Below are 137,825 nucleotides of genomic sequence, written 5' to 3' on the forward strand. Positions count from 1 at the left end.
TTGTTGACAAGACAAGCCGATAGACGGTCTCATACTGGCAGCCGCAGGGAAGGAACTGCACAGTTGGCGGGCCACATAAAATGAGGTGGTGGGCCGGATTCGGCCCGCGGGCCTGGTGTTTGACGTGTGGTTTAGGGGGTCTGATCCTGTGTCTATATTTGTTTAGTGGGTCTGGTCTGAAGCCTGTAGCTTTTTCATTATAATTATTTTTAATCATGTAGGATGTGTAACACAACAAATAAAGCATTTTATTGACACTGGTGGTAATATCGTGATGCAGATTAAGGATATGATGCAGCAGAAGGAGTTACAAATATATGCAATATTTATTTGCAAACAGACAGATAGTATATTAACAAGCAAACAAATACCTTTTAGGCTGGCTTCACACTGGGCGGATTTGCCATGGAATTTCCATGCGGAAATTCGCTGCAGCAAATCCCCCTGTGGCTGTTAATCCCTGGATTATCTAGCCATGTCGATGAGCAAAAATTTAGTCCACACGGGGCAGCCAATCCGTCGCAGAAAAGCCGGGCGTTACAGCACCGATATCAAATATGCAGCATGTCAATTTTTTTCCCACTGCGGGAGACATGGGGAGACAAAGCCACAGCGGAATGCCAGCCGCCGAACCGCTACAAAACCCGGGGCGAAATGCAGCGGGTTCCTGTGGTTTTCCGGCATGGCCAAACCGCGGAAATTCTGCTAGAAATCCACCTGTGGATTTACGTGTCACAAGCTACAGCTAACTAAATCCTAGGATTATTAATACATTATGCACAATGCGAAATAGTACTGTCAGAATATTGTCAGCAATGCTGTACAAAGATTAGTCCTGTAGAACAGATATGTAAATCACACAACATAATACACAGTCTGTCTTAAAAAGGGGTAAACCCTTCACTTCCTGCATTGCGGTAAATCAGGAATGCAGGTTGAATAAACTATAATAACTATGTTTATAAAGTCTCAAAGGCTCAACATTACTTAACCCCTTCATGACCACAATACGCCTGGGTTCCCATGGCCGCCTGACGAAAGGCTTCCACATCTGCCATCTAGGCTGCCTGTCCACAGCGATGATTTGCTGGCGATAAATCGCCCACGGATTATGCTCTGTGAATCAAACCAAAAGTCACATGTACCCCATAACGGAACTAATAAAAACTACTACTTATCCTCCCCGCAAAAAACAAGAGGATAATTGCTGATCGGTGGCAGTCTCACCACTGAGACCTCTGACGATCTCAAGAATGGGACTCCCAGGTCAGTAGTCCTCCCCACTGTGGGGTTAATGCACCCCTCTCAGTGAGGAGAAGACTGGATGTAGCACTGGTCACAAAAGCGTACTTGTGCCCAATTCACTTTTAATGGGACTGTGGAGATACTACCCAGCAACGAGAACCCTCCAATCAGAGAGTTATCACTTATACTGTGGATAGGGAATAACTTGAATTTTGGTACAAGCCCTTTAATGCAATTATCACAGTGCAATATCGAATGTTTCAGCACAGAATCTGTATTGACTGTACAATTACCAATGAATTTGTTTGCAGCAGGCCTGCTGGCTCAGTATATGGTCTCTAATAGTTTGTACACCTACCGTAGTAGCTGAGTCAAGGCCAGCCTCATTTACAATTCTGTTGTACGGGAGTCACTGCTACTATAGACCCAGGCTATTCCAAGGTCAGGAATGTGTTTCTACCATGGTCCCCTTGGATCTTTATCACAGTACTAGCATGTCCACTGGGATGGGGCTGTAACAGAGGCTGCACAAATATCTGTTACGATCGTGTGGGTAAACTAAGCACAGGGCCCACATGATCGCAACTCAAAGAAGGACAGGGTACGCACATGGGTTGCACACGGGTTTCAAGCAAACTGACCCTGTTCTACCGGAGGATGACATGGCCCTACCTGAGCGGGGACATTGCCCCAATAAGGGCAGCCCAGCGCTCTTCGGATCTCGGCCCTAGTTGATCCTAGGAGCCACGCACCAGAACAGGACGCATTCACATGCCACATCACAGGGAGAGAACAACAGGATACACAGAGCCAGAATACACAGCATACAGCGGCCACAATGCAAACACTAATAGCAGATGATAATCTGAACATAAATGCGAGGTGTTAGTTTGTACATTGGCCAATGAACTTAAGCTGCAAGCCCCGGCAAGGCCCCTCGTATCTTGCAGTCCCTACACTAGCAAGACACATCTACTAGAGGGCCCTAGTGGCCAACCTAGTGCAGAAATAGCAAACAAACTCAGCAGACCAAACTGACACAAAATAAACATATAAATGGACATGAACCGCAAGGCACAGATCACACAGCAAGCTGCAACAGCACACAGATAGCAGGTCACACAGGAAACTTCAGCAGACAAGGATTCATGACTGCTCACCCTAACACCATACAGAGACTGACCAGGAGCTGGGTTTATATGTGAGCACAGACCCAGGAGATTGGCTAGCAGGAAGTACCACACCCAGCCAGCTCAATCAATTAACCCTGTAAGGGCTGTGCTGCTAGGAAGCTTAGAACTACAGATCCCAGCAGCACACGTAACAATATCTGTATGGGATGATTTAGTGAATCCAGCACTGAGCATGGAGATGGGCCAGATGACCCTGGACGTCCCTTCCAACTCTACCATTCTATGATTTTATGTAGCACAGGATTGCTCTTCTCTTGCAGCTCCAGAAAGTTTCTAGTATTCAACTCGGCAGACCCAGTGTCCTTCTCTCTCCTCTCTGGAGTCTATTACACCTCAACTCCACAGCGCTTCAGTAGCACCTCAAGTTACTTGTACAGTATCTGTGATCACTTCTGATGGCACAGCAGAAATTGTCCATTTTATTTGGGGAGCCTCAGCCAATCAATAATCATCCCTTGGGCATGCTTTGTTCGGCACAAACTTTGGCATACTTAATATTTTGGCCCATTTTTTGGTGCAACTCATAGTCCAGTTTCATGGGAACAATTTAACCCTTTAGGGTAGCTCATTACATTATTAAAATTTTATTCTTCAACTACTCACCCCACCAAAAAAGAAAGAAAAAAGAAGGAATCAGCAGTTAATTACAGGGTCTTGTTTATGATCTGTGGTTATTTAAGGGTTCTGCTCTGCTGTCTGTATTCACTTTGAGGTGTGATAAAGGGTTCATAATTAGAGTTCAATTACTGAACTCTAATTATGGATGCACATCCTGGTATAGATCACAACAAATGTTTTTTTATTTTTATCATGAAGCATTGCATAGACATACCACCATTAAATAGAAAAGTTGTGTAATGGCACAAGACATTGAGACTTAGTAATGAGGGAGGTAACAATTTGGCTGTATGGGTGTACGAATTGCAAATAATGACCTTGTTTTCTTTCCATTAAATTTCCAATATCAAAATGAACATGTGATATAAGGTGCAGCTATATAAACATTACTATGCATTAATCCTTTTATTACTATTACAAAAGAAATACTTGTACCATACTGTCATTGCTATTGCTAATAGAAGTGATGAAGGAAAAACAACGCTAAATAAACAGTCCAGTCTTGCTTATAGTCTCGCATTATAAAGTCCTGTGATAAGTTTGCTGTAGCTATCCATTTTGTCCAGCTCAGTCTTCACCTGCCGCTTACACTAAAACCTTCAGCGCTACTTGTTTTACACTGTTTTATCAGTTATGACCAACTTCCTTTTACAAAGGAAGGACTTAAAAAGTCAGCGCAATGTTCCAAGTCAAGAACGGAAAGACTCTGTTGAGTAAGTAAACGACACGATACAATGTAACATCACAGCTAACAAGAAACTCTAGCACATAACTAAAAAGCTGTGGACTAAAACCATCAAGTATCACGCCCATCATCTACTGCAAGGTACGTTACCCGTAAAATTCAGCATTAACTGCTTTATTAAGCCTAATTGAAGTAAATGCAGGAGCACTTTATGGTAGACCAGGTCACACAGTGTTAGAGAGTATTAATGTGACTTCTATAAGTATTCATCTATCTGTGTGTCTCATATTCTTGTCTCTATCTATATGTACAATAAACAAGAACAGCAAACCATTTCATAAGCCTAGGTGTAAGACTTAAGGGAACCGACTCCAAAGAACCTCTCAATACAACAAGGCAGAACAGTAAAGGCAGTGCCTGGATGTATAAAATGAAATGGGAAGTTTATCCAGCCATGTTTACAGCAGCCTTATAAACATGAGTGAAGAAACTTCCTATTTCACGTTATACATCAAAGTACCTCATCTATCTATTCTTTTATCTCATATCTATCTATCTATCTCATATCTATCTATCTATCCATTCATCTCATATCTATCCTATCTATCTATCTATCTATCTATCTATCTATCTCATATCTATCATATATCTATCTATTCATTCATCTCATATCTATCTCCTATCTATCTTCTATCTATCTATCTCATATCTATCTATCTCATATCTATCATCTATCTCTCTATCTCTCTATCTATCTATCTATCTATCTATCTATCTATCTAACTCTATCCTATCTCATATCTCTCTCTCTCTCTATCTATCTATCTATCTATCTATCTATCTATCTAACTCTATCCTATCTCATATCTCTCTCTCTATATCTATCTATCTATCTATCTATCTATCTATCTATCTATCTATCTATCTATCTATCTATCTATCTATCTATCTCATTTCAGTCTGTCTGTCTCTCTCTCTTGCTATCTATCATCTTACGTTTGTCTGTCTGTCTATCTATGAGTCACATGGGAATATTTTGGGTGACAGAGAGTACTAATCATGCATTCCCCTCCATTACGATTTAAGGGCGGCTTCACATGGGCATATGCGCAAATGCGCATGCTTCAGTGCAACATGTTTGCACTATGAACAAGGTTGATTTGCTTGCTTGTCTGCATAGTTTACTGTACTTTTTTTCTTGCAGGGCAAGTTCATATGTACGCAGAAATCACCCATGTCATGATTTAAATGGCTTTTTTGCCTAATAAGGTCCATAAATGTTTTTTTTCACAGAATTGCGCAGCGTATTCCGCATCTGTGTGTACATTTCGCCTGCTCTCGCACATCTCCCATAGGCTTCTATGGTGCGCAAATGTGCACAAAAATAAAGCAGGTACTATTTTTTTTTGCACACAAAGAAATGCAATGGTGTTGTCCGTGTTGATTAGACAGAAAAATTCATCCCGATTTTCACTAAATTGAATCAGGTAAGTTTTTGGTTAAAATCGAATGTTCCAAAATGCCTGCTACAGAAGTCACAGTGCAGCCAAACAGCAGCCAGGGCGCCTTGATGATGTCACGAAAAGTGTCCTCCATCTTGCATACGGGCAGCAGTTTCAATGGACGCCTGCATCACATGACCTAGCCATATTCATGTCATCCCTTCCCTGGGATGGCGGGATATACAGGAGAATCATCGATCTTTTCTGTGGCCTGACCTTCCCCCTCCTCCCTCTCTCCTCTGAAAAGTTTCAACAGTAAATTCAGGATTCCTGAGCCCATTTTGAACGGCAGTAGCTCCGGTTCTGTAGGCGCTGCCGACATGCTTTTACTGTTTTAAAGCCAAGAATATTAGCTTTAAAGGTACCCCAAAAGTCATTAAAAGTAGAACGAGCTGTGTTCATCCAAAATTATAATAAAGCTATTTTAAAATACCCTATTAGGACATTTATAGAAGAGAGACCCTCATTCAGGACTACCTTATAGTAATCCGAGAGCAACCAGAAAGAACAAGACTTTCTCGAGAAGACTCGGCCTGTGTCTGCCTTACATCAACTCCAGTGGGTACTATGCAGTCTCTCTTTTCCCCTATGGTAGCACAGCAGAGGAATTAAAAAGTTGCTGCCAGGTTCTCCTGTAAGTTACAGCTTATCACTGATGATCCCAGCAGAGAGTCACCCTGTGATTAACCTATTTTTAAGGGGCCCTCACAACATAAAGGGATTGTCCAAAGCCAAAATCCCATATAAGCACAGTGGTCCCTCAACATATAATATTAATTAATTCTGGGGTGACCATTGTATATTGCATATTGAAACCAAAGCTCTATAAATAACTGGTAATAATTTTTGAACCCCCCAAAATTTCAACCAAAAGTAATACAACATAAGGATTTAAAAAAATTAAGCAGATAACTAATACAGATAAAACAAGTCCTTATACTGATGTAGCCTAGCAGCACTAAAGGTGGGCTGGGATTTATGGGATCATCCAAACGGGCTACACTATGGTGTTTATGGAGCTCCCAGGTTCCAGAAACAGCGTGCAGTAGTTTGCTGTGCTATGCTGCTTCCCCATCCCCGTTGACTTCTAGGGGAGTTTAAGTAAACAGCGTAATGAAGTCTACTCAGATGTTTCTGTAAATTCTCACTGCATTCAGCTGCCCCAGGGCTGGTTGATGCCCATACTTGAGTTAGATCCAGGTTCCAGACATGGGAACTAAATGTATAAGACTTTTTTTAGGCATATCCCAGGGACATACCTTAAAAGTCCACCCCTTAAAGTGGAAACGTGATGATTGGTACAGTTAAAGTGTTTCAAAACTGGCTACTCGGAAGGGGTTAAAGTCACACACACAGTCATTCTGTACTGTAAAAGTTTTCCTCCCTCTTGCCAAGGCATATAGAGTAGGATAAAATAGAGATCTTTGAGAAAGCTGAAGTGTTTGGTTAATAAAAATGACTAATTTTGAATCTTCTCACACAACAATATATGTTTACACTCTATTAAAACGCAAGCTACAATAACTCATTTTCATTTCGCATTATCCCTCAGCCAAGAGTCTTGTAAATGGCGCCATTGTCTGAATGTTATTTTATTACAGAACAACACTTTTTAATTAGGACCTTGGGCAAGTCTTTATGTTTTATACTATGTTCTGGCTTCATGTCATATTTTACAATAATTTATTGCAATGTTTTAGTGTGTACTATGAAACTCTGAGCCAAAGATATTGGTTTCATGCAAACTATCATTAATCTGGGATTTTAAACAGGAACAAGTGCTAACTTGGCAAAAAATACAACATTTTTAATTCCAGAAATGCATTACTTTCCCCCAAAGATGGAGAATAAGATGCTCTGCATTAATATAGTAACACAGTAGAGTTTTAGGCTGGGTTCACACAGGGCAGATTTGCCGCGGTTTTGCTGTGGTTTTTCCGTTGCGGTTTTGCCGCAGAAGAACTGCTTCTGTGGCAAAACTGCTTCAAAGGTTAATTTGGGCTTGCGGATTTTGCTGTGGATTTTTGTGCGGAAAAATCCGCAAGCGTTTTTTTCCGCAGCGCTTTTTTACTTTTTGCCGCGCATTTGGTGCGGTTTTGGCTGCGTCCATAGAGGTCTATGGACAAAAAAGCGCTGCGGAAAAGACTGTAGAATGAACATGCTGCATCTTTTAAAACCGCGCCGCAGTTGCATTTCCGCACTGCGGCTGTGCGGAAAAAATCCGTCCTGTGAGAACAGCTTTTTGGCAAATCTCATTTGTGCTGCATTGCACTGCAAACGCAGCGGTTTTGCCGCAGTGCGGATATGCAACGGCAATCCGCGGCAAAACCGCAGCAAATCTGCCCTGTGTGAACCCAGCCTTAGGGCGAGCACCCACTGGCGTTTTTTTACCTGCGTTTTGCGTTTTTCCTGCACAGGCATAGAGATAACGTGTTCCTGTCCACTGGCGTTTTTTTTGCGTTGCGTTTGCGTTTTTAACATAGGAACTGTCAGTTGCATATGTGTCCTTATTTTTCTCCTAATGCACCCATGAATGTCAATAGAAATTAAAGGAAAAGCCGCGAAAACGCCGCAAAAAACGCCGCGAAAACGCAATCGCCAGTGGGTGCTCGCCCTTAGAGTTGTAATTTCACTCCCCACAAAAATCATTTATCACCTATCTACAGGTAAGCTGATAATTGATTGATTTTCGGGGTCTGAGCACTGGGACTCCGAAGAATCAGGATAGTGGCATACCTCAAATCTACCCCTGAACCCAAAACTATTTTAAAACTACAAATCTACACTAATGTTGATTTTTAAAGCAAAATTTTCAAACTTCTTTGTGCTCACATTAGAAATATAGCCACCCCTTCATAATACTCATATTAACAACTTTCTACACATACTATGTCAGAAATGTTAGCACTGGTTCGTTTTGGTATTAGGGGCCATTCACATGTTGTTTTTCTATACATCCCTGGGTTCCACCCCAGGGTTTAGTCCTGAGACAGAACCATAGACTTCCATTGCTCTAATGGAAACCAATAGGATCCCCATTTAGGTAGCTTTCATTTATTTTCGACATTTGTGCTAGAGAGAATAACATGTCAAGAAGCAGTTGGAAATGCAAAAAAATCTTAGATGAAAAATCTGATTAGTGTTGTGGGAGGGGGTTTCGGTATTAGTGTATCTTGACACCACCAGGAAGCTAGGGGTTTGACAGCAGGAACGCCCCTCTCACACCCCCAGCTCCCCATAGGCTGACGTCGCAAAAGTCCTAGCAGCACAGTGTGCATTTATTGTCACCTGCTGTGGAGGGTTAGGGTTAGGGAAGATGTTCCTTTTAGCCTTGAATTAGTACTTGTAAATAATTGTATGTTAGAACATGGAAATATTAGCAACTACGAATGTAAGCCTAAAAGGAACATCATCCCTAACCCTAACCGTCCCCGGCAGGCGACAATGAATACACTAGAATGGAGCTACACATCTACCAATACTGTGGATAGGCAGCCAGCGCCGTGCAGAACACCAGCCAGTTTCGGGGATCCGCGGAGAGGAGCCGGGAAGGCAGCTGTGACATCTGCTGTCAGTGGAGAGGAGAAGGAAGCGGTGCCTCGAACAGCTGCTAACAGCAAGTGCTGCATAGGGAAGCAGAGGCTAAGGCACTACAGAGCTGCATCATGGAGCATAGCGACGGAGACGCAAGTGCTGTAGTGGGAATTACGGGGGCGTCTAGCAAAGTTAATCTGCGGGTAGTTATTTTCAGAGCCGGGAGGGTAGATGCATCGGTGGGAAGGACGATGAACAGGCGGCCAACTGGGAGCACGCAGCACTATGAAGCGCAGGGGAGCCGCGTGCGGAGGAGCTGCGGACCCGGAAACGGGAAACCAGCTGAGTTGGAACGTCATGCCAACATTCTTAAAAGCCGGGCAGGCGGGAGGGGAGATGTGAAGCACTGATTTCACTGCCGCCGATTAGAAAGGACGAGCAAACAGCAGTCTTGACAAGGGACAGGATCAAGTCACTTACCTTCCAGGACCTGATGCCGAGCCTTCTCTGCAGCCAATCAGCTTCTGGGGGCATTACTAGACACTCTGTCTTGTCTCCACCAGGGCTTCCTGGTGGCGTCAAGATACACTAATACCGGGGGTTCCTCCCCCATAAGACAAAATTGCAGTAATTACCCTGGTGGTGTTTCTGCCTTTATCTTAGCTATAGATTCTTTTACACAGCCCCATGATTGGGCAAATGAACATTGTACAAACATTTCCTACTCATCAGCAAAGTTCAAATTACAAAAAGGGTCAAATCAACCTACAAAATCAGGAGTAGCGGAGTCTAGTCAATCTGGGAAGTGAAGAAGTGAGTATAGTCTAGAACAGTTCCATGAAAAATCCCCAAAAGAAAAATGCCCATGAGAAAAATGCCAACAGAAAAAATTCCACAGCCATGAATGCCCACAGGAAAATTGCTCAAATAGAAATTTGCCCAATGGGAAAGTTGCCTGCATGGAAAGTTTCCCAAATTGAAAGTTGCCCATACAGAAAATTGCCCATTTATAAAAATTTGGCCACAAAGAAATTTGTCAACAAAGAAAATTGCCCATATAGAAATTTTCCCATGGTTTAGCATCATTGCAGAACCATGAAGTTATAGATCTGTGATATTTGAAGTGCAAGGTGAGGATGTTCACCTGATTTTTATTTTGGGTTGACCTAGCACAAAATCTATGAGGACCTGTGCTTTGCATCAATAACTATGATATATAGTCCGGTCTCATCACTCACTGTTCCTGTTTTGGCCTGACTAATCCCACCAGCCCAGCACACGCTAAGCTCAGGGTAAAGCATTAAGCAGTATGATCCAGAGGATATCAATGCTATCTTTACTCACAGATTTATCACTGTGTTATTTGTGGAGTTACATAGGGTACAAATGTAATACAGGAGTCAGAATACATATTCTGGTTTCAGAATACAGGCCAAGTCCAGGGGCTCAGGATGCTGAACATGGGGTAGAGAGTCCACAGGGTACTATTGTACCTTGTCACCACCCAGGAGCTATGACAAGGTACAGTAGTACCAATCCACAGTAAGTAACAGGTTCCCAGTAGGCTCATTCTTAAGATACACAGACACAGTCTGAGGTCCAGCGGTTTTCGATTCTGGGTATAGGAACAGGATGCAGATTCAGGGTTGAGGATACATACTTTTCAGAGTTCACAACATACAGGCAGGGTTTTTAGAGTTCTTAGGAAACTGGCATAGGATTCCGTGTTCACAGAATACAAAGTGAGGCTTTGGAGTCCAGACAGAGAACAAGCCACCAGTTGCTGCAGACATCAAAAATTCACTATCCTCAATGACTGGTCTTGAGGCCAGTATGCAGGTGATTGAAACACCTCTCTTCTACCACTCTAATAGGAGACTGAGGTAAACTCCTTGCCATAATGCTATACTCATACAGACATGTCACTTCTACACATAAGCAACTCAGATAAAGAAGAGATTGGACAGATATCTGTGTCCATTGGTGTACAGATTTAACCTTCATACGCTAAGATGTTTCCAAGATGAATGTTACTTGGGATGGGACAAACTTATACAGTATATCCCACAACATGAACTTTTGACATGGTAAAACACTGACATTGTACAGAACGTTGTGCATTTGCCTTCCTTCATGTATTTTTATTGTATTATAGTATACTGTAGTGTTTGCTACCAGTGACTGTTTAGAATCTTCAAGCACGGAAAATGTTCTGATTGATGGAGATTTTGAGAGTTCATAACAATTATCATTAATGATTGTTAAAGGTGTTTTAATTTGATCTTGGCAACGGAGCCAATCAGTCCAGCATCATCCTCAATGTTTATCAGGCAAAGCACCGTATGTTTCATTGTGGCTAACTCTGGCACTGCAGCTCAGTCCTGCTCAAATAAGGCTGCTTTCATATCTGCATTGGGGGTTCCATTTTCCTGCTCCATCGGGGAAGCAGGAAAGGGGATTCCCCTAGCCGAATAGTGCCGAACGGACCCCATTGACTATAATGGGGTCCATTCGGTTTCCACTCAGCTGCCCAGTATTCTACCATAAGAAAAAGGGATGCATTCAATGCTATTTTTTCCGGTATTTTGTGCCAGAACTGCGGCACAATGGAGGTTCCAGCACAGATGTGAACCCTGCCTATATGGGACTGAGCTGTAGTACCGGGCACAGCCGCAACAAAATGCACTGTTCTACACCTGGTTAACAATAAAAGTGAATCAGCGCTCAATGGAAGATCATGTCATCTTTATTCAGCTGATGGGCAGAGGATTTGGTGCCCACCAATCAGATATTGATGGGCTACACTATGGATAGGCTATCTGTATTATAGCCACTGTGAACTCTACAGTCTGAGATGTAATGACATCACATAGCCATTTTTCGGACTGCTCCCTATAAGTGCCTCTAAGCTCTGATTACAGCTTTCTTATTTCCTTTTATTAGTTGTATAAACATCATTATACAATGGATCGAAGAAGACCAAAGGGAAGAAAGATGGGTTCATCAAGGAGGCTCATGTTGAAACAAGAAGAAGCAGCCGGGTTAGAGGCTGAGGCCAGTCCAGAGAATGAGGAAGATTCTGTTTTTAATGAAATGACAGAAAAAATCCAACAACTTTTGTCAAATGATGGCACAAACATCAATTTATTTATCAGAAGAGAAGACATGGAGGTAACTTAACCCTTTAGTGACCAGCCTATTTTGTGTCCATGCGATTTTCATTGCATTGCAAGTGCCATAACTCATTTACATAGCCTTATGAGAGCTTGGTTTTTGTGGGATGAATTGTATTTTTTAATGGCACCACTGTGGGGTCATATAATTTGTGATGGAGAACTATTATTAATGTTTTTTTGGGGGGGAGGGTGATGGAAAAAACCTTCAGAAAGTCCATTGTTTATGGGTTTTGTTTTTACAGTATCCAGCATTCATCAAAAATAACATAATAACTTTTCTTTCAGGATCAGCATGATTACTGTGATACCAAATTAAATTTTTTTTTAAATTAGACTTTATTGAACTTTTTTGACACTATTTTTTTAATCCCTGAAGGAAACTTGAAGATATGATCATCCAAACTCTAGGATAATATACTGCATTACTTATGTAGTTCATTCTACCAAGCCTGTGATAGCAGCCTACTAGAGATGAGGTCTAATAGGCTGAGTTACATGGTAGACATACAAGTCTTTGTCAGGCTTCCGGCTGCCATGGGAACCCAATGGTACCTTGTGATTGCATTGCAGGAAGCCCACATTCCCTGTCATTTGCTTACATGCTGCAGTTGCTATTGATTGTAGCATGTAAGGGGTTAAACTGCGAGGATCCAAGGTTTTTCCTCTCCTGGCGATTAGAGCAGGGTCCTAGCTGTCAGTAGTCAGCCAAGTCACTGCCTTAAAAAGACATTTGTGCAGGTTTAAAGCCTATTAGTGAAGATTAGAGATGAGCGAACGCGTTCGTCCGAGCTTGATATTCGTGCGAATATTAGGGTGTTCGGGATGTTCGTTATTCGTGACGAACACCATGCGGTGTTCTGGTTACTTTCACTTCCTTCCCTGAGACGTTAGCGCGCTTTTCTGGCCAATTGAAAGACAGGGAAGGCATTACAACTTCCCCCTGCAACGTTTAAGCCCTATACCACCCCCCTGCTGTGAGTGGCTGGCGAGATCAGGTGTTCGCCTAATATAAAAGTCGGCCCCTCCCGCGGCTCGCCTCAGATGCGGTGTGAGTTAGATGAGGGACAGTGCTGTTTATACCGGAGCTGCTGTAGGGAAAGAATTGGTAGTTAGTGTAGGCTTCAAGACCCCCCAAAGGTCCTTATTAGGGCCACTGATAGCTGTGTGTTGGCTGCTGTTAGCAGTGGGATTTTTTTTTTTCTCAAAGTCGCCTCTGCAGACCGTTGCACCTGGCATTAGGGACAGAAGTGCTGCATAGGCAGGGAGAGTGTTAGGAGTGAGTGTAGCCTTCAAGAACCTCAACGGTCCTTTCTAGGGCCATATTTATCCGTGTGCAGTACTGTCCAGGCTGCTGTTGGCTGTGCTGCATTTTTTTTGGGCTTCTCAAAATCGCCTCTGCAGAGCATTCCACCCTCCATTGATACTGCAGGGAAAGAATTGTATAGGCAGGGCCACAACACAGTTATTATTCATAGAATATACGCAGTGCTGCCTGTTGGTGGGAAAAACCTGAAAACAAATCTATTTGTCCAGCCTCTGTCCGTCCTAACGCCTGTGGACACGTGTGAGCTGCGTGAAAAACATTGCTAAATCATACGCACCCAGCTACGCTTTACTGCTGGCTTCGCCATTTGCTTTCCTTAATTGGGAAAAAAAATACCTGCTCTGCCACAGTTAATAACTCTGCTACCCTCACGTTCTGTGACACATAAGCAGGGACACAGCGCAGTTATTAAACTTCTCAGGTTCATTGAATATACGCAGTGCTGCCTGTTGGTGGGAAAAAACTGAAAAGAAATCTATTTGTCCAGCCTGTGTCCGTCCTTACGCCTGTGGAGACGTGTGAGCTGCGTGAACAACATTGCTAAATCATACGCAGCCAGCTACGGTTTACTGCTGGGTTCGCCATTTGCTTTCCTTAATTGGGAAAAAAAATACCTGCTCTCCAAGAGTTATAATAACTCTGCTACCCTCACGTTCTGTGACACATAAGCAGGGACACAGCGCAGTTATTAAACTTCGCAGGTTCATTGAATATACGCAGTGCTGCCTGTTGGTGGGAAAAAACTGAAAAGAAATCTATTTGTCCAGCCTGTGTCCGTCCTTACGCCTGTGGAGACGTGTGAGCTGCGTGAAAAACATTGCTAAATCATACGCAGCCAGCTACGCTTTACTGCTGGCTTCGCCATTTGCTTTCCTTAATTGGGAAAAAAAATACCTGCTCTGCCACAGTTAATAACTCTGCTACCCTCACGTTCTGTGACACATAAGCAGGGACACAGCGCAGTTATTAAACTTCGCAGGTTCATTGAATATACGCAGTGCTGCCTGTTGGTGGGAAAAAACTGAAAACAAATCTATTTGTCCAGCCTGTGTCCGTCCTTACGCCTGTGGAGACGTGTGAGCTGCGTGAAAAACATTGCTAAATCATACGCAGCCAGCTACGCTTTACTGCTGGCTTCGCCATTTGCTTTCCTTAATTGGGAAAAAAAATACCTGCTCTGCCACAGTTAATAACTCTGCTACCCTCACGTTCTGTGACACATAAGCAGGGACACAGCGCAGTTATTAAACTTCGCAGGTTCATTGAATATACGCAGTGCTGCCTGTTGGTGGGAAAAAACTGAAAAGAAATCTATTTGTCCAGCCTGTGTCCGTCCTTACGCCTGTGGAGACGTGTGAGCTGCGTGAAAAACATTGCTAAATCATACGCAGCCAGCTACGCTTTACTGCTGGCTTCGCCATTTGCTTTCCTTAATTGGGAAAAAAAATACCTGCTCTGCCACAGTTAATAACTCTGCTACCCTCACGTTCTGTGACACATAAGCAGGGACACAGCGCAGTTATTAAACTTAGATAATTCATTCACTAGAGGCAGTGGGGCCTTTCGTTTTCCAAAAAGGGCAAAAATTATATTTGGCCTGCAGTCTTGCGCCAATTTATTTCCTGCCTGGGAAATCTAATCACTGGTAATACAGCATGCTGAGGGGTAGGGGTAAGCCTAGAGGACGTGGACGTGGACGTGGCCGAGGACGCGGAGGGCCAAGTGAGGGTGTGGGCACAGGCCAAGCTCCTGATCCAGGTGTGTCGCAGCTGTCTGCTGCGCGATTAGGAGAGAGGCACGTTTCTGGCGTCCCCACATTCATCGCCCAATTAATGGGTCCACGCGGGAGACGGTTATTAGAAAATGAGCAGTGTGAGCAGGTCCTGTCCTGGATGGCAGAAAGTGCTTCGAGCAACCTATCGTCTACCCGCAGTTCTGCGCCGTCCACTGCTGCCAATCCGAATCCTCTGTCTGCTGCTCCTCCTTCCTCCCAGCCTCCTCACTCCACTACAATGACACCTGCTCAGGAGCGGGAACACTCCCAGGAACTGTTCTCGGGCCCCTGCTTAGATTGGGCAGCAGCGGTTCCTCTCCCACCAGAGGAGTTTATCGTCACTGATGCCCAACCATTCGAAAGTTCCCGGGGTCCGGGGGAAGAGGCTGGGGACTTCCGCCAACTGTCTCAACAACTTTCTGTGGGTGAGGAGGACGATGACGATCAGACACAGTTGTCTTGCAGTGAGGTAGTAGTAAGGGCAGTAAGTCCCAGGGAGCAGCGCACAGAGGATTCGGAGGAAGAGCAGCAGGACGATGAGGTGACTGACCCCACCTGGTGTGCAACGCTTACTCAGGAGGACAGGTCTTCAGAGGGGGAGTCAAGGGCATCAGCAGGGCAGGTTGCAAGAGGCAGTGCGGTGGCCAGGGCCAGGGGTAGAGGCAGGGCCAGACCGAATAATCCACCAAGTGTTTCCCAAAGCGCCCCCCCGCGCCATGCCACCCTGCAGAGGCCGAGGTGCTCTAAGGTCTGGCAGTTTTTCACAGAGACGCCTGACGACCGACGAACAGTGGTGTGCAACCTTTGTTGCGCAAAGCTCAGCCGGGGAGCCAACACCAACAGCCTCACCACCACCACCATGCGCAGACATATGATGGCCAAGCACCCCACAAGGTGGGACGAAGGCCGTTCACCGCCTCCGGTTTGCACCCCTGCCTCTCCCCCTGTGCCCCAACCTGCCACTGAGATGCAACCCCCCTCTCAGGACACAGGCACTACCGCCTCATGGCCTGCACCCACACCCTCATCTCCGCTGTCCTCGGCCCCATCCAGCAGTGTAGTTCAGCGCACCGTTCAGCCGTCGCTTGCGCAAGTGTTCGAGCGCAAGCGCAAGTACGCCGCCACGCACCCGCACGCTCAAACGTTAACCGTCCGCATCGCAAAATTCATCAGCCTTGAGATGCTGCCGTATAGGGTTGTGGAAACGGAGTCCTTCAAAAGTATCATGGAGGCGGCGGCCCCGCGCTACTCAGTTCCCAGTCGCCACTACTTTTCCCGATGTGCCGTCCCAGCCCTGCACGACCACGTCTCCCGCAACATTGTGCGCGCCCTCACCAACGCGGTTACTGCCACGGTCCACTTAACTACGGACACGTGGACAAGCACAGGCGGGCAGGGCCACTACATCTCCCTGACGGCACATTGGGTGAATTTAGTGGAGGCTGGGACAGAGTCAGAGCCTGGGACCGCTCACGTCCTACCCACCCCCAGAATTGCGGGCCCCAGCTCGGTGGTGGTATCTGCGGAGGTGTATGCTTCCTCCACTAAAGCACCCTCCTCCTCCTCCTCCTCCTCCTCTGTCTCACAATCAAGATGTGTTAGCAGCAGCATGTCGCCAGCAGTCGGTGTCGCGCGGTGTGGCAGCACAGCGGTGGGCAAGCGTCAGCAGGCCGTGCTGAAACTACTCAGCTTAGGCGATAAGAGGCACACGGCCCACGAACTGCTGCAGGGTCTGACACAGCAGACCGACCGCTGGCTTGCGCCGCTGAGCCTCCAACCGGGCATGGTCGTGTGTGACAACGGCCGTAACCTGGTGGCGGCTCTGCAGCTCGGCAGCCTCACGCACGTGCCATGCCTGGCCCACGTCTTTAATTTGGTGGTTCAGCGGTTTCTGAAAAGCTACCCACGCTTGTCAGACCTGCTCGTAAAGGCGCGCCGGCTCTGCGCACATTTCCGCAAGTCCCACACGGACGCTGCCACCCTGCGCACCCTGCAACATCACTTTAAGCTGCCAGTGCACCGACTGCTGTGCGACGTGCCCACACGGTGGAACTCTACGCTCCACATGTTGGCCAGGCTCTATGAACAGCGTAGAGCTATAGTCGAATACCAACTCCAACATGGGCGGCGCAGTGGGAGTCAGCCTCCTCAATTCCTTTCAGAAGAGTGGGCCTGGTTGGCAGACATCTGCCATGTCCTTGGTAATTTTGAGGAGTCTACCCAGGTGGTGAGCGGCGATGCTACAATCATTAGCGTCACCATTCCTCTGCTATGCATCTTGAGAAATTCCCTGCAAACCATAAAGGCAGCTGCTTTGCGCTCGGAAACGGGGGCGGGGGAAGACAGTATGCCGCTGGATAGTCAGGGCACCCTCCTGTCTATTTCACAGCGCGTACAGGAGGAGGAGGAGGATGAGGAGGAGGGGGAAGAGACAGCTTGGCCCGCTGCTGACGGTACACCGGCTGATTGCCTGTCATCCTTTCAGCGTGTATGGCCTGAGGAGGAGGAGGAGGAGGAGGATCCTGAAAGTGATCTTCCTAGTGAAGACAGCCATGTGTTGCGTACAGGTACCCTGGCACACATGGCTGACTTCATGTTAGGATGCCTTTCTCGTGACCCTCGCGTTGCACGCATTCTGGCCACTACGGATTACTGGGTGTACACACTGCTCGATCCACGGTATAAGGAGAACCTGCCCACTCTGATTCCCGAAGAGGAAAGGGGTTCGAGAGTGTTGCTATACCACAGGACCCTTGCGGACAAGCTGATGGTAAAATTCCCAGCCGACAGCGCTAGTGGCAGAAGGCGCAGTTCCGAGGGCCATGTTGCAGGGGATGTGCGTAGATCGAGCAGCATGTACATCCCAGGCAGTGCAACAGTCTTTAAGGGCCTGGCCAGCTTTATGGCTCCCCACCAAGACTGTGTCACCGCTCCCCAGTCACGGCTGAGTCGGCGGGAGCACTGCAAAAGGATGGTGAGGGAGTACGTAGCGGATCGCACGACCATCCTTGGTGACGCCTCTGCCCCCTACAACTACTGGGTGTCGAAGCTGGACACGTGGCCTGAACTAGCCCTGTATGCCCTTGAGGTGCTTGCTTGTCCTGCGGCTAGCGTGTTGTCGGAGAGGGTGTTTAGTGCGGCTGGGGGAATCATCACCGATAAGCGTAGCCGCTTGTCAACCGACAGTGCCGACAGGCTAACACTCATCAAGATGAACAAAGGCTGGATTTCGCCAGACTTCTGTTCTCCACCAGCGGACAGCAGCGATACGTAAGCAATACGTAGGCTGCACCCGCGGATGGAAGCTACGTTCTCTCTCACCATCCAAAACGGGGACATTTGTGCTTCATCAATCTGTGTCTAATATTCCTCCTCCTCCTCCTGCTGCTCCTCCTCCTGAAACCTCACGTAATCACGCTGAACGGGCAATTTTTCTTAGGGCCACAAGGCTCACTCAAATAATGTTTTCAGAACAATTTTTATAAGTTTCAATTAGCTTAAAAGCGTTGGAACTTTAACTTGAACCAATTTTTCGTTACACTGGGCTGCCTCCAGGCCTAGTTACCACTTAAGCCACATTAACCAAAGCGATTAATGGGTTTCACCTGCCCTCTTGGCTGGCCATGGCCAATTTTTGGGATGTACATTAGTACTGTTGATACAGCAATTTTTGTGGGCCCTCGCCTACAGTGTAATCAAATTAATTTTTAGGCCACCTGCATTACAGCTGACGTTACCTCAGCTGTGTTGGGCAATGCAATGGGATATTTCTATGTACCGCCGGTGGCTTCCTGGCACCCACCCAGGCAGTGGGTCCACAGGGAGTTAAACCTACATGTGTCCACTTGTAAAGAACCCCAGTCTGACTGGGGCATGCAGTGTGGGCCGAAGCCCACCTGTATTACGCACGACATTACTACCTCAGCTGTGTTGGGCAATGCAATGGGATATTTTTGTGTACCGCCGGTGGGTTCCAGGGAGCCACCCATGCTGTAGGTGCACACTGAGTTTTTAATACATCTGTACACTTCTAAAGAACCCGTCTGACTGGGGCATGCAGTGTGGGCCGAAGCCCACCTGTATTACGCACGACATTACTACCTCAGCTGTGTTGGGCAATGCAATGGGATATTTCTATGTACCGCCGGTGGCTTCCTGGCACCCACCCAGGCAGTGGGTCCACAGGGAGTTAAACCTACATGTGTCCACTTGTAAAGAACCCCAGTCTGACTGGGGCATGCAGTGTGGGCCGAAGCCCACCTGTATTACGCACGACATTACTACCTCAGCTGTGTTGGGCAATGCAATGGGATATTTTTGTGTACCGCCGGTGGGTTCCAGGGAGCCACCCATGCTGTAGGTGCACACTGAGTTTTTAATACATCTGTACACTTCTAAAGAACCCGTCTGACTGGGGCATGCAGTGTGGGCCGAAGCCCACCTGTATTACGCACGACATTACTACCTCAGCTGTGTTGGGCAATGCAATGGGATATTTCTATGTACCGCCGGTGGCTTCCTGGCACCCACCCAGGCAGTGGGTCCACAGGGAGTTAAACCTACATGTGTCCACTTGTAAAGAACCCCAGTCTGACTGGGGCATGCAGTGTGGGCCGAAGCCCACCTGCATTAAGCACGACATTACTACCTCAGCTGTGTTGGGCAATGCAATGGGATATTTCTGTGTACCGCCGGTGGGTTCCAGGGAGCCACCCATGCTGTGGGTCGACAGGGACTTCACAATAGGGAGTTGTACCTGCCTGTGTCTATGAATTAAAAAGCCCGGTCTGACTGGGGCATGCAGACACCTTGACAGAATGAATAGTGTGTGGCACATAGGTTCCCCATTGCTATGCCCACGTGTGCAGCTCCTGATGGCGGTGGCACAGGATTCTATTTCTCATTGCTTCTGTACAGCATTGTGGGCTATCGCTCCGCCACTTTTAAAGAGGGTCGCTGCCTAGCCGTGCCAACCTCTGCAGTGTATGCCTGAGGTCCCTCGTCATGGCAGACGCAATTCTAAATAGACATGAGCGTGGTGTGGCATGAGGGCAGCTGAAGGCTGCGCAGGGACACTTTGGTGTGCGCTGTGGGGGGGAGGGGGTGCGGTTGGGCAGCATGTAACTCAGGAGAAGTGTCAGTGGAGTGTCATGCAGGCAGTGATTGTGCTTTGTTGGAGGTAGTGTGGTGCTTAGCAAAGGTATGCCATGCTAATGAGGGCTTTTCAGAAGTAAAAGTTGTTGGGAGGGGGGGGGGCCCACTCTTGCCGCTATTGTGGCTTAATAGTGGGACCTGTGAACTTAGGATGCAGCCCAACATGTAGCCCCTCGCCTGCCCTATCCGTCACTGTGTCATTCCCATCACTTTCCTGAATTGCCCAGATTTTCACACATGAAAACCTTAGCGAGCATCGGCGAAATACAAAAATGTTCTGGTCGCCCATTGACTTCAATGGGGTTCGTTGTTCGAAACGAACCCTCGAGCATCACGGGAAGTTCGTTACGAATAACGAACACCCGAACATTTTGGTGTTCGCTCATCTCTAGTGAAGATGTTAAAAAGGCATATTGGCCGTTACTAAGGGGTTAAGTCATATTTTCCACCATATATAAGAGATATTTGTATTGCGTGTGTGTAAAAATGGTAACTGTCAGCTTTCACTATGAATAAGCATATATACATTGCTCATACAGTGGAATATTTTGTACATAGAGGAGTATTCGTATGACACCTGGACATCTACCATATGAAGGGCTCTGTGGAAAGACTAATGAAAGTCCACCGTTAGTGAAAACTGATCCTTTAAATGTAAAAGTTTCACATCCCGTCCACTATAATGTATACAATGAAATATAAATTTGAAGATTGTAATATATGCTAATACTAAGCACACATGAGTCATGGTACGGGGCGCTGACATGTTTAATAAGGAAACTGCACTGTCATCGTCTTCTGCAGTCATGTGACTGGATCTTGAACCTTCCTGCTGAAAGTGCAATGAACTTTGGTCTTTCTTCTGGCAGCTGTGTTTACGGTGCACATCTTCATTAATTTACCTTCACCAACACACTCTACAGCATTAGAACTGTGTCACACGAAAGAATTTGCATGAGCAATACACAGTGAATAGAACTCATTGATTTCAATGGGTTCATTCACATAAGTGTATCGTTCATGCAAAAAATGTGCAGAATGCTCTATTTTCCTGTGCATTTACACCTGAAAATAGTACATATTGAACATAATTGCCCATTTCAATGAATGGGAGCATGGTTGCGTATTTTTTGGCATGCAAATGTGCACAATAGGCGCACGCAAAAAGTACAGTAAGGGCTCATGCCCACAGGCATATGTGTAAAGCGCCACGGGTTGCCTGCGGCATTTTACACATACACAGCCAATACGCTTTGCCAGCAGAGATCGTGTAAGGACTGAGGATGGCATGCCTAGAAATCTGGCGTCACGCACATGCGCAGTGCGATTGTTTTTAAAATTACGTTTCAAAACGCTGTACATTGTGATGAGCAAGTGTATCATATGCAGCCCAAGCAGAGGAATAGAGCATGCTGCGATTTATTTCTCTTGCGTATGGATATACAGTGTCCGCATGCCAGTGTGCATGAAAGAATGAAAGTCCATGGCAGTGATGTTACCAAAGCACTAACGTTGGTTTCATTGACATCATCATGTCTGTGGCATCATTAATCGCTATGGGGCTGTAGAGGGGACTACACCTCTGTCATGGGCCACACCTGTTCCTCTCTGCCAGCTGTAGGTTACAGTCCTCAATTTATAGGATCCACACTCTTGATGATATCACTGCTCATCGTGGCCTACCTGTGACCTAATCACCTGAAATGTTATCTCATTTGCTCTCTCCAGCAGTACTAATCCACAAATGCAGTCCTTGGGATAGGCCATCAATAGTACACCATTGTCTGCCACCTGGGACCCCTCCCGATCAACTGTAAGCTGGGCTTTTCTATGTATGCACTTAACTGATTATTGCAGAAAGCAGACACATCCATTCACACAGAAGTGGCCAGACTTGTTATTACAGACATTAAAGTGAATGGGAACTTGGTCTGCAATACCAAGTCTGGCCACTGCAGTGCTAATGGAGCTGTCTACTTACTGCAGAAATCAGCTTAGTGCATGAGTACAAAGGCCAAGTTACAGCTGATAGGCAGGTGTCCCAGGCACTGGGCCCTCTCTGATCTACTTTTGATGGCTTATCCTAAGGATAGGCCATCAAAAGTTTACAACTGGACAATACTTAATACCTTGATGTGTGAAACTATATGCCCTACAGTTGCCTAAGTCAGCAAAGAATCTGTAAAAAGACTTAAACAACGTGGTATAGGTTTTTATATGTGATGCCTTCTAAATTTTACTCAACTTTTCTTTTCTCTACAGTGAAAAAAGTTATTCAAACTCAAACTGCCCAAACTGATGCCATAGGAAAGCATATGCTTTTGGCACAGGTTAGGCGCATTACAGTCTATGAACTCTTATCATGGGAACAGTTACTTGTGAATATAGCAAACATCTATTACCACCCCAGTCTAAATATAGTTGTACCCCCCCCCCCCTCCCCCCCAACACATTATCTCCTCATTGGACATTCTTCCCAAATCCCTCTCCCTCAGCAGCACATTACCCCCTAAACCTAAGCCCTGTCAACAGAATATTCACCGACCATCCCTGCTGCATTATTTTTTCCCCTCATCTTAACAGCAGGTCATTCTTTCACTGTACTATCAGATCCAAAGTCCCATTTTCCACAAGCACAGACTCTCCAGCGGGGCCTGGAGATATGGTCCGGGATTAACATAGCATGGAGTAGTGGGTTAAGCCTCATTTACATGCAACAATTATGGCTTTTGAGCGATAATTGTTGCATGTAAATGCTGCCATAGTTCACTCTTTGGCTGAACGATCATTTTTAGGTGAGCATAAAATCCATCGCTCAGCTGGAGAGTGATAGCAGGGACCGCACGCTGTGTTCTCCATGGGAGCAGCTGATTACATTGCATTCAGCTGACTGCCCGTGGCAGCTTGTGCGAAGACAATACAGCTGAGTGCAAAGTCCAGACCATATGCTGAGATTTGCAAACAGCTACTGGCGGCTCTTTTACATGCAAATGAAGCTGATAAAGTGCTAATGGGCATTAGAGCCCATTAGTACTTTATGCAAAATGATCGCTAAAACTGTCAATCTTTCAATTGTTTAAAAGATTATCTTTGTGTGTAAATGAGCATGAAATTAGTTAGTACCATATAGTTGCAGCTCAATGGGTAGGAGGTACGAAGCCAAAAGTCAGAAAGGGAGAGAAAGCAGCACAAAGACCTTTTAGTGACAACATCAGATCACATGGGATGTCGGAGATCTGCTGTTGTTATCCAATGTAAGCATGTATGGTTTTTATTCAACTGTAAATTCGGTTGAATATCTCTAAGAATAATCTTTTTTTTTTCTTCAGAAGATCAGCGGTGCCATTTTCTGCACTGTGGAAGACTTAGAAGAACTCTTTGATGAACTCAGTAAAGGAGGGAAGGCACAGCTTACTTTTGAAGAGTTCACTTCAGGACTGAGTACGTTAGTTTGATACTGTATGTAATGTAAGGCTTTGTCTGCACATGTAGCCTATCATCTGTAAGTGCTGCGCTATATAAAGATTATTAGTAGTAGTATATGAATGATTGTTCAGATGTCACTCAACTCCCCTAGAATTCTGAATGGCTGATGTCTATGGTCAGCTTCAGCTATGTACTATTTATTTGTTTTTCCAATACGTTTTTACTGGATTTTGCAAGAAAAATGCAACTTAAAATGGCAAATTACAAAGCAAAAACTATTCCAGAACTTTGCCATATGTGTAACACTAGTTGATATACCTGGCCTCACCCGAGTTAATTTAATACAGGTGTTTACATGTTGTTTGCACAGAAAATTTTATGAAGTCAAGTTTACTTAAGAGTAAGGGCGCCCACCCACTGGCGATTTTTTTTCCTTTGCGTTTTGCGTTTTTTCTCAAGAGCAATTAGTATTGAATGTGCTCCTGTCCACTGGCGTTTTTTTTTTCGGTCCGTTGCAATTTTTAACATAGGAACTGTCAGTTGCATATGTGTCCTTATTTTTCTCTTAATGCACCCATGAATGTCAATGGAAATTAACGGAAAAGGCGCGAAAATGCCACGAAAAACGCTGCGTTTTTCACGCACGAAAATCGCAAACGCCAGTGGGTGGGCGCCCTAACAGAGGAATAAAATATATATACACATAGAGGAATGTTAGATTTTACTCAGCCTGCATGTACCGATGTCCCTCTGCAGAATGTGCCACCCCTCCCACTCTCCTTAATTAGGACTAGAGATGAGCGAACGTGTTCGTCCGAACTTGATATCCGTGCGGATATTAGGGTGTTCGGGATGTTCGTTATTCGTAACGAACACCATGCGGTGTTCGGGTTACTTTCACTTCCTTCCCTGAGACGTTAGCGCGCTTTTCTGGCCAATTGAAAGACAGGGAAGGCATTACAACTTCCCCCTGCGTCGTTCAAGCCCTATACCACCCCCCTGCAGTGAGTGGCTGGGGAGATCAGGTGTCCGCCTAATATAAAAGTCGGCCCCTCCCGCGGCTCGCCTCAGATGCCGTGTGAGTTAGATGAGGGACAGTGCTGTTTGTACCGGAGCTGCTGTAGGGAAAGAATTGGTAGTTAGTGTAGGCTTCAAGACCCCCAAAGGTCCTTATTAGGGCCACTGATAGCTGTGTGTTGGCTGCTGTTAGCAGTGGCAATTTTTTTTTCCCTCAAAATCGGCTCTGCAGAGCGTTGCACCCGGCATTAGGGACAGAAGTGTTGCATAGGCAGGGAGAGTGTTAGGAGTGAGTGTAGCCTTCAAGAACCTCAACGGTCCGTTCTAGGGCCATATTTAACCGTGTGCAGTACTGTGCTGGCTGCTGTTAGCTGTGCTGCATATTTTTTTTCTTCTCAAAATCGCCTCTGCAGAGCATTGCACCCTCCATTGATACTGCAGGGAAAGAATTGTGTAGGCAGGGCCACAACACAGTTATTATTCATTGAATATACGCAGTGCGGCCTTTTGCTTGTAAAACAAGTGAAAAAAATTCTATTTGACCTGCCTCTGTCCGTCCTAAGGGCTGTGGACACGTGTCGGCTGCGTGTGCAACGTTTAAAAATCAGACGCACCCAGCGACGTTTTACTGCTGGCTTCGCCATTTGCTTTCCTTAATTGGGAAAAAAAATACCTGCTCTGCCAGAGTTATAATAACTCTGCTACCCTCAAGTTCTGTGCCACATTAGCAGGGCCACAGCACAGTTATTAAACTTCTCATGTTCATTGAATATACGCAGTGCTGCCTTTTGGTGGAAAAAAACTGAAAAAAATTCTATTTGTCCTGCCTCTGTCCGTCCTAAGGGCGGTGGACACGTGTCGGCTGCGTGTGCAACGTTTAAAAATCAGACGCACCCAGCTACGTTTTACTCCTGGCTTCGCCATTTGCTTTCCTTAATTGGGAAAAAAATACCTGCTCTGCCAGAGTTATAATAACTCTGCTACCCTCACGTTCTGTGACACATTAGCAGGGCCACAGCACAGTTATTAAACTTAGATTATTCATTCACTAGAGGCAGTGGGGCCTTTCGTTTTCAAAAAAGGGAAAAAATTATATTTGGCCTGCAGTCTTGCGCCAATTTATTTCCTGCCTGTGAAATCAAATCACTGGTAATACAGCATGCTGAGGGGTAGGGGTAGGCCTAGAGGACGTGGACGCGGCCGAGGACGCGGAGGGCCAAGTCAGGGTGTGGGCACAGGCCGAGCTCCTGATCCAGGTGTGTCGCAGCCGACTGCTGCGCGATTAGGAGAGAGGCACGTTTCTGGCGTCCCCACATTCATCGCCCAATTAATGGGTCCACGCGGGAGACGGTTATTAGAAAATGAGCAGTGTGAGCAGGTCCTCTCCTGGATGGCAGAAAGTGCTTCGAGCAACCTATCGTCAACCCGCAGTTCTGCGCCGTCCACTGCTGCAAATCCGAATCCTCTGTCTGCTGCTCCTCCTTCCTCCCAGCCTCCTCACTCCACTACAATGACACCTGCTCAGGAGCGGGAACACTCCCAGGAACTGTTCTCGGGCCCCTGCTTAGATTGGGCAGCAGCGGTTCCTCTCCCACCAGAGGAGTTTATCGTCACTGATGCCCAACCATTCGAAAGTTCCCGGGGTCCGGGGGAAGAGGCTGGGGACTTCCGCCAACTGTCTCAACAACTTTCTGTGGGTGAGGAGGACGATGACGATCAGACACAGTTGTCTTGCAGTGAGGTAGTAGTAAGGGCAGTAAGTCCAAGGGAGCAGCGCACAGAGGATTCGGAGGAAGAGCAGCAGGACGATGAGGTGACTGACCCCACCTGGTGTGCAACGCTTACTCAGGAGGACAGGTCTTCAGAGGGGGAGTCAAGGGCATCAGCAGGGCAGGTTGCAAGAGGCAGTGCGGTGGCCAGGGGTAGAGGCAGGGCCAGACCGAATAATCCACCAACTGTTTCCCAAAACGCCCCCTCGCGCCATGCCACCCTGCAGAGGCCGAGGTGCTCTAAGGTCTGGCAGTTTTTCACAGAGACGCCTGACGACCGACGAACAGTGGTGTGCAACCTTTGTCGCGCAAAGCTCAGCCGGGGAGCCAACACCAACAGCCTCACCACCACCACCATGCACAGACATATGATGGCCAAGCACCCCACAAGGTGGGACGAAGGCCGTTCAGCGCCTCCGTTTTGCACCCCTGCCTCTCCCCCTGTGCCCCAACCTGCCACTGAGATGCAACCCCCCTCTCAGGACACAGGCACTACCGCCTCATGGCCTGCACCCACACCCTCATCTCCGCTGTCCTCGGCCCCATCCAGCAGTGTAGTTCAGCGCACCGTCCAGCCGTCGCTTGCGCAACTGTTGGAGCGCAAGCGCAAGTACGCCGCCACGCACCCGCACGCTCAAACGTTAACCGTCCGCATAGCAAAATTCATCAGCCTTGAGATGCTGCCATATAGGGTTGTGGAAACGGAGTCCTTCAAAAGTATCATGGAGGCGGCGGCCCCGCGCTACTCAGTTCCCAGTCGCCACTACTTTTCCCGATGTGCCGTCCCAGCCCTGCACGACCACGTCTCCCGCAACATTGTACGCGACCTCACCAACGCGGTTACTGCCACGGTCCACTTAACAACGGACACGTGGACAAGCACAGGCGGGCAGGGCCACTACATCTCCCTGACGGCACATTGGGTGAATTTAGTGGAGGCTGGGACAGAGTCAGAGCCTGGGACCGCTCACGTCCTACCCACCCCCAGAATTGCGGGTCCCAGCTCGGTGGTGGTATCTGCGGAGGTGTATGCTTCCTCCACTAAAGCACCCTCCTCCTCCTCCTCCTCTGTCTCGCAATCAAGATGTGTTAGCAGCAGCATGTCGCCAGCAGTCGGTGTCGCGCGGTGTGGCAGCACAGCAGTGGGCAAGCGTCAGCAGGCCGTGCTGAAACTACTCAGCTTAGGCGATAAGAGGCACACGGCCCACGAACTGCTGCAGGGTCTGACACAGCAGACCGACCGCTGGCTTGCGCCGCTGAGCCTCCAACCGGGCATGGTCGTGTGTGACAACGGCCGTAACCTGGTGGCGGCTCTGCAGCTCGGCAGCCTCACGCACGTGCCATGCCTGGCCCACGTCTTTAATTTGGTGGTTCAGCGCTTTCTGAAAAGCTACCCACGCTTGTCAGACCTGCTCGTAAAGGCGCGCCGGCTCTGCGCACATTTCCGCAAGTCCCACACGGACGCTGCCACCCTGCGCACCCTGCAACATCACTTTAAGCTGCCAGTGCACCGACTGCTGTGCGACGTGCCCACACGGTGGAACTCTACGCTCCACATGTTGGCCAGGCTCTATGAACAGCGTAGAGCTATAGTCGAATACCAACTCCAACATGGGCGGCGCAGTGGGAGTCAGCCTCCTCAATTCCTTTCAGAAGAGTGGGCCTGGTTGGCAGACATCTGCCATGTCCTTGGTAATTTTGAGGAGTCTACCCAGGTGGTGAGCGGCGATGCTACAATCATTAGCGTCACCATTCCTCTGCTATGCATCTTGAGAAATTCCCTGCAAACCATAAAGGCAGCTGCTTTGCGCTCGGAAACGGGGGCGGTGGAAGACAGTATGCCGCTGGATAGTCAGGGCACCCTCCTGTCTATTTCTCAGCGCGTACAGGAGGAGGAGGAGGAGCATGAGGAGGATGAGGAGGAGGGGGAAGAGACAGCTTGGCCCGCTGCTGACGGTACACCGGCTGATTGCCTGTCATCCTTTCAGCGTGTATGGCCTGAGGAGGAGGAGGAGGAGGAGGAGGAGGATCCTGGCAGTGATCTTCCTAGTGAAGACAGCCATGTGTTGCGTACAGGTACCCTGGCACACATGGCTGACTTCATGTTAGGATGCCTTTCTCGTGACCCTCGCGTTGCACGCATTCTGGCCACGACGGATTACTGGGTGTACACACTGCTCGACCCACGCTATAAGGAGAACCTGCCCACTCTCATTCCCGAAGAGGAAAGGGGTTCGAGAGTGTTGCTATACCACAGGACCCTTGCGGACAAGCTGATGGTAAAATTCCCAGCCGACAGCGCTAGTCGCAGAAGGCGCAGTACCGAGGGCAAGGTAGCAGGGGAGGTGCGGAGATCGAGCAGCATGTACATCCCAGGCAGTGCAACAGTCTTTAAGGGCCTGGCCAGCTTTCTGGCTCCCCAGCAAGACTGTGTCACCGCTCCCCAGTCAAGGCTGAGTCGGCGGGAGCACTGTAAAAGGATGGTGAGGGAGTACGTAGCCGATCGCACGACCATCCTCGGTGACGCCTCTGCCCCCTACAACTACTGGGTGTCGAAGCTGGACATGTGGCCTGAACTAGCGCTGTATGCCCTGGAGGTGCTTGCTTGTCCTGCGGCTAGCGTCTTGTCGGAGAGGGTGTTTAGTGCGGCTGGGGGAATCATCACAGATAAGCGTAGCCGCTTGTCAACCGACAGTGCCGACAGGCTAACACTCATCAAGATGAACAAAGGCTGGATTTCCCCAGACTTCTGTTCTCCACCAGCGGACAGCAGCGATACGTAAGCAATACGTAGGCTGCACCCGCGGATGGAAGCTACGTTCTCTCTCACCATCCAAAACGGGGACATTTCTGCTTCATCAATCTGTGTCTAATATTCCTCCTCCTCCTCCTGCTCCTCCTCCTGAAACCTCACGTAATCACGCTAAACGGGCAATTTTTCTTAGGGCCACAAGGCTCGCTCAAATAATTTTTCTGAACAATTTTTATACGTTTCAATGCGCTTAAAAGCGTTGGAACTTTAACTTGAACCAATTTTTCGTTACACTGGGCTGCCTCCAGGCCTAGTTACCACTTAAGCCACATTAACCAAAGCGATTCACCTGCCATCTTGGTTGGGCATGGCCAATTTTTACTGAGGTACATTAGTACTGTTGGTACACCAATTTTTTGGGGCCCTCACCTACAGTGTAATCATAGCAATTTGTATGTTCTTCGCCTGCACTCATGGTACAGAAAGGTGTGTGGGGTTGGCCTACACTTTAGCTACATAAATGTAACTTGGGCCTTGGCTATACTAAGGCTACTGAAATGGAACTAAGACTGCGCTCCCACTATACTGCTGCTTCAGAATTGTTACTGGGGCCTGTCTTGAGTGCTACTATTGCTGACATGGAACGAAGACTGCGCTCCCGCTATACTGCTGCTTCGGAATTGTTACTGGGGCCTGTCTTGAGTGCTACTATTGCTGACATGGAACGAAGACTGCGCTCCCGCTATACTGCTGCTTCGGAATTGTTACTGGGGCCTGTCTTGAGTGCTACTATTGCTGACATGGAACGAAGACTGCGCTCCCGCTATACTGCTGCTTCGGAATTGTTACTGGGGCCTGTCTTGAGTGCTACTATTGCTGACATGGAACGAAGACTGCGCTCCTCCTATAATGCTGCTAGTGATATGTTAGTGGGGCCTGTCCTAATGCTACGGCTGAAATGTTACGAATTCTGGGCTCTGCCTATACCGCTGCTAATGGTATGTCTCTGGGGTGTGGAAACAGAGGCTTCCCAAAGACATGATGGCGGCGAGGCCATTTCCCACCAACGCGGTTACTGTTAAGGTGCATATAACCACGGACACGTGGAGAGGACACGTAGTGCCTCAAAAACATCCCCCTCCTCCTCCAACAGGGAAAACATTCTTGGCAAATGCCTTTGCATTGGTTCGTCTCGTGGCAGTCCAAGAATTTCACCTTTACCGACACAACAAGAGAGCCCCCACACCATCCCCCCGCCACGGCCCACTTAATCCTGGCCGCATTCCGAAAACCAACAAAATACAACCGTGCTACTAGGTCCGCAGTCACCACCACATTACCACCAACGCGGTTACTGTTAAGGTACATATTACCAGTCTGACTGGGGCATGCAGACACCTTGACAGAATGAATAGTGTGTGGCACATAGGTTCCCCATTGCTATGCCCACGTGTGCAGCTCCTGATGGCGGTGGCACAGGATTATATTTCTCATTGCTTCTGTACAGCATTGTGGGCTATCGCCCCGCTCCTTTTAAAGAGGGTCGCTGCCTAGCCGTGCCAACCCTCTGCAGTGTGTGCCTGCGGTTCCTCCTCATGGCAGACGCACTTCTAAATAGACATGAGGGTGGTGTGGCATGAGGGCAGCTGAAGGCTGCGCAGGGACACTTTGGTATGCGCTGTGGGGGGGAGGGGGGGCGGTTGGTCAGCATGTAACCCAGGAGAAGTGGCAGCGGAGTGTCATCCAGGCAGTGATTGTGCTTTGTTGTAGCTAGTGTGGTGCTTAGCAAAGGTATGCCATGCTAATGAGGGCTTTTCAGAAGTAAAAGTTGTTGGGAGGGGGGGGGGGCCACTCTTGCTGGTATTGTGGCTTAATAGTGGGACCTGTGAACTTGAGATGCAGCCCAACATGTAGCCCCTCGCCTGCCCTATCCGTTGCTGTGTCGTTCCCATCACTTTCTTGAATTGCCCAGATTTTCACACATGAAAACCTTAGCGAGCATCGGCGAAATACAAAAATGCTCTGGTCGCCCATTGACTTCAATGGGGTTCGTTATTCGAAACGAACCCTCGAACATCGCGGGAAGTTCGTTTCGAATAACGAACACCCGAACATTTTGGTGTTCGCTCATCTCTAATTAGGACCTAAAGAATGCCCGCGCCAAATTTTACGCTTGTACGACAACGAGAAGTTGCATTACATAGGGGTGCACTTACTTTTGCAATTAGCATTGAATAATCAAGTTGTGATTAAAGATGAGCGAGTATACTCGCTAAGGCACATTACTCCAGGGAGTAGTGCCTTAGCCGAGTATCTCCCCGCTAGTCTCTAAAGATTCGGGCGCCGGCGCCGGTGACAGGTGAGTTGCGGCGGGGAGCAGGGGGGGAGTGGAGGGGGGGAAAGGGAGAGAGATCTCCCCTCCATTCCTCCCCGCTCTTCCCCGTCGCTCCCCGCCCCCCCACCGCCCTCCGAATCTTTAGAGACGAGTGGGGAGATATTCGGCTAAGGCACTACTCGCTTGAGTAATGTGCCTTAGCAAGTATACTCGCTCATCTCTAGTTGTGACCCCTTTGCTTTTCCTATTTAGGACCTAAAGAATGGTTGTGCAAAATTTCATGTTTGTACGACACTGGGAAGTTAGAGAATTAGATCAGGTACATTACAGAGGGGTGCTAATACTTTTGCACTTAGCATTGAATTTTCGAGTTGTGACCCCTTTACTCCCTTGAAGTTGGAGAATTACCGTATTTTTCGCCTTATAAGACGCATCGGTATATAGGACGCACCCCCGTTTTAGAGCGGGAAAATAGGGGAAAAAAAATTTGAACTCACCCAGGGACAGCGCAGGGATAGTGCCGGGTGACGGAGCAGAGGGAGCAGCAGAGGTCTGAAAAACCGGCGCTCCATATCACAGTGGCACGCCTATGAAGCAGGAGGAAGGAAGCCGTTTGGTGGAGGCGGGGAGCAGCAGTAGTACCCTAGCGCTCACGACCAATCACAGGTATGTATGGGTGGCAGTGGGGAGGAGACTGGTCGCACATTTGTTCGTGCCATCGCGAGTTTAACACGCAATCGCACGAACTAAATCGCGTTTGCACTAAAAATGGCGATCGGAACAAATTTTTGGGCACATTCGCTTTATAAGACGCAGCAACTCCCCCCCCCCCCCCCCCCGCTTTGGAGGGGGAAAAAGTGCATCTTATAAAGCGAAGAATACGGTAATGGCGAGTCAGTCAGTCAGGGCTTTCAGCTTTATATATATTAATTATAGGTATTAAAGAAGATAGATATCAGTTTCTTGGCAATCAGGAAAAGGAAAGAGAGAAGCAGAAACAATAAGAACACCCAGCAAAAAGGGAACCTGTAGACATAAACAAATTGACAACAAAAGGGGTCAGAAAAGGATGTCTAGAATCGATCTGACAAATATGCACAGGAAAATAGAGCATGCTGCATATTTCTTTGCATCCATGGGTTCCATTTACTGCATATTGCGCACACAAATATGTTCTTGTGAATTTAGCTTTAGGGTGGCTTCACACGGATGTATGCGTTTTTGTGCACAACTCAGTGCAAAGTATTTGCGCTATGAACGAGTCTTTTTTTGCACATGTAGTGGCATATTTTACTGCACTTTTTGCGCTCTGAGGGCATGTTCATTTGTGTGCAGCCGATGAACTTGCCCTGATTTAAATGGCTATTTAACCTAATAAGTTCTAGATGTGTTCCTTTTTCTCACGGTATTGTGCAGCGTATTGCACATCCTCTTGCGCATTGCGTTTGCGCACCCCTATACACTTCTATGGGGACCTTTGGTGCCCAAATGTGCAGAAAAATAGAGTGTGCACTACTTTTTTGCATGTACAAACCCATTGGCATCAATGGGCTCTATTCTCTGTGTATTGCACGTGTAAATTTGACACACACAAAAACGTGTGCAATTAGGCACCTGTGAATGAGTCCTATGTGTATATTTTAGTAGACCTCTAATTGAAATGAGAGTTTATTTTTAGATGGACATTAAATTCTTTAACCCCTTCCCGCCACAGGGCGTAACTGTACATCCTGGCAGGGCGTACAGTTACGCCCTGAGGATAACGCAAGATCATAAGAAATCTCACGCTATCTGGCAGCGGGAGCCGACTGTCACTAATAGCTGGCCTCCATCTGCAACAGCGGTAGTGCATTGGAGCAGCGCTGTTAACCCCTTTCTGATCTATGTAGATTGTGGCATGTGAAGGGTTCACAGAGGGAGTGCAGGTTACCATTGCAACAGGCTGCCAGATACCAGCATCCTGCATTGCCAGTGCCTGTGATCGCTAATACAAGCGATAAGGCATTGCAGGACAGAAGTCCTGCAATGCCTTATCATAGCAATCATAGGTGCTATGGTACAAGTCCCCTACAGGGACACAAAATGTCTAAAAAAGATAAAAAAAATAATTTAAAAAGAAAAAATGTAAAAAAAAAGAACAAAAAAACCTTTTTTTGTGCTTTTTCTCATATTAGCATGATTTTTTTTTTTTCAAATTAAAATCCCATATATTTGGTATCGTCGTACCTGCAACGACTCGTATAGTAAGTTGAAATTATCCTGCACGGCAAAAAGCGTTAAAAAAAAAACTAAAAACTGAGATAAAATACTAATTATTAGCATTTTGCCTCTCAAAAACTGCAATAAAAGTGATCCAAAAAGCAGTATGTACCCCAAAATAGTACCAATAAAAAACAGTTTTTCTGGCAAAAAATAAGCCCTTACAGAGCTCCGTCCATGTAAAAATAAAAACGTTATGGGACTTTGAATGCAACGATTTAGAAAAAAATGATTTCCAAAAAATAGGTTTTTATTGTGGGCAAACCTTAAAAAAAAATCTAAGAATTTTGGTATTGCTGTAATTGTATCGTCGCGCAGAAAAAATGTATTGTGTCAATTATGCTGCATGATTAACACTGTAAAAAAAATCTACGGCAGAATTGATGCGTTTTCTCTTCCTGTTATAAAAAAATAATAAAAGTTTTACAATATAGTCTATGTACCCAAAAATGGCACCAAGAAAAACAACAGTTCGCAACGCAAAAAACAAGCCCTTATACGGCTGCGTCAACGGAAAAATAAAAAAGTTATGGCTTTTGAAAAATGGAGATGAAATCCAACAAAAATTGTTGCGTTCTTAAGCCCAAAATAGGCCATGTCATTAAGGGGTTAAAGCTGAAGCACAAAAGGCCCTTTCATCTGCAAGGTCACAAGCTAAATGTTTGTTTTCTCCTGCATACATTTAGATGCTAAGTAATACATAAAAAAGGAAGTGGTCAAAGAGATTCCAAGAGAGGTTACCATTGTCTCATAGTTTACTCTTCTATGTATTGGTGTTCTGCACACTGTATACATAACTTTCACATTCATTTTTCTGTCTCATTACTTCCACATTACAGAACATCTCATTTCCTTGCATATTTACAGCTGTCTGTTCTATAGTAGCGAGCAAACACAGAAAGGATGGTGGAAATGACATTTTGGGGTCCCCCTATCCATTGTTGCTTCATGTGAAGACACACAACCCCATGGACAATGTTTAGAGTGAATATCCACCAATAAAAATGAATAGAGAGTGGGATAAATGTTTTCTTCAGTTATTGCTGTCATATAGCAGCCTTTTTGTTTCCCCTTTCTCCTGCATTTCATACTAACACCAATTGGTGCATGGAATTAGAGGTGAATATGATATGCCTGGCACTATGGTCTGAGTACAATATATAACACTCTGCAAGTAATTATATGTTTTAGCCATCTTGGGTATGATAGTATTCAGCTTTTGCCCAGTGTAGTCTGAAAAGCCATATTACCCTTGATATCTTGCATTGGTGATAGGACAACTATTCCATACTAACATAGTATGTAAGGCCGAAAAAAGACATGTGTCCATCCAGTTCAGCCTATTACCCCCCAACGTTGATCCAGAGGAAGGCAAAAAAAACCCCAATGAGGTAGAAGCCAATTTTCCCCATTTAAGAGAAAAAGTTCATTTCTCTCCCAAATCTGGCAATCAGAATAATCCCCAGATCACCCACCCTTTTGAAGTTACTGTATTAATGATTATAACTAGAGATGAGCGAGCACCAAAATGCTCGGGTGCTCGTTACTCGGGACGTACTTTTCGCGATGCACGAGGGTTCGTTTCGAGTAACGAACCCCATTGAAGTCAATGGGCGACCCGAGCATTTTTGTATATCGCCAATGCTCGCTAAGGTTTTCATTTGTGAAAATCTGGGCAATTCAAGAAAGTGATGGGAACGACACAGCGACGGATAGGGCAGGCGAGGGGCTACATGTTGAGCTGCATCTCAAGTTCCCAGGTCCCACTATTAAGCCACAATAGCGGCAAGAGTGCCCCCCCCCCCCAACAACTTTTACTTCTGAAAAGCCCTCATTAGCAAAGCACACCTTAGCTAAGCACCACACTACCTCCAACAAAGCACAATCACTGCCTGCATGACACTCCGCTGCCACTTCTCCTGGGTTACATGCTGCCCGACCCCCCCGCCCCCCCGCACGACCCAGTGTCCACAGCGCACACCAAACTGGCCCTGCGCAGCCTTCAGCTGCACTCATGCCACACCACCCTCATGTCTATTTATAAGTGCGTCTGCCATGAGGAGGAACCGCAGGCACACACTGCAGAGGGTTGGCACGGCTAGGCAGCGACCCTCTTTAAAAGGGGCGGGGCGATAGCCCACAATGCTGTACAGAAGCAATGAGAAATCCAATCCTGTGCCACCTCCATCAGGAGCTGCACACGTGGGCATAGCAATCGGGAACCTATGTGCCACACACTATTCATTCTGTCAAGGTGTCTGCATGCCCCAGTCAGACCGCGGTTTTTTATAAATAGTCACAGGCAGGTACAACTCCGCAATGGGAATTCCGTGTGCACCCACAGCATGGGTGGCTCCCTGGAACCCAGCGGCTGTACATAAATATATCCCATTGCATTGCCCATCACAGCTGAGGTAATGTCGTGCTTAATGCAGGTGGGCTTCGGCCCACACTGCATGCCCCAGTCAGACTGGGGTTCTTTAGAAATGGACACATGCAGTTACAACACCGTGTGGACCGACAGCATGGGTGGCTCCCTGGAACCCACCGGCGGTACATAAATATATCCCATTGCAGTGCCCATCACAGCTGAGGTAATGTCGTGCTTAATGCAGGTGGGCTTCGGCCCACACTGCATGCCCCAGTCAGACTGGGGTTCTTTAGAAGTGGACACATGCAGTTACAACACCGTGTGGACCGACAGCATGGGTGGGTGCCAGGAACCCACCGGCAGTACATAAATATATCCCATTGCAGTGCCCATCACAGCTGAGGTAATGTCGTGCTTAATGCAGGTGGGCTTCGGCCCACACTGCATGCCCCAGTCAGACTGGGGTTCTTTAGAAGTGGACACATGCAGTTACAACTCCGTGTGGACCGACAGCATGGGTGGGTGCCAGGAAGCCACCGGCGGTACATAAATATATCCCATTGCAGTGCCCATCACAGCTGATGTTACGTCAGCTTCAATGCAGGTGGGCTAAAAATTAATTTGATTACACTGTAGGCGAGGGCCCCCAAAAATTGTTGTACCAACAGTACTAATGTACCTCAGAAAAATTGCCCATGCCCAACCAAGAGGGCAGGTGAAACCCATTAATCGCTTTGGTTAATGTGGCTTAATTGGTAACTTGGCCTGGAGGCAGCCCAGTTAAAATAAAAATTGGTTGAGGTGAAAGTTTCAACGCTTTAATAAGCCTTGAAACGTATAAAAATTGTTTAGAAAAATTATATGACTGAGCCTTGTGGGCCTAAGAAAAATTGCCCGTTCGGCGTGATTATGTGAGGTTTCAGGAGGAGGAGCAGGAGGAGGAGGAGGAGGAATATTATACGCAGATTGATGAAGCAAAAATGTCCCCGTTTTTGATGGTGATAGAGAACGATGCTTCCATCCGCAGGTGCAGCCTACGTATTGCTTAGGTATCGCTGCTGTCCGCTGGTGAAGAAGAGAAGTCTGGGGAAATCCAGGCTTTGTTCATCTTGATGAGGGTAAGCCTGTCGGCACTGTCGGTTGACAGGTGGGTACGCTTATCCGTGATGATTCCCCCAGCCGCACTAAACACACTCTCTGACAAGACGCTAGCCGCAGGACAAGCAAGCACCTCCAGGGCATACAGCGCGAGTTCAGGCCACGTGTCCAGCTTCGACACCCAGTAGTTGTAGGGGGCAGAGGCGTCACGGAGGAAGGTCGTGCGATCGGCTACGTACTCCCTCACCATCCTTTTACAGTGCTCCCGCCAACTCAGCCTTGACTGGGGACCGGTGACACAGTCTTGCTGGGGAGCCAGAAAGCTGGCAAAGGCCTTGGATAATGTTCCCCTGCCTGCGCTGTACATGCTGCCTGATCTCTGCGCCTCCCCTGCTACCTGGCCCTCGGAACTGCGCCTTCTACCACTAGCGCTGTCGGATGGGAAGTTTACCATCAGTTTGTCCACCAGCGCCCTGTGGTATAGCATCATTCTGGAACCCCTTTCCTCTTCGGGAATGAGAGTGGAAAGGTTCTCCTTATACCGTGGGTCGAGCAGTGTGTACACCCAGTAATCCGTAGTGGCCAGAATGCGTGTAACGCGAGGGTCACGAGAAAGGCATCCTAACATGAAGTCAGCCATGTGTGCCAGGGTACCTGTACGCAACACATGGCTCTCCTCACTAGGAAGATCACTTTCAGGATCCTCCTCCTCCTCCTCCTCCTCTGGCCATACACACTGAAAGGATGACAGGCAAGCAGCATGTGTACCCTCAGCAGTGGGCCAAGCTGTCTCTTCCCCCTCCTCCTCATCCTCCTCATGCTCCTCCTCCTCAACGCGATGAGATATAGACATGAGGGTGCTCTGACTATCCAGCGACATACTGTCTTCCCCCGCCTCCGTTTCCGAGTGCAAAGCGTCTGCCTTTATGCTTTGCAGGGAACTTCTCAAGAGGCATAGCAGAGGAATGGTGACGCTAATGATTGCAGCATCCCCGCTCAGCATCTGGGTAGACTCCTCAAAGTTTCCAAGGACCTGGCAGATGTCTGCCAACCAGGCCCACTCTTCTGTAAATAATTGAGGAGGCTGACTCCCACTACGCCGCCCATGTTGGAGTTGGTATTCCGCAATAGCTCTACGCTGCTCATAGAGCCTGGCCAACATGTGGAGCGTAGAGTTCCACTGTGTGGGCACGTCGCACAGCAATCGGTGCACTGGCAGATGAAACCGATGTTGCAGGGTCCGCAGGGTGGCAGCGTACGTGTTGGAGTTGCGGAAATGTGCGCTGACCCGGCGCACCTTTCCGAGCAGGTATGACAAGCGTGGGTAGCTTTTCAGAAAGCGCTGAACCACCAAATTAAAGACATGGGCCAGGCATGGCACGTGCGTGAGGCTGCCGAGCTGCAGAGCCTCCACCAGGTTACGGCCATTGTCACACACGACCATGCCCGGTTGGAGGCTCAGCGGCGCAAGCCAGCGGTCGGTCTGCTCTATCAGACCCTGCAGCAGTTCGTGGGCCGTGTGCCTCTTCTCTCCTAAGCTGAGTAGTTTCAGCACGGCCTGCTGACGCTTGCCCACCGCTGTGCTGCCACGCCGCGCCACACCGACTGCTGGCGACGTGCTGCTGCTGCTGACACATCTTGATTGCGAGACAGAGGTTGCGTAGGAGGAGGAGGAGGAGGGTGGTTTAGTGGAGGAAGCATACACCGCCGCAGATACCACCACCGAGCTGGGGCACGCAATTCTGGGGGTGGGTAGGACGTGAGCGGTCCCAGGCTCTGACTCTGTCTCAGCCTCCACTAAATTCACCCAATGTGCCGTCAGGGAGATGTAGTGGCCCTGCCCGCCTGTGCTTGTCCACGTGTCTGTTGTTAAATGGACCTTGGCAGTAACCGCGTTGGTGAGGGCGCGTACAATGTTGCGGCAGACGTGGTCGTGCAGAGCTGGGACGGCACATCGGGAAAAGTAGTGGCGACTGGGAACCGAGTAGCGCGGGGCCGCCGCTGCCATCATGCTTTTGAAAGCCTCCGTTTCCACAAGCCTATACGGCAGCATCTCCAGGCTGATCAATTTGGCAATGTGCACGTTTAACGCTTGAGCGTGCGGGTGCGTGGCGGCGTACTTGCGCTTGCGCTCAAACACTGGCGCTAGCGACGTCTGGACGCTGCGCTGAGAGGCATTGCTGGATGGGGCCGAGGACAGCGGAGGTGAGGGTGTGGGTGCAGGCCAGGAGACGGTAGTGCCTGTGTCCTCAGAGGGGGGTTGGATCTCAGTGGCAGGTTGGGGCACAGGGGGAGAGGCAGTGGTGCAAACCGGAGGTGGTGAACGGCCTTTGTCCCACCTTGTGGGGTGCTTGGCCATCATATGCCTGCGCATGCTGGGGGTGGTGCCTCCTCAGCTGATCTTGGCGCGACAAAGGTTGCACACCACTGTTCGTCGGTCGTCAGGCGTCTCTGTGAAAAACTACCACACCGTAGAGCACCTTGACCTCTGCAGGGTGGCATGGCGCATGGGGGCGCTTTGGGAAACAGTTGGTGGATTATTCGGTCTGGCCCTGCCTCTATCCTTGGCCACCGCACTGGCTTGGCCTGTGCCCACACCCTAACTTGGGCCTCCGCGTCCTTGCCCGCGTCCACGTCCTATAGGCCTACCCCTCAGCATGGTGTATTACCAGTAGTGCAGAAACAGAACGCTGTAATTAAATGTGCCGCTTATTGGCCTGTGGTTGGAGGCTGACTTCGCTTACGGAACGCCAGGAAATAATTTTGCGCAAGCCTGCTGTAACACTTAGCTGGCTGCGTATGAATTTGGAGAACTACTACACCCAGCAGAGACCCAGAACACTGAGGACAGTCACAGGCAGCCCACATAGATTTTTTTCCCCAAATGTTTTTTGCAAAGGCCCACTGCCTATATTCAATCAATATGTCTTCTGTCCCTGCCTAAGCGCTTCTGGCCCTGGAGTATGTCAAAGAACTGCAGAGTGTTGCACTGTGAACTGCAATACAGCGGTGATTTCACAGCCCAGACAGAGCCAGGAAATAATTTTGCGCCAGCCTGCTGTAACACTTAGCTGGCTGCGTATGAATTTGGAGAACTACTACACCCAGCAGAGACCCAGAACACTGAGGACAGTCACAGGCAGCCCAAATAGATTTTTTTCCCCAAATGTTTTTGCAAAGGCCCACTGCCTATATTCAATCAATATGTCTTCTGTCCCTGCCTAAGCGCTTCTGGCCCTGGAGTATTACTGCAGGGCGCAATGCTCTGCACGGCCGATATACCCAAAAAAAAAAAAGTGCAACACTGCAAAAAGCAGCCTCCACAGTACTGCACACGGTTAGATGTGGCCCTAAGAAGGACCGTTGGGGTTCTTGAAGCCTAAAATACTCCTAACACTCTCCCTATAGCAGCTCCAACAAGACAGCACTTTCCCTCCTCTATGTCAGAATAAATCTGTGACGAGCTGCGGGAGGGGCCGATTTTTATACGTGGGTGACACCTGATCTCGCCAGCCACTCACTGCAGGGGGGTGGTATAGGGCTTGAACGTCGCAGGGGGAAGTTGTAATGCCTTCCCTGTCTTTCTATTGGCCAGAAAAGCACGCTAACGTCTCAGAGATGAAAGTGAAAGTAACTCGAACATCGCTTGGTACTCGTTACGAATAACGAGCATCTCGAACATGCTAATACTCGAACGAGTATCAAGCTCGGACGAGTACGTTCGCTCATCTCTAATTATAACATATAATTTTGTGTTGAACAAGAAAGGCGTCCAGGCCCCTCTTGTACTCTTTTATCGAATTTTTCATCTCCACATTCTCAGGCAGAGAGCTCCATAGTCTCACTGCTCTTACAGTACAGAACCCCCTTCTATGTCGATGTAGAAACCTACTTTCCTCTAGACGTAGAGGTCTCCCCCTTGTTACGGTCACAGTCCTGAGTATAAACAGATCATGGGAGAGATCTCTGTATTGTCCCCTGATATAGTTATTAGGTCACCCTTCAGCCGTCAATTTTCCCAAGTAAATAACCCCAAGTTTGATAACCTCTCCGAGTATTGTAGTCCACCCATTCCATTTATTACTTTAGTTGCCCACCGCTCAAGCACTGATATGCCCTTCTTGAGTACCGGTGCCTAAAATGATACATAATATTCCATGTGTGGTCTGACCAGTGACTAGTAAAGAGCAGAGAGTTGTCATGGACAAGACTATTGGATGAAGACTCAGTTTTGCAACTGTAGTATCAAAGCCATGGGTATACCTAATAACTAATCAGAGGCACAAATTGAAGCTTCTTGCTTCTAATGCAAAATCTGTAACAGTGCCCCCTAACTTTGTATCATTTATTCTACTGGTCTCATCCTGTGGGTTAGAAGGAACTTTTAAGTCTCTTTCGACTCCAGAATCCTGTGTCAACCACAAACTGTACACACCCCCTATAGTCCCACCAGTGTTGGTAACTGGGGCAAACAACTGGAAGCTACAGTTTAACTATCAGTGTATTACTATCTTATTTGTGCAGGTCTTGTGAAATCTTGTATTTGGCCAGCTGCAGTTTTTCATGATTATTTTAGCTTCATAAAAGGAGAAGTACAAATTGCAGCTTTATATTTCACCTCTGTTTTGGATCCATTCCCAGATGTCTCAGGAAAGAGTAGTGGCGTAACTTATTGACGAGGCTCAGGATCTGACTCATTTGCCCTGAACATAAAACCAGAAATCACAAGTAGATGGGAATTTAAAATAAAGAAGTATGAAGACTTAACATTGCCATATACACTAGATTAGTGCTGGCCATACCAGTCAATCTCAGCAGGACCAGCTGGCCATCTAATGCTTATGGTGAGGTCCAAACACTCCCTTGATGGCAAATGTTGTGGGAAAGAAGGATTTAAGATATTGGATTTCAACAAGGTTTATCCTTTGTTCTCAAGGGAGATAAGCCACAACCAGAGGTGGTTGGCTGAAGCTTATTTTCCCCTCTCCCTATTAAGAACTTATTAACAATCAGCCAAGCCAAATGTGTATGGGTATAGGGAGGGATGTCGGAAGGAATATTTGCTGACGGACAGCCAGTTGTATGGCTACCTTTATGCTAGAGCTAGTTTTTCTGGCTGAACTGGTCCCTTCATGTGATAACATTGTATTCAGAAAGATGTAATCATACTTCTCTTAAGTAATGAATCACCCTGCTCTATGTATTTTAGAAAAGCTCATCAATTCAAGCGGCAATCAATGGAATCAAACACGGAAAAGAAAATCAACAAAAAGAATCACAGAGTTTCCTCGATTTCTGTCATTAGAGGAAGCGGACACGGAGGAAAGGCAACAATTTAAGTCCTTTATGGAACAGCTTGGAGCACACAATGTGTTGGAAGAGTGAGTGTTTTTGGTATTCTTCTATTAAGGGCAGATCTATGGCTCCGATTCTTGTTAAGAATTACTTAATGTCGTCTTATGATCTCACCACTAAATACTGAATATGTTGCTGATATTGTATACATTATATAAAAACCTACCAAAGCAAATTGCCCTAAATAGTGTTAAAAAAAATCCTTCCCGTGACTGTCTGGTCTTGTGACATCATTTTCTTTATTTTTTTATGCACAAAAGATTGTGGTTTTTTTTTAATATAGTTTATTGAGCTTGGCAAATCCTCTGCCAGATATAAATAAGTGCTTATATTTTGTCACCATACCGGGAGATTATGAGCCTACGGCATACTGTTTAAACATTGAATGCAAAACTTTGTGCAGTGTGTAAAACTTTGTGCAGTGAGGTATGAAACCCTCTTGTAGCAGGTGCAGGCAAACAGAATTTCATGCAGGAGTTTTGGAACTCCACATCAGAAAAAGTTATACGTTGGGTAAGATATACACTGCCCCAAAAACATTGAGTGAACACTTTACAAGAAATTTAGGGAACAATTGAGTTGCAGCCAGCATAACGTTCACCACGGCATCTGCAGACTCTTTCATGTCTGTCGCATATGTCCAGTGTGATGAAAAGATTGGTGCGCCAATGGCAGACCTGCCAATAATGGCGTTCTCTAGTAAGTGGCAATCAAGCTGTATGGTGCTGGGCTGTGAGCACATGTCTCATTACAGAACCTTAGACCCTCATGGAGTCTATTTCTGACCATTTGCTTAGAAACATGCAGACCTGTTGCCCACTAGAGGTCATTTTATAGGGCTCTGGCAGTGCTGTTCCTGTTCCTCTTCACACAAAGGAGCAGATACTGGTCCTGATCCAGGGTTGATACCTTTCTATGGCCCTGTCCAGCTATCCTAGCTATCCTAATGTATCGGCCTATGTCATGATATCTGCTCTATACTTTTGAAACTGTGCTGGGAGACACAATAAACCTTCTCACGTGGGCAGAAGTCCGTGTGCAATCTGGTTGGGTTGCAGGTACCGTCCATGTGCAATCTGATTGGGTTGTAGGTACCGTTCATGTGCAATCTGGTTGGGTTGCAGGTACCGTCCATGTGCAATCTGGTTGGGTTGCAGGTACCGTCCATGTGCAATCTGGCTGGGTTGCAGGTGCTACCTCATGTTACCAGCAGTGACAAGCACACTAGCAAAAAATAAAATGGGAGAAGAATCAATCAGGAAGCATCGGGAGAGAGTAACTGTCTGAGGCCACCACCTGCAAAACCATTCCCTTTTTGGGGGTTGTCTTGCTGTTGTCCCTCCAGTGTAGCTGGACAGATTGATATTTAAATGTCTTGAGGTTATACTGTGATACTTAAATATTCCCTTAATTTTTAGTAAGCCGCACAGAATGATGGCCCTAAAATGATATGTTGTGAAATGGCAAAGATTCCAAATTATTACTGTATTTTTCTGACTATAAGACATTGTTTTTAGCAAGTATAAATCTTGCTGAAAAGCGCCTGTATTTTATACTCCCAGGTCAGGGGGTCTGACAGTGCCAGAGCTTCCTGACCGCTGCCTCACTGATCCAGCTGCCAGCTGATAAAGCAATTTGCCCAATCAGTGGGAGAGCTGTGCAGCAATATATTCTGCAGCTTCACAGTTCTCCCTGCCTGATTAGTGAGTAGCAGGAGACACTCCAGCTGAAGATAACGGCTGAAATAAATTAGTCATTGACATATCTCCACTGGTGCAGGTCCTTCTGTATGAACCCTCAGGCAACAGGAAACATGAAAGGTCATGTAGTAACAGAATAACCTTTCATAATATTATGACCACATGATCAGTGGTGCCTGGGGGAAGATGGCCTCAGAATTTACACTAGGTAATACACCACAATTGTATTAATGTTATTAATTAAATAATAAGTAAGTAATTCAGCGTGTAAATAAATCACCAAAAATTGCATGCACAAAACACATAGAAGCCATTGATTTCAATGAGTTTGTTCTCATTTCCTTTTTTTTTGCAAGGCTTGCATTATCTTTCTGCGTATTTGCGTAGCAAAGGGACCCACAGAAGTAATAAAATGTGAACAGGCCCGCGTGTGTAAAAAGTACTGGACTATGTGCAGACATCAAATCAACCTAGTTCACTGCGCAAATACGTTACGCTGAGTTGAGAGTATTTGGGCATATACACCGAGCCTGGATTGCCATCTGGCGGGGCAAGACAGATTAGCTCTGCTAAACTGCCTCCCCCTTTCCGCCGCCTCGCCAACTCTTGGGGGGAAGGGGACGGGGCAGTATCTAGTGTGCTAAGCTCCCGCCACCTCTCTGCCCTTTGTCGGCTGCCAGGATTGGGAAGGGGCGGGGACAGGGCAGGAACTTAGCAACTAGCTACCGCCCCATCCCACCCCCTCCCATTGCAAACAGTCGGCAAGGGGCGGAGAGAAGGGGGAAGAGGGTGGGAGTTTAGCAGACATGCTGCTAAACTCCCTCCCACCTCCCTTCTCTGGCAGCTACCATAGGAGTCTATGGGAGCTGCCACCGTATTCTGGCCAGAAAGATAATTCCTGAACTATCTTTTCTAGCTGACATAAAAGCGCTCAACCGAAATGCGCTCATATGCGTTGTCTTGGCCGGCTGGGCGCTTTTCTGCCACAGGAATACGCCCATCTGAACTGATGCATTGTAAACCAATGCATCAGATGGGCAAAGTATATCTGACGGGCGTGAAAGCGCGACCGATATACTCTTGCGTAAATAAAGCCTAAGCTGACTTTTGATGGATGTAGATTGGATTTTCTGGCTGATTTTTAATAGGGTAAGGCTGGATCAACCTTGGGCCGGCTACCTGACCCAAGTGGGGATTGAACCTGCAATAAGAGAGCTCAGAACTACATTTCTGCTGCCTTAACACTCTGCACCAAACAGGGCTCATATTTTAATAAATACGCAGCAAATCACTCCAAGCACCTCCTTTATGCCAGTCTCAAAAATGGGGGTCACGGTATCTGGACTACATTTTCAACAATTACTGTGTTTTTCATCTGGATTATTAGAATGTACCTAATTTGTTAGCCATAGGGGCGTAACTAGAGGAGATGCAGAGGATTCGGTTGCACCCGGGCCCAGGAGCCTTAGGGGGCCCATAAGGCCTTTCTTCTCCATATAGGGAGCACAGTACTATGAATAAAGCATTATAGTTGGGGGCCCTGTTACAGGTTTTGCATTGGGGCCCAGGAGCTTCAAGTTACGCTTCTGGTTAGCCAACATATTATACAGAATTGGGCAATTATTTGATCTAAACTGTAGTGAACATAACTTCCAGATCAGCTACTCTCAGTAACTGTTTGCAGTCAGTTACCATGGAGGCACATAGGTCTGCATAGGAACTCTATACATAAAATGTTTGGATAATTTTATTCAAAGCTGTTCTCCATTTTTTTTTTTTTTTTTTTAGATGCATAAACAAATTAGTTATTAATTACATTAAAGGAGATGTCCCGCGCCGAAACGGGTTTTTTTTTTTTAAACCCCCCCCCCCCGTTCGGCGCGAGACAACCCCGATGCAGGGGTTAAAAAACCCACCCGCACAGCGCTTACCTGAATCCCGGCGGTCCGGCGTCTTCATACTCACCTGCTGAAGATGGCCGCCGGGATCCTCTGCCTTCGTGGACCGCAGCTCTTCTGTGCGGTCCACTGCCGATTCCAGCCTCCTGATTGGCTGGAATCGGCACGTGACGGGGCGGAGCTACACGGAGCCGCTCTCTGGCACGAGCGGCTCCATAGAAGACTACAGAAGACCCGGACTGCGCAAGCGCGGCTAATTTGGCCATCGGAGGCCGAAAATTAGTCGGCACCATGGAGACGAGGACGCTAGCAACGGAGCAGGTAAGTATAAAACTTTTTATAACTTCTGTATGGCTCATAATTAATGCACAATGTATATTACAAAGTGCATTATTATGGCCATACAGAAGTGTATAACCCCACTTGCTGCCTCGGGACATCTCCTTTAAGTGCATTACTATTAATTACCTTAAGTTAGAGAAAAAGTAACTAAAACTGTTTATTTCATTCAAGTGAAACAGAGATCTGGAAATTGTGGACTAGACTGGGTCAGGAGGAACCTCATTTGCTAGAAAACCTTGAGGAATTTTTGGCAAAAATTGTAAATCAAATCAAAGATGCCAAGAAAGAGAAAGAAACACTGGAAATGATGTTAAAAAAGTAAGTTCAATATAACAATGGATTTAATTAAGCATCGTTTCCTAAAGCATTATCCGCAAGCAACAATTATAGAATACATCTTCTATGAAGGCTAGACTGCTACATTGTGCTAGTAAAATGAGAAGACTTGTAAATGGGAAGATGAAACAATACCTCTTCAGCACCACCTATTGGAAGGCAGCATTCCTCCAAGTCAATGTCAGACTTTTTAAATAAGCCTTATGACAATAACTTGGAATTGTAAGCTGAAGCCAGAATAACCATACACAGACAGATGTTTTGAAGTTATTGCCCCTCATCAATGTGCAGCAGGTTTCTGGCTTGGCTAGTGAGAGACCTATAGGAATTAGAGTAATATAGATGAAGATGAGCATTAGAGTTTTCATTTGGTTTGGAAACAAAAGCATATTGGAGGAAATTGAAAAATTTTAACTTTTGCACCTAAATAGCATTATTTGTGAACATAAATTGTTGTATTCCAATGTTTGTGTTAAAAATGTGTTGCATTATTATATTTATTGCATTCAACACACAAAGTCTATCCTGCTTTTGTTACCTCTAAATGTCAAGAATATCCACTAATATAGTCTAGGATGCAGAGAGGTTGGGATAAAGGCATAGCTAAGGGCTATGGTTGTGCATACAGCCTGAGTGTAAGAATTTTCTAACCAGTCATTTTTAAATCATACTAGTAATTATTAGGAAATTATAGCACCAGTGTTTCTGGTGGCGCTATGCGCCACACAGCTCTGCTACATGCACATCACACATACACAGCTCTGGTACATGGGCATGTGACAGACACACAGCTGTGCTACATGCCATATGCCTGACAGACACAGCTCTACTACATGACATGCACATCACAGACACAGTTCTGCTACATGACATGCTCATCACAGACATAGTTCTGCTTCATGACATGTGCGGCACAGACACAGCTCTGCTTCATGACATGTGCGGCACAGACACAGCTTTGCTACATTACATGTGCGGCACAGACACAGATCTGCTACATTACATGCACCTGTTACAAACACAGCTCTACTACATGACATGCATGGTACAGGCACAGCTTTGCTACATTACATGTGCATGTCACAAACACAGCTCTGCTACATGGCATGTGCATGTCACAGGCACAGCTCTGCTACTTGACATGTGCAGCACAGACACAGCTCATTACATGTATGTCACAGACACACCTCTGCTACATTATATGCCTGTCACAGACACAGCTCTGCTACATTACATGTGCATGTTACAAACACAGCTCTGCTCCATTACATGCGCATGTTACAAACATAGCTCTACTACATGACATGCACTGCACAGACACAGCTCTGCTACATTACATACATCCATTCTGGCTATACACATTACACACACAGCTCTACTACATCCATCCTGATTCCTACACATGACACACACAGCTCCTGGATACAGTGATCAGCCCCTGGTCATGTGATCCCTGACTCCATCCACACAGGTGATCACATGACAGTGACACAATCACAGGTCTTGGTAGCTGCTGTCGGCTTATTCAGTATACAGTATTTTCTACTAAACTCCAGAATGGCTCCTCCCACAGTAGTGACATCACCGCAGGTCCTTCAGCCTGCTGGATCTTTGTGGTGTAGGTAGGTCAGTGTCTCCTGTCAGGACTGCTGAGTTGTGTCTGACATAATAACGGTTTAGTTGTATTCTCATTGTGTTATTTTTGTCCTCCCCTTCCAAGAGCCCTAACTTTGTTCTTTCTTCTGTCAGTCAGCCTCTGTGTTTTATATATACTGTAGGTCCTGCAATGACATTACGAGGGGTAGAGTGATGACGTCACCAGGGGTGAAGCATGAGAAGCACACACACACAAACACATATACAAACACACATACATTCTTACAAACAAACGGACAAGTGGTCGTTAGTAGTTTGATTTAGATACACAAGCCATATTTATAGGGTATATATGCTATAGCAGTGAACCAGATTTTTGCACCAGGCGAAAGAAAGCCTAGCTACATTTTGGGTTGGCACCCAATACACAAGAGGCAGTCATTTTCCTAATCATAGCTAAGGAGGAGTGAACAGGCAAAGTCAAGATCAAGGTTAGCTTGGACTTTGACAGGCAACAGAGGTGGGAAGTTACAGCAGGCTCGCAGGGCGTTACTGGAACCAGACTGCAGGATGCCGCTATTGCATACATATAGGCCAACTAGGGGTGGGATTTAATATTTATAATGAATCTCCTATCATGGAGGTATGGACTCTGATGCAGGGAATTTCCAAGTGAAAGTCCAAAGGATAACCTCAATAGATGATCAAGAGCAGCAGGTAAAAGAATTCTTACATTTCAGTAGGTATGAAATAGTCAAGCAATCCAGAAATCTTCATACAGGATCAAATCAGAATTCAATGATGTAATTAATGGTATCAAGTGCTGAAAAAAAAATGAACCAAGCATGAGTTAGAGTGCAGAGTTGTCATGATGCAAAGCCAAGGATTAGACCCAACTAAACTGATATTGAGCACGAGAGGTACTTTTACACTGGGCAATTATCACCCGATTTATTGCTGTAAGCAGTGAATACGGGTGATCGTCGTCCCGTGTACAAGAGGCCACTGACAGGGCACTGAGTGATAAATCGCTCACTTGTCGGAGTCGCTTGCTTCTTAGTAAAATTAAAAAACAAGCGACTGTTGGGCCATGTAACCAGGAGGCACTTAATCTTTGAGCGACTGCCTGTTTGCAGTGAATGGAGGTGGGCAGGTTGGGACAATCTCTGACCCTCTCCACCCCCATTCACAAAACGATTATCGCTCCTGTGTAAAGCACAAAAACAGTAGTCGCTGCGACGACTGTCCCAACAGTTATCCCGTATAAAGAGACCTTAAGACCGGAATGAGTGATGCAAAATACTGGACAGCACATTGACAAGGCATCAGAACATAGTAACATAGTATGTAAGGCCTCATGTCCACAGGTGGATTTGATTTGCGGAATACGCGTGGGTAACCCGCAAATCAAGCCACCCATAGGGATACATGGGTGTCCGTAAATGCATTAAAATGTGTGGATTTGTTTTGTGGAAAACAAATCGCAGCATGCTCCATTTTGCTACGGATCACGCACGGACGGTTTCTCTTGACTTTAATTGTGGGAATTGCGGACAGGCCGTGGATAGATCGGGAAAGCAGGAGTTAAAAAAAAAAGTACTGCACATGCATGCGGCGCGCTGGCTCGCACTTCCGCACACTTCCACAGTGAAAAAGAAAGTAGATCCGGACAGGAAGCAGGAGACCCTCACATATGTGTCCTTGGCCGTGGGCAGAGTGGGATTCCACTGTGGGCTCCCGAATGTGAAATCCAACCCGCCAGTGGGCATGATGCCTAAGGCTGAAAGAAGACAATGTCCGTCCAGTTCAGCCAGTTTCCATCATCTCCCTTGCTGATCCAGAGGAAGATGGGAGTAGGATCACAGGATTGACCACAAATCTGTTATGACCACGGGATCAGTATGTTAGCAGATATTCGTAGAGTTCAGCAACGTCCCATTAGAAATAAAATGTTCCAGTAGATAGGGCAGCGGGTGCTATTGGAAGACGTAGTAGGCAGTATGTTACTCCAAATCACACTTCACAAATCTGTGTCTACAAGTGTCTCAATATATCCTGTGCAGAGTTCACGTAAAGAGCTATTGGTAAACCAGTAACTGAAATGCGAAGGCTCGCACAATTTTCTTTTACAGACTCACTTTGACTGCTATCTATATTCTCACCATTAAAAATGTATATTCCTTGTATAGGAGGATTACTGAACATAATGTAGAGGTGCAACGTCTGTATGAAGAAATGGAACAACAAATGCGTGAGGAAATTAAGCGATTAACCAAGGAGGTAGGTATTATATTGCAGCTTCAGTAAAATTATGAAAAATATAACTATTTTGACATGACCACCCAAAATTTCATTGTCTTCTGGGGAAAAAGTGCCTTATCAGAGAAGACAACCAAAAATTCATAATATGTCCCCTTAGTGACCAAGCCTGTTTGCGCCTTAATGACCAGGCCACATTTTGGAAATCTGACGTGTCACTTTAACATAGAATAGCTCCGTAAAGGTATTGCATACCCAAGTGATTCTGACATTGTTTTTTTGCCACATATGGTACTTCATTTAGGTGGTGAAAATAGTCTAATGTAATTTGTGTATATTTATTAAAAGCACCAATATTGGGAAAATTTTGAAAAAATTATTGTTTTTTCACATTTTCAATTGTAATATATCAAATATGTGTAAATATACTGTACAAACTTTTCCTAAGATATATATTTCCATCTATTTACTTTATTCTGAATGCACATTTGAAAAACTTTTATGTTTTTTTACCCATGTAGGAGACATACAAATTTAACATTACTTTTCAGCATTTTGAAGAACACTTTGTTTTCCTACACCGAGCCAAGATTGCAAAGACTCATAGGTGTCAGAATGATAGATACCCCCACAAATTGCCCTATTTTAAAAACTACACCCCTTAATGTATTCACTGAGGGGGGTCATGAGTATTTTGACCCCACAGTTTTGTTCAGGAATTAATTCAATTTAGAGGAGAAAAAGTAAAATTTCATATTTTTGCAAATATATAATTTTAAAGACATATTTTTTTCCTATAGTTTACATGAAAATGAGGATTTACACCCCAAAATGGATCCCCCTGTTTGTTCTGTGTTCAGAAATATACCCATTGTGGCCCTAATCTTATATCTGGATGCACAACGGGGCCCAAAATGAAAGGAGTAATCAGTGGCTTTCAGAACATAGATTTTGCTTGAAGTCCTTTTATGCCCCATTGCCCACTTGTAGAGTTCTTGAGCGGCCCAAACCATAAAGAACCCCAATAAATGACCCCATTTTGAAAACTAGACTCCTTAACGAATTTATCTAATGGTGTACTAACTATTTGGATGCCACCATTTTTGAATGAATTCAAGCAAAGCAAAAGGAAAAAATTGTGATTTTCATTTTTTTGGCAATTCTGTCATTTTAAAAACAGCTTTTTTTGTACAGCACACATATGAATGAAGACTTGCACCCCAAAACGGATACCCCTGTTTGTGCCATTTTCAGAAATATACCCATTGTGGCCCTAATCTTATGTCTGCATGCACAACGGGGCCCAAAATATAAGGAGCAGTCGGTGGCTTTTAGAACATAAATTTTCCTCGAAGGCCTTTTATGCCCCATACCACACTTGTAGCGTTCTTGAGCGGCCAAAACAATAGAGAACCCCCACAAATGACCCCAGTTTGAAAACTAGACCCCTTAACGCGTTCATCTAGGGGTGTACTGTGTATTTTAACCCTACAATTTTTGAATAGATCTAAGCAAAGCAGTAGGAAAAAATTACAATTTTCATTTTTGGGCAATTGTGTCAATTAAAAACAGTTTTTTTGTACAGCACACATATAAATGAAGACTTTCACCCCAAAATGGATACCCCTGTTTGTCCCGTATTCAGAAACATACCCATTGTGGCCCTAATCTACTTACAGGACACATAGCAAGAATAATAGAAGGAACACCCATTGGATTTCAGGGTACAACTGAATAAATTCCAGGCCCCATTGCCCACTTATAGAGCAATTGAGCGGCCAAAACGATAAGGAACCCCCTCAAATGACCCCATTTTGAAAACTAGACCCCTTAACAATTCCTCTAGTGGTGTACTGCACATTTTGATCCCACAGTATTTGAATGAATCTAAGCAAAGCAGAAGGAAAAAATTATGATTTTCATTTTTTTGTCAATTTTGTCAATTTAAAAACAGTTTTTTTGTACAGTGTACATAGGAATGAAGACGTTCACCCCAAAATGGATACCCCTGTTTGTCCCGTGTTCAATAACATACCCATTGTGGCCCTAATCTACTTACAGGATCCATGGCAAGGCCTATAATGGAAGGAACACCCGTTAGATTGCAGGGCATAACTGAATAAATTCCAGGCCCCATTGCTCACTTGTACGGAATAAAAATTGACTCCCTAAAAATATCCCCTCCCCACACACTCCGCGCCCTTTTCGGCGTTCCCCAAATCTTCGATAAAAGTAATAATGTAAACTGTGGTATTTCTGAAGACAGTTGTAATTACAGAGGATGGTTGGGATGCGTACATGGGGCATTAAAACAGGGTAACCTCCCTCCTCTCATGCTTTTTGGGGGTCATTTTTTGACCTCAGTGGCGGGTATGGGGTGTAAAAAGTGGCGTTCCGTGAGTCTCCGTAAGCTTGATGAGGTGCGGTGGTCTCACACAGAAGGTGCTCAACAAGCTGCTCCTGGAACTGCAAGAAGGCGAGCGTTCCCGGGGCTTCTTGTAAATTACGTATTACAGGTAGTGGTCTGAATAATGCCGGGCTCACACGGCCGGATGTGGAATCTGCTTGTGGAGGCCTGCAGCAGATCCCAGCTGTGAGCCCCGCTGTGACCCTGCGTACGGCCGCGTAATGTACTGCGCATAACTGCCTACTCACACAGGCGGTCATGCGCAGTACACCTTTTTTTGTTTGCATTTCCCGCACCGTCGCTTAGCGATGACACAGGTACCGGCAGCCCGTACACAACATAGTTGCTTATGGGCTGCGGGTATATCCTTGACCACGGACCACAATGGGCTCTATGTTGCGGATATCCGCAGTAAAATAGAACCTGCTGCGTTCTCTTTTCTGCCAGTGGATTACGCAATTCCAACCCACTAATGTGAGCGGAATTGTGTAATCCAATGCGATTGATCTGCGTATTAGACACATGCAGAATCTGTAATTCCTATCCGGTCATGTGAGACCAACCTATGTTAGATTGCTACTTTTTTCTCACATGACTGGGGACCGCTCAACGAGGCCACCGCTCACTGCTCCAGGCTCTTGGTGACCTTTGGTCGCTGGGAGCAAGGAGATTTTAAATTTCCTTGGCTCCCTGACTCCTGCGCATGTGTCCAGCATTTTGCCGGCAGTCGCATTTGTAGAATGCAGGAAGGTTCACGGAGGAGGATCGCGTCGGGGTTCAAATATGGAGAAATAGGAAAGTCCCGCAGCACACCTAACACATACACTTCAGTGCAGAGGTTCCAGTCTGTATATGCCAAGCCACCTGTGGGGTCATGAACCAAACCCCAAATAAATGCAATGGTATCCAAGGAGGCGGCAGCATCAACGGTGTAGAGATTATAAAAAAAGGGTTTTATTGCTCCATAAAATGGCGACGTTTCGACTTAATCTAAGTCTTTTTCAAGCCGCATTTGTAGAATGCAGGAAGGTTCACGGAGGAGGATCGCGTCAGGGTTCAAATATGGAGGCCTCCGGTGAAAAGTTTCATCTCCTCTCACCAATCGCATCGGTGAAGGGAGATGAAACTTCAATTTTTTTTTAAACTTTTACATGACCGCCATTATCCATTGGATAACGGCGAACACGTGACCAGGAACAGCTCACCGCGGCCCCCCGTGAAATCTCCAGGCTCTTGGCTCAGTTTTGTAGCCAGGAGCAGGGAGAATTTAAATTATCCTGGCAATCCACAGCTTTTGCGCATGCGTCCGCCACTTTGGCGACGGGCTTGTGCACAGAAGCTGGGGTAAGGTCTGCGGATAAATCCGGGGGCCTTATGTATGTACTTCTATCCTCCCTCACGGATATGATCCGTGAGGGCAGATGAAACGTACGCTATTTAAACTTTTTTTTAACATTTTAAAACTTTTTTTTAACTTTTTTACACTTTTTTTTACTTTAAATGATCTCTGTTATCCTTTGGATAACAGTGATCATGTCCCCGGTGAAATTTCTCTGCTCCTGGCTACACATGGTAGCCAGGAGCAGAGGGATTTTGAATTTCCCGGGGCCTGAGCCCCTCTGTGCACGCGCCCGATGATTGACGTTGGCGCGCACGTGCAGAAGGGGACTTCAGGTCCCGGAACACCGGGGATATCGCAAAGGACCCGAGGTGAGTATTTTCACCTCCCGATCCATAAGGGGAGGTGAAACTTGTACTTTTTAAAAACTTTTTCGTGATCACCGCTGGATATCCATTGGATAGCGGCGATCACGGGCCTGGGGACCGCTCACCGCGGTCCTGGGTAATATCTCCTGGTTCCCAGCTACCTGGAGAAGGCGGGTGAGTAATTTCATCTGCCCTGATGCATCCGATCCATCAGGGCAGCTGAATCTTTAACTTTTTTAAACTTTTTTTTCACTTTATTGCGATCGGCGCTATCCATTGGATCGCCGATCGCATTGCTGGGGGGGGGGGGGGGGGGACTGCCCGCAGCCCAGGATGACAGCTCCATGCTGTCGGCTACCTGCAGGCACCGACAGCATGGAGCTGTCACGTCCATAGCCCATGTGGCTTTATTCCCTGCAGGACACATGTTATTACGTCCTCAGGGAATAAATCCCACTTGGGCAGGATGTAAAAACACTATGGGCTGGTCACTAAGTGGATATGCTGGAACTGAAAATCTGCCACAGGAATTCTGGTTTGGATAAGGGCATTGTCTTCTCAAAGAGGTGGTGTTTTGGAGAGGGTTCACTGCATTTGCATTCAGTAATTCTTCAGACTGTTCAAAACTGGAATGTGATGAAGATCATTATCTTTACAAAAGAGAACATTTAGTGAAAAAAAAAAGAATACCATTATTTACTTAAAACAATTTTGTCAGCTTCCTATTTTGTCTGGTATGTGAAGGTCCCACCACTGGGAACTTTGTCTATCAGTGCAATTGGGCTCTCTATACTCCAAGGGCATATCTAGAGGAGACCTAGTGGGACATGTGACCGAGGTTCAAGGTGCCAGGGGCAATGCTTATTAGCCACTATTCCAGGCTATTTAGGTAAAGGTTTAGAGCAGAGGCCCACAACCTTTTGTACCTTGTGACCAACATTAAACTTTGAGTGACTGTCATGAGCCACGTTCAAACAGAAGAAAGAAATATTTAGGCTAGGCCTGGTGGCATGGCAACTTTGGGCTCAACACACGTTGTATAGCTAAAAATTGCACTATAGCCCTGCCTATTAGGATGTGACATAGCAGGGCCCTAGTGCCATCTTTGGCTGTGTAATGCATGTTCTGCCTATAGTTTCCTTATAACCATAGCCCAAATGTGGACAGAGAAGAAACTGAAATTGCAAACATTTATTGATAAATATTACATTATGAGATTTCGCACAGGTATTAGAATATTGGAATTGGCACTGTTTGGTGCTTAAGATATGTGTGTAGTAAGTATGTCAACTGTTAGTACATATGGTCATAACTTAGGGCTTCCATGGAGAGCCACACTGCAAGGTGTTCGCAAGCCACTTGACCCTGGAGCCATTGGTTGGGGACCACTTGGTTAGAGCATTAAGCTCAATCTTTTCTCTTACACAAAGGAAAACTGTAGCTACTACAGTACCTACCATGCTTGACCACCATTCTGCCTTGTGCAGAGGGAGTGAATGGAGAAGTGCTTGCTTAAGTATTTCTATGTCATTGACTTGAATGGAGGGAGTCAAGCACATGCATATTTACTTACCCATTCACTCTCTGCCTCGACATGGAAATATATTGAGACCATGGAAAAACATAATTAGAAGACTTGTCCAGTAATACTTCTACACAGTTTATAGCTATGTATATCCACACACACAATATCTACACTACTTTTGGAGCATGTTAGCCATGGCTGTCCATTATCTGGGGTCATCAATGAGCATCCTGGATCAAGTCAGGAGTCATCCCTTCTTTTTTAAATCAATTTTTATTGGCTTTTATTATTAGTTACATACATTGAAAGATTGCATATATATAGGCAAAAAACAAACAAACAAACAAAAAGACAATGTTGTCTTAACTAACATAACTTCTAAAGCAAGACAGATTGCGTGGTTGCAATTTCCGGGGATGTGTTTCTGGATAAAACTATGGCTGTCTGGACATCCCAGCAAATAATCTTGCAATTAACTAACTACTTAGTACTAAGTGATTCTGTACCTCCATTATTATTCGCGTTCCTATTTAACTCAAGGTACTGCGTGTTGGGTACAGAAATCGATTAACATTTGTAACACCTGGTACAAAGACAAGGGGAAAGGGGAGGAGGGGAAGTTGGGGGGGGGGGTCACGAGTAGGTGCCCATACAAGGGGTGGGGGGGTAAGGAGGTTTGAGGTTGGAAAAGGGAGTCAGATTTAAGACAATATATCTTATTATGGTACTTGTTCTGCTTTTCCCATCACATTCACCTGTTCGCCGCCCGGGGTCACACCACGCTCGTGCCTGTACGTGGATACGTTGGCATCCGCCCTCCACTCCCACAGGAGACTCAGACCAAGGCTTTCCAGGGGATCCACATTTCCACAAACTTGTCATGTCTATTGTTTGCCCAGCTTTCTAGTTCTTCTAGATTGCAAATTAAATCTACTTTTTCTTTCCATTGATTTAGAGTAGGAGGGGTTTTCTGGAGCCAAAGGAGGGGAATCAAGGCTTTTGCAGCATCTATCAGAAGTGCTGTTAGTTTATTTTTAAATGTACACTACTAAGAAGAAATGTCTATCAGAAGTCAATCTATATTGCGTCTTTTTGGAAGCGAATGCCTTTGTGTCAGTTAAGGTGTAAATATGAACAAACATAATAGCTGACAACGACAAAAGGACAGAATTCACCAGTACAGTAAAGAAAATGCCAATATTTAAAATAACCTAGAAACCAAGATCTAGAATTTTCTGTTTGTTAATACTACTTTTCTAGAGCAATACTCGCAGCAGTATCCACGATCACGAAATGAAGAATGCCATAGAGCTGAAAAATACAGAGGTTCAGCAACTGATATCTGTTCAAAATGAGGTAAGGCAGCGAAATAGAAGTATAACTGAAATCGAAATACAAGATTCATATATAAAATATCAAATTCTAGGACAATAAGATGAAAATTAGTACCGAAAAAGCATGGAATATTAACAGTTCACCAGTTTTAATTGTGAATTGTTAAAAATTATTATTAGTATATTTTAAAAAGCAGTTCAACAGAAGCACAAGATCACAGCTTGGCAGTTCCTCCTCATAACACATCGGGATCTACCCGGCATGTTGTTATGTATTGGCATAAGATGTGTGCAGAGCCCATCAGTGCCACCTTTTGTATCTAACAGATATTAATTTTGCTGATACTGAGTTGTTTCAAGTGCCAGCCAAAATCTTCTGGCACGGCACCCGATGTGCCGATTTCCACTGGTACCACACCTGCCAGCCTGTACCAGAGATGCTGTATTTCGACCTTCTCATTGACCCTGCCATCACCACGTATAGCAATGTTGATAAGCCACACCTTTTTCTATTCAATGATGATCAAATCTGGTGTGTTATCGGCCAAGACTTTATTATTAGTAAAACTTATTATTTATTAATATTGTTATGCAAGTCAGTACCTATGGCTGCTTTTTAACTTAGGTACTAACTTACATGCAGTGCATACCCATTTTCAGATGCTGACTGGAGGGTCAATTTAATGAGTGAGTTATGTCGTTGTACAAATCCCTACTTTATTCTTACTTATCCTATACAGTGAAGCCAATAAGGGCTCTGGTGGTAAGCCGGTGGGCTCAGATAGAGCCCAGATTTATAATATGCAAGAACATCTCTCCAATACGATAATTATAATCATTTGGTATTGGAAGCTAATAAAACCATAGTAAGATCTATACAAAATGAACCGCATTGAAAACCCACACCAATAATTCTATCTGCTGACCTCACACTGAAGCTTTCCAGAATTCTGTGCATGAGCAGCTCCCTGAAGAAGGCATCACTTTTTCAGGACCTTTTCGCCAATTTTTCTTGTCCAATCCAAATCTCATCCAATCCATAGATTTGGGCCATTGCTTTCCTTGTCCACTAGGACATTTCATCCAATTTCTTTCGTCCAATCGCTTTCCTCGTCCAGTAAGATATATGACATCTCGCCATTGATACTTTATGTCATACTGAAGAAAAGAGACGTGTGTTCTCCTGTCGAACATATAGTATATATAAAATCACTATCCAAAGGAGGACATATCAATACTTGGCAAGGTTTCTATGCAGAAACCAGATTGGGCAGCCACATATGGATTTGTCTTATTGACTAGGGTAAATCTGTAATAAATATCTGTGTCAGAACTCAGAGGTAGTGATGAACGATTAGTGGAATAATCAGTTTGTGTCGGTATTGGAACAATTTCACGGAATCCTCATGAATCGGGATAGTCAAATCTGACTCCCATTAAAATCAATGAGAGTAAAATGCAGGTTCACTAATTTGCCTGCCACATCTTGGAAACACTGTGCTCCTCCAAAGAATTGGTTAATATAGTATCCTGTGGTGTAGGGGTCAGTCATAGCACAGGGGTGTCACTTAAATAAAAGAAGGCCCACATAGGGTCTCCAAGACAGAAAAGGAAGATACCGGGTATGCTGCTTGTTTTAAAAGCAATGCCTTCATTTTACAAGGAGAAATTCAGCCGGATGAAAACAACACTCAAGCACGGACTTGCTCCAAGGGAAAGCTGTAGAGCTTCAGCTGTTTCTTGTGCTTTAGAATGTTTTTGTTTTTAGAAATGGAGAAGGAAACATGCTGAAAGCAGGAGAAGGAGAGCAGCAGCAGTTCTATCACCACCAGCAGCAGCACCTTGAGGGCAGAGTGTGGTCCTCATGGAAACATGAGAGCAGTAGCTCTGTATTTCCATATTGACATATTTTTCATTTGGAGGAGAGTAGTAGAAGGAGGAAACATGGTGGAAGTAGGAGGAGAGCAGCAGCACCACCACTACCACCAGCAACAGCACCTCGGGGACAGAATGTGATAATCTAAGCTCAGTCATATGTGAGTAAAAATTACCAGCGTGCTAACAAATCAGTGGAATCTGGCATGAGGGTCAGGTGAAATCAACACCTTGTTTTGGCAACTTCCAAAGTGATGTATCGAAAAAAGGTCTGTTTATTCCATTAAAGCTGGTGCGACATTTCGGTTGAGCATAGCCTTTTTCAAGCATAGCCAAACACTGTGCATATGTACTCATTACTACATCTACTGACAGCATCAACATGTGTCTGACCTAGGGTGCTTAATGATGTGAATGGGTTTTTAATGTGTTTTTTTTTTGTATAGATCATTTTATGGTTCTGGTAGCATTTGATTGCAGCTGTTCTTGTATATTATACTATATTTGGGATATAGTGTTATTTTGGTATCTGAGTTTGTATACCAGAGGTTTTGCACTGGAGTCTCACAGTTCAAGCGCACACACCTATTGATTAGGACCATTTATGGTCATTTTCTGCTACATTCTTAAACATCTTATTGTATAAAACTTTATGTAATATTGGTTGTTTTAAATCATACTATGAGGATTAATTGCTGGCTGTTACAGTTAGAAAAAGAGCTCTACAACCTACGAAGTATGGAACATGTTACAAAATCAGAGAACGAGAAGTTGAAAAGAACCAATCAAGATTTAGAACTTGATTTGGAGAAAATTCGTGATCAGTTGTCGGAAGCTCAAGGTTGCCTGGGTGAGATGCAAGAAAAAATGGCTCAACATGAATATGAAAAGTAAGTAAAATATAGTTTTAGGGCTCATGCACATGATTGTATTTTGGCTCTATTTTTTATGGAGCCACAATAGGGCTGTCATAGCAGTTCATGAACGCTCTACTTCACCTGTCTGGGCTTCTAATTTGACATGGAGGTATATGCTATTGATATGCTTTATTTGGAGGTATATATAAATGTTATAAGGTCCATTTACAAGGGACGAATGTCGGGCTATCGATGCCCGACACTCGTCCCTGCACATACTAGGTCCCGTGCTCAGTATAAACGATGGACGATGAGCTGAACAATGAGGGTTCAGTGTAAATAGCCGTTTAGTACTGAATGGCCACTATGTTAAGTGAATGGATAGGGGTGGGGGAGTGCGAGGAGAGAAATCTCCTCCAGCCGCCCCGTTGTGAACCAACGATACTCACTCTTGTGCAGCAGCATGGGAGCGAGTGCATGCGGAGACAAATGTCGGGCATTGTTTGCCCAACATTCGTCCTGTGTAAATGGGCCTACACTTTATTTGTACAACTGGCTTATATAAATATAAAATAGCTGTTCTTAAAATACAGGGTGTCTCAAAACCATGGAAACACCCATATAGAATGACAACAGTTTGGCAGAAGGTGATCCAATTTTGCATACAAGTTGAAGGGGAAGAGGGAAACTTGTTAGGCCATTGTGAATGTCAGCCATCATGGATTCAACTCTCATCTTCTCAATGAGAAAATCTGTATTTTTACAGATCTGTAATTTCTAAGGATGCTATTTATGCATGGATTAAATTCGCTGAATGGAGGCATGGCTAACCACACATTCTTGAGACAGGCAACGAGTGTTACATTGAGGGCTCTTGGCAAAGGAGGCTAGAACAACGATGGCTGATCACTAACATAGTAATTAGTCTGAAAAAAAGACCTACCGTATATTCATCCAGTTCAGCCTTTTAACTTCGAGCCAATTAAGTTTCCCTCTTAGGCCTCATGTCCACGGGGAAAATCAGGCCCGCTCCGGATTCTCCATGGAGAATCTGCAGCGGGTCCCTCCTGCCCCGCGGACATGAGCGCTGAAAATGAGAATAAATGAGAATAAACTCACCTCCCATTCGCTCCGTTTCTTCTCTTCGCGGCGGCGCCATCTTCTCTGCGTCGCGGCCAGATCTTCTTTCTTCGGCTCGGCGGATGCGCATGATGACGTCGGTGACGTGCCCCGCGCATGGGCCTCTCGAAGAAAAAAGATCCGGCCGCGACGGAGAGAAGATGGCGCCGCCGCGAAGAGAAGAAACGGAGCGTGTGAGTAAATTCCTATTTTAGGTCTCCCGCGGATCCGGACGGCTTCCATAGGCTTCAATAGAAGCCCGCGGGAGCCGTCCCCGCGGGAGACCCGCATGAAAATGGAGCATGGTCCAGATTTTTTCATGCTCCATTTTTTTTTAAATCCCTTTTATTGATCATCCGCGGGTATTTATCTACCCGCGGGTGGTCAATGCATCCCTATGTGGTGCGGATCCGCGGGCAGGAGAAGAGTTAAAATCCGCTGCGGATTTTAATTCTTATTTTGCCCGTGGACATGAGCCCTTAGGCTCAATGTCCATCGGCGGATTTGATTTGCGAAACCCACGCGGGGCACCCCCGCGGGAGATCCGCAAACCAAGCGGCCCAGGGATGCATGGGCGCCTGCAAAGCAGTAAAAAGCATGTGGATGTGATTTTTTTTTTCCGGCATGCAGATCGCACACGAGGGAAGAAGTCGCAGCATGCTCCATTTTCCTGTGGATCCCACGTCGACAGCTTCTATTAAAGTCAATGGAAGCTGTCCAATTCGTGGACTGCCTGCAGCTGTCAGTGTGGACATGCGGCGGTTTCGCGGGAAAGCAGGAGATTTGAAAAAAAAAGCACTGCACACGCGCCGGGCACGTGGTCCGGCGCGCCCGGACACATCCGCCGTGCTGAAGAAAGAAGATCCGTCCACGACTGAGGAGACCCACGCTGAATCTGGAGAGATAAGAAACTGTCTTTTCTTCTCCATCTCTGCAGGCATGTACGGATTCCACTGCAAGAATTAGCAGATGGAATCCGTGCGTACAAGTTTACATTGGGCCTTAGCCTGCAGGATGTATGTAAAATTGTATCACCATCTGTCAAATAGTTTTCATTCTATTAAAGTGTTTTCCCACTTTTCAGACACCTTGTATATTGAATTGCTAACCCTTGATCCTTGGTCTTTCATTTAATACATGTGTATAATTTATCATGCATTTTCAAGAAAAACGTTTACTTCAATTTTAAATACAATTACTGAACCATTACATATCCTTGAGTCAACCGGGTCAACCAATAGTATCTGGTTTGAATTCTTTATGTAGGAATCTATCGCATTTTATAGACTACAGAAAATGGTAGTTCAATTGCCTTCCTACTTAGGGAATTCTACTCAGCTAATTGGTGACTTGTTATCCCATCTTGTTAAGCATGGCACTGTGGGCTTTTAACCCTTTCCAATCCACTGTCTGACCTGTGAAGACATTATGATTTAAGGCTGTACAGCTCCAATGATGGTAGACATCCGTCGGGGTTCTCTTACTATATATTGCCAGCCTCTCTGCTGTCGGAGCCTATCCAACGTGTCACCTCATGCAGTACTGGCTTTAGCCAGCAGATAGCGCAGTTGTATAACAGCAGAAAAAGAGTAAGCCCCCTAGGAAAACAGAAAACAAATTGGATTGGAAAGGGTTAACAGCAGATGATAATGTCCTCTATTTTAACATTTCCAACACTAAAGGAATTGCTGCAGTTGATCACTTTTTATAATGGGACCTGGCTATGGGCCCTATTCAGAACTACTGAATAGTAATGTTTTTGAATTTAAAAGTACTATTTACCAACAATTAAGGGCTATGAGATGGACTCACGTTTTGGCCCACTACACGCTAACCTGTTTATGGGACTATTTGAGAGTGAGTTTATGTATAACCAAAACAATTCAAAGATAATGTTTTTTGGATCTTTGTCTTTACTTTGATGAGTCAGACTAGGACCTAATTCCAATCAGTTGATATAGATAATTACCTTCATTTTAAGAGTGCACATTATTTACATAGCCTTCGGTTAGTTTAAACGGATATGTAAGAATTGTTTGAAGAATTTAATTTTTCAACAGCAGACTAAGATTCTTTGCAGTAGATTTAAACAGAAGAAATATCTCACTAGTTTGGTTAAACATCGTCTTTCTATGGCCAATACACTTTCTCAAGGTGATTGAGATGCAGTGCTCCTCGAAATGATGGTTCTGCCTCTTGGGTCCCATAGGTTTATTACAACTTTTAATTTCAGTCATAAGAATATCCAGAATATCCTAGGAACGTATTAGTATATTTTATTACATGACCCCCTATTGAAGGATAAGATTCCTTTTGTCCCTAACCTTATGTTTATGAGGTCCATTATACTTCATAACTTTTTGGCCCCCAGTCGATTGCATAAACTGGCCAATCTGACCAATAACTTTCTTTCTCTTATCTTTGGTTCCTTCAGATGTGGTAGAGCTAGATATTTGTGTTGCTCTAGGATCAGCCATGGATCAAACCTTATGTCTTCTGATACCCATAAATAATTTTTGATAAGACTTTTTTTTTATAAATTCTTTTTTTATTGTTGAAAAATAACAAGTATACAGATCAAATACAATTGTAGGCATTACAAGTACACACTTGTTCATTTTCTTATCTGAGAAGTACAAAATAAACTTTTTTTGTAGTTAGGAATAAGAGGTTGGGTTGCTAGAGGACAGGGTTAGGGTGGGAGGGGTAGAAAGGGGCATAATGGGGGGAGAGAAGGAGAGGTAATCCATATGAATTCTAATAGTACTGTAAGATACAGATCCAAGAGTTTAAGTAATTTGGCAAGGAATGAGTTGTAGGGATACAAAAAAAATAATAACAATACAGAAACAATATAAAGCTGTTTGATTATACTCTGGTCCCATCTTGGCGTGTTTGACAGATGAATAGGAGCTACTCATCCTAGGACCCCAAATAGTTTTGAATTTCCCATGAGATCTATTTGACCAACTCGTAAGCTCCTCAAACCTATGAATCTCATTGACCTTGGATAACCATTGAGTGATTGTAGGGATTGTAGGCGCTAGGGGTTGTAGCCACATTAATGGAATTAATAATTTTTCAGCCGAAATGAGATGTGTGATAAGTAGAGATGAGCGAGTGTACTCGGTAAGGACAGATACTCGAGCGAGTATTGTCCTTACTGAGTACCTGCCTGCTCGCCTGCAAAGATTCGGGTGCCGGCGTGGGTGAGCGCTGTGTTGCGGGAGTGAGCAGGAGGGAGCGGGGGTAAGAGAGAGATCTCACTCGCGTTCTCCCCTGCTCTCCCCTGCAGATCCCCGCCGGCACCCGAATTTTTGCGGACGAGCAGGCAGGTACTCGGTAAGGACGATACTCGCTCGAGTATCTGTCCTTACCGAGTACGCTTGCTCATCTCTAGTGATAAAGCTGGTTTTTGAGGGTCTGTAATTTGCTGAAGGCCTAGATATAAACACATACTCTGGAAGTAGACAAAACGTGCTATCAACTACATCTCGAATTATTAACTCAATTTGGTTCCAATAGGGATGAATTAATGGGCAGGACCGCCATATGTGTGTTAGGGAGCCTACATGTCCGTTGCAACGCCAGCACAGATTTGAGTCTGATACTTTGTAAGCAAAAAGCCATTCCGGTGACTTGTACCACCGTGTCAGGTATTAAGACTTTTTTGAACTGTGGTTCTAATTATGTGATTTATTTTCTTAAGTCTTCCTGTAATTTTCAATATGTGGGGAGAACAACCGGCACAAAGAGGACAGAGATGGGACTAATTTATTAAGAGGTGCACACCAGCATCTTGTTTTTTAAGACTAGTGTAGAAATACCAGTCTTAATAAACTTACCCCAGTACCTGTTACCATCATTTATCTTGTGTTTTTTTTGTAGACCCTACAGATAAATTTTAGTGCATCTGACTGATAGTCCAAATCATTAGACATGTACTAAATCCATTTATATACATACTTACATTATGCCATTTAGAATCTTTACACCTAAAGGCTGCTGCTAATCCCAGTGTATTAATCAATTGCTCTGAATTGCATTCATATTTGCACAATATTTTTAAAATAGTGGAAATGTTGTTTCATTTAGGGAGATAAAGGAAAATGAAGAATTAATGAATATTTCAAGTGCACAGGTAAGGGATCTTCATCATGGTATAATAAAGTTCATAAAATAACCATATAATGTTGCAAAATAGATTGTTAAGTAAAATTAATTGAATTAACTCTTTTGAATATATTTTATTATGCACGTATTTTATACCAAAAAGCCTAGTAAAAACTAATTACAATAAACTAGCAAAAATATATCACATGAGCTAATAGGAAAGTAACATCTCCAAACCGTTACCAATAAGTTGTAAGGACATACAGTAGTCCTCTGGAATCTGTCTGCTCTTCAAAATTAAAGTGTAAATGTTTGTATGAACATGAATCAATGAAATGACCAATAGGAATCTGTTTCAGATTGTGGCTATGAGGTCTGTCCTGTATAGAGATGAGCGAACACCAAAATGTTCGGGTGTTCGTTATTCGTAACGAACTTCCCGTGATGCTCGAGGGTTCGTTTCGAACAACGAACCCCATTGAAGTCAATGGGCGACCAGAACATTTTTGTATTTCGCCGATGCTCGCTAAGGTTTTCATGTGTGAAAATCTGGGCAATTCAGGAAAGTGATGGGAATGACACAGTGACGGATAGGGCAGGCGAGGGGCTACATGTTGGGCTGCATCCTAAGTTCACAGGTCCCACTATTAAGCCACAATAGCGGCAAGAGTGGGCCCCCCCCCTCCCAACAACTTTTACTTCTGAAAAGCGCTCATTAGCATGGCATACCTTTGCTAAGCACCACACTACCTCCAACAAAGCACAATCACTGCCTGCATGACACTCCACTGCCACTTCTCCTGAGTTACATGCTGCCCAACCGCACCCCCTCCCCCCCACAGCGCACACCAAACTGTCCCTGCGCAGCCTTCAGCTGCCCTCATGCCACACCACCCTCATGTCTATTTAGAAGTGCGTCTGCCACGACGAGGGACCGCAGGCACACACTGCACAGGGTTGGCACGGCTAGGTAGCGACCCTCTTTAATAGGGGCGGGGCGATAGCCCACAATGCTGTACAGAAGCAATGAGAAATACAATCCTGTGCCACCGCCATCAGGAGCTGCACACGTGGGCATAGCAATGGGGAACCTATGTGCCACACACTATTCATTCTGTCAAGGTGTCTGCATGCCCCAGTCAGACTGGTAATATGCACCTTAACAGTAACCGCGTTGGTGGTAATGTGGTGGTGACTGCGGACCTAGTACCACGGTTGTATTTTGTTGGTTTTCGGAATGTGGCCAGGATTAAGTGGGCCGTGGCGGGGGGATGGTGGGGGGGCTCTCTTGTAGTGTCGGTAAAGGTGAAATTCTTGGACTGCCACCAGACGAACCAATGCAAAGGCATTTGCCAACAATGTTTTCCCTGTTGGAGGAGGAGGGGGATGTTTTTGAGGCACTACGTGTCCTCTCCACGTGTCCGTGGTTATATGCACCTTAACAGTAACCGCGTTGGTGGTAATGTGGTGGTGACTGCGGACCTAGTACCACGGTTGTATTTTGTTGGTTTTCGGAATGTGGCCAGGATTAAGTGGGCCGTGGCGGGGGGATGGTGGGGGGGCTCTCTTGTAGTGTCGGTAAAGGTGAAATTCTTGGACTGCCGCCAGACGAACCAATGCAAAGGCATTTGCCAACAATGTTTTCCCTGTTGGAGGAGGAGGGGGATGTTTTTGAGGCACTACGTGTCCTCTCCACGTGTCCGTTCCATGTAAGCAATAGTAGCACTCAAGACAGGCCCCAGTAACAATTCTGAAGCAGCAGTATAGCGGGAGCGCAGTCTTCGTTCCATGTAAGCAATAGTAGCACTCAAGACAGGCCCCAGTAACAATTCTGAAGCAGCAGTATAGCGGGAGCGCAGTCTTCGTTCCATGTAAGCAATAGTAGCACTCAAGACAGGCCCCAGTAACAATTCTGAAGCAGCAGTATAGCGGGAGCGCAGTCTTCGTTCCATTTCAGTAGCCTTAGTATAGCCAAGGCACAAGTGACATTTATGTAGCTAAACTGTAGGCCAACCCCACACACCTTTCTGTACCATGAGTGCAGGCGAAGAACATAGAAATTACTATGATTACACTGTAGGTGAGGGCCCCAAAAAATTGGTGTACCAACAGTACTAATGTACCTCAGTAAAAATTGGCCATGCCCAACCAAGATGGCAGGTGAATCGCTTTGGTTAATGTGGCTTAAGTGGTAACTAGGCCTGGAGGCAGCCCAGTGTAACGAAAAATTGGTTCAAGTTAAAGTTCCAACGCTTTTAAGCTAATTGAAACTTATAAAAATTGTTCTGAAAAATTATTTGAGTGAGCCTTGTGGCCCTAAGAAAAATTGCCCGTTCAGCGTGATTACGTGAGGTTTCAGGAGGAGGAGCAGGAGGAGGAGGAGGAGGAATATTAGACACAGATTGATGAAGCACAAATGTCCCCGTTTTGGATGGTGAGAGAGAACGTAGCTTCCATCCGCGGGTGCAGCCTACGTATTGCTTACGTATCGCTGCTGTCCGCTGGTGGAGAACAGAAGTCTGGCGAAATCCAGCCTTTGTTCATCTTGATGAGTGTTAGCCTGTCGGCACTGTCGGTTGACAAGCGGCTACGCTTATCGGTGATGATTCCCCCAGCCGCACTAAACACCCTCTCCGACAACACGCTAGCCGCAGGACAAGCAAGCACCTCAAGGGCATACAGGGCTAGTTCAGGCCACGTGTCCAGCTTCGACACCCAGTAGTTGTAGGGGGCAGAGGCGTCACCAAGGATGGTCGTGCGATCCGCTACGTACTCCCTCACCATCCTTTTGCAGTGCTCCCGCCGACTCAGCCGTGACTGGGGAGCGGTGACACAGTCTTGGTGGGGAGCCATAAAGCTGGCCAGGCCCTTAAAGACTGTTGCACTGCCTGGGATGTACATGCTGCTCGATCTACGCACATCCCCTGCAACATGGCCCTCGGAACTGCGCCTTCTGCCACTAGCGCTGTCGGCTGGGAATTTTACCATCAGCTTGTCCGCAAGGGTCCTGTGGTATAGCAACACTCTCGAACCCCTTTCCTCTTCGGGAATCAGAGTGGGCAGGTTCTCCTTATACCGTGGATCGAGCAGTGTGTACACCCAGTAATCCGTAGTGGCCAGAATGCGTGCAACGCGAGGGTCACGAGAAAGGCATCCTAACATGAAGTCAGCCATGTGTGCCAGGGTACCTGTACGCAACACATGGCTGTCTTCACTAGGAAGATCACTTTCAGGATCCTCCTCCTCCTCCTCCTCCTCAGGCCATACACGCTGAAAGGATGACAGGCAATCAGCCGGTGTACCGTCAGCAGCGGGCCAAGCTGTCTCTTCCCCCTCCTCCTCATCCTCCTCATGCTCCTCCTCCTCCTCCTGTACGCGCTGAGAAATAGACAGGAGGGTGCCCTGACTATCCAGCGGCATACTGTCTTCCCCCGCCCCCGTTTCCGAGCGCAAAGCAGCTGCCTTTATGGTTTGCAGGGAATTTCTCAAGATGCATAGCAGAGGAATGGTGACGCTAATGATTGTAGCATCGCCGCTCACCACCTGGGTAGACTCCTCAAAATTACCAAGGACATGGCAGATGTCTGCCAACCAGGCCCACTCTTCTGAAAGGAATTGAGGAGGCTGACTCCCACTGCGCCGCCCATGTTGGAGTTGGTATTCGACTATAGCTCTACGCTGTTCATAGAGCCTGGCCAACATGTGGAGCGTAGAGTTCCACCGTGTGGGCACGTCGCACAGCAGTCGGTGCACTGGCAGCTTAAAGTGATGTTACAGGGTGCGCAGGGTGGCAGCGTCCGTGTGGGACTTGCGGAAATGTGCGCAGAGCCGGCGCGCCTTTACGAGCAGGTCTGACAAGCGTGGGTAGCTTTTCAGAAACCGCTGAACCACCAAATTAAAGACGTGGGCCAGGCATGGCACGTGCGTGAGGCTGCCGAGCTGCAGAGCCGCCACCAGGTTACGGCCGTTGTCACACACGACCATGCCCGGTTGGAGGCTCAGCGGCGCAAGCCAGCGGTCGGTCTGCTGTGTCAGACCCTGCAGCAGTTCGTGGGCCGTGTGCCTCTTATCGCCTAAGCTGAGTAGTTTCAGCACGGCCTGCTGACGCTTGCCCACCGCTGTGCTGCCACACCGCGCGACACCGACTGCTGGCGACATGCTGCTGCTAACACATCTTGATTGTGAGACAGAGGAGGAGGAGGAGGAGGAGGGTGCTTTAGTGGAGGAAGCATACACCTCCGCAGATACCACCACCGAGCTGGGGCCCGCAATTCTGGGGGTGGGTAGGACGTGAGCGGTCCCAGGCTCTGACTCTGTCCCAGCCTCCACTAAATTCACCCAATGTGCCGTCAGGGAGATGTAGTGGCCCTGCCCGCCTGTGCTTGTCCACGTGTCCGTAGTTAAGTGGACCGTGGCAGTAACCGCGTTGGTGAGGGCGCGCACAATGTTGCGGGAGACGTGGTCGTGCAGGGCTGGGACGGCACATCGGGAAAAGTAGTGGCGACTGGGAACTGAGTAGCGCGGGGCCGCCGCCTCCATGATACTTTTGAAGGACTCCGTTTCCACAACCCTATACGGCAGCATCTCAAGGCTGATGAATTTTGCGATGCGGACGGTTAACGTTTGAGCGTGCGGGTGCGTGGCGGCGTACTTGCGCTTGCGCTCGAACACTTGCGCAAGCTACGGCTGAACGGTGCGCTGAACTACACTGCTGGATGGGGCCGAGGACAGCGGAGATGAGGGTGTGGGTGCAGGCCATGAGGCGGTAGTGCCTGTGTCCTGAGAGGGGGGTTGCATCTCAGTGGCAGGTTGGGGCACAGGGGGAGAGGCAGGGGTGCAAACCGGAGGCGGTGAACGGCCTTTGTCCCACCTTGCGGGGTGCTTGGCCATCATATGTCTGCGCATGGTGGTGGTGGTGAGGCTGTTGGTGTTGGCTCCCCGGCTGAGCTTTGCGCGACAAAGGTTGCACACCACTGTTCGTCGGTCGTCAGGCGTCTCTGTGAAAAACTGCCAGACCTTAGAGCACCTCGGCCTCCGCAGGGTGGCATGGCGCGAGGGGGCGCTTTGGGAAACACTTGGTGGATTATTCGGTCTGGCCCTGCCTCTACCCCTGGCCACTGCACTGCCTCTTGCAACCTGCCCTGCTGATGCCCTTGACTCCCCCTCTGAAGACCTGTCCTCCTGAGTAAGCGTTGCACACCAGGTGGGGTCAGTCACCTCATCGTCCTGCTGCTCTTCCTCCGAATCCTCTGTGCGCTGCTCCCTGGGACTTACTGCCCTTACTACTACCTCACTGCAAGACAACTGTGTCTGATCGTCATCGTCCTCCTCACCCACAGAAAGTTGTTGAGACAGTTGGCGGAAGTCCCCAGCCTCTTCCCCCGGACCCCGGGAACTTTCGAATGGTTGGGCATCAGTGACGATAAACTCCTCTGGTGGGAGAGGAACCGCTGCTGCCCAATCTAAGCAGGGGCCCGAGAACAGTTCCTGGGAGTGTTCCCGCTCCTGAGCAGGTGTCATTGTAGTGGAGTGAGGAGGCTGGGAGGAAGGAGGAGCAGCAGACAGAGGATTCGGATTGGCAGCAGTGGACGGCGCAGAACTGCGGGTAGACGATAGGTTGCTCGAAGCACTTTCTGCCATCCAGGACAGGACCTGCTCACACTGCTCATTTTCTAATAACCGTCTCCCGCGTGGACCCATTAATTGGGCGATGAATGTGGGGACGCCAGAAACGTGCCTCTCTCCTAATCGCGCAGCAGACAGCTGCGACACACCTGGATCAGGAGCTTGGCCTGTGCCCACACCCTCACTTGGCCCTCCGCGTCCTCGGCCACGTCCACGTCCACGTCCTCTAGGCTTACCCCTACCCCTCAGCATGCTGTATTACCAGTGATTAGATTTCCCAGGCAGGAAATAAATTGGCGCAAGACTGCAGGCCAAATATAATTTTTGCCCTTTTTGGAAAACGAAAGGCCCCACTGCCTCTAGTGAATGAATTATCTAAGTTTAATAACTGTGCTGTGTCCCTGCTTATGTGTCACAGAACGTGAGGGTAGCAGAGTTATTATAACTCTTGGAGAGCAGGTATTTTTTTTCCCAATTAAGGAAAGCAAATGGCGAAGCCAGCAGTAAAGCGTAGCTGGGTGCGTCTGATTTAGCAATGTTTTTCACGCAGCTCACACGTCTCCACAGGCGTAAGGACGGACACAGGCTGGACAAATAGATTTCTTTTCAGTTTTTTCCCACCAACAGGCAGCACTGCGTATATTCAATGAACCTGAGAAGTTTAATAACTGTGCTGTGTCCCTGCTTATGTGTCACAGAACGTGAGGGTAGCAGAGTTATTATAACTCTTGGAGAGCAGGTATTTTTTTTCCCAATTAAGGAAAGCAAATGGCGAACCCAGCAGTAAAGCGTAGCTGGGTGCGTCTGATTTAGCAATGTTTTTCACGCAGCTCACACGTCTCCACAGGCGTAAGGACGGACACAGGCTGGACAAATAGATTTCTTTTCAGTTTTTTCCCACCAACAGGCAGCACTGCGTATATTCAATGAACCTGAGAAGTTTAATAACTGTGCTGTGTCCCTGCTTATGTGTCACAGAACGTGAGGGTAGCAGAGTTATTATAACTCTTGGAGAGCAGGTATTTTTTTTCCCAATTAAGGAAAGCAAATGGCGAACCCAGCAGTAAAGCGTAGCTGGCTGCGTATGATTTAGCAATGTTTTTCACGCAGCTCACACGTCTCCACAGGCGTAAGGACGGACAGAGGCTGGACAAATAGATTTGTTTTCAGTTTTTTCCCACCAACAGGCAGCACTGCGTATATTCAATGAACCTGAGAAGTTTAATAACTGTGCTGTGTCCCTGCTTATGTGTCACAGAACGTGAGGGTAGCAGAGTTATTAACTGTGGCAGAGCAGGTATTTTTTTTCCCAATTAAGGAAAGCAAATGGCGAACCCAGCAGTAAAGCGTAGCTGGCTGCGTATGATTTAGCAATGTTTTTCACGCAGCTCACACGTCTCCACAGGCGTAAGGACGGACACAGGCTGGACAAATAGATTTGTTTTCAGTTTTTTCCCACCAACAGGCAGCACTGCGTATATTCAATGAACCTGAGAAGTTTAATAACTGTGCTGTGTCCCTGCTTATGTGTCACAGAACGTGAGGGTAGCAGAGTTATTATAACTCTTGGAGAGCAGGTATTTTTTTTCCCAATTAAGGAAAGCAAATGGCGAACCCAGCAGTAAAGCGTAGCTGGCTGCGTATGATTTAGCAATGTTTTTCACGCAGCTCACACGTCTCCACAGGCGTAAGGACGGACACAGGCTGGACAAATAGATTTCTTTTCAGTTTTTTCCCACCAACAGGCAGCACTGCGTATATTCAATGAACCTGAGAAGTTTAATAACTGTGCTGTGTCCCTGCTTATGTGTCACAGAACGTGAGGGTAGCAGAGTTATTATAACTCTTGGAGAGCAGGTATTTTTTTTCCCAATTAAGGAAAGCAAATGGCGAACCCAGCAGTAAAGCGTAGCTGGCTGCGTATGATTTAGCAATGTTTTTCACGCAGCTCACACGTCTCCACAGGCGTAAGGACGGACACAGGCTGGACAAATAGATTTCTTTTCAGTTTTTTCCCACCAACAGGCAGCACTGCGTATATTCAATGAACCTGAGAAGTTTAATAACTGTGCTGTGTCCCTGCTTATGTGTCACAGAACGTGAGGGTAGCAGAGTTATTATAACTCTTGGAGAGCAGGTATTTTTTTTCCCAATTAAGGAAAGCAAATGGCGAACCCAGCAGTAAAGCGTAGCTGGCTGCGTATGATTTAGCAATGTTTTTCACGCAGCTCACACGTCTCCACAGGCGTAAGGACGGACACAGGCTGGACAAATAGATTTGTTTTCAGTTTTTTCCCACCAACAGGCAGCACTGTGTATATTCTATGAATAATAACTGTGTTGTGGCCCTGCCTATACAATTCTTTCCCTGCAGTATCAATGGAGGGTGGAATGCTCTGCAGAGGCGATTTTGAGAAGCCCAAAAAAAATGCAGCACAGCCAACAGCAGCCTGGACAGTACTGCACACGGATAAATATGGCCCTAGAAAGGACCGTTGAGGTTCTTGAAGGCTACACTCACTCCTAACACTCTCCCTGCCTATGCAGCACTTCTGTCCCTAATGCCAGGTGCAACGGTCTGCAGAGGCGATTTTGAGAAAAAAAAAAATCCCACTGCTAACAGCAGCCAACACACAGCTATCAGTGGCCCTAATAAGGACCTTTGGGGGGTCTTGAAGCCTACACTAACTACCAATTCTTTCCCTACAGCAGCTCCGGTATAAACAGCACTGTCCCTCATCTAACTCACACCGCATCTGAGGCGAGCCGCGGGAGGGGCCAACTTTTATATTAGGCGAACACCTGATCTCGCCAGCCACTCACAGCAGGGGGGTGGTATAGGGCTTAAACGTTGCAGGGGGAAGTTGTAATGCCTTCCCTGTCTTTCAATTGGCCAGAAAAGCGCGCTAACGTCTCAGGGAAGGAAGTGAAAGTAACCAGAACACCGCATGGTGTTCGTCACGAATAACGAACATCCCGAACACCCTAATATTCGCACGAATATCAAGCTCGGACGAACGCGTTCGCTCATCTCTAGTCCTGTACTCATATGAGAATAAGAATGGAGTAACAGCATTATATCCCATCTGCTGATCACATAGCTTACTCTCCTACTAGCCATTCCCCTTCATATAAAAAGGATTTGTCATGTAGCCATCTGATGAAGCAGGGCTAGCATATCATATGGATCCACTTGTCAATGGCTGGCCAAGTTGGATGGATGTTTTTGAGGAGGGGGGGCGTGGCTAGTAGTAGAGTAGAACTTTTGATAATCATGCTTTACAGGAAGTACTGCATTTGTTGCTATTGTATGACCAAGGCATGGAGTAAACCTCAGACAAAATTTGAAGCAGACTATTACAGGTGAATTACTTTAATCATGCCTATACAAACATTTATATTTCATTTTTATGGAGTGGACAAATTCTTTAACATTTAATATGGTTGCAACTTTACGCAATACCATTTAGGTTCAATATCCCTGCAGTATCAGCACAGAAGAGGGGGCAAAAATTAGCATCCAGACCCCCCCCCCCAAAAAATGTGCATCTCTTGTGTTTGTGTGTGCATGGGGGTGATATACAGTAGATGTAGAGCTGGGAATAATGGTATGACTAAGATTTTGGGAATCAGGATTTGTTGATACTTGGTTAAGCTGCTAAGCTTTGGTTGGCTCATGTGATCTACTATGAGCAACTCAGGAAACTGTGATTGATGTGCAGATGCCATTTGTGCTCATGCTGCAATATTACTGTAGGTACACACATTTAATATTAGACAGTAGCTGAGCAGAATTACTTTAAAGGTGTTCACTGCCTAGCAGGGAGTGCCGAACTATTGCCAAGACTGCGTATGCACACTGTCTCGCAACAATAGCATATGACCACTCGTGGCGAGAAAGCGTGCATATGCAGTCTCCGGAATAGTGACGTAACCTACACTGACCTGCAGAAAGTAGAGTCTGCAGACACTCCAAAACAGGAAAAAGAATGTCCAGGTGGCTTTCGGTGAGGTGACTAGGGGGACTGCAGGAGCCATGAGACGATTGGTGGGGAGAAGATACAGTAAGAAGACTGACGGGGGAGGGATAGGTAAGTATTGACTTTTTTAATGACAAAACCCCTTTAAGCTTGCAATAGATATTAGTTTCTTTCCAACAGAGTGCATCAATTTCAGTGGAATTTGCCAGCAATCTGATGTTTGTGGGAATGAGCAAATGCTCGTTTGATATCTTGCATTGGGACAAGCTAATTACAATTGTATTTCTGAGCCTTTCGTTCGATATATATAAGCAGCACAGACTTGATTGGCAACTGCTTATAGCCATCTCCATGTTGAAAAAGCATACATACAAATGGACATGTTTATGGTAGAGTAAGAGTTAATATCCAAAGGCTGGCAAATATCACGTGTCTATGGCCAGTTGTTATAGTCTATCTAATGGGCCACTCCGGTGAAATTTTTTCATTTATTATGTAGCTAACTTCCTAGTATGTATAAGTCGGCTAGTGTTAGCCTGGTTGGTTATTCCTTCCTATCAGAAACTTCTGGCCTATTTCTCCTCAGATGGTCATGTGAACTCAGTTCTGACTAGTTCAGATTTCCTTGGAGTTATGTGTCTAGTTTCTAGTCAGTTTGTCATTTTGTGTAATGCTATTACTTGGACCCTACCACAGAAACTGCCTAGAGGAGGATACAGACACTACTTTCACAGTTACTGATAATGATCACACAACTCCTGTCACATAGTAATAATAGAGAAAAATCACAGCTCATCCACCTATGGTCTGCAGTTTATTTAGAAGAATATAAAGGGTAATGATAATTCAACTGTCCACTCAGCAGGCAAAAATGGTAGAGTCTCTAGCTAATACCATGCTGACGGCTCCCGGGGTAGATGCAAAAGTGAAAGCTAAAATATCACCATCAAGATGGGGCTTGATAAGCATCAGACAGGAGGCTACACTGCATGGAAGTGGCTGAAATATACACAGCAAACCTCCAGAGTGTGGCAGGCAATCAGGTAAGGAAGGGGTGGGGCAGGGATAAACAAATCAGCTTTCTCCGAAGTGGCCATTTAAGATTGTGTCCATAGGATTAGCATTAAAAAAATTCAAAAACAATATCAATGTATACAAGGTTTTTTTCCATATACATGTTGTTTCACTAATGCCAATTGAATTCCAAAAATATAACATAATGCATTTTACAGTTTTACCAGATTTTCTTTCAGGACACCACACAGAAAGCAAAAAATAATGAGCAGGAATCTGAACAAGGTGACTCACAAGAGTCTATAGATCTGTAAGTAGGAATGACCTCTAACTATTACTCATATAAGTGCGGTACTGCAGCTTTCATGTCAGAAGATCTCAATAAGTCTCATCAAAGAGGCTCCATCTCAGACTGTTTTCTGTCTGCCAAGCCTTTCTATGTTTTCATTGAAAACACTTTATATTTACAGGAAACAAAACATTCAAGTTCATAGAGTTCAAGTTTAAACTCCTTTTCTGTAAAAGTAAATTCTCGAATATCCTTATATGTTCAGAGTTAGGTAGAGAAACCGATATTACAAGGATATGGCAATAGAAAGTAAAATAATATCCCAACGTTAAACCATTTGGTGGTTTTAATGCTGTAATGTGATAAATATCCTTTGATAGAATTTTTTAAAAGGTTGTAAAATCCCATACTACAACACTGGGTGCCTCGGATTAGATCGAAGTATTGCACTATTTGTAAATGTTTTGACTGCTCCGGTAGCTACAATCTTCAAAGGCATTGTTTTTTTTAGCCCAACAATATTGCTATACATAAACCTTACTGTTCAAGTAGCTGAAGTCAATGTCTGAGACATTAAGCTAAAAGCGCTGAGTAAGCCATTTTTCATCCAGAAGCATCATATGTTTTAAAGATTGCTTTGATTTTATGGTTTCACAATTATATGAAAAAATAAAAACATATCCATGAACCCAGCCATTATAGTGCATATGCCCCACCCTCTTGTACCGCAGCTGCTTCAAAGGAAAGACTACTTTAAAGCAATTGTAATTAATTGTAGGCTTTGAAGAAGAGTTGTAAAGGGTGCGGCAGCACCAACATAATTGTTGGGGATTGTTTTACTTCTTTTAAACAATAGATCTGTATATATCGTCTCCCAAAGAAGAGCCATGTACTGTAAGGTACAGGTTAGGGCTCCAAAGAAAAGGAAATAAATGATTACTACGTTAAATGTTTGGACATTATTGTACAGGATTTTTGACTTTATTGAAATAAAACATTTTAGAGATCACTGATAAGGATGTATAGGCAATCCTACAGAAAATGGATTTGGAGTAATTGGATTATGGCTTAGATACGATAACGTTTCAACAACTTTAATTTCTTGGTTCTCACAAAATTCATTGAGGGTTCTATTGGAAAAGGGAGCATTTGTTGAGAAAACGTATATTTGTTCTTAAAGAGATTCTGCAGGACTTAAAGGGGTTATGTGCCTATCTTTTAAAACATTTATGTGCTGTCCTCAGGATATGCCACCAATATCTGATCAGTGGGGGTCTGACACTTGGGACCTCCACTGACCAGTTGATTGAAGGTGCCACAGTAGTCATGCAAGCATTATGGTGGTATGTGCTATCCTCAGGATATGCCACCAATATCTGATTGATGGTAGTCTGCCACCTGGGACCACTATGGATCAGCTGATTGAAGACTCCACGGCACTCCTACAAGCTCTGTGGTCTTATGTGTTATTCTCAGGATATGCCAACAATATCTGATTGATGGTAGTCTGCCATCTGGGACCCCCACAGATCAGCTGATTGAAGGCGCCACGGCAATCCTACAAGCACTGTGGTCTTATGCGCTATCCTCAGGATATGCCATCAATATCTGATCAGTGGGGTCTGACACTTGGGACCTCCACTGATCAGTTGATTAAAGGTGCCACGGTATTCTTGCAAGCATTGTGGTGGTATGTGCTATCCTCAGGATATGCCACCAATATCTGATCGATGGTAGTCTGCCACCTGGGACCTCCACTGATCAGCTGATTAAAGGCACCATGACACTTGTGCAAGCACCGTGGTCTCTTCAATGTTTACAAGTGAGTACAATCCTGTTCATACTCAGAATACTGCACTATTTGTAGTGGTTTTTCTGAGTATACTGCAATGTTGTCCCACTGAAGGGAATGGGACAACAATGCCGTCCAGTTCTGCACAGACATAGGTTCTTTTGCTACCTGTATTTGTAATGAACTCCTCACTAGGCAGATCCAGCCAGCAAAAGAACCTGTCCCTGCAGCTGCACAGAACTGGATGGAGCGAATGAAACAGCCGGGTAAACGATCACATGGCTAAATCATGTGACCGTCGCCATCTTCATTCTTATGGATGGAGACTTTATCATGGCAATTGCAGTATGGGCAAGCTGTTATGCCAGGGTAAACAATGAAGGGAACATACTGCATGTAGGAGTGCCACATTCACTTCATTGTACTGGTAAGCAAACCCTCATCTATGAAACATTGATGGCCTATCTAAAGGATAGACCATGTAAAGGATATTCGAAGGATAGACCATTAGCATCTATGTTTCAGAATATTTGGGCTCATGCACACCAGTTTATTTCAAGCCATAATTCAGCATTAATAATAAGGTACCTAGTCCTGCTCTACCTATATAACTCTATATGAAGGAATGTGAAGGATTTTCTTCTAATAGATTCTCTATAAATCAGACAGGAAAAAAATTGGCATGCTCCACTGGATTAGAGAGATTTTCTTCAATAGAAACATTCCTCCTCTGTGTGCCTGATGAGATCTTATTTTAAGGGCCAGTTTAAAAGTTTACAGAATAGCCCAATAATGTACAAGACTCAAAATTGCAATAAAGGCTATATTACAAGCCTAGATTCAAGCTCAGACATACATTAATCAATTTATTATTTAGGCAAATTAATATTACGTAAAAAAGAAAAATTCAGTTTGAGTGACAAATTGAATTAGAATTTGAAATTAAGTTTAATTTGGATAACTAACCATGAGCTTTGTCTGCTACTGTAGTTACATTCCCCAGTCACTAACAGCTCTTTTACACTGCCAGCAACATAATGGAACTTCTATTAATGGTTTAATTTACAACAATGTGTACATTAATTGTTTAATACAATTTTTAAATACAGGCAAAACGATTAAATTATATAGAATTATATTTTATACTTAGTGCTGTGACCTAAGACTATTTTATAAACTTTTACATTTTAGTGAGCAACAGAATACTTTCGAGAATATTAAAAACGTTAAAAGTTCGAGATCAAGAGTCATTTCAATAGAAGAAGACCCAATACAAGAGTGTTTACTTAAACACCCCAAACTACGTCCAGAAGGTATTGCAGAAGAAATGCCAACCAAAGACTTCTTTGGTACTACAGAAGCTGGATATGCTGTTCCTCTATCTGGAACAAATTCACCTACAATTGATGGGTACATTGAAAAAGAACATAGTAGTATCACATTCCAAATAAACAAAGCAACCTATCGAGATGTGAAAAAGATAGATATAGCTTCAGAGATTAGAAGAAACCAACAAGACATTGATTTTGAAATTAAAAACACTGACCAATTTTTTAATCTTCATGAGAACATAGAAAAAGAAAATGTCTCTGCAGAAGAAAGGTCAAAAATACCGAACCAGCTTGAGGAATTCCATGCAGACCCGGACCATGTTTATAAAATAATGTTTGTTGGAAACACACATGTTGGGAAAACATCCTTTCTACATCACATACATGATGGTTCCTACCAACAAAGTACATCTGCGACAATAGGTAAGGGGGGAAGGTTGTCACTTCCCTGTAATTTTTTATCTATGAATATGTTCTAATGCATATAAAGTCTACAGGCAAACAGGGCACAGTAAAGAGAGGGATCGTCCAGACGTTTTGTGTGCTGGGGCTTGAGTTGCGTTGACCATGGTATGTTCATGCTGTTGGCCATTTAGGTGTAGGAACTTCCAAAAGGTTGCACAACAAGCTATGTGAATTTTTTTTAGTTTATTTTAAAAAAATCCACTAAAAAGGAAACCAAAGGAAAAACACGTTCCAATTTTTTGAAATGGTCATACCAAGATAATAATTTAAGAGTTTGGTTGAAGATCTCCCTGCCCACTCTTGATGAGAGATGAGTACAAATGCTAATACAAATCACAAATCAACACCAAATCTGAAGCAGCTTACTTATCTTGTATTAGCAACAAAGTTTTATACATCACTAAGTGAAAATCACTAATTAGCACTGTCAAAATATTTTTTGTTAACAGGATATTATGGATTATGCATATTTACTTAGACTGGCATTTCACACATCGGTCTAAGTAAAGCCTACGCAAAACTACCAGCGACAAATGTATTAAGAGGCACAATACCTTGTTAGAAGCTAGAGTAGGCTTTTTGGTATAATCAATGCCAGTTTCGAACATACATTACAGTAAAAGTTACAGGTGCATGTGGACAGCCCCCCCAACACTTGACCCTGCCTACAAATTTGAAACATTAGGGGGGGCGTGGCATACATGGCAGAAAAGTCACAGTTTTTGCTCTATTATAGACCCTATTGTCTTTATATTATCTAGTAGTTTAGAAAAAAAAGAAGAAAATGCATATACTGTTACCCCATCCTGCATATTATGACTGCTTATAAACTTAAAGGTGTTGTCCAGGACTTTTAGGCCACCTTCGTACGTGGTGTATTTGCTGCAGAAGTATGAAGTAAGATCCTTCTAGTTCCAGATACAGATAGAATGGTATGTAGACCCAACCATCTCGGATTCAGTGATTCAGTCCTGGATTTTGGGGGCTGCCTCACCATCCTGGAAGGCATGGCACATGATTCACCATCCCTTTCCACTACTGGTCCCAGCTCCAGTAACTCTATTCAGGTCTAGGACAGTCAAATCATCTTCATCACTCATATAGGACTGCCACACAGCATTCTCTGTACAGAGCATAACCTGACTCCTTTTCCTCTTCAACTTTGAGTACAATGTGTTTTTGGAGATGAAGGATGGAGTCAGGTTATGCTCTGTGCTATGAAGTAGTCCTGTGCGAGGGATGAAGGTGATCTCACTGCTGTTACAGGATAGACTGGAGTGGGGATCCAGTAGTTGGACAGGGAGGACAGCACTGTTAACTGGGAACACGGAGGGGGCACTATTAAGTGGTGATATAGATGAGGCACTACTAAGTGGGGCCACAGAGGGGGCATTATTGGGTGGAGCCACAGATGGAGTGCTATTACTAAATGGTAGCACTATTACTAAGTGGAATAATTTTCTAAATTAAACCTGTTAAAGCATTCTTTGATCCCTTATGACTTGGTTGAATATTTCTGTGTATAATTTAAATGGATTTAGGACAATATGAAGACACTAGGAAAAGAACCATTAAAGATCATTGACACTTTTCAAAATATTATATCAGCAGGAAAGTCTAATGTCCTAATACAAGATCCCACATTCACACACTCACAACAGATGTCAATTACCACCGTATGTTCCAGCAAAAGGTACAGAACACCAGATAGAGAACATCATGTACTGCATAAAAAGGAAACCTGGCTTCCTCATTGGTCACAGGAAATGACATTGTTGATGTTTCAGGGATTTCCATACTTGTAAAGAAGCCCAGGTAGCTATGCGAGCGATAACAAGTGCCATTCATACTACATTTTATCAAGAATAAGCATGTTTTTAGCTGCACTTTACATCATCACATACACCAGTGACAATCATACAGTGATAATGCTGCAGTAGAGAGAAGAATCTGTACTTATATTTGAATTAATGTATTATTAGACATGCTTGACTGCAGCACCATGCATATTATCATTGCTTCATAGTAATGCAGTATGTAAGACTGAAAAAGACACATCTATCTGGTTCAGCCTATTATTCTGCAATGTTGATCAAGAGAAAAGCCACTTTTCTCATCATGCAGAAAAATTCCTTACCGGAATCACAATATTACAACTTGTAATATTGTATCACTCAAGAAAGGCATCAGGTCCCTCTTACTCTTTTAGTGAGTTCACCATCACCACGTCCTCAGGCAGAGAGTTCCATAGTCTCACTGCTTTTATGGTAAAAAACACTTTTCTTCTAGCTGTATAAGATGCCCCCCCCCCCCCTTCCTGTTCTACTTAAAGTACTGAGTATACAAATGTATTTTACATCATTTTTCTATCAGGGTGGTTTACTTCCACTTTAAATTGTTTTGCAATGAGTTTTGTTGTGTTAAGACTGGGGTATACAACATGCGGCCTGGGGTCCACATGTGGCCCACAATGTAATTCTATGCGGCAACAATCATCTGGATACAGAAATATCTATACATGGCTACTCAGATGTAGTTTCCATGTCAGGGTGAAGAGGAGTGGCACATCGCCGGGCAAAGGGAATATACAAGTACAAAAGATGCCCTGTGTAGCCATGTCTGGGTGCCCTGTGTATTAGGACAAGTACTAAGGGTGCACTATCTAGCCATGTCTGGGTCCCCTATATATTAGAACAAGTACTAAGGCTGCACTGTGTAGCTATGTCTTGGTCCCCTATATATTAGGATGAGTACTGAGGGTGCGCTGTGTAGTTATGTCTGGGTGCCCAATATATATTAGGACAAGTACTAAGGGTGCACTGTGTAGCCATGTCTGGGTCCCCTATATAGTAGGACAAGTACTAAGGGTGCACTGTGTAATCCTGTCTGGGTCCCCTATATATTAGGACAAGTACTAAAGGTGCACTGTGTAGCCATGTCTGGGTCCCCTATATAGTAGGACAAGTACTAAGGGTGCACTGTGTAATCATGTCTGGATCACCTATATATTAGCACACAAGTACTAAGGGTGCACTGTGTAGCCATGTCTGGGTTGCTATGTATTAAGACAAGTACTAAGGGTGCACTGTGTAGCCATGTCTGGGTTGCTATGTATTAAGACAAGTACTAAGGGTGTACTGTGTAGCCATGTCTGGCTCCTCTATATATTAGGACAAGTACTAAGGGTGCACTGTGTAGCCATGTCTGGGTCCCCTATATATTAGAACAAGTACTAAGGGTGCACTGTGTAGCCATGTCTGGGTCCCCTATATGTTAGAACAAGTACTAAGGGGGCACTGTGTAGTCATGTCTGGGTCCCCTATATATTAGAACAAATGCTAAGGGTATACTGTGTAGTCGTGTCTGGGTCCTTTATATCTTGGGACAAGTACTAAGGGTACACTGTGTAGCCATGTCTGGGTCCCCTATATAGTAGGACAAGTACTAAGGGTGCACTGTACAGCCATGTGCAGGTTACCTATATATTAGGACAAGTACTAAGGGTGCACTGTGGAGCCATGTCTGGGTCCCATATATTAGAACAAGTACTAAGGGTGCACTGTGTAGCCGTGTCTGGGTCCCCTATATATTAGGACAAGTACTAAGACTGCACTGTGTAGCCATGTCTACGTTCCCTATATAGTAGGACAAGTACTAAGGGTGCACTGTGTAGCCATGTCTGGGTTACCTATATATAAGGACAAGTACTAAGGGTGCACTGTGTAGCCATGTCTGGGTCCCCTATATAGTAGGACAAGTACTAAGGGTGCACTGTGTAGCCATGTCTGGGTTACCTATATATTAGGACAAGTACTAAGGGTGCACTGTGTAGCCATGTCTGGGTCCCCTATATGTTAGGACAAGTACTAAGGCTGCACTGTGTAGCCATGTCTGGGTCCCTATATCTTAGGACAAGTTTAATGGTGAGTATAGGTCAGACTCAGAATATCCCGACTCACTGATAGTTACATAATACAGTTCCTTTATTTGTAGGAAGTACCAATGGAATTTGTTTTCTGTTTAATAGACCACAGGAGCCATACAGGGTGGACATAGTGTGCCAAGGGCTTTCCTTCCCCCTCCACTGCACTGCAATAATGGTTCATTCCATCTCAGACTTTTTTCTGAAAAATCTCCCGTAAAAGCTTTTTTGAATCTGAATTATTTTTTTTATTCTTAACACAATACATGAGAAAATCTACAACTCAGCATTAGTGAATGTTAAGCCTAAGATTTTTAATACCATTCGAATTAGGCATTATAATCTTGGCACTCATCAACCAGTTACAGAGTTAGGCATTCGGCAGCACAAAATACATTTTTGCAATTCTTCTTTGGCAAGTCCTATAAACACCTTCGAAACACTTCTATATGCCTCATCTTTGTTCCAACAAGTCTCCACTTTGTGTTGGACCCATCCTGTGTGCTCTTTGCATTTTTTTTGTTTAATAACCTCATTCTCACTCATTAATGTCCGTTGTTCTGGAAGACACCATTATTGGTCAGGTTGGAATATGCCAGTCTTGCACTGAAGTAATGCGCCTCCAATGCAAGCGCCAAATATAAAGGTGAGCATAGGTCAGACTCGGAATATCCCAGCTCACTGATAGTTACAGAATACATTCATGGATGGCGGAAGAGTACTTTGCCGATGAAATCTTACTTTTGGCCGTGGGTTGGGATATGCCATCCTTGCACCAAGGCCCTTGTTTTATTCAGATATTAAATGTGTTTGAGTGCTGAGGTGTGTGTCTTTGCTGCTGTATTATTGCAGCCATGAAGTATGTGCACCCGTGCAGTTCATTTATTTCTAGGAAGCGCCAATGGAATTTGTTTTTTGTTTTATAGACCATGGAAGCCATCTTTGTATTGACACAGAGTGCCAAGGGATTTCCTTGCCCCTCCACATTTTTTTCTGAGATAAACTAATATATAGTAAAAATGGATCGAAATTTGCCTAAATCCCCTTGCCTTTGGATACCTGAGAGGACTGTTATTTAAGAACCCCCTAGGATAAAGTGTGACACTATCCATTGTCACACTCCAAGTAGGCCCTATTCTGAATTTGTATCTTTTCACCTTAGTTGTTGGCGCCAGAGATCTTTTAACCCAATTGTGTATTCTTCAAGTCCTCTAGTGGAACTACAAAAATACAAATTATGGGTTTTCTTTTTAAATTATTTTTTATCACCGCAATTGTAACAATGTAGCAACAAGGACTAAAAAAAATGTATTGATCTTTCCCATATGGTGAATACCATAAGGTAACAGCAAAAGTTATGGCTGTCAGAATGATCTATGTAAAATGTGTGTATGTGAAGACACCATACGAAGTGCATGCCTTAAATTACATGGCATTATAAATCATATTTCAATAAGACATATAGAGACCAATTTTAAGTGGAGGTAATATAACACAGATGCTGCCGGGCAAAAGTGAACATCTGCCTGAGGAACAAGGTTCCATTGGTCAGGGTATGAGTCAATGAGCTGCTCTTACCAGCTGGTTCCCAAAACCATATAGAGCAGGGCAAGAGGTGAAGTAAACACAAATTTGGTGGGAAAGCTCAGCCAAGCAGGGGTCAAAAGGGCAGCTCACTGCTAATGATTAAAATACCATGCATTTCGTACCATGTTTCCATATTTTTGGCCATCCCTTGTATATATTATTACCTAAATTTGGTTTCACCGTAATTGTAACGACCTGAAGAATAAACCTAACATGTACACCTCATGTTGAAATTCCGTAAAAACAAACTAAAAAAAAAACTGTGATGGAATTGTTGGTTTTCCATATAATTTGTTATTTTGCAGAAAATCAGATACCTTGGGTTAGAGTTGGGATATAGAAGACTTCTATCGCTGGTTTCCCTCTTATGCAGTGTTTAATACTTATATTCTTATACCGTAGGAATAGATTATCGCATTAAAAGCTTAATTGTGGACAGCAAGCACTATGCCCTACAGCTGTGGGACACTGCTGGACAGGAGAGGTGAGGAAAAGTTTTTGACAGGACCATTAAATAACATTTTTTGTCATTCCCCGCTGGAAGTTAATTACAATATCTCCAACACATTTGTCCTAATTTATCAGAACTAATAGAAAAGTAGACTTATTGCCAGAGCAGCCAATCCGAAGTTACTTTTAACTTTTTTCCAGGGCAGTTAAAAAAATTAAAGCTCTGCTGTGATTGGTTGCTTTAGGCAGCAAGGTTAGTTTTGGTAAGGGATGCTTATTTCTGTATTGTTTCTATATCTCAAGGCTATTATCAAAGTGGTGCCATGACTTCTGTTCACAATTGAAGCCACAATACTATCCTAGGTCTGTTGGACAATGCCTAGAAACCGTGTCAATGGCCGTCATGTACTTATAATGGAGTCCTTCTGGGCTCTGTCAAAGATTCTGTTGTATTGATCACAAGATTAGGACTTTGTGTCGTGCTATTCTTGCCATCATGCACAATGATGGAACTGGTGATGCAACACCCAATGGAGGTACTGAGAATGGTCGAAGCCTAGCGTTAGAAAAAAATACAACCTATCATCTCCTGTATGGGAGTTGGTCATGTGACCGCAACATTTCCTGGCACAGTCAGCAGTTTACCAGGAGTATTGAGAGCAGGACGCCATATTAAAGGAGTTGCCTGTGATAATACAAACACTTTAATAAGGGTGGCTTCAGGCTGCGCAAATACGTTGCTCTGAGGTGAGCGTATTTGCGCAGTGAATGAAGTTTGATGAAGTAGATTTGCACGCATGTCTGCGCATGGTACTGTACTTTTTGCACACGCAGGGCCAGTTTACACATGCGCGCCACACACCCCTGTTCATGGTTTAAAAGACTATTTAGCCTAATGACGTTTAGATGTGTCCTCCTTTTCATGGAATTGTGCACCGTATTGCGCATTTGCATGCATATAGAGTGTGTATTTGCGCACCTTCCATAGACTTCTAAGGGGCCTTTGGTGCACAAAGAAAATAGAGCAGGACCTAATTTTTTTTCGTGTATGCACGAAATGCAAAACACTCATGAGAACGATCCCACTGACACCAATTGGTTCTATTCTCTGCGCATTGCATATGTGAATTTTAACGCGAACAAAAACACGAGCAAATATGGTTGTCTGAAGAAACCGTTAGAATGTATTGCTATTACGTCTGCTTTACACGGGTGTATTTGTGCACGCAAAATCTGTGTGCGCTATACACAGAGAATAGAACCCATTGATTTCAATGAGTTCGTAGCCAGAATCGTTCTGTGCATGCTCAAAAAAATAGGACCTTACCTTATCCATTTTCATACATAGAAATCTATGGCAAATACGTCATCTGAAAAAGCCCTAATTAAAGGAGATGTCCCGAGGCAGCAAGTGGGTCTATACACTTCTGTATGGCCATAATAATGCACTTTGTAATATACATTGTGCATTAATTATGAGCCATACAGAAGTTATAAAAAGTTTTATACTTACCTGCTCCGTTGCTGGCGTCCTCGTCTCCATGGTGCCGACTAATTTTCGCCCTCCGATGGCCAAATTAGCCGCGCTTGCGCAGTCCAGGTCTTCTGCTCTTCTCTATGGGGCTCCGTGTAGCTCCGTGTAGCTCCGCCCCGTCACGTGCCGATTCCAGCCAATCAGGAGGCTGGAATCGGCAATGGACCGCACAGAAGCCCTGCGGTCCATGAAGATAGAGGATCCCGGCGGCCATCTTCAGCAGGTGAGTATGAAGACGCCGGACCGCCGGGATTCAGGTAAGCGCTGTGCGGGTGGTTTTTTTAACCCCTGCATCGGGGTTGTCTCGCGCCGAACGGGGGGGGGGGTTTAAAAAAAAAAAAAACCGTTTCGGCGCGGGACATCTCCTTTAAATAACAGAGTGGACCCATAGAACTTTATAGTCATCTTATTATGTAGCTGCATCACAAAGTCTTCTGGTGATTTTTTCCTTTTTGTTGATTTTACTTTATATAAACCTTTCTTACTGTTATGTTATTAACCATATCGTTGTTCGCTCTGCTATTATTTTTATTATAATATCACAAATAGCCTTATTCTTCATTTCCGTAGCTCTTGTACCCAGATTACCTTTTAGAGAACTTTCCTCTGTGGTTTGTTGCTGAACTGAGCCCTCTAGTGTTGGAATCTTAACACTGTAACTTCTTAAAATCTGTGATCACATTTTTTACATTTTTCCCTATCCAGTCAATTTAGAGGAGGGAAAAAACATGGCAAATCAACAAATGCCCTATTAGCGCATATGAACATCATAGAGTGGGGATCCCTACTTGGGTATTCTTCTATGTCTTGTAAGAACATGTCCTGTTCTACCAGGCTTCCAGCCATCCTTGTATTACAGGACGGTCATTCTTCTGAAGGCCGTCCTGTAATACTACATTTTCCCTAAAGTGGGCACTGCTGGGCTAATGAATGACTGGCTGTAGCTTTCCACAGCAAAATTAACTGTTTCCAGAGGTACTAGGAGTGGGACCCAAAGTGATCAGATGTTCCCCATGGTGCCGCATTCTGAAAATTGTCTATGATGAAGCAAAGTCAACAGTCATCTGACAATGTATTCTGAAAGCCCTTCTATCGGTGGGGTCTCGAATTTCTTCTTCTCTTGCTTTCCAAATATATATTATGGATATACAGTATGTAATGCATTTGATTTTAAATGAATTTAACTATTATTCATATTTCTGGCAGGTTTTATAGTCTCACAGAACAGTTTTTCCGAAAGGCAGATGGTATGGTGATCATGTATGACGTAACTTCTAGGGATACTTTCACCGGTGTGCGCCGCTGGCTGAACTGCATTCAGGTAAGGATATAATGCAACATAAAATCCAATCATATGTTCATTTAGAATAATCCAATTTTCAAGGATTTTGGAACATATAAAGAAGAATCAGAATACTGTAGGAAAGGGGTTGCAAAATGACAGCACCCAGAGTTCTATGGAAATCTATGCAGATCAATTATGAATGTGATCTATGATTACTTATGATTACTAATTAAGAATATTAGATCTGTTCAGCCACTTTCCATTGTGTGAAATTATTAAATCTGTACAAGAAATATCGGAATTACCCCTCTAGTTACTAAAATATGATTGGTTCACCACACACCAATTAACAGGACAGATGCACTAAACTTATAGTTTAGATACTTTTCGAAAGTCTTGATTTTGGCAGGATTGGTAAACTGTCTAATGTGCATAAGGGGGGGTCCGACTCTCGTCCGATGTCTTATGGCAGGTGAAGAAAGAATCAGGCAGGGAGAATTTCAGCATGCCAGATTCTCTGTTTCCACAAAATATAATCCGCTGCCAGAGGAGCCTGGCAGCTACTTATCCCTCTGTCCCTAGTAAAAAGCATGCTTGTTTGTTGTAGAGTCAGGAGGAATAGCTGTTGAACTAGCATTCCTTTGACAGCTTTCCCTAGTTTATGGCCAGCCTAATTAGTGTGCAGCTAACAAACTTGTTGAAATCATGGTAGGTACACTCTTTGTCAAAACGATCTCCTTCTCCCCCTTCCCAAGAAGAAGCTGTCGGAATAGAATGAAACTTTCAATGAGTGATTGTAACGTTGATATAAGTGATGACAATATCAGAGCAAAAGGAGAATTTACTGTGGAAAAGTAAACACTTGATGGGAGGCTGTAGTACCCTGTTGTGCCACCTCTAGTTTGGATGTAAGATGTACAGGTGCGCATGGAGGCTCTAGCACCCTGTTGGGCTGTCTTAAGCTTGGATGAAAAATGTAATATGGGTGGGCATGGAGGCTATAGTATCCTGTTGGGCCACCTTTACTTGTGATGAAAGATGTGATATGGGCGGGCAGGGAGGCTCTAGTACCCTGTTGGGCTGCCTCTAGCTTGGATGCAAGACATGACATAGGTGGGCATGGAGGCTATAAGACGCTGCTGTACCGCCTCTAGCTTGGATACAAGACGTGATACAGGCGGACATGGAGGCTCTAGTACCCTGTTGTACTGCCTATAGCTTGGATGCAAGATGTAATACAAGCGGCCATGTAGGTTCTAGTACCCTGTTGTACCACCTCTAGCTTGAATACAAGATGTACTATGGGCAGGCATGGAGGCACACATGTTCTGTATGCTATCCTGTAGCATATCGCTCCACATTTACTGTAACTGAGCTTCTAGATCGTGCAAACCCATAGGCTGTCAAAGTTGGCATCCCAGATGGTCCCATACATGTTCTGTTGGGGATAAATCTGGTGACCAGATAGGCCACGGAAATGTGGCAGTGTTGTGGAGGCATTCCTGTGACAGTCTTGCTATGTGCCACAGAGCATTATGCAGCTGGAAAATGCCTCTTTGAAGCCCTGCCATGAGAAGCAACACATGGCTGCAGGATGTCCTGAACATACCACTGAGCTGTCATTGTCCCTCCTACCACAACTAGGGGAGATCAACTGTTGTATGCAATATTCCCCCAGACCATCACACCAGCAGCAGGGGCAATGCACCACTCCACAGTAAAAGCAGGATTGAGGCACTCACTTCTAGGTCTCCCGACACGAGCATGGCTGTCAGTACCCAAACTCAACCTGGATTCATTGCTGAAGACAACCCGGTTCTACTTCATAGCAGTCCAGTTTCATTATTCATGACATTACTGCAAATGGGGCCAAAGGTGGGTGTGTGTTAAAGGCAGTAGAAGTAATAGGAGCAGTGAGTCCTTCAGTTAAATGCCTGGAAATGGTTCCAACAAACACAGGGGCCTTTAACAATGGTGCTACCTGTCTCTAGATGGCAGAAAACAAAAGAGTTGGAGCTGCTTGTGCTTGTTGGATGACCAGATGATGTACACTACTGGTGGTCTGTCGAAGGTCTGCTGGGCCCAGTCACCTAGTGAGTACCCTCACGCATCCACTAGTGCCAAAGCCTCCTAAAAATCAGGTCAAAATGGCACAGGTGGTGGGCAATTCATCGATACGACCATGCAGCTTCTCAAAGTCCAATAATGCACCCCCTCTCAAACTCGGTTAACTGGGCAAAATCTCTTGGATTGCATCTAGTGGTCAACCAACTCTACACAAGCAGAAAAAAGGTCCACTACACACAAGTAGAGAGAGTCTTTTGGAAGACCAAGGGTGGAACCACTTTTAGGGCCTCAGGTGACAAGACCGTTCATCTAATTACGCCACAACTCTCATCATTTGCATATCTGCCTGAGATGTAACTGCATGTCCAGCTTTGCGGCAAAATTACAACTCCTTCTAGATGCTTTATTTGTTTTTTGAAAAAGAGTGTAGATAGGGTACTAATGAAGTATAATGCCAGTAGTATCATCGTGCCCATTATAGCTGCTGAAAATGTCTTACCATCTTCACTCACAGGAAAAGGTTATAGATGATATCATCATTCTTCTACTCGGCAATAAAATAGACTGTGATGCTGAAAGACAGGTGTCGTTTGATGATGGACAGAAGTTGGCTCAGGTATGGGTGTATTGTATTACTATTCTATTAGAGAATATAGTATTAGTCTCGAGAGAAATAGATCCACACACAGAGATAGTCCCAGTTCACCTATCTACGCGGATAGGTCATTATGATTTTTTACAAAAAAATTCTTTTGTAAATGATATTCAAAATGGCATGACTTTTTTATTTTTTGTTGATATAACTGAATGAGGACTTGCATTTTTCCATGGCACCATTTTGGAGTACATAGCCTACAAGTTTGCAAGAGGTAAATCAAGAAAAGTAAATATAAAATTGGCGAAACTCCCAGACATGGCCACCTGCCCTCTTTACTAACAGAAGCTGACAAAAGAACTTCATGTATGAACGATAACGTAGCTCTCAGAAATTCCTGTGCATAATTTCTAAGACAGGTCTTTCTGTAATTATTCATATACTCCCTATTTCCGCTAGGACACAGTAGAATTGTAGCTGCAAAATTTCACATCAAAATTCACATATTTTGATGTGGAATTGAAAGCTAATTTAAGCTATTTTCATTCCACATCCAAATCCACAGTTAGTCCTTCAAAATTTGGTGTGGAATTTACACGACTTGTGGTGCAGAATGCGGAAAATTTCGCTCATGTGAAAAGGCCCCTTTTTGTTTTTTGGTGGCAGTATGCCCAGAAGGACATATTTAATATTTTGACTGATTTATGTAAATGATGATGTAGGTTTACTAAGATATTTAGAAAAACAGAGGTGATGTTTCGCTTTTTATGTCTTTGAAAATTGTAATAAACTATTTATTGTTTATTACTGACCTTTTGACCACAACTTCCAGATGTAAATAAAAGGGGGTATGAGAAATTTCAACGTTATGTAAAATCCCATCTTTTGTACACAAACTCAGTAGGTTGTTTATTGATAAGAAAGGATATGAAATGTGATACTTGTCACAATAAAATCTGAAGTGCTTTTGATCACACCATGTTCTGTGTGAAATTATTAACTCCTCACCATATGGCTCTTGGCTGTATGTAAAATTATCCCAGAGGGATGACCCAATCTTTGTGGGTAATAATATATCCACTTTGACAACCACTATTAGCAGAGATCTGCATATACTGAGGAATGCTAGTCGATCACAGATCATGTCCTCCCCATCATCCTCTTCTCCCATGTAATAGTTGGAGTCATGTTGAGCATACAGTGGGTTAACATGGCAATAGACCAAAGCTTTCTGCATTGGGGTCCTAGTACTAAGTGCTGATCTCTTTGTGTGAGAGACCTGGAAAATGCTGTTAACATGTCTGCTTGTTATGAATCCATTCCAATGTAAAAAATTAATAAATGTGCCCTTTTCTTCTAGGAGTACAAGTTATTATTCTCAGAATGCAGTGCGGCATCAGGAATAAACATCACTGAATCACTGATACAGATAGTCAGGTAATAAAATTCTGTGTAGTCATTGGTAAAATTCTGCTGATTGCAAGATAGGGTATTTTCAGATTGATTGGCTAGACTTGGTATAATTGTAGCAAGCCTTCAACTTTGAGAAGTAAAAGGCCGTATTTACACGGATGTGTGAGACTGTACAAAACGGTGCAAAATACACCACGCAGCCAATGGACACTGATGTTCCTGCACCCCATATACTGCATGTTCTACTATCGTCCATGATTACAGACGAGAATAGGACATGTAGCAATTTTTTTTTCTCATGGATGATTGATTCATATGAAAAATCAGCCATCTGAATAGCTTCACTATGGCCCCCAAATTTACTTAGAATGGGCCCTTAACGTGCTTTCACGCATCATAATATTCTGCGCGGAAAGCATCTGCTCCAAACTTTGCATGTCTAACATGTATGTGGCTTTGGAGTGGAATCTCTGCAGATTTGCAATGGTGATGTCCAATGCCAATTAGATACGGGTCTCACTTTTGGGACCCACATCCTTGCTATTGACCACCTTATCAAGTGGGATTGGGGTATCAATATATGTTCTGATTAATCATTGGTTTCCGAAATTGTTGAAAATTAAAGGTAACATGTCCAAGGATCATGTTGCCCGAGCCTGGCAATACGAACCAGGGACAGGTATATACAGTGTGCTCATGTATATCTTATTTTAAAGGTGTTTCAGAATAAAGATACTTTGAAGATACTGTACAAACAGAGCTCCAAGCATATTGTACTTACCTGTCCTGGGTTCATATTGCCTCTGGTTCAGATGGTGTCAGGTTCCCTTTAAGAACCAGAAAATATATTTTTTAATTGAAATGTGTTTCTTTCACCAGGTCTCTAAAGGAGAATGAGGACAATATGAAAAATAATGTGGTCACATTAAAAAGATCTGCAAGTCTGAAGAAAACAAGTTGCTGCACCTAAATTAATGATTGTATTGATTTATTTAAAAAACGAGAAAACATCTCCGTCTCCGTCGCAGATCCAGTGTAAAATCATGAAAAGAATAGCACAGCATGATGCGTTATTTTGCCCACTGGGTGGCATGACGGTAGCCCAGCCTATTTTATTATAGTCAGTAGGGGTCATCAGGCATCATTCACGTCAGTTAAGTGCTGGGTGCTCTATTTTTGCTGCTTTGCTCCTATGACGAACAATGGAAATAAATAGTGCAAATTTAAACATAGACTAATAGCGTTTTCTTGAAAAGACTATACAATTTTAAATTCAGCACTGCACTGAGCCATCTCCTTTTTATGCGTCTTTCCTAATATGACTTTCTGACTGTACATGTAATAAAGCTAGGAGGCATTTCCTTTAAGTCATATCCTTGGGGTTATTGGTAAATTAAAGGGGTTGTCTGAGATTTCTTTTTCTACAAAACCCAGCTCCCTCTGTCATAAAGCAAGAAATAGATGTATGCTCACCTCTCTTTACCCTTAAGACTATGAAGTTTCCTCCTGCTCCCGAATCCAACATTGCCGAGTACTGTATCTTTTGATCTCCCATTGAGGTCTCTATGCGGAGAACAAAATGATGGAGTGGAGGAAGGGCTTTCACTCTTGCACTACCGGTAAGAAGGCAAGTTTGGCAGCATCCCATTGTCTCGTGGCGGCTGGATTGGTCACGACTAGAGATGAGCGAGCACCAAAATGCTCGGGTGCTCGTTACTCGGGACAAATTTATCGCGATGCTCGAGGGTTCGTTTCGAGTAACGAACCCCATTGAAGTCAATGGGCGACCGGAGCATTTTTGTATTTCGCCGATGCTCGCTAAGGTTTTCATGTGTGAAAATCTAGGCAATTCAAGAAAGTGATGGGAACGACACAGAAACGGATAGGGCAGGCGAGGGGCTACATGTTGGGCTGCATCTCAAGTTCACAGGTCCCACTATTAAGCCACAATACCGGCAAGAGTGGGGCCCCCCCCAACAACATTTACTTCTGAAAAGCCCTCATTAGCATGGCATACCTTAGCTAAGCACCACACTACCTACAACAAAGCACAATCACTGCCTGCATGACACTCTGCTGCCACTTCTCCTGGGTTACATGCTGCCCAACCCCCCTCCCCCCTGCACGACGCAGTGTCCACAGCGCACACCAAACTGTCCCTGCACAGCCTTCAGCTGCCCTCATGCCACACCACCCTCATGTCTATTTATAAGTGCGTCTGCCATGAGGAGGAACTGCAGGCACACACTGCAGAGGGTTGGCACGGCTAGGCAGCGACCCTCTTTAAAAGTGGTGGGGCGATAGCCCACAATGCTGTACAGAAGCAATGAGAAATATAATCCTGTGCCACCGCCATCAGGAGCTGCACACGTGGGCATAGCAATGGGGAACCTATGTGCCACACACTATTCATTCTGTCAAGGTGTCTGCATGCCCCAGTCAGACTGGTAATATGTACCTTAACCGTAACCGCGTTGGTGGTAATGTGGCGGTGACTGCGGACCTAGTAGTGCGGTTGTATTTTGTTGGTTTTCGGAATGTGGCCAGGATTAAGTTGGCCGTGGCGGGGGATGTTTTTGAGGCACTACGTGTCCTCTCCACGTGTCCGTGGTTATATGCACCTTAACAGTAACCGCGTTGGTGGTAATGTGGTGGTGACTGCGGACCTAGTAGCGCGGTTTTATTTTGTTGGTTTTCGGAATGTGGCCAGGATTAAGTGGGCCGTGGCGGGGGGATGGTGGGGGGGGCTCTCTTGTTGTGTCGGTAAAGGTGAAATTCTTGGACTGCCACCAGACGAACCAATGCAAAGGCATTTGCCAAGAATGTTTTCATTGTTGGAGGAGGAGGGGGATGTTTTTGAGGCACTACGTGTCCTCTCCACGTGTCCGTGGTTATATGCACCTTAACAGTAACCGCGTTGGTGGGAAATGGCATCGCCGCCATCATGTCTTTGGGAAGCCTCTGTTTCCACACCCCAGAGACATACCATTAGCAGCGGTATAGGCAGAGCCCAGAATTCGTAACATTTCAGCCGTAGCATTAGGACAGGCCCCACTAACATATCACTAGCAGCATTAAAGGGGGAGCACAGTATTAGTTCCATTTCAGTAATAGTAGCACTCAAGACAGGCCCCAGTAACAATTCCGAAGCAGCAGTATAGGAGGAGCATAGTCTAAGTTCCATTTAAGTAATAGTAGCAGCCTACACAGGCCCCAGGAACAATTCCGAAGCAGCAGTATAGTGGGAGCGCAGTCTTAGTTCCATTTCAGTAGCTGCAGTATAGCCAAGGCCCAAGTTACATTTATGTAGCTAAAGTGTAGGCCAACCCCACACACCTTTCTGTACCATGAGTGCAGGCGAAAAACATAGAAATTGCTATGATTACACTGTAGGTGAGGGCCCAAAAAAATTGGTGTACCAACAGTACTAATGTACCTCAGTAAAAATTGGCCATGCCCAACCAAGATGGCAGGTGAAACCCATTAATCGCTTTGGTTAATGTGGCTTAAGTGGTAACTAGGCCTGGAGGCAGCCCAGTTTAACGAAAAATTGGTTCAAGTTAAAGTTCCAACGCTTTTAAGAGCATTGAAACGTATAAAAAATTTTTAGAAAAATTATATGAGTGAGCCTTGTGGCCCTAAGAAAAATTGCCCGTTCAGCGTGATTACGTGAGGTTTCAGGAGGAGGAGCAGGAGGAGGAGGAGGAGGAATATTATACACAGATTGATGAAGCAGAAATGTCCCCGTTTTGGATGGTGAGAGAGAACTATGCTTCCATCCGCGGGTGCAGCCTACGTATTGCTTAGGTATCGCTGCTGTCCGCTGGTGGAGAAGAGAAGTCTGGGGAAATCCAGGCTTTGTTCATCTTGATGAGTGTTAGCCTGTCGGCACTGTCGGTTGACAGGCGGGTACGCTTATCTGTGATGATTCCCCCAGCCGCACTAAACACCCTCTCCGACGAGACGCTAGCCGCAGGACAAGCAAGCACCTCAAGGGCATACAGCGCTAGTTCAGGCCACATGTCCAGCTTCGACACCCAGTAGTTGTAGGTGGCAGACGCGTCACGGAGGACGGTCGTGCGATCGGCTACGTACTCCCTCACCATCCTTTTACAGTGCTCCTGCCGACTCAACCTTGACTGGGGAGCGGTGACACAGTCTTGCTGGGGAGCCATAAAGCTGTCCAGGCCCTTAAAGACTGTTGCACTGCCTGGGCTGTACATGCTGCTCGATCTCCGCACCTCCCCTGCTACCTGGCCCTCGGAACTGCGCCTTCTGCCACTAGCGCTGTCGGATGGGAATTTTACCATCAGCTTGTCCGCCAGGGTCCTGTGGTATAGCAACACTCTCGAACCCCTTTCCTCTTCGGGAATGAGAGTGGGAAGGTTCTCCTTATAGCGTGGGTCGAGCAGTGTGTACACCCAGTAATCCGTAGTGGCCAGAATGCGTGTAACGCGAGGGTCACGAGAAAGGCATCCTAACATGAAGTCAGCCATGTGTGCCAGGGTACCTGTACGCAACACATGGCTGTCCGCACTAGGAAGATCACTTTCAGGATCCTCCTCCTCCTCCTTCTCAGGCCATACACGCTGAAATGATGACAGGCAAGCAGCATGGGTACCGTCAGCAGTGGGCCAAGCTGTCTCTTCCCCCTCCTCCTCATCCTCCTCATGCTCCTCCTCCTCCTCCTGAACGCGCTGAGATATAGACAGGAGGGTGCTCTGACTATCCAGCGACATACTGTCTTCCCCCGGCTCTGTTTCCGAGCGCAAAGCGGCTGCCTTTATGGTTTGCAGGGAACTTCTCAAGAGGCATAGCAGAGGAATGGTGACGCTAATGATTGCAGCATCGCCGCTCACCACCTGGGTAGACTCCTCAAAGTTTCGAAGGACCTGGCAGATGTCTGCCAACCAGGCCCACTCTTCTGAAAAGAATTGAGGAGGCTGACTCCCACTGCGCCGCCCATGTTGGAGTTGGTATTCCACTATAGCTCTACGCTTCTCATAGAGCCTAGCCAACATGTGGAGCGTAGAGTTCCACCGTGTGGGCACGTCGCACAGCAGTCGGTGCACTGGCAGATTAAACCGATGTTGCAGGGTGCGCAGGGTGGCAGAGTCCGTGTGGGACTTGCGGAAATGTGCGCAGAGCCGGCGCACCTTTACGAGCATGTCTGACAAGCGTGGGTAGCTTTTCAGAAAGCGCTGAACCACCAAATTAAAGACGTGGGCCAGGCATGGCACGTGCGTGAGGCTGCCGAGCTGCAGAGCCGCCACCAGGTTACGGCCGTTGTCACACACGACCATGCCCGGTTGGAGGCTCAGCGGCGCAAGCCAACGGTCGGTCTGCTCTGTCAGACCCTGCAGCAGTTCGTGGGCCGTGTGCCTCCTATCTCCTAAGCTGAGTAGTTTCAGCATGGCCTGCTGACGCTTGCCCACCGCTGTGCTGCCACGCCGCGCGACACCGACTGCTGGCGACGTCCTGCTGCTGCTGACACATCTAGATTGCGAGACAGAGGTTGAGGAGGAGGAGGAGGAGGAGGGTGCTTTAGTGGAGGAAGCATACACCGCCGAACATACCACCACCGAGCTGGGGCCCGCAATTCTGGGGGTGGGTAGGACGTGAGCGGTCCCAGGCTCTGACTGTGTCCCAGCCTCCACTAAATTCACCCAATGTGCCGTCAGGGAGATGTAGTGGCCCTGCCCGCCTGTGCTTGTCCACGTGTCCGTAGTTAAGTGGACCTTGCCACTAACCGCATTGGTGAGGGCGCGTACAATGTTGCGGGAGACGTGGTCGTGCAGGGCTGGGACGGCACATCGGGAAAAGTAGTAGCGACTGGGAACTGAGTAGCGCGGGGCCGCCGCCGCCATCATAGCTTTGAAAGCCTCCGTTTCCACAACCCTATACGGCAGCATCTCAAGGCTGATAAATTTGGCTATGTGGACGGTTAACGATTGAGCGTGCGGGTGCGTGGCGGCGTACTTGCGCTCCAACACTTGCGCTAGCGACGGCTGGACTGTGCGGTGCGAGACATTGGTGGATGGGGCCGAGGACAGCGGAGGTGAGGGTGTGGGTGCAGGCCAGGAGACGGTAGTGCCTGTGTCCTGAGAGGGGGGTTGGATCTCAGTGGCAGGTTGGGGCACAGGGGGAGAGGCAGCGGTGCAAACCGGAGGCGGTGAACGGCCTTCGTCCCACCTTGTGGGGTGCTTGGCCATCATATGTCTGCGCATGCTGGTGGTGGTGAGGCTGTTGGTGGTGGCTCCCCGGCTGATCTTGGCGCGACAAAGGTTGCACACCACTGTTCGTCGGTCGTCAGGCGTCTCTGTGAAAAACTGCCAGACCTTAGAGCACCTCGGCCTCTGCAGGGTGGCATGGCGCGAGGGGGCGCTTTGGGAAACAGTTGGTGGATTATTCGGTCTGGCCCTGCCTCCACCCCTGGCCTCCGCACTGCCTCTTGCAACCTGCCCTGCTGCTGCCCTTGCCTGCCCCTCTGAAGACCTGTCCTGAGTAGGCGTTGCACACCAGGTGGGGTCAGTCACCTCATCGTCCTGCTGCTCTTCCTCCGAATCCTCTGTGCGCTCCTCCCTCGGACTTACTGCCCTTACTACTACCTCACTGCAAGACAACTGTGTCTCATCGTCATCGTCCTCCTCACCCACTGAAAGGTCTTGAGACAGTTGCTGGAAGTCCCCAGCCTCATCCCCCGGACCTCGGAAACTTTCCAATGGTTGTGCATCAGTGACGATAAACTCCTCTGGTGGGAGAGGAACCACTGCTGCCCAATCTGAGCAGGGGCCCGAGAACAGTTCCTGGGAGTCTTCCCACTCCTGAGCATGTGTCATTCTAGTTGAGTGAGGAGGCTGGGAGGAAGGAGGAGCAGCAGACAGAGGATTCGGATTTGCAGCACTGGACGGCGCAGAACTCTGGGTGGATGATAGCTTGCTCGAAGCACTTTCTGCCATCCACGACAGGACCTGCTCACACTGCTCATTTTCTAATAAAGGTCTCCCGCGTGGACCCATTAATTGGGCGATGAATGTGGGGACGCCAGAAACGTGCCTCTCTCCTAATCGCGCAGCAGTCGGCTGCGACACACCTGGATCAGGAGCTCGGCCTGTGCCCACATCCTCACTTGGGCCTACGCGTCCTCGGCCGCTTCCACGTCCTCTAGGCCTACCCCTACCCCTCAGCATGCTGTATTACCAGCGATTTCCAAGCCAGGAAAGAAATTGGCGCAAGGCTGCAGCCAAAATAGAATTTTTTCCCTTGTTTTTCAAAGCCACACTGCGTGTATTCAATGAATACTACTAAGTTTAATAACTGTGTTGTGGCCCTGCAAATGTGTCAGAGAACTGCAGTGATGCAAAGTTATTCGCTACAGCAGATCAGGGATTTCCCATACAGGAAAAAAATTGGCGCAAGCCTGCAGCCAAAATAGAATTTTTTCCCTTGTTTTTCAAAGGACAAGCCACACTGCGTGTATTCAATGAATACTACTAAGTTTAATAACTGTGTTGTGGCCCTGCAAATGTGTCAGAGAACTGCAGTGATGCAAAGTTATTCGCTACAGCAGATCAGGGATTTCCCATGCAGGAAAAAAATTGGCGCAAGCCTGCAGCCAAAATAGAATTTTTTCCCTTGTTTTTCAAAGGACAAGCCACACTGCGTGTATTCAATGAATACTACTAAGTTTAATAACTGTGTTGTGGCCCTGCAAATGTGTCAGAGAACTGCAGTGATGCAAAGTTATTCGCTACAGCAGATCAGGGATTTCCCATGCAGGAAAAAAATTGGCGCAAGCCTGCAGTAAAACGTAGCTGGCTGCGTTTGATTTTTTTTAACGTTCTGCACGCAGCACACACGTACCCAGAGCCCTGAGGACTGTCAGAGGCAGGCGAAATAGAATTTTTTCCCTTGTTTTTCAAAGGAAAAGCCACACTGCGTCTATTCAATGAATAATGTATGTCTTCTGGCCCTGCCTACACAATTCTATCCCTGTAGTATTAATGCCGGGTGCAATGGTCTGCACAGCCGGTTTTGAGAAAGAAAAAAAAAATGCAACACTGCTAACAGCAGCCTGGACAGTACTGCACACGGATAGATGTGGCCCTAGAAAGGACCGTTGGGGTTCTTGAAGCCTACACTCACTGCTAACACTCTCCCTGCCTAACCACCACTTCTGTCCCTATTGCAGGGCGCAATGCTCTGCAGATCCAATTTTGAAAAAAAAAATAAAAAATACAGTGCTAACACAGTACTGCACACTATTAGATGTGGCCCTGAGAAGGACCGTTGGGGTTCTTGAAGCCTACACTAACTCCTAACGCTCTCCCTACAGCAGCTCCAGCACGATAGCACTTTCCCTCAGCTAACTCACAAGACATCTGAGCCGAGCCGCGGGAGGGGCCGATTTTTATACTCGGGTGACATCAGATCTCGCCAGCCACTCACAGCAGGGGGGTGGTATAGGGCTTGAACGTCACAGGGGGAAGTTGTAATGCCTTCCCTGTCTTTCAATTGGCCAGAAAAGCGTGCTAACGTCTCAGAGAGGAAACTGAAAGTAACCGGAACATCGCTTGGTACTCGTTACGAGTACCGAGCATCCCGAACACGCTAATATTCGCCCGAGTATCAAGCTCGGACGAGTACGTTCGCTCATCTCTAGTCACGATTTTTATGTTGGTTAGGACAAGAGTCCTCTGGAACTTATTTGGGCAGTTTAAGGCATAATGTCCAGGGCTCCCACAATGAAGGCACAGATTTTCAGCAAGGTGCCTTTTTTTCAGTGGCGGAAAGGGGTTTATGGATGACGTCCACCTGCATCGGTTCCGGCGTGGCCTCAGTCCTTGGCTGGGGAATCGACAAGGACTGTCTGGAGGAGTAGATGCGGTTATTGCTAAAACCCTACAGTCTCTCTTTTTGCCGCTCAGAAAGCCTCTGGTCAATTTGGATACATAGTTGAATAAAATCTTTCAGGTAAAGAAAAATGTATCCTGTCCCACGAGAAACTGAAACAGAAATTCCCCGAGCTGCCAGTTCCAATATTTTCCTATCTACAAGTTAACCATTATGTTCATCAGCTTTTACCACAATTCTGCGAGTTTGACTGGACAGTGATGGGTAAAACTTGGATTTCTAGACCGCGTGCATGCGTGGACTGATATCTAGGCTATATAGATCAATCTGTAATATGCAGGAGTCAGAGTCATGACGACTCGGACTTAACTCCCACAATGATCACGGTATCAATGTCGTCGGCTTACAAATATTTGCCTTCAGTTGAATTCCTAGAGCTAAGCTCTGTGGGCCACCTGCAGCCTTATCTAACACCTGTGAGAGGCCATCACATGGGAATCTACCCTAGCCCAAACTATTTCAAATGCAAGGCACCAAATCCTATCTGTTCCACAGTCTATGGACTGGTCCTCTGACACAAGCCTTCTGGTCCCGAGTCCATACTTGCTCTACTACATGTTACGATCGTGTGGGCAAACTAAGCATGGGGCCCACATGATCGTGACCAAAGAGAACGGATACACACGGGTTTCAGGCAACTGACCCTGAACTACAGGGAGGATGACATGGCCCTACCTAAGCGGGGACATCGCCCCAATAAAGGGCGGCCCAGCGGTCTTCAGATCTGGGCCCTAACTGCTCCTAGGAACCACGCCACCAGAACAGGACACCTACACATGGCACATGACAGGGGCAGAACAACTGGACACACAGCAAGCTGCAACGGACAAGGATTCATGACTGCTCACCCTGAACACCAAACACACAGCAAGCTGTAATGGACATGGATACATGTCTGCTCACTCTGGACACTAGTCAGACACTGACAGGAGCAGGGTTTATATGTGAGCCAAGACCCAGAAGATTGGCTAGCAGAAAGTCACCACACCCAGCCAGCTCAATCATTCACCACCTGTGAGCTGTGCTGCTAGAAACCATAGTACTACAGGTCTCAGCAGCACAACCTAACACTACACACCTGACAAATTTTTGTCCGTAGGAGCCCATGTGGCGATTTTTGGCTATTTAGATCCAAATAAGTACCGCTGTTCAAAGGAGGCTCGCAAACTCTTGCACTTTGTGGCGGTGGCATGACTGAAAGCTATCTTGCAAATGTGGATACAGCCGACAGCTCCTGCCTTTAAATTGTTTCTAGGCAAGCTAGCCTTCTTGTTCCAAATGGATTGGGCTGAAACATCTCTCTTTAAGGAGAAAATGGTGCAGTCCTTCTTTATGACTTGGGGGAGCTTTTTCCAAATGCTGCCATGAAGAATTAGAGAAAAGCTTAAAAACTGTTTCTAACATACATGTTGGTTCCAGGAGCAATTAGCATGGGGGGATCCATCCCTCTAAGGTGTTTCATGTGCTGTGCCGGTGGCGTGGGGGGACCCCTGCATCTTCTGCTGCGTCTCCGGTGTGTATTTTAGAGGTCTGCTTTATATACGCAGATACATTGATGTTATTCGTGGAGGGCAGACACAAATCGTCCTGTCCTCATTGAATGAGAGGAGGAATAATGTGTAGCTCAGTGGTAGAGATGAGCGAGCACCAAAATGCTCGGGTGCTCGTTACTCGGGACGAAATTTTCACGATGCTCGAGGGTTCGTTTCGAGTAACGAACCCCATTGAAGTCAATGGGCGACCGGAGCATTTTTGTATTTCGCCGATGCTCGCTAAGGTTTTCATGTGTGAAAATCTGGGCAATTCAAGAAAGTGATGGGAACGACACAGCAACGGATAGGGCAGGCGAGGGGCTACATGTTGGGCTGCATCTCAAGTTCACAGGTCCCACTATTAAGCCACAATAGCGGCAAGAGTGGGCCCCCCCCCAACAACATTTACTTCTGAAAAGCCCTCATTAGCAATGGATACCTTAGCTAAGCACCACACTACCTCCAACAAAGCACAATCACTGCCTGCATGACACTCCGCTGCCACTTCTCCTGGGTTACATGCTGCCCAACCCCCCCTGCACGACCCAGTGTCCACAGCGCACACAAAAGTGTCCCTGCGCAGCCTTCAGCTGCCCTCATGCCACACCACCCTCATGTCTATTTATAAGTGCGTCTGCCATGACGAGGAACCGCAGGCACACACTGCAGAGGGTTGGCACGGCTAGGCAGCGACCCTCTTTAAAAGGGGCGGGGCGATAGCCCACAATGCTGTACAGAAGCAATGAGAAATATAATCCTGTGCCACCGCCATCAGGAGCTGCACACGTGGGCATAGCAATGGGGAACCTATGTGCCACACACTATTCATTCTGTCAAGGTGTCTGCATGCCCCAGTCAGACCGCGATTTTTAATTCATAGACACAGGCAGATACAACTCCCTATTGTGAAGTCCCTGTGGACCGACAGCATGGGTGGCTCCCTGGAACCCACCGGCGGTACATAAAAATATCCCATTGCATTGCCCAACACAGCTGAGGTAGTAATGTTGTGCTTAATGCAGGTGGGCTTCGGCCCACACTGCATGCCCCAGTCAGACTGGGGTTCTTTAGAAGTGGAAACAGATGCATTTATAATTCCCTGTGGACCCACAGCATGGGTGGGTGCCAGGAAGCCACCGGCGGTACATAGAAATATCCCATTGCATTGCCCAACACAGCTGAGGTAGTAATGTCGTGCTTAATGCAGGTGGGCTTCGGCCCACACTGCATGCCCCAGTCTGACTGGGGTTCTTTAGATGTGGAAACAGATGCATTTATAATTCTCTGTGGACCCACAGCATGGGTGGGTGCCAGGAAGCCACCGGCGGTACATAAATATATCCCATTGCATTGCCCAACACAGCTGTGGTAGTAATGTCGTGCTTAATGCAGGTGGGCTTCGGCCCACACTGCATGCCCCAGTCTGACTGGGGTTCTTTAGATGTGGAAACAGATGCATTTATAATTCTCTGTGGACCCACAGCATGGGTGGGTGCCAGGAAGCAATCGGCGGTACATAAATATATCCCATTGCATTGCCCAACACAGCTGAGGTAGTAATGTCGTGCTTAATGCAGGTGGGCTTCGGCCCACACTGCATGCCCCAGTCAGACTGGGGTTCTTTAGAAGTGGAAACAGATGCATTTATAATTCCCTGTGGACCCACAGCATGGGTGGCTCCCTGGAACCCACCAGCGGTACATAAAAATATCCCATTGCATTGCCCAACACAGCTGAGGTAGTAATGTCATGCTTAATGCAGGTGGGCTTCGGCCCACACTGCATGCCCCAGTCTGACTGGGGTTCTTTAGATGTGGAAACAGATGCATTTATAATTCTCTGTGGACCCACAGCATGGGTGGGTGCCAGGAAGCCACCGGCGGTACATAAATATATCCCATTGCATTGCCCAACACAGCGGATGTAACGTCAGCTGTAATGCAGGTGGGCTAAAAATTCATTTGATTACACTGTAGGCGAGGGCCCACAAAAATTGCTGTATCAACAGTACTAATGTACATCCAAAAAATTGGCCATGGCCAACCAAGAGGGCAGGTGAAACCCATTAATCGCTTTGGTTAATGTGGCTTAAGTGGTAACTAGGCCTGGAGGCAGCCCAGTTTAACGAAAAATTGGTTCAAGTTAAAGTTTCAACGCTTTTAAGAGCATTGAAACGTATAAAAATTGTTTAGAAAAATTATATGAGTGAGCCTTGTGGCCCTAAGAAAAATTGCCCGTTCGGCGTGATTACGTGAGGTTTCAGGAGGAGGAGCAGGAGGAGGAGGAGGAGGAATATTATACACAGATTGATGAAGCAGAAATGTCCCCGTTTTGGATGGTGATAGAGAACGATGCTTCCATCCGCGGGTGCAGCCTACGTATTGCTTAGGTATCGCTGCTGTCTGCTGGTGGAGAAGAGAAGTCTGGGGAAATCCAGGCTTTGTTCATCTTGATGAGTGTAAGCCTGTCGGCACTGTCGGTTGACAGGTGGGTACGCTTATCCGTGATGATTCCCCCAGCCACACTAAACACACTCTCTGACAAGACGCTAGCCGCAGGACAAGCAAGCACCTCCAGGGCATACAGCGCGAGTTCAGGCCACGTGTCCAGCTTCGACACCCAGTAGTTGTAGGTGGCAGAGGCGTCACAGAGGACGGTTGTGCGATCGGCTACGTACTCCCTCACCATCCTTTTACAGTGCTCCCGCCGACTCAGCCTTGACTGGGGAGCGGTGACACAGTCTTGCTGGGGAGCCATAAAGCTGGCAAAGGCCTTGGAGAATGTTCCCCTGCCTGCGCTGTACATGCTGCCTGATCTCTGCGCCTCCCCTGCTACCTGGCCCTCGGAACTGCGCCTTCTGCCACTAGCGCTGTCGGATGGGAAGTGTACCATCAGTTTGTCCACCAGCGCCCTGTGGTATAGCATCATTCTCGAACCCCTTTCCTCTTCGGGAATGAGAGTGCAAAGGCTCTCCTTATACCGTGGATCGAGCAGTGTGTACACCCAGTAATCCGTAGTGGCCAGAATGCGTGTAACGCGAGGGTCACGAGAAAGGCATCCTAACATGAAGTCAGCCATGTGTGCCAGGGTACCTGTACGCAACACATGGCTGTGTTCACTAGGAAGATCACTTTCAGGATCCTCCTCCTCCTCCTCTTCCTCCTCCTCAGGCCATACACGCTGAAAAGATGACAGGCAAGCAGCATGGGTACCGTCAGCAGTGGGCCAAGCTGTCTCTTCCCCCTCCTCCTCATCCTCCTCATGCTCCTCCTCCTCCTCCTGAACGCGCTGAGATATAGACAGGAGGGTGCTCTGTCTTCCCCCGGCTCGGTTTCCGAGCGCAAAGCGGCTGCCTTTATGCTTTGCAGGGAACTTCTCAAGATGCATAGCAGAGGAATGGTGACGCTAATGATTGCAGTATCGCCGCTCACCACCTGGGTAGACTCCTCAAATTTTCCAAGGACCTGGCAGATGGCTGCCAACCAGGCCCACTGTTCTGTAAATAATTGAGGAGGCTGACTCCCACTGCGCCGCGCAAGTTGGAGTTGGTATTCCACTATAGCTCTACGCTGCTCATAGAGTCTGGCCAACATGTGGAGCGTACAGTTCCACTGTGTGGGCACGTCGCACAGCAGTCGGTGCACTGGCAGATTAAACCGATGTTGCAGGGTCCGCAGGGTGGCAGCGTGCGTGTGTGATTTGCGGAAATGTGCGCAGATCCGGCGCACCTTTCCGAGCAGGTATGACAAGTGGGGGTAGCTTTTCAGAAAGCGCTGAACCACCAAATTAAAGACATGGGCCAGGCATGGCACGTGCGTGAGGCTGCCGAGCTGCAGAGCCGCCACCAGCTTACGGCCGTTGTCACATACGACCATGCCCGGTTGGAGGCTCAGCGGCGCAAGCCAGTGGTCGGTCTGCTCTGTCAGACCCTGCAGCAGTTCGTGGGCCGTGTGCCTCTTCTCTCCTAAGCTGAGTAGTTTCAGCACGGCCTGCTGACGCTTGCCCACCGCTGTGCTGCCACGCCGCGTGACACCGACTGCTGGCGACGTGCTGCTGCTGACACATCTTGATTGCGAGGCAGAGGTTGCGTAGGAGGAGGAGGAGGGTGGTTTAGTGGAGGAAGCATACACCCCCGCAGATACCACCACCGAGCTGGGGCACGCAATTCGGGGGGTGGGTAGGACGTGAGCGGTCCCAGGCTCTGACTCTGTCCCAGCCGTCACTAAATTCACCCAATGTGCCGTCAGGGAGATATAGTGGCCCTGCCCGCCTGTGCTTGTCCACGTGTCTGTTGTTAAGTGGACCTTGGCAGTAACCGTGTTGGTGAGGGCGCGTACAATGTTGCGGGAGACGTGGTCGTGCAGGCCTGGGACGGCACATCGGGAAAAGTAGTGGCGACTGGGAACCGAGTAGCGCGGGGGGTGGGTAGGACGTGAGCGGTCCCAGGCTCTGACTCTGTCCCAGCCTCCACTAAATTCACCCAATGTGCCATCAGGGAGATATAGTGGCCCTGCCCGCCTGTGCTTGTCCACGTGTCTGTTGTTAAGTGGACCTTGGCATTAACCGTGTTGGTGAGGGCGCGTACAATGTTGCGGGAGACGTGGTCGTGCAGGCCTGGGACGGCACATCGGGAAAAGTAGTGGCGACTGGGAACCGAGTAGCGCGGGGCCGCCGCCGCCATCATGCTTTTGAAAGCCTCCGTTTCCACAAGCCTATACGGCAGCATCTCTAGGCTGATCAATTTTGCAATGTGCACGTTTAATGCTTGAGTGTGCGGGTGCGTGGCGTCGTACTTGCACTTGCGCTCAAACTGTGGCGCTAGCGACGTCTGGACGCTACGCTGAGAGACATTGCTGGATGGGGCCGAGGACAGCGGAGGCGAGGGTGTGGGTGCAGGCCAGGAGACGGTAGTGCCTGTGTCCTCAGAGGGGGGTTGGATCTCAGTGGCAGGTTGGGGCACAGGGGGAGAGGCAGTGGTGCAAACCGGAGGCGGTGAACGGACATCGTCCCACCTTGTGGGGTGCTTGGCCATCATATGCCTGCGCATGCTGTTGGTGGTGCCTCCCCAGCTGATCTTGGCGCGACAAAGGTTGCACAGGGGTCAGAAACGCTCTTTTCTCCTTAGGGAGAGCAACTATATACTATAAATATCCATCTCCCTTATTTGCAAAGGTTGCACACCACTGTTCGTCGGTCGTCAGGCGTCTCTGTGAAAAACTGCCACACCGTAGAGCACCTTGACCTGTGCAGGGTGGCATGGCGCGAGGGGGCGCTTTGGGAAACAGTTGGTGGATTATTCGGTCTGGCCCTGCCTCTACCCCTGGCCACCGCACTGGCTCGGCCTGTGCCCACACCCTGACTTGGGCCTCCGCGTCCTCGCCCGCGTCCACGTCCTATAGGCCTACCCCTACCCCTCAGCATGGTGTATTACCAGTGATTTGATTTCCCAGGCAGGAAATAAATTGGCGCAAGCCTGCTGTTAAACGTAGCTGGCTGCGTATGATTTGTTTACTATCTCCACCCACCACACACGTACACAGAACGCTGAGGACTGACAGAGGCAGGGCACATAGAATTTTTCCCTTTTTTTAAAAAGAAAAGGCCCACTGACTATATTCAATCAGATAAGAAATCTGTTCCACAGAAATGCAGTTATATGAAGTGCAGCAGAGCGGAGACTTTTCACAGGCAGCAAATAAATTGGTGCAAGCCTGCAGGACAAATAGAATGTTTCCCTTTTTGGGAAACGGAGGTCCCACTGACTATATTCAATCAGATAAGATATGTGTTGCACAGAAATGCAGTTATATGAAGTGCAGCAGAGCGGAGACTTTTCACAGGCAGCAAATAAATTGGCGCAAGCCTGCAGGACAAATAGAATGTTTCCCTTTTTGGGAAACGGAGGGCCCACTGACTATATTCAATCAGATAAGATATGTGTTGCACAGAAATGCAGTTATATGAAGTGCAGCAGAGTGGAGACTTTTCACAGGCAGCAAATAAATTGGCGCAAGCCTGCAGGACAAATAGAATGTTTCCCTTTTTGGGAAACGGAGGGCCCACTGACTATATTCAATCAGATAAGATATGTGTTGCACAGAAATGCAGTTATATGAACTGCAGCAGAGCGGAGACTTTTCACAGGCAGCAAATAAATTGGCGCAAGCCTGCAGGGCAAATAGAATGTTTCCCTTTTTGGGAAACGGAGGGCCCACTGACTATATTCAATCAGATAAGATATGTGTTGCACAGAAATGCAGTTATATGAAGTGCAGCAGAGCGGTTACTTTTCACAGGCAGCAAATAAATTGGCGCAAGCCTGCAGGACAAATAGAATGTTTCCCTTTTTGGGAAACGGAGGGCCCACTGACTATATTCAATCAGATAAGATATGTGTTGCACAGAAATGCAGTTATATGAAATGCAGCAGAGCAGTTACTTTTCACAGGCAGCAAATAAATTGGCGCAAGCCTGCAGGGCAAATAGAATGTTTCCCTTTTTGGGAAACGGAGGGCCCACTGACTATATTCAATCAGATAAGATATGTGTTACACAGAAATGCAGTTATATGAAGTGCAGCACAGCGGTTACTTTTCCCAGGCAGGAAATAAATTGGCGCAAGCCTGCAGGACAAATTGAATGTTTCCCTTTTTGGGAAACGGAGGGCCCACTGACTATATTCAATCAGATAAGATATGTGTTGCACAGAAATGCAGTTATATGAAGTGCAGCAGAGCGGAGACTTTTCACAGGCAGCAAATAAATTGGCGCAAGCCTGCAGGACAAATTGAATGTTTCCCTTTTTGGGAAACGGAGGGCCCACTGACTATATTCAATCAGATAAGATATGTGTTGCACAGAAATGCAGTTATATGAAGTGCAGCACAGCGGTTACTTTTCCCAGGCAGGAAATAAATTGGCGCAAGACTGCAGGACAAATACAATTTTTCCCTTTTTTGGAAACGGAGGGCCCACTGACTATATTCAATCAATAATATATGTCTTCTGGCCCTGCCTACACAATTCTCTCCCTGTAGTATTTTTTATTTTGAAAAGAAAAAAATATGCAACACTGCTAACAGCAGCCTGCACAGTACTGCACACGGATAGATGTGGCCCTAAGAAGGACCGTTGGGGATCTTGAAGCCTACACTCACTCCTAACACTCTCCCTACCTAAGCACCACTTCTGTCCCTTTAGTATTACTGCAAGGCGCAATGCTCTGCAGACTGACGATTTTGAAAAAAAAAAATTTGTGCAACACTGCTAACAGCACCCTCCACAGTACTGCACACGGATAGATGTGGCCCTGAGAAGGACTGTTTGGGTTCTTGAAGCTTACACTCACTACTAACACTCTCCCTACAGCAGCACCAGCAGCAGCACTTTCCCTCACTAACTCACACGGCATCTGAGGCGAGCCGCGGGAGGGGCCGACTTTTAAACTCGGGTGACATCTGATCGCCCCAGCCACTCACAGCAGGGGGGTGGTATAGGGCTTGAACGTCACAGGGGGAAGTTGTAATGCCTTCCCTGTCTTTCAATTGGCCAGAAAAGCGCGCTTACGTCTCAGAGAGGAAACTGAAAGTAACCGGAACACCGCGTGGTGCTCGTTAAGAGTAACGAGCATCCCGAACACCCTAATATTCGCACGAATATCAAGCTCGGACGAGTACGTTCGCTCATCTCTACTCAGTGGTCATTGCAGGTCTGGTTCTTTTCTTTTTTTTCTTTTTTTTTAAATTCTGTATTCGGTTTAGGGCTCCTGCACACTTGTTTTTTCTTGCGCGTTTTTTTCACGCGATATCGCTGCGTTGTTTTCACGCGTTTGTCAATGTGATGTTCTAATGTTAAAAACGCATCACAAGTTGGTGCTTTGCCATTTTTGTGCGATGCGTTTTTAACATTAGAAAGTCCCATTGACACTTGCGTGAAAAAAAATGCAGCGATATCGTGTGAAAAGAATGTGCAAGAAAAACGCAAGTGTGCAGGAGCCCTTATTCTTTTTTTTTTCTCTCTTTTTTGATATTTGTTTAAAAAAATAAGAAAACTGTTTATCGGGATTGCATCTATCTATATCCCTGCTGCCAGGCAGTTGGAGGCTGCTCTATGGCATCCCACCAATTGTTGCAAATCAAATATTGGATGTTAGAGCTGTTAAAGCTGTCTGAATCATTGCTATGATTAGGAATGTATGTCTCGATTGATTAATAAAAACAAGGTTAAAAAAAATGGTTCTGCTGGACAGCAGGGTTCCATGTGGTATCAGTCACCCAGCAGTAAAATTCTGCTGTGTATTCTGCAACGGAGCATTGTCCTTGCCGTAGGTTATGTAACCTTCCTTCAACTGTGGCACAGCGATTGGGATCATCAAAGATCTGATTCATAGCGGTAGTGAAGGCAGCAAGGCTGTCGAGGAGATTACTGTTGGTCTCTACATGCGGTGAGGCCCATGCAAGTGCTTTATCAGTGAGGAAGTTGATGATAAAAATACCTTCTTCCTGTCACTAGTACTAGTAAACAGGGTGTCATTGTTCTTAGTAAGACAAATCAAGTAATCTTGTAGATATGATACCTTCATCAGGCATCAGGCTAAATTAAACTGATTTGGATAGGGCAGATATCACACACACACACACATACACATACACATACACATACACACACAAATGCAGAGACAACACCCCTCTTGATCTAAATACTAATTTGCACTTAAAACACTACCAGACAAGCTTAGCAGGAGAAATAAATACTTAATCAGTCTGCTTAAGTAAGGAATGTGACATTTTATGATGTCTGTTATCTCTCGTTTAACCCTGCACATAAAGACAATGGAGCAATAGTTCTGCAGCGCTCCTATTAAGTGATTAGGAAAAGGACATTCCTCTTTACCCTCTTCAAACCCTTCATATTCTCCACTTATGCATGAGTCCCGCTTCGAGGTTCATTCCATTGTTGAAGGTATCAAAAATGGCCATAAATTTATACTCCCAAATTCTTCTGTGACGCTGTGACTTGAAGTTGCCCTTCAGTATGATAACTCCCATCTGCTCTATACTGTGTCACTGACCACAAAAATGTTTTACCACTCTGGGAGTATAAATTTATGGCCATTTGTGATAACCAATCATCGTTCTAAAAACCTGTATAAAGGGTTGGACATTGATTTGCAGGAATGCTGATACATCCTTTTTTTTGCATTCCCAGGATATGGCATGTCCACAGCATGACCCCAAAAAATGATTGTTCTTCATGACCTATGAAGGTTTCTAAACTTACCATTTGTTTAAATGCCAATATTTTAGCATTTGGCATTCTCGTGATTGGTGGGGATGCAAGCAGTCAAACCCCCACCGATAAATCAGTTTTCACATCCTGTGGATGCGTGAAAACTGAAAAAAAGTCTCATTGCTGGAATACCCCTTTAACCCCTTCCCGCTGCAGGGCGTAAGTTTACGTCCTGGGAGCGGGGTACTTCCCGCAACAGGGCGTAAACTTACGTCCTGGAGATAGCGCGGGATCACATATGATCCCGCGCTATCCCGCAGCGGGAGCCGGCTGTCAGTCACAGCCGGCGTCTCGCTGCAGCAGCGGGGGGACATCGGAGATGCGCCCGCCACTTTTAACCCCTTCCCTGCCGCGATCTAAGTAGATCGCGGCAGGGGAAGAGTTCACAGCGGGAGCGCGGCTCCCTCTGTGTCTCCGGCCGGGACTCGCGATGTCATCGCGAGAGCCCGGCCTGTCACCATGGCAACAGGACGCCAGACACTGGCGTCCTGTATTGCCTATGCCTGAGATCGCTGTATGAGCGATAAGGCATGGGAGAGCAGTAGCTCTGCCATGCCTTATACCAGCGATCATCAGGGCAATGGTTAAAGTCCCTCAGAGGGACACAAACAGTGTGAAAAAAAGAAAGATTTAAAAAATGAATTAAAAAAATGTAAAAAAAAAAGAGTAAAAAAACCATTTTTTATGCTTTTTCTCAGATTAGCATAAAAAAAGGTAAAAAAAAAAATAAAACCCCACATATTTGGTATTGTCGCGTCCGTAACGATGCGTACAATAAGTTGCACATGCTTTTGATTGTGCACCGAAAAAAACACTAAAAAAAAAGCTAAAAAACTGAGGCAAAATGCTCATTTTTAGCATTTTGCCTCACTAAAAACGCAATAAAAGTGATCAAAAAAGTCGTATGTACGCTAAAATGGTACCGATAAAATCTACAGCTCGTCTCGCAAAAAATAAGCCCTCATAGAGCTCTGTACATCAAAAAATAAAAAAGTTACGTGACTTTGAATGCAGCAATTTAGAATAGAAAAAAGATTTCCAAAAAAAAGGGTTTTTATTGCAGAAAAGTGGGAAAACCTTAAAAAAATGTTAGAATTTTGGTATCGTTGTAACCGTACCGGTCTGCAGAAAAAATGGAAAGTCTCATTTATGCTGCATGATTAACGGTGTAAAAAAAAAATAAAAAAATCTATGGCAGAATTGATGCGTTTTCTCTCTCTGCTATCATTAAAAAAAAAAAAAAAATTTACAATATAGTCTATGTACCCAAAATTGGCATCGATAAAAACTACAGTTCGCCACGCAAAAAACAAGCCCTCATACGGCCGCGTCCACGGAAAAATAAAAAAGTTATGGCTTTTGAAAAATGGAGATGGAAAAATACCAAAAAATTGCTTGGTCCTCAACACCAAAATAGGCCATGTCATGAAGGGGTTAAAGATGTACTGTGTTATCAAGAAGGTCTTTCCCAGAGTTGAACTAGTGTTTCATAGAAGCTCTCTTATGTATGTAAGAGATTTAGAGAACTGTTTTAGAGAACTCTTTTTCAACCATTTCCTGTCTTATGTTGTTTACACGCCTTCTGGAAATTTACTGCACACATTTCACTGTTTATCCAGCAATGTCAGTACTTACTCCTGTCACAGACATTGATGGCATATCGCCTTTGACACTCTGGGTCAGGAGGTGTGTTATGTGGAAATAAAAGTTGAAGGTAGATACTGTTGTGCTTTATGGAAGGATCAGTAAGTGTCTTAAAGGTTAGATCTTCACGATCAAACTGATGGAATATCAATTGCCAGAGAAGCACACTAGACATTGATTATTTGCTTTAGGAAATGTGTATTGTTGTGTTTGCTGTGTGGGCATGGCAGTATTTTACAAAAGCTGATGCATTTTACATTGTAATGAATGGGATTTTAAAGGCTCTGTACACCTTTGCACTCTTGTTTTTTTTTAATCAATCGGTTTTTGGAAATGAAAACTTTTGGCAATCAGTTTTTATTAAAAATGTCTGATTTCTATGCTTGTATTGTTTTTCAAGGCACTGTTGACTGGAAGACTAAAATCTCAGCAAATTCAGAGTAAACTGACAGCAACTCCCCTAGCCTGTTCCCTTGTTGTGAAGATTTACCCTTTGCAATCCAATTTTGGATTCAGGGTTTCCTAGGGGGCTTTCTCTTTCTGCCATTATACAATGCCGCCACCTGCTGGCTAGAGCCAGTACTGCAGTATTGGACATGCCGGAGAGGCCTCCGACAACAGAGCGGCCAGTAATATACAGTAAGAATACCGTGCTGGATGCCTTCCGACATCAGAAGCTGTACAGCCTTCAATCAGAATGTCTTTAGATGTCAGACAGTGGATTGGAAGGGGTTAATTCATTGCCATGCCACTCTGCTAATACTGAGGACTGTATGATAGTGCTGGTGGATGGTATAGGAGTTCAGGATAGAGAGCAGAGAAAGCTTCCATTACAGAGGGCTGTAATTCACTTTCGGTGAATTTTCTGTTCTTATCAGCAGTGCGGGGGAATGGGACCAGCAGCTACTCAGAGAGAGAATGAGATAGCTGTGTAGTATTGAGTGAGTGCGGTTATGCTACACAGCCTCTGAAAGAGGAGAGGGGAAGAGGAGCTGACATTGTGCAGGTTCATGAGAGAGACCAGCTGAAACAGGGTTCTACTTGTTTAGTTTGCTCAACAAAAGTCCTGAACACTTGCGTATAACACTCAGAGTGCTATACAGGGCTTTCATGGCTCTTAGACAGTGTTATACAACAGTTTCAGGTGTTTTGGGGAGCTTCCGGTTTGGTTTGAACTAATTCAGAATGAACTAAACTTTTTGCAAGAGTTTAGTGAGCCAGCCAAACCAAACTTCCTTCTTTTTTGAGGGAAAGCCCAATTGTGACTTTTGCTAAAGCTCCCCATTATTCCTATGCATGCTACTGTAAACCCTTTAAAAGTAAAAAGAGTTTAATTGGTATTTATTGTGACTTGTACTGATCAGACGGGACAATACAGATGTTTATCTCTACCTACAGATAGTTACTGTTAGTAACCTTGGATTTTAATTGATTACAATATCAAAAATGTCCTAGTATATATTACCCATGTTCCTGCCTTTACACTACTTGTACTTAACAGTCCCAGGAGGGCCACAGTGAGGAATTGTAATTATCTGTGGTTGGGTTATGGGGGGCGCCGCTTCATCCAATGCATGTTTGAGAGAATGCCGTAATGTGCGGCAGCCAGGTTGGGGCAAGAGAGGAGAGAGATAGGGGACAGAGAAAACTGTAGAGACTATGCAAAATTTTTGGTGTGAACGGCCTGAAGGTTCCTGTACGTATGGGAGGCAGGAGGGTCTGGAGAAATGTTAGGGAGCTTGACAGAGAAAGAGAGAAGATTATGGTCCGAGAGTGGGAGAGCTGAGTTAGTGAAGTTGGAAGCAGAGTAAAGACGGAAGAAGACCAGATTGAGTATTGCCATCTCTGTGAGTGGCAGAGGCTGTGAGTTGAGAGAGACCAAGGGAGGAGGTGAAAGATAGAAGCTGAGAGGCAGATGGGGAGATGGGGTCATTAGTGGAGATGTTGAAGTCTCCTAGGATGAGGGTTGGGATGTCGCTGGAGAGAAAATTTGGGAGCCAGGTTACAAAGTGGTCAAGAAACAAGCGAGGAGCACCTGGGGGGGCGGTAGATAACTGCTACTCGCATGGATAGTGGACGAAAAAGCTGTAGGGCATGTACCTAGAATGATGGGAAAGTAAGTGAGGGTACTGGGGGTATGACGTGGAAAGTGCATTGTGAGGAGAGGAGCGCACCTACTCCTCCCCCTGGCCTGTCTTCCAGTCTTGGGGTATGGGAGAACTGCAGGCCATTGTAAGACTGTGCACCAAGGGAGGCCGGGTCAGATTGCTTTATCCATGTTTCTGTTAGAGCTAGCAGGTTTAAGGATTTAGCAGTGAAGAAGTCATAGATGTTTGGGAGTTTGCTGCATGCAGACTGGCAATTCCAGAGCGCACATTGAAAGAAAATGGGGGAGGACATGCACGGACTAGTGGTTGGGCTAGAAGGATGTCTCAGTGGGGCAGGGGAGGAGTAATAGTTAGGGGTACCAGAGGGTGGGCCAGGATTGGGAGAGATGTCCCTGGCTGCTAGTAGCAGCAGTATAGTGAGGGTGAGCAGGGTATTAGGGGATTTATGAAGGCGATAGTTATGTTTCGCTGTGGCTTCAGGGGGATTGAGAGGTTTAAGGAAAGTAAAGAGTGCATGTGAGCTGTGCATAGGTGAAAAAAGGAGAGAGGAGCTGATATGGATAGAATGCCCCAGAGGGGGGGTGCTGGATGTAGATTTAATAGAAAACAGTAAAGATAAGAAGAGAGACTATAGTAGTAGTCATGGTCAGGGAGTACAGGGGATTAGTACAATTTATGCGGCATACCTGTCTTTTGCCCTGTTGAACTGCCATGTTAAACTGAATAGAAGTCACACTTGCTAACGGGCACACCTCATCACAGGGAACACAGGTGTACACTGCCACATGCGTGTCAGTGAAGGGATACTACTTTTTAAAACCAAGCAACAGCCAACATCTGGGAGGGACTAGTTCAATTAGATTCATTAAGCAACTGGTTAGTGACCCACCCAGAGGTTTTATGGCTCGTTTACATAAATAACACCTCCACACTTAAAGGGGTTGTCTCATAGCAGCAAGTGGGGTTATACACTTCTGTATAGCCATATTTTAATGCACTTTGTAATGTACATCGTGCATTAAATATGAGCCATACAGAAGTTATTCACTTACCTGCTCCATTGCTAGCGTCCCCGTCTCCATGGCTCCGTCTAATTTCGCTTTCTTTTGGCGTTTTTAGACGCGCTTGCGCTGTGCGGTCTTCTGCCTGGTGAATGGGGCCGCTCGTGACGGAGAGCTGGTCATCGTAGCTCCGCCCCATCACGTGTGCCGATTCCAGCCAATCAGGAGGCTGGAATCGGCAATGGACCGCACAGAGCCCACGGTGCACTATGGGAGAAGACCCGCGGTGCATCGTGGGTGAAGATCCCGGCGGCCATCTTGGTGAAGGAAGAAGTAGGAAGAAAGAAGAAGTCGCAGAGCGGGGATTCGGGTGAGTAATATATCTATATATATTTTTTTTTAACACATCCCTTGGGTTTGTCCTGCGCCGAACAGGGGGCCTATGGAAAAAAAAATCCCGTTTCGGCGCGAGACAACCCCTTTAAACTGGGCATAGAAGTGGGGGATGCTACTATATGGGGGGGGGGGGGGGGAAACACAAATATGACCAATAATCAAGCTAGGCAAGAGACACGTACCATAGACATAAAAGTGAGAAGATGCAAGAGAAGAGCAATGGTCCAATTTAAGTAGAGATGAAGCAGCGGGGTTTGGGTGGACTTCAGTTGCAGGAGAAAACACGTACCTGTTGAAAGGAGGGAAAGGATAAGCAGACACTAATTCAAGCCATGTTAAACTGCATAGAAGTCACAGTTGCTCACGAGCACCCCTCATCGCAGGGAACACATGCGTACACTGCCTCATGCGTGTCAGTGAAGGGTTACTACTTTTTCATGTTTGTACAACATCATTGTTGTAAAATCATGTTTGTACAACACCATGAAGTTAGAGAATTACATTAGATACATTATAAAAGGGTGCACTTACTTTTGCACTTCACATTGATTAATCAGGTTGTGACTAGAGATGAGCGAACACGTTCGGCTCCGCCCCTTTTTCGCCCGAACACCGAACTTTGCGAACACTTCAGTGTTCGGGCGAAAAAGTTCGGGGGCCGCCGTGGCAGCGCGGGGGGGTGCGGCGGGGAGTGGGGGGGAGAGGGAGAGAGAGAGGGCTCCCCCCTGTTCCCCGCTACTGCCGCCCGCGCCGCCGCGCATCTCCCCGCCCCCCGGCGGCACCCGGACACTTACGCGCGAACACTGCAGTGTTCGGCAAAGCCGGTGTCCGGGTGCGGATGTGTCCGTAACGGACACGTTTGCTCATCCCTAGTTGTGACCCTTTACTTTTCCTATTTAGGACCTAAGGAATTTTTCTGCCAAATTTCAAGTTTGTACGACACCGGAAAGTTAGAGAATTAGATTATGTACATTACATAGGGGGGTGAAAACTTTTGCACTAAGCATTGAATAATCAATTTGTGACCCATTTACTTTTCCTATTTTGGACCTAAAGAATGCTCCTGCCAATTTTTTTTGTTTGTACGACACCGGGAAGCTGGAGAATTAGTGGGGAGACTGTCAGTCAGTCAGTGAATCAGTGAGTGAGTCAGTCAGTGAGGGCTTTCGCCTTTATATATATATATATATATATATATATATATATATATATATATAGATAGGGAGCTGCTTGTAATGTAACTTAACAGTAGGTCGTGTTCACAATAACCCAATAGCATTACACAACAAACAAGTTGTATAGTATAACAGAGCTTAGATTAATGCCTCTGACCAGTAAACCTGCGCTACACAGCTACAGTCTCACTGTCACCTGCTGTATGTGCACTGGTACATGCAGATAACTATTCCCTCTCTCTAGATATAAACATTAAAAACTTAGGTCTCATGTCCAAGGGCACGCACGGATTCTGAGTGTGGAATCCCGCAGCGGATTCCTGCTGTGTTCACGGACATGAGGCAAAAAATACATTTACTCACATGTCCGGACGTCTCCTCCGTCATGGCCGTATCTTCTTTCTTCTGCACGGTGGATGCATTCAACACGTCGGCTGGCGTGCCACGCACATGCGCCATACCTCTTTTCTATTTTTAAAATCTTCTGCTTACCCGTGGCTCTGCGGCACGCCTGCAGTGTCAGCTGTTGATGTGCTGCGGACTGGATGGCTTCCCTTGACTCCAATGGAAGCAGTCCCTGTGGGATCCGCAGAAAAAAGGAGCATGCTGCATTTTTTTCCCCGCCTGCAATCCGCAGGCCGGAAAAAAATGGCATGATAGTCTATGGGCATATTGAACTGCGGATCATCTGTGCAGGTGACCCAAGCGGATTCTGCAATTTAATTATGCCCGTGGATAGGAGGCCTTACTTGCCTTCTCTGGGTAATCATTAATCAAAATATACCAACAGTTCCCTCTAGGGGCACCCTTGGATCTGCAGGCAGCTTCTTTTTATAGCAAGCCCATTGGGTTTTGTTATACCACACAGCCGGGGTAAGGACTGAACCAACTCCATCCAGTGTATTGGGCAAGTCCATTATGATCAGTTTCTATGCCCTGGGAAACGCTCCATAGATGTCCTATATAGAGACCCAAGCAGCGCATTTTATTTTATTTATTAAGCCATCCCCAATAACCAAAGGAAATATTGCAGCATGTTCCATTTTTAGGCAGATTCCGTGTGGACAGCTTCCATTGAAGTCAATGGAAGTCATCCGACCTGAGGCCCTTCCAGAATTGACATTGCTGCTGTCGGGGCCGGATTCATCTGCTGGCTACTGCATGCGGAATCCATCTTTGCTGAGTGCTGCTGGCCTGTCTGTGGCCACCAACTGCAAAACCATTCCCTTTCTAGGGGGTTGTCTCGCAATTGACTCTCCAGTGCACCTGATGTCACTTTTATATACACCAAAGCAGGTGAAATTGATTTTGCTTTCCGTGGTCTCTATTAATTCTATATCAATGGAGACCTCCATTGATATACGGAAAAATGCGGTAAAATAGAACATGCCACAATTTTTTTGCTGTGGTGTAAATCCCTTGTGGAATCTCGCATGTGAGCACTGAGCTATTAGGTTCAATAGAACCTAATAGCTGTGGTATTTCGACGCTGATTTACGTCACAGGAACCGTGGTGAAAATCCGTTCGTGGGCATTAGCCCTAAAAGAGGTCATCTCAAAAAATAAGATCTGATATCTTTAGCAACATCTGCCCATGCACTTCCCTCTGCCAGAGAATCTATTTCCTCTGAAGGAGGGGAAGTGTTGATAAAGATATTAGGGGGGGTTTCACAGTAGCAGGGTAAACACCTAGATGTCAATAATATTTTTCACAGAAAGGGTTTAGTCTATCCCTCTTAAAACATAACTTTTATTGCTAAAAAATATATAAAAAGGATTTTTTGGATCCTAAAACAGACACAGATATACACAAAAAGATTCAATAGAGTGTGACCCCCTTAATGTCCCGGAAAATGTGAATCAAATCCGGTATCTGAGAAGAGGGTTTTGCGAGAAAAAGCCCCCTGACGGGTAAGTAGGCCCTATAACCCAGTATCCATACAGTTTTTTATTGGCTGGGAAACCTTCAGGGGTCACTTTAGAACGGTCAAGTTCCTAGCTTGTATATACTTATTTATAGAGAGACAGCTAACAAGCTAATCAAGGGAAGAGGTTGTGCTGCAAAAAACAGTGCACAGTTTCCTCTTATATATGTCGCTGTCCAATTATCCACTTATCTTGGACATATATCACCACATAAGGGACCATTAATTCCCAGATATCGATGCATGTGCCAAGAAAAAAAAAGGAATGGTGGAAATGCCGTGGTTAATGCCATGCAAGTCCCTATGTTCCTTGTGGTAAAATCAGCAAGAAAGAAAAACGGAAAAGATCCTGACCAATTTCTATCAGGTTCTAAGAAGTTCTATGGTTCAGAGGTGCATAGGTTCTACGCGTTTCTGCTACAAATCACGTAGCTTCATCAGGAACCCAAAGAAACAAGTATCAATATTTAGAATAAAAAGCTGAGCTGGTGGACCCCCAATTATAGAGAGTACCGCCTGAGTGAGGAGATAGTCGATCCTAAAACTAGGTTTAGTAAGCACAATTAGCCCAGTATTCCCCTCAAGCAAACGCAGGAACAAAACAAAAAAACTGCAGTAGTCACCAGCCTACCACCCGGAGTTTGCCTCTGGGAGAAGTAGGAGTGACCTTTTGAGGACAAAATCTGAAGAAAAAGAGAACAGCATTATCCAGATGATAGGTACTTTTGATGACCGGTCCAGTGAAATAAAGAAAATAGTGGGTAAATATTAGTATATCCTCAGGTAAGATAAGGACTTGGTTGAAAACCTCTTGGTACAACTATCTATAACATGCCGTAGAGGAAGAAATCTAAAGGACCGTTTGGTTCACAGTCACTTCTCATCCACTCTTGAGTTACAGTTGCGGCTGGCACCTAATACCATTAAGGGCTGTTTCCCCTGTACAGGGTATAAGGCATGTAGATTTATGAAAAGAGGCTCAACGTCTATGAGCTCCTCTACCAAGCAAGTATATGAAATCAGAAATTTCATAAATTGCAGATCTACGGGTGTAATATATATGGCCACGTGTCCTTGTCCTATGGACCATGTTGGAAAGACAACGCAGCAATTAAGGAGATGCGTGCTTGCTCATATAGCGAACATCAACCAGGGCGAGTTTACAAGTTGGCAACACATGTTGGGGAGTGTCATGATGGTAATCCAGATGCCATTAAATTTCAGGGACTAGAATTAATCAGACAGAACGGCCGAAGGGGAAATATGGATCGGAAGCTCCTTCAGAAAGAAAGCACTTGGATTTATCATTTAAAATCTTGCGCTCCAAAAGGCATCAATGAGTGTCTATGCTTTTCTTCATACATCTAGAGGGCATCCATACCCTGGAAATCTGTTCATCATTTTTTCCAACAAGGAACAAGAAAAGAAATAAAATATTGTGTGCTTTAAAAGTGGATAGTCTGAAATACATAGAAAAGCTGGCCTATATAGGTGCTTTGAAAATACCTTTCTACATCATTTGACTTATTTTGATACATTAATATATCTCCATCTATATGTGTTTGACACTCCTTGTTTTTGATACTATATAACAAATGGCTCTGCCCTATAGAATTATATTGCTTCCTCCCTATATTGCTGCCTATATTGCTTTGCAGAAATCGCACCATACCATCTTGCTGAGCAGCTACACCATGGGAATGGAAGCAAGAGATAGTAACAGGTTTCACAAAAAATCTTTATTGGTAGTTCTGACTAAATATTATGTAATGAATGTGGTTTGAAATCTGAACTACATGGTTTGGGCTATTTGAATAATATCACCCCTGTTGGGAACTATCCGTCCGGTAGCACCACTAACCGGCTCCGTGGCTGTTAATAGTGGTCGATACATGCTGCACCCACAATCCAATTCGTCCCCATGTGAGACAGTTGGTGACTGTCTACAGCACATCCCATACTGGCCTCGCTCGCTCTGGTTACCATGGGGAGGCGTCTCTACTGACATCATGGGTGACAGGTGCGTATGCGGTTGATCACCGTAATACCACGATATCTCAGCCATGGCCCCTGTCTCTGGGCAATACCCTCATTGGAGGAAGAAGGACGAGCCCCCAAAGGAGGGGAGGTGGAGCTATGGCTTTATAAACCAGGGCAATTTCAATGCCTACCAATTCATTATCAAAAAAGACCAGCCACGCATCACGGCTGTCTGTTTGAAAAGTTGTCTAGCCTGTAACTCTCTTATTGTCTTGAAGAATCAATGAACATATATCTGCACTGAAGAAATGCATAGACATTAGAAAGATAGAAGACTCTAGGGATAGAGAGATGATGGAGAACAACTATAGACAGAAAAAGAATTAGAAATGAAGTTGATTTGTTATTTGTTTAGAGATGCTAGAAGGAGAGTTTAGTAATAGAGAGATAACTAGAAAAGTGAACAAATAAATATAATAGAAGATCAAGGTTAATGTACACCTTAGAAGGTTTCAATGAATGAAGGGCTAGTAGATAAGGGAGCAATCGAAGATCATTACAGATAGGTGTGAGAGAGCGGAATTAAGGCATCTATAGTCTGTTATACTAGGAGACAGATGGTACCCGATATCTAGGGAATTGTGATTCCTCTTCACACTATCTGATTGTCTACCGGACTACAAAATCCCTCTATCTCTATCCAGCTTATAACATCTATATATACTAATTATGTGTCTGGGGTTTAAGAGTACTGTATGGAGGATATATGTCAAATAGTACTCTGCCTTGGAGTCTATTTGATAATCGTCAAATACTCTCTATCTATACATGCATAGTACCCACATTTATGTGCGGTATACATGTACATTCGCACTAGATAAGTGGGTATAAAATATGTTTTTTTGTATGTACGATTATGCCTACTGGCAAGACAGACATACATATGAAAAATGAATGTCTTGATATAGTGACTTTCTAAACTGTATGTACTGCAGCATCCTATGCATAGTATACTTTACAAACCAACTACTATAAATTGCTGAGAGGCAAGAATATCCTTCCGGAAGGAAGATAAGATATATATATGTATGAAAATCCCTATTCTCATATATTGCCCTGTATGCAATACTATTTGTAGTAAAATACTATAAAATGGTTGAATTTTTAGTCGCCTAGGAGGAAGTGGATATTTAAAGACAAGCGTATAAATATTGGTTTTAGAAAGAGGTCGAGACAGAAAAAATAAAAATAGATCTATATTGTTAGGGCTCTATAAGTACCCCTGATAGAGGATCTTGGCTTCGATAGAGTGTTCTACTGGCAATACCACTTGGTGAAAAGGCATCAAATGAACTGAGTGCTATATAGTTATATATATAGAGTTTTCCCACCCAAGTAGTTATCCATAAAACTTGGGGGACTTACAGGGCTATGTGTGTGTTCGTGTTTGTAATAGCTACGTTTCTACAATATTTTAATATGAATTAATAAAGATTTAAATTCTATTATTATTTTCTTTGGTTCTCCCCAGAGACTTATCCTCTACATTTTAAATGACATAACCATATCCTCTACAACCATATTAATAACAGTTAGTCTTGGTCGGCATGCAGACAAAGTGGCTTGGGACTCTGCTTGGAATACAACTAACTCATGTTCAAAAATCATCACTTTAATAGAACCTGCATACAAAGTCCTTAAGTTCTGATTCCATCACGCACATCTTAAGCTGTCCCTGACTACCCAACATTGTACTTTTGTGGGAACACCTCTAAAGAAGATGGTATGTATAGAATGGAGCTGCTGTTGTGTTCTTGAGTAGCGTATATAACCTCTCTCATATCCCTATTCCTAAAGGCTTGTGGGAGGCAAAAGATCCTCTACAACCTCCCAAGCACAATATTGCCTACTCACCTGCATACTTTTATCAGCAAATATATCATGTTAAAAAAGTTATTTGACCCCTAAAAATATACCTACAGTACTGAAAGAGGTGGGGTCAGGCCGTGGAGTAGCTCCGGGCTCCAGAAGGGTGATGGAGGCTGGGTAAGAAACAGGTAGCACCAGGCTCGGATTCTTCAGTGTCAGCAACATCTCCTGGTCAACATAGGAGGGTGGTGGCAACAACAAGCCCTTCATGGCCAGGATCAGGCCATATTGGATCTGGTTGCAGCCTGGCAGCAAATTGTGCTCATGACAAGGCAGGAACCCACAGGTGTTGGTCATATGTGACATACTTGCAGGACCCCATGTTGCTGCTTGTGAACTGTTTATTTATTAAAAACAGCCACTGATTTCCGGTTTATAGGGTATATAAAATTGTATAGTCCATCCCATTCAAGCAGTATGTTCAGAAGCCCATTGGGCAACAAATAATGTCCTTTTTTGCCACGGTTTGCCAGGGGTCAATTACTCCTTAGGTGTTATTGCCAATCTGGCATCAAGAGTGGCAGTTTTCACCGAATCAGTTCCAGATGTGGGAGGGGAGCACGGCAAGGTAAGGTTTAACAAAACACTTTGTTTTCTATGGACCTCCTCAATTGAGAAATACAATGCCTGTAGGGCTGAACCTTTTACACTTCAGCTGCTCCAGGGAGTGTCCCCTGCATTGGACCTTGCAGCATAGCTGCCTCACACTGCCCTCTTCCAGTTCCTGTACAGAGACCTCCTGCCCTCGCTCCTGCCCCCACTTAAAGGTACAACGACCTCCTATGATATACTATGTGCAATAACAGAAGGTATAAGAACAAATAGAAACTATAAAAAAACAGTACTATAGAAAAATATTCTAGACCCTATAGCAGGATCTATTGTTTAGGTTGAAACGATACACAGAATATGTCACATTAAAGACATTTACAAGTATATTTTCCATTTAATTTCTGTTTCAATGCTCAGAAAACTGTCGATCTGTATCATTCAATGACTGTAACTGCTTACTCACATTAGATAATAACAAGGACGTTTCATACCCTGCATCGAGATAAAAAAAACAATGAGGGACGGTGCTCCACCCACTAAAGTACAATATCCAAGATGTAGACAGTAGAAAAACTGGGGACTTACCCGGTGTAGGTAGATGGGCCACTGAAAAGGGACCCTCCACCTAACACCTCCACGTCCTGGTAAACGTATAAGTAATGCAATCTCCTCTCTCCAATCAGAAGGTCAGGAAGCAGATGCCAAAGGAGCAAGCAGGGTACTGTCACACCCCTGTGACGGGGTGCGACTAAATATAAATGAAATATGCAAAAAACAAAAAAGATCCAGCGCTCCAAAGTAAGAGAAGCCTATTAAACTAAATAAATAGTAGGCCCCTTATGTTTCCAAAACAAAAAATAACTTTTATTCACAAATACGTCCGACGCGTTTCGTCGCATAACAGCGACTTTTTCAAGTTAAACACTTACTAAGGGGCCTACTATTTATTTAGTTTAATAGGCTTCTCTTACTTTGGAGCGCTGGATCTTTTTTGTTTTTTTGCATATTTCATACCCTGCATCGGACACTGCACTTAACCACATCATCAACATGCCGCATCCATACCACACTTTGGAGACATAGACACTCAGAGCAGTATGGACACCGGCTAGTTGGTGGTGTGGTGAGTACCGGTGTCCAACGTGACTAGGAAATTCCCTTGTTATAACATACTTTATGTAATGTGAGAAAGTGACTCGCAATGTGGACTATTATTATCATCATTACAAGATGATCCTGGATGGTTGTAGTCCTTATTACATTTGGATTGATTCCCCAGTAGCAGTTACAGTCAATAATGGATACACATCAACACCTATAGCTTGCTGAGCATTGAAGTAGATGAGCATTATTTAGTCGACATATTGATATAATATACTGGTATTAAACTTTCCATCATTTAGAAAGTCAAGTATTTACCCTTTGGGAAGTGTTGATTGTAGAGATGAGCGAGCACCAAAATGCTCGGGTGCTCGTTGCTCGGGTTGAACTTTCCGCGATGCTCGAGGGTTCGTTTCGAGTAACGAACCCCATTGAAGTCAATGGGCGACTCGAGCATTTTTGGATATCGCCGATGCTTGCTAAGGTTTTCATTTGTGAAAATCTGCAAAACCCAAGAAAGTGATGGAAACGACACAGAAACAGATAGGGCAGGCGAGGGGCAACATGCTGGGCTGCATTTCAGGTTCCCAGGTCCCACTATTAAGCCACAATAGCGGCAAGAGTGCCCCCCCCTAACTATTTTTACTTTGGACAAACCCTCATTAGTAAGCCACACCTTAGCTAAGCACCACACTACCTCCAACTAAGCACAAGCACTGCCTACGGGACACACCGCTGCCTCTCCTCCTGGGTTACATGCTGCCCAACCCCCCCGCACGACCCAGTGTCCACAGCGCACACCAAAGTGTCCCTGCGCAGCCTTCAGCTGCCCTCATGCCACACGCTTATTTCATAGCCACACCACCCTCATGTCTATTTATAAGTGCGTCTGCCATGAGGAGGAACCGCAGGCATACACTGCAGAGGGTGGCAGGGCCAGGCAGCGACCCTCTTTAAAAGGAGCGGGGCGATAGCCCACAATGCTGTACAGAAGCAATGAGAAATCCAATCCTGTGTCACCTCCGTCAGGAGCTGCGAACGTGGGCATAGCAATGGGGAATCCATGTGCCACACAGTATTCATTCTGTCAAGGCGTTGCATAGCTCAATCGACACTGCAAGGGGAAAGCCGTCTGCGCTCTGCCCCCTACCCAAGTCAGTCAGTGTCTTTGTGCCAGACAGGTCAAACACAGCAATGGGAACTAAGTTTGCACCAACAGCATAGGTGGGTCCTAGGAAACCCAAGACATGAACAAAAAATTGATCTGAGCGGCCAAACATGGCAGACTTGCACCGCGCCCACGACATAGGCCTCGGCCCACAGCTTCAGCAATCCTAAGCAGGAAGTGGACTTTCACTGCACCCAGGACATAGGCCTCTGCACAAACCCTCAGCAATCGCGGGCCTACGGCGGACTCCAATGCTAGCGTAACTGTGCACGTCTCATTAGCGCTTTATTGCTCCTCTAGTTTGTCCCAATGCAGTGCCCCGGATAGTAGAGCTAACGTCCGATTAAATACAGGTGGGCTTTGGCCCACACTGCATGCCCCAGTCTGACCGGGGTTTTTTATAAATAGTCACAGGCAGGTACAACTCCGCAATGGGAATTCCGTGCGCACCCACAGCATGGGTGGCTCCCTGGAACCCACCGGCGGTACATAAATATATCCCATTGCAGTCCCCTGGACAGCAGAGCTAACGACAGATTAAATGCAGGTGGGCTTCAGCCCACACTGCATGCCCCAGTCAGACTGGGGTTCTTTATAAGTAGACACAGGCAGGTACAACTCTGTGTGGACCGACAGCATGGGTGCGTCCCAGGAAGCCACCGGCGGTACATAAATAAATCCCATTGCATTGCCCAGCACAGCTGAGGTAACGTCAGATTAAATGCAGGTGGGCTTCGGCCCACACTCCATGCCCCAACCTGACCGGGGTTTTTAATGCATAGACACAGGCAGGTACAAATCCCCTATGTGAAGTCCCTGTGGACCGACAACATGGGTGGCTCCCTGAAACCCACCGGCGGTACATAAATGTATCCCATTGCAGTGCCCTGGACAGCAGAGCTAACATCAGATTAAATACAGGTGGGCTTCGGCCAAGAATGTTTTCATTGTTGGAGGAGGACGGGGATGTTTTTGAGGCAGTACGTGTCCTGTCCCCGTGGTTATATGCACCTTACCAGTAACCGCGTTGGTGGGATAGTGGTCGCGACTGTGGACCTATTAGCGTGGTTTTATTCCGTTGGTTTTCGGAATGTGGCCAGGATTAAGTGGGCCGTGGTGGGAGGCTTTCTTATTGTGTCGTTTAAGGTGAAATTCTTGGACTGCCACCAGACTGACCACTGCGAAAGCATTTGCCAAGAATGTTTTCATTGTTGGAGGAGGAGGACGGGGAAGTTTTTGAGGCAGTATGTGTCCTGTCCCTGTGTCCGTGGTTATATGCACCTTCCCAGTGACCGCGTCGCTGAAAAGTTGTCGCGCCTGGGGAACCTAGTAGCGCGGCGTTGCCACCATCATGTCTTTGGGAAGCCTCCGTTTCCACTACTCTGTAAACATGCAGTAGCAGCAGTATAGGCAGAGCCAAGAATTAGTAACATTTCAGCGGTAAGAGTATGCACAAACCCCTGTAACATTTCATTGGCAGCAGTGACGACAGACCCTACTAACATTTCATTTGCAGCAGTGACGACAGACCCCAGTAACATTTCAGTAGTATCTGTATAGACAGACCCCAGTAACTGTTCAGTAGTATAAGTCTAGACAGACCCCAGTAACATTTCAGTTCTAGCAGTATTGACAGACCCCAGTAACATTTCAGTAGTATCAGTTGCGACATGCCCCAGTCACATTTCAGTTCCAGCAGTGCAGACAGACCCCAGTAACAGTAACGTTGAAGCAGTATGGGCAAAGCAGCAGATAAACATATCCTTGGCAGCAGTGTAGGGAGAGCAAAGTGTTTGTAACATTTTAGTAGTAGCAGTACAGTCAGACCCCAGTAACAGTAACGTAGAAGCAGTATGGGCAAAGCAGCAGATAAACATTTCCCTGGCAGCAGTGTAGGGAGACCAAAGTATTTGTAACATTTCAGTAGTAGCAGTATAGTCAGACCCCAGTAACATTAACATAGAAGCCGTATGGGCAGAGCCCACTATTAGTTACATTTCTGTTATAGCGGTATAGACCTGCCCCAGTAACATTTCCGTTGAAGCATTATGGGCAGAGCCTAGTATTAGTAAAATTACAGTAGTTACAGTATACACCAACCAAGGTAACATTTCAGGAGCAGAAGTATCGGCAGACCGAAGTAACATTTCTGTTGCTGAAGTATAGTCAGACCCCTGTAGCATTACTGTGGCAGAAGTATAGGTAGGCAGAACAGAGTTACATTTCTGTAGCAAAAGTGTAGGCCAACCCCAGACACAGTGGAGTAGCATGAGTGCAGGCGAAGCCCATAAAAATTACTTTGATTACATTGTAGGCGAGGGCCCGAAAAATTGGTGTACCGACAGTACAAATGTACCCCAGAAAAATTGCCCATGCCCAACCCAGAGGGCAGGTGAAACCCATTTATCGCTTAGGGTACCGTGGCTTAATTTGTAACTAGGCCTGGAGGCAGCCCAGTCTAAAAAACAACTGGTTCAGGTGGATGTTTCAATGCTTTAATTAGAATTGAAACATAAATATTATTTAGAAAAGTTATATGAGCCTTTTGGCCCACAGACAAATTGCCCATTCGCAGTGATTACGAGAGGTTTCAGGAGGAGGAGCCGGAGGAGGAGCCGGAGGAGGAGGACGAATATCATACACAGATTGACAAAGGGCTTTAGGTAGCGCTGCTGTCCGCTGGTGGAGAAGAGAAGTCTAGGGAAATCCAGGCTTTGTTCATCTTTATGAGTGTAAGCCTGTCGGCACTGTCAGTTGACAGGCGGGTACGCTTGTCCGTGATGATTCCCCCAGCTGCACTAAACACCCTCTCTGAAAAGACGCTAGCCGCAGGGCAAGCCAACACCTCCGGGGCATACAGCGCGAGCTCGGGCCACGTGTCCAGCTTTGACACCCAGTAGTTGTACGGAGCAGAGGCGTCACGGAGGATGGTGGTACGATCGGCTGCATACTCCCTCACCATCTTCTTACAGTGCTCCCTCCGACTCAGCCTGGACTGGGGAGGTGTGAGATAGTCCTGCTGGGGAGCCATAAAGCTGGCAAAGGCCTTGGAGAGTGTTCCCCTGCCTGCGCTGAACATGCTGCCTGATCTCCGCGCCTCCCCTTCTACTTGGCCCTCGGAACTGCGCCTTCTGCCACTAGCGCTGTCAGATGGGAAGTTTACCATCAGTTTGTCCACCAGGGCCCTGTGGTATTGCATCACTCTCAAACCCCTTTCCTCTTCGGGAATGAGAGTGAAAAGGTTATCCTTATGCCGTGGGTCAAGCAGTGTGTACACCCAGTAATCTGTAGTGGCCAGAATGCGTCTAACGCGAGGGTCACAAGAAAGGCATGCTAACATAAAGTCAGCCATGTATGCCAGGGTACCTGTACGCAATATATGGCTGTCCTCCCTAGGAAGATCACTTTGAGTATCCTCCTCCTCCTCCTCAGGCCATATACGCTGAATGGATGAGAGGAAAGCAGCATGGGTACCCTCTGCAGTCGGCCCAGCTGTCTCTTCCTCCTCAGGCTCCCCCTCCTCCTCCTCCTCCACGCGCTGAGATATAGACATGAGGGTGCTCTGACTATCCAGTGACATACTGTCTTCCCCCGACTCCGTTTCCACCCGCAAAGCATCAGCCTTTACGCTTTGCAGAGAACTTCTCAACAGGCATAGCAGGGGAATGGTGACGCTAATGATTGCAGCATCGCCGCTCACCATTAGGGTGGACTCCTCAAAGTTTCCAAGGACCTGGCAGATATCTGCCATCCAGGCACACGCCTCTGTAAAGAATTGAGGAGGCTGAATCCTACTTCGCCGCCCATGTTGGAGTTGGTATTCCACTATAGCTCTACTCTGCTCATACAGCCGGGACAACATGTGAAGCGTAGAGTTCCACCGTGCGGGCACATCGCAAAGCAGTCGGTGCACTGGCAGATTAAACCGATGTTGCAGGGTGTGCAGGGTGCCAGTGTCCGTATTGGACTTGCGGAAATGTGCGCTGACCCGGCGCACCTTGCCGAGGAGGCCTGACAAGTGTGGGTAGCCTTTCAGAAACCGCTGAACCACCAAATTAAAGACGTGGGCCAGGCATAGCACGTGCGTGAAGCTGCCGAGCTGCAGAGCCGCCACCAGGTTACGGCCGTTGTCACACACGACCATGCCCGGTTGAAGGCTCAGTGGCGAAAGCCAGTGGTCGGTCTGCTCTGTCAGACCGTGCAACAGTTCGTGGGCCGTGTGCCTCTTCTCTCCTAAGCTGAGTAGTTTCAGCACGGCCTGCTGACGCTTGCCCACCGCTGTGCTGCCGCGCGACACCGACTGCTGGCGACGTGCTGCTGCTGACACATCTTGATTGCGAGACAGAGGTTGCGTTGGAGGAGGAGAAGGAGGAGGAGGAGGAGGAAGGTTTAGTGGAGGTGGCATAAACCGCAGCAGATACCAACACCGATCTGGGGCCCGCAATTCTGGGGGTGGGTAGTACATGAGCGGTCCCAGGCTCTGACTCGGTCCCAGCCTCCACTAAATTCACCCAATGTGCCGTCAGGGAGATATAGTGGCCCTGCCTGCCTGTGCTTGTCCACGTGTCCGTTGTTAAGTGGACCTTGCCAGTAACCTAGTTGGTGAGGGCGCGTACGATGTTGCGTGAGACGTGGTCGTGCAGGGCTGGGACGGCACACCGTGAAAAATAGTGGCGACTGGGGACAGAGTAGCGCGGGGCCGCCACCGCCATCATGTTTTTGAACGCCTCAGTTTCCACCAGCCTGTAGGGGAGCATCTCCAGGCTGATCAATTTGGCTATGTGGACATTTAAAACTTGAGCGTGCGGGTGCGTGGCGGCGTATTTGCGCTTTCGCTCCAATGATTCTCTTAGCGACAGCTGGATGCTGCGCTGAGAGACATTGCTGGATGGGGCCGAGGACAGCGGAGGTGAGGGTGTGGGTCCAGGCCAGGAGACGGTCTTGCCTGTGTTGTGAGAGGTGGGTTGGATCTTGGTGGCAGGTTGGGGCCCAGGGGGAGAGGCAGTGGTGCAAGCTGGAGGCGGTGAATGGTTTTCGTCCCACCTTGTGGGGTGCTTGGCCATCATATTCCTGCGCATACTGGTGGTGGTGAGGCTGCTGGTGGTGGCTCTCCGGCTGATCTTGGCGCGACAAAGGTTGCACACCACTGTTCATCGGTCGTCCGCCGTCTCAGTGAAAAACTGCCACACCTTTAAGCAGCTTGGCCTCTGCACAGTGGCTTGGCGCGAGGGGGTGCTTTGGGAAACAGCTGGTGGATTATTCGCTCTTGCCCTGCCTCTACCCCTGGCCACCCCACTGCCTCTTCCAACCTGTCCTGCGGCTGCAATTGCCTCCCCCTCTGAAGACCTGTCCTCAGTTGGCTTATCACACCAGGTGGGGTCAGCCACCTCATCGTCCAGCAGCCCATCCTCCGAATCCTCTGTGCGCTCCTCCCTCGGACTTATTGCCCTCACTACTACCTCACTGATAGACAACTGTGTCTCATCGTCATCGTCCTCCTCACCCACTGAAAGCTCTTGAGACAGTTGCCGGAAGTCCCCAGCCTCATCCCCCGGACCCCGGGAACTTTCCAAAGGTTGGGCATCGGTCACGATAAACTCTTCCGGTGGGAGAGGAACCATTGCTGCCCAATCTGGGCAGGGGCTCGAGAACCGTTCCTGGGAGTCTGCCTGTTCCTCAGAATGTGTCATTTTCATGGAGTGAGGAGGCTGGGAGGAAGGAGGAGCAGCAGCCAGAGGATTCAGAGTTGCAGCAGTGGACGGAGTAGAAGATTGGGTGGTCGATAGATTGCTGGATGCACTTTCTGCCATCCACGGCAGGACCTGCTCACACTGCTCATTTTTTAATAAAGGTCTACGACGTGGACCCAAAAATTGCGATATGAAGCTGGGGACCGCAGAAACTGTCCTCTCTCCTACTCCCACAGCAGCCGGCTGCAATTCACCTGGACCAGGAACTCGTCCTATGCCCACACCCTCACTTGGGACTCCGCGTCCTCGACCGCGTCCCTGTCCTCTGCCCCTACCCCTACCCCTACCCCTCAGCATGCTGGATTAAGAATTGAGCAGAGACAGAGCGATGTAAAAAGGTTTGTGAATTATTGCCGCGCAGTTGGTGGCTGCCAGCGGTAATATAACGCTAAAGGAAGCCAGAGATAAATTATAAGGAAGGCTGCACTTAGGCCTTGCTGTGAACTATGCAGTTTGGATGGACGTGAAGTCCCACAGGCCACGCAGGCAAATGCACTGGGTCTCCGGTAGCCGTAGAAAGGAATTTTTTTTAAAATCTCCTTATTTTACTCTGCAATGCAGGCTGAGGCTATGCAGTGTGTATTGCACTTTCAATCTATGGGCGTCGGGCAGACCGTGAACTTCTGAGACAGCACACGTATAACAGACCGTTGTAGAAAATGTGTGGTTTCTTGGCGTACACTTAGAGGCAGACTGCAGTGACGCTACGCGAAGAGCTGACAGAAAAATATTTATAAATGAAGGCTGCACGCAGGCCTAGCTGTGAACTATGCAGTTTGGATGGACGTGAAGTCCTACAGGCCACGCAGGCACATGCACTGGTTCTCCGGTAGCCGTTAAAAAGGAATAATTTTTTTAATCTCCTTATTTTACTATGCAATGCAGGCTGAGGCTATGCAGTGTGTATTGCACTTTCAATCTATGGGCGTCGGGCAGACCGTGAACTTCTGAGACAGCACACGTATAACACAGAGCGTTGTAGAAAATGTGTGGTTTCTTGGCGTACACTTAGAGGCAGACTGCAGTGAGGCAACGCAAAGTGCGGGCAGAAATATGTTTAAATGAAGGCTGCACGCAGGCTCTGCTGTGCAATACAGAGGTACTACAACTTCCAGCAACCACGGAGTTAAATGCACACGGTCACAGGTTGCCCTATGAAGAACTGTTGGGGTTCTTGTAGACAGGATTCTATACTACCACTGTCCCTGCCTGACCAATACTGCCCCTATACTCTAGTACAGACTGCAGCCTGAGAACGCTACAGCCTGCACGCCCCATATACATAAAAAAAAAATTGTTCAAAACTGCCCACAACAGCCACAACAGTAATGCACTAGGTGAGCTGTGGCCCTAAGAAGGACTGTTGTGGTTCTTGAAGACGCTAACACTGTCCCTATAGCAGCAGCAGCAGCAGAACTGTCCCTGCTCTCTCTTAGTGTGTGTCTGTGGCGAGCCGCGGGCGGGGCAGATTTAAATACTCGGGGGTCACTTGATCTCACTAACCACTCACTGCAGGGGGGGGGTGGGATGGGGCTGGATTGTCACAGGAGGAAGTCGTAATGCCTTCCCTGTGTTTCTATTGGCCAGAAAAGCACGCAAATTTCTCAGGGAAGAAAATGTAATGGAGTCGAGTGCCGCGTGGTGCTCGTCTCGAGTAACGAGCATCTCGAACACCCTAATGCTCGAACGAGTATCAAGCTCGGACGAGTGTGCTCGCTCATCTCTAGTTGATTGTATTTAATTTTATATATTGCTCCACATGGAATACTTTTTGTAACATATTAATAGATCATTGCTTTTTTTGGTGGTTAGGGATTATTTGCAGCCACGATGGTCCCGTGGTCAACTTTTACCCTGTGACCGTTTGTGGCTATATTTTGCATTTTAGGTTATTTTAAATAATAAATTATATATATATATATATATATATATATATATATATTCCATTTTAGGCCTTAGTCAGACAGGCGTTTTTTCGCACGATTTGCGCATGTGTCCGGCGATTTTTTAAAACCATTGCTTTGCAATGGTTTCAGACACATGAGCGCTTTTTATGCGCTCGTCCGATAAATTATAGAACAGAAATCGCAGATCGCACCTATCTGCGATTCCTGTTCTCTTCTCTATATGCGCTCAATGGGGCCGGCGGCAGCAGCGCCGACCCCATTGAGAACATATAGAAGACAAATCATTCTTCTCTGCCACAGCTGTAACAGCTGTGGCAGAGAAGAACGATGTTTGCCCATTGAATTCAATGGAGCCGGCAATACAGCCGGCTCCATTGAAAGCAATGGGCTGCCGGCATGCGCTCAGCCGCTCAGCGCTGAGCCAATCAGGGGGCAGGTATGACTCACACCCCCTTCACACCCACTGCAGGCCGGCCGCGCGGAACTCCGGCTGCCGGGAGCAGGTGAGTATGTATATTTTTTTTATTTTAACACATTTCTGAATGAATTGCAGGGAAGGGCTTATATATTTAAGCCCTTCCCGACAATTCATCCCACACTCGCCCGCAGCGCATTGCCTTCAATGGAGCCGACTGTATTGCCGGCTCCATTGAACGCAATGCGCTGGACAGCTCCGGCCCGTTTCTAATGAAATGCGGCTAGGAGCAGATTTTTGGGCGATTTTCGGGCACCGTTCACGCGATTTGCGGATGCGCATCCGTCATGCGATCTGCAAATCACGCGAAAAAAATGCCCGTCTGACAAAGGCCTTAGCCTGTGAGATAAATAATAGGATTCCTGAAGAGTTGAAATTCTTTGTTTGTTAGTCAGTTTATGTGTGTGGATACCTCATACACGTGCACTCAGTTTCCTAATTAGTGGTGAACTCTCTTTTTATACTTATAAATAAAGTAGAGTGGATATAAAAAGTCTGCACACCCCTGTTAAAATATCATATTTTTGTCACGTAAAAAAAATCCAACAAAGATTATTCATTTCAAATTTATTTCTACCTTCAATGTGACCCATTGTATAATGTTATCCATACAATTCCATTGAAAACAGACTGGAATGTTTTAGGGTAAAAAAATAAAAACTAAAATAATGTGGTTGCATAAATACGCACACCCTAAAACTAATACTTTGTTGATATACCCTTTGACTTTATGACAGCATTCAGCCTTTTTAGGTAGGTATCTTGGCACATCTTGACTTGGCAATCTTTATGACGGCCTCTCGTGTGTGGGTCCCTCTTCAGGTCAACCCACAGATTTTCAATGGGATTCAGATCTTGGCTCCAGCTGCCCATTCCAAAATGTTAATGGCAAAGCCATTGTTTTGTTGATTTGGAGGTATGCTTTGGGCCCTTATCATGCTGAAAGACGAAATTGCTCTTCCTCTTCAGCTTTTTAGCAGCAGCCTGAAGGTTTTGTGCCAAAATGGACTGATATTTGGAATTGTTCATAATTCTCTCCACCTTGACTAAAGCCCCAGTTCCATCAGTGGAAAAACAGCCCCAAAGCATAATATTGCCTCCACCATCTTCACTGCGGGTATGGTGTTCTCTTGGTGATGCACAGTGTTGGCTTTGCACCAAACCTACCTTTTGAAATTATGGTCAAAAAGTTCAACCTTGGTCTTCTCAAAACACGTTCTCCCTCATACTTTTGGTAGATTTGATGGAGGTTTTGGCAAAACATAGCCAAGCTTGGATGTTTTTCTTTGTTAGAAAAGGCTCCCATCTTCTCACCCAACCCCAAAGCTAGACATATGAAGAATACAGGAGATGGTTGTCACATGGACTACACAACCAGCACTGCCGAAAATTCCCACAGCTCCTTTAATGTTGCTGTAGGCCTCTTGGCAGCCTTCCAGACTAATTTCATCTGGTCTTTTTATCAATTTTTACGGGACGTCCAGTTCTTGGTAATGTCATTGCAATGCCAAATTTAATCCACTTCTTGATGACTGTCTTCACTGTGTTCCATAGTACATGTAATGCCTTGGAAAGGTTTTGGTCCCCTTCTCCTGAATGATGCCTTCAAACAATCATATCCCCTAAATTTGTTGTAAACGCTTTACCTCTTTTGCTAAAAAATGCAACTAAGAAAATGTTAGAAAAATCCTCCTAGAAGAGCTGAACTTTATATGGGGCAAATTAGAAACACTGTAAATAATGGCAGCGGAGTACTGACTACTATCTAACATGAGTGTAAATGTGATTGGCTAATTCTGAACATAACCATATCCTCGAATATAGGAGGGTGTTAACACTTATGCACCCACATTATTTTAATTTCGTTTTTTTTTTATTTTTCCACTCGAAAAGATTTCACTTTACTTTTCAATGAAATTGTACAGATAATGAATCACATTGTAGTGGAAATGATTCATCGTCGTCAATTTTTTTAAC

The 137,825-nt window shown here is 46.0% G+C and overlaps 1 protein-coding gene across 4 annotated transcripts; it reads left to right on the top strand.

Moving 5' to 3' along the window:
- The first annotated feature begins 3,752 nt into the window (after positions 1-3,752).
- LOC136625647 (EF-hand calcium-binding domain-containing protein 4B-like) lies at positions 3,753-94,371 on the top strand. 4 transcript variants are annotated; one of them, XM_066600018.1, is made up of 16 exons: positions 3,753-3,882; positions 11,721-11,948; positions 23,535-23,646; positions 42,442-42,613; positions 46,699-46,845; positions 50,649-50,739; positions 57,618-57,713; positions 60,275-60,456; positions 65,638-65,683; positions 76,493-76,584; positions 79,547-80,109; positions 86,063-86,144; positions 88,851-88,965; positions 91,511-91,612; positions 92,952-93,028; positions 93,884-94,371. In XM_066600018.1, exons 2-16 carry the CDS (start codon positions 11,742-11,744, stop codon positions 93,972-93,974), a joined length of 2,175 nt encoding a protein of 724 aa, XP_066456115.1. In that variant the 5' UTR covers positions 3,753-3,882; positions 11,721-11,741; the 3' UTR covers positions 93,975-94,371. The 4 variants fall into 4 exon arrangements, with proteins under 4 accessions (XP_066456115.1, XP_066456117.1, XP_066456118.1 ...); XM_066600020.1 differs by having other exon boundaries at positions 76,502-76,584; XM_066600021.1 differs by having other exon boundaries at positions 76,514-76,584.
- The last annotated feature ends 43,454 nt before the right edge of the window (positions 94,372-137,825 follow it).

This window comes from Eleutherodactylus coqui, chromosome 4, assembly GCF_035609145.1.
Source record: "Eleutherodactylus coqui strain aEleCoq1 chromosome 4, aEleCoq1.hap1, whole genome shotgun sequence".
NCBI classification, from domain to species: Eukaryota; Metazoa; Chordata; class Amphibia; order Anura; family Eleutherodactylidae; genus Eleutherodactylus; species Eleutherodactylus coqui.

What these genes read in the sequence shown, in the direction of transcription:
- LOC136625647 (XM_066600018.1), top strand. Translation starts at nt 11,742, where the DNA reads ATGGATCGAAGAAGACCAAAGGGAAGAAAGATGGGTTCATCAAGGAGG. An exon ending in CTGGAAATGATGTTAAAAAA is followed by an intron (nt 46,846 to 50,648) that starts GTAAGTTCAATA and finishes TTCCTTGTATAG; the next exon opens with GAGGATTACTGAACATAATG. An exon ending in GACACTGCTGGACAGGAGAG is followed by an intron (nt 86,145 to 88,850) that starts GTGAGGAAAAGT and finishes TATTTCTGGCAG; the next exon opens with GTTTTATAGTCTCACAGAAC.